The sequence below is a fragment of the Cherax quadricarinatus genome, chromosome 63, assembly GCF_038502225.1.
Source record: "Cherax quadricarinatus isolate ZL_2023a chromosome 63, ASM3850222v1, whole genome shotgun sequence".
Taxonomy (NCBI): Eukaryota; Metazoa; Arthropoda; class Malacostraca; order Decapoda; family Parastacidae; genus Cherax; species Cherax quadricarinatus.
Genome location: NC_091354.1, coordinates 2,983,141 through 3,117,874, shown reverse-complemented (window position 1 = coordinate 3,117,874; position 134,734 = coordinate 2,983,141). Strand labels below are relative to the sequence as shown.

Sequence of the window (134,734 nt, the reverse complement as noted above, 5' to 3'; positions counted from 1 at the left end):
CTCCCTCCAAACTTTATTTGGATGACCCCTACCCTTCCTCCTCCCAAAATTTATAAGAACATAAGAAAGAAGAAAGGTAAAGAGAGTGGTGAAAGAGTGCAAAAGGAGAGCAGATGATAGAGTGGGAGATGCACTGTCAAGAAATTTTAATGAAAATAAGAAAAAAATTTGGAGTGAGTTAAACAAGTTAAGAAAGCCTAGGGAAAGTATGGATTTGTCAGTTAAAAACAGAGTAGGGGAATTAGTAGATGGGGAGATGGAGGTATTAGGTAGATGGCGAGAATATTTTGAGGAACTTTTAAATGTTAATTTAAGGAAGAAAGAGAGGCAGTAATTTCATGCACTGGTCAGGGAGGTATACCATCTTTTAGGAGTGAAGAAGAGCAGAATGTAAGTGTGGGGGAGGTACGTGAGGCATTACGTAAAATGAAAGGGGGTAAAGCAGCTGGAACTGATGGGATCATGACAGAAATGTTAAAAGCAGGGGGGTATATAGTGTTGGAGTGGTTGGTACTTTTGTTTAATAAATGTATGAAAGAGGGGAAGGTACCTAGAGATTGGCAGAGAGCATGTATAGTCCCTTTATATAAAGGGAAAGGGGACAAAAGAGACTGTAAAAATTATAGAGGAATAAGTTTACCGAGTATACCAGGAAAAGTGTACGGTAGGGTTATAACTGAAAGAATTAGAGGTAAGACAGAATGTAGGATTGCGGATGAGCAAGGAGGTTTCAGAGTGGGTAGGGGATGTGTAGATCAAGTGTTTACATTGAAGCATATATGTGAACAGTATTTAGATAAAGGTAGGGAAGTTTTTATTGCATTTATGGATTTAGAAAAGGCATATGATAGAGTGGATAGGGGAGCAATGTGGCAGATGTTGCAAGTATATGGAATAGGTGGTAAGTTATTAAATACTGTAAAGAGTTTTTATGAGGATAGTGAGGCTCAGGTTAGGGTGTGTAGAAGAGAGGGAGAATACTTCCCGGTAAAAGTAGGTCTTAGACAGGGATGTGTAATGTCACCATGGTTGTTTAATATATTTATAGATGGGGTTGTAAAGGAAGTAAATGCTAGGGTGTTCAGGAGAGGGGTGGGATTAAATTTTGGGGAATCAAATTCAAAATGGGAATTGATACGGTTACTTTTTGCTGATGATACTGTGTTTATGGGAGATTCTAAAGAAAAATTGCAAAGGTTAGTGGATGAGTTTGGGAATGTGTGTAAAGGTAGAAAGTTGAAAGTGAACATAGAAAAGAGTAAGGTGATGAGGGTATCAAATGATTTAGATAAAGAAAAATTGGATATCAAATTGGGGAGGAGTAGTATGGAAGAAGTGAATGTTTTCAGATACTTGGGAGTTGACGTGTCGGCGGATGGATTTATGAAGGATGAGGTTAATCATAGAATTGATGAGGGAAAAAAGGTGAGTGGTGCATTGAGGTATATGTGGAGTCAAAAAACGTTATCTATGGAGGCAAAGAAGGGAATGTATGAAAGTATAGTAGTACCAACACTCTTATATGGGTGTGAAGCTTGGGTGGTAAATGCAGCAGCGAGGAGACGGTTGGAGGCAGTGGAGATGTCCTGTTTAAGGGCAATGTGTGGTGTAAATATTATGCAGAAAATTCAGAGTGTGGAAATTAGGAAAAGGTGTGGAGTTAATAAAAGTATTAGTCAGAGGGCAGAAGAGGGGTTGAGGTGGTTTGGTCATTTAGAGAGAATGGATCAAAGTAGAATGACATGGAAAGCACATAAATCTATAGGGGAAGGAAGGCGGGGTAGGGGTCGTCCTCGAAAGGGTTGGAGAGAGGGGGTAAAGGAGGTTTTGTGGGCAAGGGGCTTGGACTTCCAGCAAGCGTGCGTGAGCGTGTTAGATAGGTGTGAATGGAGACGAATGGTACTTGGGACCTGACGATCTGTTGGAGTGTGAGCAGGGTAATATTTAGTGAAGGGATTCAGGGAAACCGGTTATTTTCATATAGTCGGACTTGAGTCCTGGAAATGGGAAGTACAATGCCTGCACTTTAAAGGAGGGGTTTGGGATATTGGCAGTTTGGAGGGATATGTTGTGTGTCTTTATATGTGTATGCTTCTAAACTGTTGTATTCTGAGCACCTCTGCAAAAACAGTGATAATGTGTGAGTGTGGTGAAAGTGTTGAATGATGATGAAATTATTTTCTTTTTGGGGATTTTTTTTTCTTTTTGGGTCACCCTGCCTCGGTGGGAGACGGCCGACTTGTTGAAAAAAAAAAAAGAAGGAATACTGCAACAGGCCTACTGGCCTATGTGAGGCAGATCCAATTCTCCTACTGGCTTAAGCCAATGCCTTGACCTAGTCAGGTCAGTCACGTCACTTAAGGGAGGAGCATGGGATCCGATCTAGTAGCACACGCTAGTCAGCTCCAATTCATGCCCACCCACACCCACTCGTGTATTTCTCCAACCTAGTTTTAAAACTACACAACGTCTTAGCTTCTATGACGGTACCCAGAAGTTTGTGCCACTCATCCACAACTATTGCCAAACCAGTGCTTTCCTATATCCTTCCTGAATCTGAATTTTTTCAATTTAAAACCATTGCTGCAAGTCCTGTCTATGTTAGATATTTTTAGCATGTTATTTACATCCCCTTTATTAATTCCTGTTTTCCATTTATACACCTCAATCATATCCCTCCTAATTCTATGCCTTTCTAGAGAGTGCAGATTCAGGGCCCTCAGTCTAACCTCACGGGGAAGATTTCTGATTCATGGGATCAACTTTGTCATCCTCCTTTGCACGTTTTCCAGTGCATTTATATCCATTCTATTTTCTTCTATTCACTCAATGTCCAAATCACCTCAATAACCCATCCTCAACTCCCAATCTCCAAACTACTAATTTGCATCATATTCATACCACACATTGCCCTCAGACATGACATCTCCATTATCTCCAGCCTCCTCCTTGCTACAACATCTAAAACTCATGCTTCATGCCCATATAAGTGTGTTGATACCCCTATACTTTGGTACATTCCCCTTTTTGCCTCCATTAATAAAGTTCTTTGTCTCCACAGATGCCTCACTGCACCACCCTCCCTTTTTTTTCTTATCAATTTTACAGTTCACCTCATATTTACTTAATATAGAGATACAAATATCTGCAAGCCAGAAATTTTATTTGTTCAATTTACTTAAGTCTCTAATGTCAATTTGTTGCAAAAACATGCTTCAAATATCAGTTGAGAAATGAACTACTGTTGATGGAATAATATCTGTTGTGCTCAGACATTCCACTTTTGTCAGTGTAGGCATGCATCTATGTGTCATCACATATGCATGATAACCTTGCATGCCTGCAGCACATGAAATCCATCCACACACACACACACACAGATGTCTTTCTTTCAATGCACCAGCCGTATCCCACTGAGGTGGGGTGGCCCAAGAGGAAAAACGAAAGTTTCTCCTTTTAAATTTAGCAATATATACAGGAGAAGGGGTTACTAGCCCCTTGCTCCCGGCATTTTAGTCGCCTCTTACAACATGCATGGCTTACAGAGGAAGAATTTTATCCACTTCCCCATGGAGATAAGAGGAAATAACCAAGAACAAGAACTAGAAAGAAAATAGAAAAAAAACCCAGAGAGGTGTGTGTATATATATATATGCTTGTACATGTATGTGTAGTGTGACCTAAGTGTAAGTAGAAGTAGCAAGATGTACCTGAAATCTTGCATGTTTAAGAGACAGAAAAAAGACACCAGCACTCCTACCATCATGTAAAACAATTACAGGATTCCATTTTACACTCACTTGGCAGCATTTTTCTCATCACACTTTGGAAACAGACATACCTGGAATAATTAAACTTGAATATCCATGGTATGTGGAGATGCCAAGAATATCTTCATATGGGCAGAACTGCATATCTCTTATTGTGCTGCCTGATTTGTGCCGCATGTATGGTTCACTAGCTCCTCCATTCGTCACATTACGGTACACCTGAAATACATCCTACTATTAACCCAAAGCCTTTCCTTAACTTTTAATGTATTCATTTTCTGAGAATATTACATAGAGGTGACTTGTGAAGAGGCACAAAAATATTGATATGGTAAGCAAAAGACACCTAAGCTTCTTAATAAAGCTGAAGCATTAATAAATAGAAGTCTGTAGTTTTTTAACACTCCAGCCATCTCCCACCAAGGCAGGGTGACCTGTAAAAGAAGAAACCCTTTCATCATCACTCACCCACAACCCCCCTTCTAATCTCCAAACTGTGATTTCTGTGCATAATATTCACACTGCACATTACCCTCAGACACATCTACACTGCCTCCAGCCTCTTCCTTGCTGTAACTTTTAATACCCATGCTTCACACCCATTCAAGAGCATTGGTACCGCTATATTCTGATGGATAACATCTTTGTCTCCACAGATGCCTCAATGCACTACCCACCTTTTTCACTCATCATTTCTATGGTTCACCTCATCTTTCATAGACCCATCTGTTGACAAATCCACTTCCAAAAATCTGAACACATTTACTTTCATAATATCTCCTTCCAATATGATATCCAGTCTTTCATTGCCTTTTTTTTTCTCTCATCACATTGCTCTTTCACATATTCACTTTTAATTTCCATCTTTTATGTACCCTTACAAATTCATCCACCAACCTCTGCAAATTCTCTTCAGAATCTCAAGAGTACTATATCATCAACAAAATGCAACTCCCAATTTATATCAGACTTTTTATTATCTTTTAACCCTTCAACTGTCCAAACGAAGATCTATGTTGACGTGCGAAATGCTCCGACCTTTATTTTCTCCATTTGAAAACTTGTAAAATTGGACGTAGATCTACGTTTGGAGCACTATGCACATCAACGTAGATCTACGTTTGGACAGTTTAACCCTTTCAGGGTTGGCAGGCCCTCTCCTAAACTTGTTCTCAGGGTCAGAAATTTATAAAAAAAAAAAAAAAAAATTCTTATGGAATGACAGAGGATCTTTTCCCGATCATAATGACACCAAAAGTATGAAATTTGATGGAAAATTTACAGAATTATGCTCTCGCGAAGTTAGAGGTCTTGATGATGCTTACGCATCGGCGATTTCGCCCACTTTGAGCAGTATTTACGTCCAATTCCAATGTACCAATCGACAAAAATCATAACTATTTTGCTAGAACTCCATTTTTTCTATCGAATGAGTACAAGAAACCACCCATTTACCGATTTCAACTATCAAATAAAGTGGTCAGAAATTGGCAATTTTGCCAATTTCACAAGATGCCAATTTCCACTTTGAATTTTTATTATCACAAAAAATATAAGATTTACTGTTATGCAGACTACTGCATTAGTGTAGAAATGGTATAAATAATATCAGTGCACTTGTAAAAGAATATTAAACTCACCAGTTGACATGTATTGGACTCACGGCATGTTTTATTTACTTTTGAACTTTGGGAAAAATCGAACATTTCTGTTACTTTGAGCTCAATTTCAAGGTACACCTACCATCCAACTTACGACCGAGTTCGGTTCCGAGAAACCGGTCGTAAGTCGAAATGGTCGTAAATCAAACTTTACTACTGAATATCAACAAAACATTTTTGTAATGACTATTTTATTGCTTTATTTTGGTATTTCATGTTTTACTTTACTTTTTATGTTGTTAGTACTGTATTTTATACTGTAAGGTTTAGGATAAACACTGTGTACAACACAAATAGTTGTTTATTTCCTAGAAATTTGGCATAAAAAACACGGTCGTAAGTCGAGTGGTCGTAAGTCGAGCAGGTCGTAAGTCGGATGGTAGGTGTACTTTTTATTGTGAAACCAATCAAAATCATCTCAATTTCCATAATATGTCTTCCATTCTATAAAATGAGACCAGGAAAGTTAGAATACAACCATAAATAGCATACAAAAATACACTGCAAAGTTGCCGTTTTAAACCAAAAACACAGTCGGAGTTTTTTTTCTCATTATGCACTGTGCTGCAGGATTTTTTTTATACTGTACACACTGACCACAGACCCATTCTTTCATATGTAGGCCTACCAGCTTTCTCTCGCTAGATTTGAAGGCGCTAGAATTTATGCGTACTAGTACGGCACCAACCCTGGTGTGCAAGCCGTACTAGTACGGCACCAACCCTGGTGTGCAAGCCGTACTAGTACGGCACCAACCCTGAAAGGGATAAGGGTTAACCCTTTCTGGGTCAGTGACGTAGTTCTACGGCTTTGAAACCAGCATCAGTGCCATAGTTCTACACCATGATCTCAGCTTACTCAAACTGTGAGCAGTAAATTTGGGTCAAGATATGAGAGAATGGGTCAATGCAATAAGTGTGCACCATATAAAAAATCCTACAGAACGCAGTGCATAATGAGAAAAAACACTGCGACTGTTTTTGGTTTAAAACAGTGACTTTGCAGTGTATTTTCGTATGTTTTTTATGGTTGTATTCACAGTTTTGTGGTCTCATTTGATAGAATGGAAGATATATTACAGAAATAGAGATGAAAATAGCTTGAAATTGACCTCAAAGTAGCAGAAATGTTAGATTTTTGTCGATGTTCAAGAGTAAACAAATCATATCATGCATTTAATAAACATCAGCTGGTGGGTCTAATGTGCATTCACAATGCATTGATATTTTTATACAATTATTACAATATTGCATAACAGTAAATCTTCTATTTTTAGTGAATAAATATTCAAAACAAAATTCATGTGTAAAGCCCGAAAATGTAACTAATGAACAAAGGAAATGTTATTTTAGTGCCAGGAATGCCTGCACTGTTTATTCTGGACCCTATTTTGAAACTGGTATATTTTGAAATTTGTGTGTAATTGGCCAAATTACCAATTTATGATCACTTTATTGGGTAGTTGAAATAGTTGACTAGAAAGTTTCTTGTGCACAGTCAATGAAATGGAAGGCATACTAGCAAAATAGCTAATAATCTGGTCAACTAAAACAAGGTAATTGGCCTAAAATAGGACTGAAAGTGGGCAAAATCGCCACTGTGTAAATACGGCTGGCACAGCAAAATTTGCGATAGCATAATTTTGTCAATTTTCCATCAAATTTCGTACTTTTTGTTTAATTACCTTCAGAAAAAGATTCTCTACCATTACAGGTTATAACACCTGCAGTGCACGTGTGCTGCCGCACCGATCACCATATAATTTCGCATATGAGGCATGGTGATCACTTCCTAATGATACTGCCTGCTACTGACAAGAAGAAATAGTTTCAGAAGAGATGATGTGTATGTGTACCCTTTTATAATACTGTATACTATAATTATAAAAGATTACACCAAACAAAACTATAATATTTTTATTATTTTTTTATTATCACACTGGCCGATTCCCACCAAGGCAGGGTGGCCCGAAAAAGAAAAACTTTCACCATCATTCACTCCATCACTGTCTTGCCAGAAGGGTGCTTTACACTACAGTTTTTAAACTGCAACATTAACACCCCTCCTTCAGAGTGCAGGCACTGTACTTCCCATCTCCAGGACTCAAGTCCGGCCTGCCGGTTTCCCTGAATCCCTTCATAAATGTTACTTTGCTCACACTCCAACATTTTTCTTCTTCTCTTTTTTAGTAAATGTATACAGGAGAAGGGGTTACTAGCCCATTGCTCCCGGCATTTTAGTCGCCTCATACGACACGCATGGCTTACGGAGGAAAGATTCTTTTCCACTTCCCCATGGACAATAGAAGAAATAAAAAGAACAAGAGCTATTTAGAAAAAGGAGAAAAACCTAGATGTATGTATATATATATATGCATGTGCGTGTCTGTGAAGTGTGACCAAAGTGTAAGTAGGAGTAGCAAGATATCCCTGTTATCTAGCGTGTTTATGAGACAGAAAAAGAAACCAGCAATCCTACCATCATGCAAAACATTTACAGGTTTTTGTTTCACAGTCATCTGGCAGGACGGTAGTACTTCCCTGGGTGGTTGCTGTCTACCAACCTACTACATACAAATAATAATATACATAAAAGATCTTCCTACTTACCTCTACAACATTACCCATAGCCAGAGCTAATAAACCTTTTTGCGAGAACTTTACAGATGATGCCCCAGAACCAACACTGTAAGATTGTAGACATTCACCCAAGTTTCGTGCATCCCAAATCTTCAGTACTCTGTCAAGTCCTGCTGTAGCCATGTACCTGTATATATGTATAATATATTTTGTCAACATACACTCCACAAAATACTGTGTATTTCAGGGCTCAAAATTAGGTTGTTGTACTGCCTGTATTTGACTTCCGTATGCTGTATACAACTTTATTGTTAAGCCTGCTGTTGCTAAAACACACAAGTGCACAAATCAATACTGTACTAAGATGAAAGATCTTACTAATTTTCATATTTTGTCAAATAATCAAGTGTTTTATACACTGACATGAAGTTTCTACTTAACCCTTAAACTGTGTCTGCTGCAAATTTACACCAAGGACCTATCTGTGTCTGGCATATATTGACCTGCAATTTTCACACCTTCAAATTTGATGCCAGCTAACATTTTATGCCTCAGTTCAGGTGTTTGGGGAGACCTGCCACCTTGTCAGGCCTAGGGTAAAAAAAAAAAAAAAAAAAAAAAAAAAAAAAAAAAAAAAAAAAAAAAAAAAAAAAAAAAAAAAAAAAAATAGGGCAAGGCAAATCCACACAGTACATCATGGGTAAGAACGACTCAGGTTATGTCAATGTGTCTAATGCGCCACTCTGCATCTATGTAAAAATTTTTGTTTTTATTTAGGCATGTGTATATAGCATACATATTTTTTTTACAATGGTCATGAGGCCACACATGTTATGGGCACATAAAAAGTATGTTGCAATGTATATACAATTTTTTTTTTTTTTTTTACTCTGGATCCAAGAAGTAAGACAATGTGACATACTTCTATGTTTCCTGGGATATCACATCCAGAGTCAGTAGCAATATCATAAGATCTCCTTGTATACAGTGTTAGAAGACAAAAGCACTAAAAGTAAGCAACAATTATTTATCTGGTGCTAATTTACAGTGTATATTCCATGTGGGCCTATATCAGACTATGCATCTCCATGTTTTGAATACTTAAATACCTTGAAACGCATCCAATATAATAAACTATTGTATATAGTGTTAGACATTAAAGATAAATAAAAAAATGCAAAATGCTCAAAACATGGTATAAATAAATGGAAAAATAAATACTACTATGCACATTTTGTCAATGAGTGATCATTTTTCACCAATTTCAAAACTTTCTTTAACATAATGGTCATCTCCCACCAAGACAGGGTAAGAAAACTTAGATTTTCTTCTTTTTACATTTAGTAATTTATACAGGAGAAGGGGTTACTAGCCCCTTGCCCCCAGCACTTTAGTAGCCTCTTACAATGCACATGGCTTACACAATAGGGATTCTTTTGTACATCCCCATGGAAACATCTTAATTATGGTGGCCTCAAATGTGCTGTGATCAGTAAATTTTGGTCTAGGCAGGAGAGAATGAGTCTGTGCAGTGGGAATTCAAAGTACATAAAAAATATCCTGCCCCATGCAGTGCATTATAGAAACCGTGAATATCTGACCTGTGTCTGAATTAACCCTTTGAGGGTCGACAGGCCCTCTCCGAAACTCGTTCTCAGGGTCGGCCAAATTTAAAAAAAAAAAAAATTATTTTCTCTTATGAAAAGATAGAGAATCTTTTCCCGATCATAAAGACACCAAAAGTTTGAAATTTGATAGAAAACTTACGGAATTATGCTCTCGCAAAGTTAGCGGTCTCAGCGATGTTTACGCATCGGCGATTTTGCCCACTTTGAGCCCCATTTTCGGCCAATTTCACTGTACTAGTCGACAAAAAACATGAATATTTCGCTAGAACTCCATTTTTTCTATCGAATGGGTGCAAGAAACCACCCATTTATGAAATTCAACTATCCAGTACAGTGGTCAGAATTTAGCAATTTTGCCAATTTCACACAAATTTCAAAAGATGCCAATTTCCGAATAGGGTCCAGAATAAACAAGAAAGACATTCCTGGCACTAAAATGATATTTCCTCTAGTCATTAGTCACGTCTCAAGGCCCCTCTTATATTCTTTTGCTTTCCACTTTGAATTTTTATTCTCACAAAAAATATAAGATTTACTATTATGCAGACTACTGCATTAGTGTAAAAAATGGTATAAATATTATTGGTGCACTTGTAAAAGAATATTAGACTCACCAGTTGACGTGTATTGCATGCTTGGCACGATTTGTTTACTTTTGAAGTTTGGTAAAAATCGAACATTTCTGCTACTTTGAGCTCAATTTCAAGGCACCTTTCATTGTAAAACCAGTCAAAATCATCTCATTTTCTGTAATATGTCTTCCATTCTATAAAATGAGACCAAGAAAACTAGAATACAACAATAAATACCATACGAAAATACACTGCAAAGTCGCTGATTTATTAAAAAAAAATGGTCAAAGTTTTTTTTTTCTCATTATGCACTGTGTGCTGCAGGATTTTTTTTAGACTGTGCACACTGACCACATAGACCCATTCTTTCATATGAAGGCCTACCAGCTTTCTCCCACTAGATTTGAGGCCGCTAGAATTTATGAGTACTAGTACGTCAAAAACCCCTACGCGTAAAACGTACTAGTACGACCAAAACCCTCAAAGGGTTAAAACAGTAACTTTGGTTTTTCCTAGGGTGGTCATTTGACTGACAAGAAGACTTACTAGTGAAATAGAGATGATTTTGGTCAGTTTCAGACTAGAAGTGGTCTGAAATTGGCAAGTTTTCTATGAAGAAAGGCAGGGCCTAACAAACTCCTCCCCAGTTTGATGGGTTTTACTAGGTCTACATCAATTATATAGATGGCCTAAACCATGTCAACATTCTTAGTTATATTTTATTAGTTGAGAAATAATGTAAAACTTTAATATTTGTAATAGGTGGATTCAAAATGGAGGGCAAGTGTTATATATAACAGGTCTGGAGATGTGACTAGTGTACAGTGGAAAGGTTGCTTTCATGGCTGGAGTACCTAGTGTTTATTTTGAACTCTCTTTAAATTGGAATTTATTGAACATAGCATAAAATTTGCCAAATTATGGATCTGAATGCTTTACAGTATAGTTCTGTTAACTGAATGGGCAGAAGAACAGAAGGCATACTCAAGAAACAGCCAGGAATTGGGTCAGTTTGAGCAATTGAATTGGGCAAAAATTGCCAACCTTGCACCTGTGTAATTCTATCAGTTTTCCATCAAATTTCACATTTTTGGTGTCATTACCTTCAAAATAAGATTCTACCATTTTAAAAGATAAACTTACTACAGTGGACCCTCAGTTTTTGTGTTTAATCCGTTCCAGAGCAATCGGCAAAAACAGAAACCATTTTCCCCATAAGAAATAATGTAAATCCAATTAATCGGTTCCAGACACCCAGAAGTACGTATTAACAAAAAAATTTTTTTTACCTTAAAGATAGATTTACATGCACAAAAGAATGAACATTCAACATGACATTTACCTTTATTGAAGGCCGTTGTTGATGGATGGAAGACAGGGAGGAGGGGAGAGGGAAGGGGAATCCCCCTCCATAAGGACTCTAGGTACCAAGTCCTTATCAAGGATCACTTCCCTAGCTTAAATATAGATTTACATGCAGAAAAGAATGACAAATAAATATAAAGCACTAATAAAATGTATAAATAAACATTTAACATCACGCTTACTTTTATTGAAGACTCTTGTTGGTGTACGGCAGACGGGGGAGAGGGAGGCAAGTTTATTGTTGGAGAATATGACACTAATATCAACTCTACGACTTATTTATCTATCACAATTCAACTATTATGACACAATAAACAATATTAACAACATAGAAACATGACTTATACTCTAGAATGAATAAAATAAGTCATTATGTATGTCACAAGAGGTGTTCTGTTGCTGTTGTTGGTGGGTGTATAAGGGCCACTGAGAGCATAATCCATACATACGTAGTGGTGGTGAAGCACCAGCTGAGGCGGTGGTGTTTTCTGAAGCCCTATATAACTCCAACAACATTGGAGGAGTTAGAAGAATCACTGAAGAAGGCACCCTCTACCACCACACCACTACCACCACACCACTACCACCCTCTACCACCACACCACTACCACCCTCTACCACCATCACAACCACTACCACCCTCTACCACCACCACTTTCATATTTTTCTACAAACTTTTTCTTGAATTCTACCATGTTTCTCACATTCTTTACCAAAGAGCTGGCACTAAAAGCTTTCTTTGGGCCCATGATGGCTTATTTAGCAGTCATACACAATAAACAAGTGCCAAAATCAATGGATTATTACAAAATGTTTCGTACGATCTGGCAGGATATGTTCACTCACCGAGAAACTAACGTGACACTGCCTGAGAATGCGAGTGGGAGGTGGCTTTGTCTGCGCACTGGGCACTGGACAGGTTCCACACCATCAACAAAAACGGAACCAAAATATTGACAAAAAAGGTAGACGAAAATGGAAATCGGCGATAATGGAGATTGACAAAAAGGGAGGGTCCACTGAATTTTCTTTCAAATTTTAGAGGTCATAACAGTGAAAAAGTTAAAAATGGCAGGAAAAAATATTTTATATATTTAATTTTTTTTTCCCATAAACAGCACGTCTTATTACCCTTTTGGATCTCTCACAGTTTAAGGGCTGATAAAGGATCTGCAATTATTTAAAAAAAAGCATGAAAAAGTTAATATGTAAGGTGATTTTAAGCTATGCTTTTGTTGGCATCCTGTAACCAATAATTGATCATATAAAAACAAGTTAAAAGTAATCAGTAATTATAAAAAAGCTATTTAGTAAAAGTTCTGAGTGCCAACTAATTAGCCTTGGCCAATTATTGTATTTATGAATATTTACTTAAACTGAATTGAAATAAGCAAAATTTTAGTGGCTGGACTTACAGTAAAGAAAAATTAAAACAAATACCTTCCAGTGGGATCAATATCAATAGCTTTTATGGGATGAGGATGACACAATATGGAGGCTACAGGCTCACGGCTGTTAGGGGTCCACATCGATACTGTCCCATTTGAATGACCACAGCACAGCACTGCATTGTAGGGGTTCTGACATACAATTTCCAGACGACCCTTCAGTGTGGGAAATCGAATCACTTCTTTTCCCAGTGTAATATCAAGCCAGGTCAAATATCCAGTTTCATTCTGTGAAAAACAATAACTGAACACTAGCAGAGAAGGTAGGAAAGAAAGAAAGACAGGGTTAGTGTTAGTATCCTTACCAAGTTGTGTTTGAGGGGGGGTACAGACTGCCCCCTGACCCTGCTAATTAGACTACTTTGATCATTATTACTGATATCTGGCCTGTGTGAGTGAATAAGGAAGTATAGCTACAGAAATACAATAAAAAAGTTACAATACCATAACTGGAACAATGCACAAATAACCAGCACACAGGAGCCCAAAACTTGTGGTGACATTTTGGTCCAACTTGGACCATTAACTAGTTAACCGTACAAAGACAGGATAGCTCATGCTATCCTGTCTATAATAATTAGTTCATCACATAATTTTTTAATTTTCTAATTGTTGCAGCCCTCCTTCTCTTAACCCCTAAACCGTGGCATAACCACAAATAAAAATTCCTATGTGGGGGAAAATTTTTAAAAAATTAAAAAACTTATAGAAAAAAAAGGGTGCATAAGACTGAGTGGAATCTGGTAAAAACTTACAATTTTATGGTGTGTGTTAAATTGGAGAAAAAAAATCACTCGTTGGCAATAGCAGCATAAATGAGCAGCAATATTTACATTTTACAACGTACTAATGCCAAGATAAGATTATTTTTTTTTTTAGTTGCTTTTAATACTTTTTTTTTTTTTTAACAAGTTGGCCGTCTCCCACCGAGGCAGGGTGACCCAAAAAGAAAACATTTTCATCATTCAACACTTTCACCTCACTCACACATAATCACCATTTTTGCAGAGGTGCTCAGAACACAACAGTTTAGAAGCATATACGTATAAAGATACACAACATATCCCTCCAAACTGCTATGTACACTAATTTCTTATGATATTAGATGGATTTAACCCTTTGACTGTTTCGGCCATATATATACGTCTTACAAGGTACCGTGTTTGACGTATATATACTCAAATTCTAGCGGCTTCAAATCAAGCAGGAGAAAGCTTGTAGGCCAACATGTGAGAGAATGGGTCTGTGTGGTCAGTGTGCACCATATAAAAAAAATCCTGGAGCACGCAGTGCATAATGAGAAAAAAAAAATTCTGACCATTTTTTTATTAAAATGCCGAATTTGTGGTCTATTTTCGTACAGTATTTATGGTTGTATTCTCGTTTTCTTGGTCTCATTTGATAGTATGGAAAACATTATAGAAATAGAGGTGATTTTGATTGGTTTTACTATAAAAAGAACCTTGAAATGGAGCTCAAAGCAGGGGAAATGTTTGATATTTGCCAATGTTCAAAAGTAAACAAATGATGTCATTGTCCAATAAATGTCCAACTAGCCATTCTAATATGCAGTCATGAATGGGTTGACATTATCTGTACAATTATTACAATATTGCAGTAGTCTGCATAACAGTAAATCTTCTATTTTTTGTTTGAATAAAAATTAAAAATAGAAAGCAAGAGTAATATCAGAGAGGCCTGGAGACATGACTGATGAACAAAGAAAATGTTATTTTAGAGCCAGGAATGTCTGCATTGTTCATTCTGGACCTTATTTTGAAATTGTCATATTTTTTTATTTTTTTTGTGAAATTGGCCAAATTGCAAATTTCCGACCACGTTATTGGGTAGTTGAAATCAGTAAATGGGCAGTTTCTTGTACTCAATCAATAGAAAAAATGGAGTTCTAAAGAAATAGCTATGAGTCTGATCGACTGGAACAATGAAATTAGCCGAAAACAGGGATCAAAGTGGGCAAAATCGCCGATTTGTAAATATCGCTGAGGTCGCTAACTTCGCGAGAGCGTAATTCCATCAATTTTCCATCAAATTTCGTTTTTTTTTTTGGTGTCATTAAAATCAGGAAAAGATTCTCTATCATTTCATAAGAAAAAATAATTTTTTTTTTTTTTAAATTTTGTGACACCAGGAGACACCTCAGGATTGGGGGTTGCGATAGTCAAAGAGTTAAAGATGTTTTAGCACTTCAAACATGGGGAAATGCTTAGCCCAACATTGCCCCACTTGGAATGTATGGTATTATTATTTTTTATTCTGTTTATTTTTTTTACTATTCTGGTCTCCTAACACTGTGTACAAGGAATACTTATATTACAATTGTTTCAGAGAGAAATACTTCTCAAAACATGGAAATAAGTCACACTGTTTGACTTTACTGGGTTAACCTTGGTTAAATATACTTAGTGTGCTCTGTGGCTGAATTCCACTGTTAATATCATGAAATTGTAATAAATTTGGAAAGAAGAAGTCATCTTTATGCCCCTTGCACACCCTGTTTGTTGGAAGGGAGGCTGGTAATGGAACACCAGCTTCTGATTTCAGTGTTTACTTATGCTAGTTAGTTGTACTAGTACATCAGACACGGTCATCACCTGAGAAGTTAACCATAATACAGTGTGTAGACCCTCCTGGCCACAGGGTTCCTGTGCAGGCATCTTTCAAATGATATACTGATAGGTAGAATGATATAAAAAAAAAATGATTAGCATTTGTTTTCTGGTGGAACTACTTCCAGATTTTAATAAACTTTCAAATTAATAAATTAAAAATATCTTCTTGTGAATGGCTTCTGCTCTTGAATACAAGTTTATTTCTGGATGATAAGTACAGCATTGGAGAGAGACGAACTAAGACATCATACAACAGTAAAGTCACTTTTCATCATAGAATATCAGATATAGAAATTAGGAAGTACTATACAATGAACCTTCATACAACTGAGGTCCATCTGATGAATTACATATGAAATCATTTCTCTTCATTATTGTGGAAAAGGCAACATTCAATGTGCTCATGAACTTACTGCAGCACAGAGGAGAAAATGATAAGGAAGAAATTCCAGTTTTAGAACTCTGTCCATCCTTTTCAGACAATGGAGTTCAATTCCTTGGTTGTCGTAAATGTACACCCACTGCTTCTGTGCAGCAGCCATCATAGTTTCTGTGTGGAGCCAGCAAACATCATGGAGAGATTCCATGACGTTGATTTCACAATGGAGTTTTTTTGTTACCCAATCCATGGCTGCTAAATGGCCTTTTCTTCCACCCAAAACGAGGTGCCGTCCATTTCGAGTGAATCGCATTCTAACAAGAGAAACAATTATTTTTATTAATGGGTGAATGAGATAACCCACAGCAACAGGGATATTGCTGTAACTTGCCTGCATTTACATATTTCAAATCCAGTAACGAATGTTTCTATAAGAAACTAGGTGGTTATTATATTATATTTTCAAAGCACTAGAGCTGTTTGATCATTCAGCACTTTAAACATTACATTTCTAACATCATGAACTTTCTACTGTAGTGATCAATTCACCATTATATAAATCTTAATCACAAAGCAAGTAAAAATTATTAAACTATAATTCACAATCCATGTCCATAATCTGTTCCATATGCTCGCATGTTGAGAGGCCCCGCCTCTCAACATGCCACTTGTCAGATTCACTCTTCCCTAGCCTTGTGGGCCTTATCGTATTTAGTCTTAAAATAAATAACAAAAAGGCACAATACCGTGACTGGAACGATACACAAATAACCCGCACATAAAAGAGAGAAGCTTATGACGACGTTTCGGTCCGACTTGGACCATTGACAAAGTCACACTAACAGAGGTGGAGCAGGACGACTATATATAGGCAGGAAGAGGAAGAGGCGGCGGCGGCGGCGGCGGCGGCGGCGGCAGCGGCAGCAGCAGCAGCAGCAGCAGCAGTACAAGAATTGTATATAATACCGACAGGATGAAATTAAGACACATGCACAACACCTGGGCATCCCCATCGTAGACGTTTCGCCATCCAGCCAGCCACTGGATGGCGAAACGTCCACAACAAAGACAACCAGACGCCGCACATGTGTCTCAATTTCATCAGTAGTTGTAGTAGAAGAAGAAGAAGAGGTAGTAGTAGTGGTAGTGGTAGAAGTGGGAAATAAGGATGACAAGCCAGTCAAACACAAAGGAAGGGGAGCACTGCATGAGAGCTAGATGCCCACAGAGGGAGAGCAAGCACACAGAGGTGCGTGAAAGGGGAAGTGGTGAAATAAAATAAATGAAGAAGGAACAGAAACACGAGACAGGAGAGAGAAAGACAACCCAGAGGAGAAAAGGAGAGAGGAAAGGGGAAGAGGAAGAAGAAAAAGAAAAAGAAAAAATGAGGATTCAGGTTAAGTCACGGGTGTTCTGAAGTTTGGAGCATTTTACAATGTAGTGGAGAGGAAGGCATCTACAGAGACGAAGCCAGGGCTAAGGTTCATACAAGGAAAGTAGTCTTAAAACTATGTATGGAGTCTGCCTCCACTACTTAATCAAGGTCATTCCAGTTCCTGACCACCTCAAGACTGAAGAAATACTACTTGACATATCTGTGACTCATTCATGTCTGTAGCTTCCAGCTGTGTCCCTGAGCACCTGTTTCCAGTCTCAAGCAACTTATTTCTGTCTGCCCTATCAATTCCTCTAAGTACAGCCTCTCCTCACTTAGTGACGTGCTCGTTTACCGATGCCTCAGACTTACGACAGGCTCTTTGACCAGCATTTATACCTAAATACAGGTACCATCCGACTTATGACTGAGCTTGGTTCCGACCAACTGGTCGTAAGTCAAAATGGAAGCGAGTCGAACTTTAGAAAATTGCCGATAGGGATACTTCAAAAATTAAATCTTAATCTTGTGAAGCAATCACTCTTATGTTTGTTGTGGAAATCACTTCAATACATTCATTATTATCGAGTGGTTTTCACAAAATAGATGAATAACTTACTTCCGAGATAATGGCCAAAAGCACGCGCAAACCTGAGTACTTGGGAAATATTTCTAACACAATTAAACAAAACAAAGGCAGCTTCATCATCTCTGAAGTCTTAGCGAGAATCCTGCCATCACATAATTGCTACTACATAAAGGAGGGGTGTTAATGTTGCAGTTTAAAAACTGTAGTGTAAAGCACCCTTCTGGCAAGACAGTGATGGAGTGAATGATGGTGAAAGTTTTTCTTTTTCGGGCCACCCTGCCTTGGTGGGAATCGGCCAGTGTGATAATAAAAAAAAAAAAAAAATAAAGGACATACCCAGTTTGGGCGAACAGGCCTGCTGCAGTGTTCCTCCTTTCTTGTGTTTTTATGTAATACAGAAGGGACACTGAAACATGCCTTCTCAAATCCATCCATCCGTATACATTTGCCTAACCTATTTTTTATGCAACCCAAGCCATAGTTTTTGTAACCTTTTTTTCTCATGTACCAGCTAACTTTTCCACCACATGTACAACTGCTACTACCACTACCTCTACTTGTGTGGGTGAAACATTGTCAATAATGGATCACATTATACTGCTGCGTCTAACCGTGCGTCTGGCAGCCCTGCTGCCAGACGCACGATCGTAAGTTAAGTGGTCGTACGTCATGCAGGTCGTAAGTTGGATGGTGAGTGTAATGTACATCAGAGCTGATTTCCTCTATTCTGTTTATTTCAATATACAGTACACTACTGTAAAAACATTTAAAAATATACCAGAAATGTTATAAATGGTACAAAGGTGACATTAAAACAATATCAAAGATGGTCAACACAAACCCACTACCATCATAGTACGCTCCTCACTTAGCGACGAATTCTTTTAATGACATGGTCTTAGGAAAGGAACTCCATTGTTAAGTGAGGAGAGGGTGTACAGTGGAACCTCGGTACTTGAACTTAATTCATTCCAGAAGGCAGTTCAAGTACCGATCTGTTCAAGTACCGAACAAATTTTTCCCAACCAATTTTCTTTTTGGCTGGCTGTTATCAATAATCTTCGTAGGCCTCATGGTGACCTATTTATACAAATATAAAAATCCACCAAAAAATGCGAAGAAATGTGAAATAGTTTACAGCAAAGTTCTGGCAGGTCGTGTTTGTTTGGTTGAATGCCGAGCAAACGGTCGACTACAGAGCAATTTTTTTTTTTACTGGACAAAGCACGTGTTAAGGGGTGTTAATGTTGCAGTTTAAAAACTGTAGTGTAAAGCACCCTTCTGGCAAGACAGTGATGGAGTGAATGATGGTGAAAATGTTTCTTTTTCGGGCCACCCTGCCTTGGTGGGAATCGGCCAGTGTGTCAATAATAATAATAATAAACAAAGCATTCGAATACCAAATTGTTCAAGTAGGCAGCTGTTTGAGCACTGAGGTTCCACTGTATTTTTTATGTTATCATATTTTTCCTGGTCCTTCTGTCTTTCAGGGTAGTTAGATTCAACAGCTTTAGCCTTTCCTCAGCTAATATCTCCTATCTCTGAAACTAGTCTTGTTGCATTCTTCACTTTCTCTAGTATCTTAACATACTTCCTCAGGTGTGGGTTCCATACTGGTTCTGCAAACCCAAAGATGGGCCTGATACATAACACAAAGCACTTAGAATGACTCTGCTGAAATTCCTAAAAGCCAGTTTGATCGTGGGTTCAAACCCCACCTGTGGTATGGTTTATTTGCAGTTGTGTCATTACAATTTTGTGAGTCAGTCTGAGATTTGCCAGGCAGGTACTGGCTGCAGAGGTTATTTGGTTGATGTGATCCTCTGGCAATATGGTAGGGACTATGCTTACTCCCAAGCCCTTCTCTTTGAACAAGGTCAGCAACCTCTGTCCCCAGTCTTTACTCGGTGTCCAGTCTTCTAGCCCCCTTCCCCGAACTTTATAACTTTGCATTTGCTGGGGTTGAATTCAAGCAGCTAGACATTTTTTTTTACAAGCAGCTACTTATCTGACCAACCCTGCAGTTTATCCAGATCCTTTTGGCAGCCTTTCTCCATCCTCATCTGTCTGTATTCTCATCATCAGTGAACAGTTACAGTACACATGATCATTTCATCTAGCATGTCATTCACATAAACCTGAAACAACACTGGTTCAATTACTGATCTTAATCACTAATCCAAGTACAGTGGTACCTCAATTTTTGGCCATAATTCGTTCCAGAAGGCTGTTCGAGTGCCGTTACCGAATGAATTTGTTCCTTTAAGGAATAATGTAAATTAGATTAGTCCATTTCATTTCAGACCCCCAATAATACACTTACAAAAGCACTTACAAAAATACACTTACATAATTGTTTGAGTTGGGAGCTGTTCAAAATTCGAGGTACCACTGTACTAATCAACCACTGACAGCTACAAACTTCCAGTTGTATGTAAGCCACTGTTACATAATCAAATTAAAAAATTAAAAGACATAAGCCACTGAAAAATGACAACACTTTCAAGTTATATGCAAGAAGCAGTGACTCACTTGTATGGACCAAACTGGTTAAGATTGAGATCAAAACTTTTAGCAGCTGAAGTAATGTCCACAGCATCCCTGATGTCTCTTTGTGTAATGTGTGAAGTATATGAATCATCTTCAGCCAATAACTGACCACTTGTTTCTGTGCAAGAAATGTTGAACAAAATTATAATACATTAATCTCATATACATACATATACTCCCATGCATACTATATTTGTCTACTTTAGAGAAGGATGTTCCATGACAAACATGCTTCATGAAACAAAAATATATATTGCAGCTTATTATATATGTATAGTCACTTATTCTAACAATCTAAATCTCAGCTTTCTTTTAATTGCTTTACCACATGAACAGGAACACTTAGCTATATAATCAAAAACAGCTCATCGTCACACTACAGAAAGAAGACAACATACTAGTCACAGTAATATTTGTTGGGATATTCCAATAACAATATTTGCAAAGCTGCAGTTTCTTCTAAGAATTAAAATGTTATTTGCAGGAAAGTAGCATCACCATTACTATGTGAAAATTGAAGGAAGGAAGAAAATTCAACATGTACAGTATAATACTTAGCTCTTTTTTTTTTTTTTACATAGAATGTTAACAAACAGTTAACAATTGTGTTGGACACAGCAGTTTAAAAAAAACATAACCTAAGGCCTCAATTTTGAATAAGCACAAAAAATTAAGCAATGTTATATGACTACACCAAAGGCTGGAAGAATACAAATGGTCTGCAATGCAAGTGAGGTTGAATATGGCAGCTAAGATACTGAGAGGCCTACAAATCTGATTCCCTCAAAGAAGGTTCCTTGATGCTGGTGAGAAGCTCTTGATCCAAAAAAAATTGAACCTACCCTCTCTTTCCTTAGATCAATCCCAAATGCCCCCCCCTCCCATTTATACATCAATAATAAAAAATGTAAATCACTGAGGAATGTGATAGTGTTTTTTTTAAGAGAATTTCTGCTAATGCTAACAAACTAATTTTAAAACATTAATCTCACAATATCATTTCATTAACCCTTAAATGGTCCAAACATATATATACGTTTTTTCAACATCTGAAAGTATGTAAAAAAATGTAGAACTTCTTTTTTTGTTTTACATTTGAAAACGTGTAAAAAAAAACTTTTATCTACATTTTTTGTTACATTTGAAAATATGTTAAAAAAAAGTAGATCTACTTTTGTAGCACTACGAATTTGAACGTCGATTTGTTTGGACCGTTTAAGGGTTAAGTAAGCATTATCTTTTCCAATATTTTACACAAGCCTATGTCTACTTACTGCTAGTGAAGTAAATTGATGAAGAATTAATATGATGCATGTGCCAATATGGACTGAACTCTAAAACAGAATACAGGGAACCATAACAAAAATGATGAACCTAATGCGTAACAATTTATAAGAAAGTGCTTATTGCCCCCCAAAAGTTTTTTGTTGAGGGGGTCAATAAAAACCTTTTCTGTAATGAGTCTTTTGGAAGACAATATACAGTGAACTGGATACATTTTCTTAACTGCTATGCATTAGATTTATCATTTTTATTGTGGTTCCCTGTATCCACTTTAAGGGTCCAAATCTAAACTGGCACAAATTATGCCCAGAAATACTTCTGTTTAGTTATAAAGGGAACAAGGAATTAAGAGAGAATTATTAATCTGGAAAAAAAAAAAATTTACCTCATGGGAAACAAGCCCAAAAAATTTAGTTTTCTGAAGGAGCTCATGTACCTGTCAAGACAAAGGAACACTGCTTATACGTGAACCTTGAATTTTATTTATAGTCATCTTGAGGATGAAGGGAAGCTCACCTGTCAGCAGGATTTCTGCTCTTGCCGCTGCTGCTTCAGCTTCCTGAAATGCTTTCTCCTTTTCTTTTAGTTTATGCGCTAAGTACTTGTTTTTATAACCGATGCTTTTTACCTGCAAATTAAAATATAATTTAAACTATGAAAAATTAAAAAAAGTATACTTTGTATGCCATCCATAATTAAAGGTAAACTGTTAAAGGGATGAGAGAATTTCTGTATGAGATAAAAATGCAGTTAACTGGAAAAAAATGTCCTTTTGGGGAGATTCTTTCCTCAATAATACTTTTAATTTATATTAATAACTTACAAGAAGGAATAGAAAACTATTTGCATATGTTTGTGAATGATGCAAGAATCTTAGTGAAAATAATTTAAAAAAAAATGACAATCTTCAATGGCTGATATAGATAAAAAAAAGCATACGTAATGACTGATGGAATTTAATGCCATATGCAGCACACATGCAGCAGGCATGTGCGAGCATGTTAGGTAGGAGCGAATGGAGACAAATGGTTTTTAGGAACAGACAAGCTGTTGAAATGTGAGTAGGGTAATATTTTGTGGAGAGATTCAGGGAAACTGGTTAGTTGGACTTTTAGTCCTGCAGGTGGGAAGTAAAATGCCTGCACTTTGAAGGAAGGGTTTGGGATATACTATGTTGTTTAGAGTGACAACTAAATTATTGTATCTGCATGCCTTTGCAGATAGTGATAGTGTGAATGATGGTGAAAGTGTTTTTTTTTTTTTGGGAGGGGGGGTCACCCTGCCTCGGTGGGAGACGGCCAGTGTGTAAAAAAAAAAAAAAAAAAAAAAAAATACAAGCTATGTGATGAAATTGGGAGAGAGCACAGTGACATCAACGAAATGAATTCACTGGCCCATAGATGGCTCCAAGTTCATCTTGCCCTCTATTTGTATGTATCATAACAATAAAAAGGCTAATAATGGGAAAAAGAGAATACATTAATCACATATTGGTTCACAAAAGACTTAAAAATGAGATAAAGAAGATTTCTTAGTGTCAGCAACAGAGATAAGAGGACACAGTTATAAACCAGACAGAGGAGCTGTGTTCCTTAACCTGTAAACGGTCCAAGCAGATCTACGTTCACATGTGTAGTGCTACAAAAGTAGATCTAAGTTTTTTTTTACATATTTTCAAATATAACAAAAAAAAAGTAGATCAAAGTTTTTTTACACATTTTCAAATGTAGAAAAACAAAAAGAAGATCTACTTTTTTTACATACTTTCAAATGTTGAAAAAACGTATATATACGTTTGGACCGTTTACGGGTTAACTTCAAAAAGGTTCCTAGATGCCAGTGAACTCATATTTATTCAAGGAACTGGAGCTACCCTCATCTTCCTTGAATCAAACATCCTTACCTCTCATTCCCCAAGTGCTGTATGACCCCAAATAGATTCAACACTTCCCTCAAATAAAATATGTCAGCTTGTCTTTGACTGTGAAATAAATTAATAAATTTTTCCTTACCTCAACTCCCTCCCCTTTACTGTACTTTTGCAACAACTTCGGATCAATAACTTTTCTCCCAGGATATATGTGAGTGGAGGGCTTTTTTATTTCCCTCAAACTGATACTGTTGTACTCAGTGATGCGGACACCATCCTTCACCTCTGACTGGAGAATATTCCTTTTCTGCCACGGCTTTTTCCCTCTCATTCGCTTCTTTTTCTTTTCAGTTACGGCTGAAGCCATCTGAAAATAATATATACATTAATATGTATCTAATTTTAAGACAACAGACACATCCATCAGGGTAAGTTTATTTTAATAGGTAATAAAGTACAATTATCATATCCTAGGTAATTTACACTATGTAACTCAAAAAAAGTCAAAGTGTAAATAAGTTTATTTAGGCATAGGTACATATAAGAACAATTATCATATATAAATTATCTAGGATAACCTTAAGTGACTTACTTCTGCTGGGGTCCTGCCTTCAAAACTATGAAAAGGCAGTTTTAGACAAATAGTGGCTAAAGAATATGCATATATGAGTATCATTTAGCTAACAGAACAAATAAAATTAATTATAGTAATTTCAAAAATCCCAAGCAAAAAAAAAAAATCACCACTAATGTTCACGACTGAGTTAAGTATTTAGGCACAGGTACACATAACTACAATTATCATACATAGTGTAAATTACCTAGGACAAAAAAATCAAAATCAAAAGTGACTTGCCTCCATTGGGGTTTCTTATACTATTACCATAAGTCAAGTAGCTCAACTGTATGAAGGTGAACACTGCAGCAGCAGTGTTTGTCTTCCCTGGGCTGGTTATTATCTTTAGGACGCCTCTGGTTTACTTACAGGTTCCTTCTTGCCTCAGTAACTACGTAATTAGTGATGTACATAATGTTTAATAACCAACAGTTGCCACCCACATGTTAGTGTTGAGCAGGGAAACCAACCTATAAGATTATTTATATATATACTCATATATTTTATTTAAAACGTTGCATACATATAAAATAATGGTTATTTTAAACATACGAAACACGTGAAAAGATTATGGTTATATTAACATATGCTGTTAAGAAAGATTTTATATTCAGGTTCATTATACAAATTTAGATTTGACAACTATCTTATATAGTAAAACGTGTGTATGAGCATTTATTTATTAAGGTGCTGTATGTATAACATACAAAAAAATAGAATAGTGTTGAAAACAGACATTATGTGCACATAACATGAAGACCGAGAGGATAACCTAATATACCTATTAATGTGATCTCATCCTCTCTTTAATGTTAATGGAAATAACTCAGTTTACTTTATTTCTAGTGTATCTCTTTGTATTGTAACTGTTTTTCACATAGTTGAGTTAACAGTTTTTTACCTGTTAAGATTTAAATAATAAGATAATACAAGAACCCCAGTGGAAAGAATTCACTTTGTCAGTCATTTTTGGGTTATCTTAGATAATTTCCACTATGTATGATGATAGTATTTATGTGTACCTCTGCCTATATAAACTTATTTATGTACCTAATTGTTGAAAAACTTATAAAAGCAAGTGAAACTTTGTCGTTTATCTTTCAGTATTATAACCTAATTAATCTTGTGCTCATTTTGTTTTTTAATAATAAAGGCAATTATTATTCAACACATCTGTATTTCTAACCGTAATAAATCACCATTAGTGTTTCCTTAATGCTTATATATTATAAAAGAATAAATTGTGAATGTCACCGCTACTGTTTATTCTTAAAAAAGTGAAATATCGTTAAAAATAATTTTTTCAACATTATTTGAAATAGCGAAGTTTCATAGCTTTTTTGTCATTAAAAATGTTGACCAGGAAATTAATTTAATTATAGACTTGAGTTTTAAAATTCTTGTAGAAATTTCATCACAATCCATAATGTAAACAAATAAATTAGTAATATGCAAGACTGATGCTCATTTACTTTTATAATGAAGTGTTTTTTGGGAAGAATAAATCAGTTTAAAGTTGTGCTAATTATTTATCACAGCTCTCGGCAGTAATATATTTATGATTTTTTTTAAGTTAGGGAAGAATGGCGGCGGTGGCGAAGGTCAGCTGGTCTGTAATTAATGGTGTTAGGCGCGGCCTTTGGCGCTATAATACTATTTTATGGAGTCTAAATAGCAGAGTAAGTAATGTCTGGTCATTGACTGGATGGGTGATCACGGGGTCTCCGGTTAACTACCTCTTAAGGGAGGTTTCTGAATGCCGGGATGCTGCGTTTTATGACCCTTGTAGGTTTAACGCTTTTTGATTATGATAATAATGCCGGGATGAGCTCTTCATCCAAGGAATTGAACACGTCCTTCCTTGGATCAAACCCGAGTGCTTCTCATGGCTCATAGGCGCTGTATGATCCCTACGGGTCTATCGCTTCCCCATGAATGTAATAACATTTGGTTAAGTAAGCTGCGCTGTATGACCCTTGTAGGTTTAGCACTTCTTTTTGATTATAATGATAATCTGGTTAAGTTATCTTATGTCTGATCAGCGGATGAATGACCATAAGTCACTGACTTTTTGGGTTACTAAGTTTAGTCATGTACAGGTACACATTAATACATTTACATAAATTATCATATATAGCAGCATATGTGAAAATTACCTAAGATAACACAACAAAGTCAGACAAAGTGACTTATTTCCATTGTGGTCTATGATAATTTACACGGTATTTTAATTGTACCTATGTGTACCTGTGCTTAAACTTAATTGGTTTTGAGGTACTTATTGCTGGTCCAGTACCCTCACCCTTCACATTATCCTTTTATTTTCTAAGACTTCATGATATATCACTAGTACACGACTTATTATAATGTCCTAAATGTAACCATTGTAGAAATTAAAAATACAGTAGTGATGAGTATAAACCTGTATATTACCTAAGCACAGCTTTATCCCAGGATAAATTTCAATACTGTAGTTTTCAAAGCTTTTTACAATACTTATGGTTGTAATAAAGTTGGTAGAATTACCGACACTATGTAAAGTAAAAGGACACAAGTGCAACTAATGTCACATTAGTTGCACTTGTGCCCTTTTACTTTACAATACTTATGGTGTAACCCAACCTCCCAAGAAAATGTGTTTTTCTATGTTTTATAAAACAAAATTTCAATGATAGAGATGTAGTATTTTACACAATACATTATTATTATATTTATGGGGAAGCACTAAACCAGTAGGGGTCATACAGTGCCTGGGAGGCATTTAGGTTTGGTCCAAGGAAGGGGAGGGCAAGTCCAATTCCTTGGATTAAGAGCCCCTCACTGGCATCAAAGAACCTCCCTTGAGGGGGTTACACAATACAAATTTACAGTGTTGTATCTTTCAGAAAAGACATACAGTACATTGATGCTTTATTTACAATGGATAACCCAACACAACAGACATATAGACAAGTCTCCTTACACCTGCTGCCCATGTTCACATAACAGTAGATACCTAGGAGCCAGTCAACTGTTGTGTTATCATTATTAAATTTATGCGAACTGCTAAATCTGTAGGGGGTCATAGCACCCAGGGTAATGGGAAGAAAGCAGGTTCATTCCAAAGAAAGAGGATAAATTCAGTGCCTTGGGTCAAGAATCTCTTACTGGCCTCTGGGCTCTTCCTTGAGTGTCAAAGTGTTGTGGGTTTCTTTCAAGGAAAGAGGACTGAAGTACCCCCAACAGAAATAAGCTAAACTGCTTGACTTTCTTGAGTTAACTTGAATTATTAACCCTGTGTGGTTAATAATCTAATGAAAATTTTCTTCATGTGTTTCAGTGTGTTGTATGCTTTCAGACTCTGTGCTCCAGCCTCGAAGAACAACCTAATTTTCCTGGATCCCGCTCCAAATGGACTGAGAAGCTTGACTTTGTACAGCCAGATCTTTACGATGGCATTCCTGTGTATCGTGTTATGGACCGAAAGGGAAACATCATTGATCCAGCATATGATCCCAAGGTTAATAATTGAGACCTCAAAAATTTGTCTTCTGTTGTTTTAGCTATTTGTGAAATATCACTTAAAATAAAATACCATATTACTATATTTGCACAAATAATTACATATACAGTAGTTCTGTAATAAATTTTCTCTGGATCGCCCTACTTTGGCAAGAGACGGCCATTGAGTTAAAAAAAAAAAGTCTTCCTGCATAGTACTTGAACTTTTAATGAATTACAGTATAAAATTACATTGAATGCCATATTTTGTTCCTCTGTATGTTTCATGATAGTTACTCGCTTTACTTCAGTTGGGTGAAGAGATGGTGGTGCGCATGTACCACAGAATGACCCTACTTAACACCATGGATCGCATCATGTATGAATCCCAGCGCCAGGGGCGAATATCATTTTACATGACCAACTATGGTGAGGAAGGAACTCACATTGGCTCAGCTGCTGCACTTGATGAAAAAGACTTAGTATATGGTCAATACAGAGAAGCAGGTAAGGGGGCTGATAAGGCAAAAAAATGGGTGTATGTTATTGCAAAATCACACCAGTTTTTTTTTGTGTAAGCAATACAGTTTTTTTTAAAACATGAGTCTGAGTCTGACACTACAAATTTTTACTTCATAATATCTACTCAGATTGGTAATATACAATACAAATTGTCCTACATATCAGGTGTGCTAATGTGGCGAGGGTTCCCTCTGGACCAGTTCATGAACCAGTGTTACGGCAATGAAGGAGATGGAGGAAAAGGGAGACAGATGCCGGTGCACTATGGATCCCTTGCACATAACTTTGTCACTATATCTTCACCATTAGCCACACAGATGCCTCAAGGTATGTGTGATATTATGTTTGGACATGTTAAACCTATACCTGCAGACATTGGAATCTTATTGCAGTGACTTATTATTTAACTGGCATTAATCTATGAAGAAACACAGGCATGAATTGTTTATATTTTTCCATATTTATAGACAGTTTACAGTTGCTATATCTTTAGTTACTAATTCTGTAAATACTATTTGCCTTGCATAGGCTATCTACAAAATAAAGCATTAACTTCTTACACAAGACAAGAAAATATAAAATAATTGATAATGTTTACAAACTAGGAAGCATAAAAAAATAACTTGCCGATGATATTGAGGTAAAAAAGAATTAAAAATCAGAGGTGGCACTCATTTCTAAGTGGTACAAGAAACTCAAGTAATAAAAACTTTATTTTGACTTCTACAGCAGTGCCTCCAGTAAGAATGTACCACGTAGTCTATTGACCATGAGCAAAATCATAAATGCTAGTTTGTATGTTTAAATAATTTGTCATATTTTTCATCTCCATTTTAATAGTGTGTGTATACATATTGTATAACCCTTATAGTTAAGTGCATAGCGACAAGCAGGTTTGAGGAAGTGTAGGGAAATGTTTAGACCAAATGTTTACAATGAAGCACATAGGTGAACAATGCCTTTTCTAAATCAATGAAAGCAACAGAAACCTCCTTACTTTAATCTAAATATTGCTCACTTAAATGCTTCAACATAAACACTTGGTCTACACATCCCCTAGCCTTTTTAAAGCTTCCTTGTTCGTCTGTGATCCTGCTTTCCATCTTACCCTTAATTCTTTCAATAATAACTCTCATACACTTTACCTGGTATACTTAACAGGCTTTTTTCCCTATAATTTGTATACTCTTTTTGCATGCTCTCTGCCAATCCCTAGATACCTTCCCCTCTTTCATACATTTGTTAAACAAAGGTACCAACCACTCCAAAACTACATATCCACTTGCTTTTAATATTTCTGTCAAGTAAAGGGACACAATGCAGCTGGGATTGATGGGATCATGACAGAAATGTATTAATATTGGTAGAATTACCAACAATATGTTAAGTAAAAGGACATAAATGCAACTAATTTTTTTTTTTCAACAAGTTGGCCATCTCTCACTGAGGCAGGGTGACCCAAAAAGAAAGAAAATCCCCAAAAAGAAAATACTTTCATCATCATTCAACACTTTCATCTCATTCATACATAATCACTGTTTTTGCAGAGGTGCCCAGAACACAACAATTTAGAAGCATATACGTATAAAGATATACAACTTATCCCTCCAAACTGCCAATATCCCAAACCCCTCCTTTAAAGTGCAGTCATTGTATTTCCCATTTCCAGTACTCAAGTCCGGCTATATAAAAATAACCGGAAATGCAACTAATGTGACATTTTATTGTGGCAACGTTTCTCTCTCCAGGTTTATCAAGCCGTTACAGTGGCTTGATAAAGCTGGCACCCCCAAACTTACCTACTACACCCTCTGCAACAGTTGCTCACATCTTAGCATTTAAGTCCCTATTTACTGCAAATAATTTTTTTCTGTTATCAATATAGTTAGTTTTTAGAAATTGCAGGTCCCAGTTTCATGCAAAGTGTTTTTTTTTTTTTACCAGCCATTTCCCACCAAGGTAAGATGACTCAAGGAAGGAATCACATTCACCATCTTTCATTCAATAGCTTTAATATAATCATTATATTCAAAATAGTGCTAAACTCATAGCGCTGCTACTTTTTATCTTTTGATGAACTCTCGACAGAAATATTTGCGTTAATAAAGATTATGGTATACTGTATTTGAGAAATGGGACTGTAATACATAGATCACTCAACTGCCCTTTGAATGTTCCTTGCTAACATTAAGCAATTATATTTCCCACTTAAGCTGTTGGAAGTGCATATGCCTACAAGCGTGCTCAGAATGGACAGTGTGTAATCTGTTACTTCGGAGAAGGAACCTCTAGTGAAGGAGATGCTCATGCTGCTTTTAACTTCTCTGCAACACTTGAATGTCCTGTAATTTTCTTCTGGTTGGTGTGATTGCTATTGTTTGCTGCTTTTGCTTTTAATAATAGTAATGATTGATTATAGTAACTGTAGTAGTAGTAGTAATAGTAGTAGTTGTACTTGCAGTAATAACAATCTCAATTACAATGTCATCTTCAATAAAACAGCTATAACATTAGTAGTAACACAATTAATAGTAGCATTGGTAGTAGTAGTAGAGTAATCTAGTAAGAGTAGCAACAGTAGTAGCACTACTAATGAAGTAGTTCAGTAACAGTAAAAGTATTATGGTAAGATTATCCTTATAGTATTTTTAACATGTTGGTCGTCTTCCACCTAGGCAGGGTGACCCAAAAACAAAGACCCCCCCCCCCCAAAAAAAAAAAAAAAAAAAATATCATTCAACACTCTTACCTCACTCATACATAATCACTGTTTTTGCAGAGGTGCTCAGATACAACAGTTCAGAAGTCCCTCCAAACTGCCAATATCCTAAACCCCTCCTTGAAAGTACAGGTATTGTACTTTCTGTTTCCAGGACTCAAGTCCAGCTAACCTTCACAAAATATTACCCTGCCCACACTCCAACAGCTTGTCAGGTCCCAAAAACCATTTGTCTCCATTCATTCCTATCTTACACGCTCATACATGCTTGCTGGAACCCCAAGCCCCTCGCCCACAAAACCTCCTTTCCCCCCTCCCTCCAGCCTTTTCAAGGACAACCCCTACCCTGCCTTCCTTCCCCTACAGATTTATACACTCTCCTTTGAGAGTCATAAAATTCCATAAGGCAGGGGGGAAAAATAATGGAAAGGTTGTGGTCATGTGCTAAAAGAAATAAAGTCCCAGTTGACACAGTTAGTTTCAGTTACAAAATCATATCTGCCTTGTAGATGGGATATGGTAATAGTAGCAGTGTACTAGTAATGTAGTGCAGTACTGTGGTCTAGTCAGAGTAGCAACAGTAGTAGTAGTAGCGGTGCAGTAATATAGTCTAAGTTGACTCAGCATTCATAGAGTTTAGTAACGTATGACTTAATATAACATTCTCCCATTATGGGAAGTTAAAAATGAAGGAGTAGGCACTAATTCAATCTATGTAGATGCAGCAATCAGAATTTTCTAGGTCTATTAGTATCAAGGAACTTGTAGCATGTGTTATGAAGTAAAGTACTATAGCTCATTCTTGCAATCACCTCTGCCTTTTGTAAAGCTAAATCAGTGTAAAGCATAAAAAGGCACAATACCATGACTGGAGCAACACACAAATAACTGCACATAGGAGACTGAAACTTATGACTGTGTTTCATCTGACTTGAACCATTAACAAGTCACACAGAGAAGCATGAATGGAAGGAAGGGACAGGGGAATGGTGGCAGTGGCAGCTAGTAGTAATAGTAGTGGTAGTTGTAGTAGATAATAGTAGTGGTAATAGTGAATGATTCATGTCAGACTGAAACGTTGTCAAAAGTTTGTCTCCTATGTGAATGTTGTGTAAACCAGTGTAAATATTTTATGAACTATTTTATTTAAAGTAAATAATATAAAATTGTGACCCCAGAAAAAATACTAATTCTCCATAGTGACTAATGCAAGATGACATATTCTAGATCAACTGACTTACCAGTAGGTGCAAGGTTTTCAAGAATAAAAATGCCAGTTTCTGTTGATAAGAAGGGTTTTCCTAGTTCTTTTATGTGCAGCATTAACTGTACAATACATTATTTATAATGCACTTAGACAGCTTATTGCACTCACTCCAGATACATGTAGTTATATTACACAAAGAAATTTTTTCAGTGTGCCAAGAGGGTGTGACGTGACTGGGTTTCGTGCTTTTACGGTTAAGGGATTAATATCCCAAGCTTTCAGTGGTACACAAGAATGTTCTAGTAATTTGTCATCCAAACTCAGTAATTTTATTTGTTTGTCATAAGGTGAATTCTTTTGCAGCCGTAACAATGGATATGCCATCTCAACCCCAACTAGTGAGCAGTATCGTGGAGATGGTGTGGCTGCCCGAGGTCCAGCGTATGGCATGGCCACCATTCGTGTTGATGGCAATGATGTCTTTGCTGTATACAATGTTACCAAAGCTGCAAGACATATTACTATTACTGAAAATCGCCCTGTTCTCATAGAAGCAATGACTTACAGGTAATTGAATTAATCCTTTGTGTATGAAGCACTGTATTTGAGGAAGTACTCTGTTCTTGCTTTCCTAGGAACATTTTCTCTCTCTTGAATATTATTATTACCCTATCTTTAAGGAGGGAGGCTACTTGATTCTGGTGAGGAACTCTTAGCTCAAGGAATTACACCCCTTTTCCCTTTCCTTGGATAAAATATGATTGCCATCCATTTCCCAGGCACTGTATGACTTCCACAGGTTCAGTTTTCCATCCCCTGGGATGTCAGTTTTGATCTGATCTGATAAGGGGAGAGTAACTTTACCTCCTGAGATTGAAGTGTCTAATTACATAGTAAATAACCAAAATAACATAAATAGTTTGCCATACTCTTTCACACCTTTTCAAGTTCTTCAAAAACTATCCATAATTGTTTTATTTGCTCTATTTATTCTTAGTTTCTGTGATTTTAAACTGCTTGTATTTATACTTACCTTTATCATAAATTATTTAAAATATTTTATATGGATTTAAACTTTTACCAAGTCTGTGAATGATTCTTATAATTTACTTCTATGTACAAGTGTCCCTCATTTTATGTTGTAGATGCACTCCAGATCCATGGCAGCTGTACTAATCTTAATCAGGCCATAAGCAATTCTGCATAAGAAGAATTTTCAGTACCCTTTGCAAGCTGCGCTAGTCGCATACCGCAAATTTATATTTATGGATTTACAGACAGAAGAGGGACATTGCATAATAGTGAATTATCATAAAGAGAATCCTCATAAAATGAGGGAAATCTATTTCTGTTATTATTCTCAAAGAAAATATCTAAACTCCATATATATTATGAAGAAAAGAAACATGCTGTCGAACAAGCCTTTATTGGTTTGTTTCACTCTGTGCATAACTTTATCACAGAGCAAAATGCATCCCAAACAAAGGCTTGCTCTGCAATTTTTCTTCAGTGCACCATTTGGATCCTTCTTGTATTTTTTAACCCTATTGCACCTCACTTGTCCTACATTCATATTGTAAAGAATCAAAACTTTTGACCATATACAAAGGTTATATTTCTGCTTTTTTGTTTGACACCTTACCTATTTGTTGCATTTTTTTCCTTTACACAATGGAGCTACGCAGACTACTAATTTTTAGGTATCTTCCCTTCCAATGTTTAAACAAATAGAACAACCAGTCCAACACGTTTTTTTTACTCATCTGCTTGGAGCAATTTAGTCTTCATCCCATTTATCCCCACTTTCACCTGATTTACTATTTTATTCTATGTCTTGCTTTTCCCTCTTATTCAATCGCCAAAATCTTATATGTGACTCCAAGTTGCATGTATAAGATTTGTTCCTCCATTTTATCAACAACATATAACGATTTTCCAAAATGTTCTCTCATCTCTCTAGCTACCGTAATGGTAATGACACATTCATGTTGTACCTTAATTAGAATTGGGCATCATAGCACGTCAGATGACAGTTCAGCATACCGCTCAGTAGATGAGGTGCGACATTGGGACTCGACACAACACCCTATCGCCCGTCTCCGTGCTTACATGGTTTCTCAAGGATGGTGGGATGATACAAAGGAAAAACAGTGGAAAGATGATTGTAAACGCCAGGTATGTATGAATTTTGTTTTTAAAATATGTAATATTATACATTCCATGTGTTTTGTAAAATATGATGCATAGTTTAGAATATATTTTTTGCATGTTTCTTTTATAAGAAATTAACCTGCATAGGCAGGAACAGTTTAGTTTATTAGACACTTAACAGTAAAGTCTGGTCTTAGGCCAGGTTTCAAGAGTAGAGCTCTTCAAACTGACCACAGATATGAATTAAACATCTTTCATTGATGTCTGTACCAAGGCTGAACTAGCAGTGTTAGGTATCCCTGTCAGGGATTATTTTGTTCTTGTTTTACTGGTTTCAAAAGAATAACTTGAATTTTTTTTTTGTTTTTGATTCACTTCAAATTTGAAGTGCATATTGATCATGATTGAAATTTACCTTGTTGTTCCTAGACAGTGTATACCCCTAGTTGCTGCTTCTGGAACTATTTTTTTCTAACATCTTGGTACCCTTATCTTCAGACATTTCATTAACGAATTTGTCAGTTGGCATTCAGACTGATAACGATGATTGGTTTCCAGAGTTCTACTCTTGGCAATTTGTCTTATGGTAAGACTTTGCTGGTGACTGCTTGATCAACCTGGCTGCTGTTGCTCACAGGCATAGATGGTCTGAATTTTTTAGGTCCATTCCACAATTACCAAAGTTAACTAAAATAATAATGTAGCAAATGAAAAAATGATTGAGCTTTAAGAAATATAATTCAAAGCAGGTAGGAATGGCTTTAAATCTTCATTAGGTAAATATGGAGGCTTTGTATGTAGGAGATATGGAGGCTTCACTGTACCAACTGCTAATACAGTGGAAGGCTGCTGTGTGGCTGATAATAGTACCTCCTTTCCCCCACTAAGCATGGCATTATTGACCCCTCAAACATAGATAATAAAATTTTTACAAATTTTTGACCCACTCATCATGAGTGACAGCATGTCACCCATCTATGACAGGCATAAAAATAGAGTATCAAAATATCATGTCCTTCACTGTCTTATGTATCTATCCATTTCACAAATTACAACTGCTCCTTATCCCACTTACAATTTTCTTACTGCATTTTTTTTTAACATACCGGCTGTCTCCCACCAAGGCAGGGTGACCCAAAAACAAAAGAAACATTTTCACCATCATTCACACATAATCACTGTCTTTGCAGACATGCACAGATATGACAGTTCAGATGTCACTCCAAACTGCAAATATCCCAAACCCTTCTTTTAAAGTGTACTTTCCACCTCCAGGACTCAAGTCCAGCTAACTGCATATACAGTAATATTTGTTGCCTTCATTCAAAACTGAAAATTTAATATATTGTGTTATCTTCCATTCATATTTTTTTTTCAACATGTCGGCTGTCTCCCACCGAGAGATAATTAGTCTGTCCAATGTGCTTTTCATTACAGTGGACTTTCTTTAGAATATGCAGTACAATGTTTTCCTGACCCTGAAACCAACCATATAAATTGGAAAACCAGCCAATGTGACCTCAATATATTTTAATGAAATATACATCTTTAGCTTTATCTTTTAATTGTTAATAGTTATGCATTTATAAGCAGATCATTAGTGTTTCCTTACTATTCAAGGGGGTGCCTTGATGCCAGTGAAATACTTTTGATCCAAGGAATTGGAGCTACCCTCCCTTTCCTCGGATCAAACCTGATTACTTCTCAACCATGAGGCCTGGTCTCAGACCAAGCCGCAGGGCCGTTGACCCCCGAAACCCTCTCCAGGTATCTCCAGGTATTCTCCTTATCAGTGCAGTGCTTTTCTATAATTATAATAAATAGAGTAATTGTGATTACTTAATGAAGTTGATTACTGTGTATGTTACTCACAGGTGATGCAAGCCTTTGCCAGAGCAGAGCGTCGTCAGAAGCCTTGTTGGAAAGAAATGTTTACAGATGTATATGATAAGATGCCTGACCACATCAAGTGAGTAGTGCTTTAAACCTTTTATTACTATAGTTCTTTTAATATACAATATTCATAGTACACTGCAATGCTCCATTATTTGTATGTTTAGTTTTCCAAGCTTTTAAACCTTATGATGTAAAACATAACATTTTATGCACATTATGCTTTGGATTTCCCCAGAAATACACTTGAGGAAAACTTGAATATATCAAAACAGCGCAATTCAATCACTGTTTAAAGTTTTATCAGAAAATTAGGGATGAGTTCCATACATCTCTCTGAGTTCTGTTTGTCAGTATTATCTGAAAATGAAATAATAGATAGTCCATGAGTATTCCCACTACTTCTAAAAACAAGGTACAATACTAATTTACAGTAAAACCTTTTAGTGAATTTTTGTGAATATAATTTATATTAAATCCTTGCTCTTTTTGAGGTTATGTACCACTAAAACCCTGTGAATGGCAAGACATTAATGAAACTGAATGTTGAGAGGTTTTGAACCAAGTGAAAGAATAATTGTTGTGAGTGACATAAATGCTAAAAGTAAGTGAGGAGACACTGTTGAAGGTACAGTAGGTAAATGAGTGTCAAAGGTAATTAATACAAGGGGCCTCTAATTGAATTATTTTTAGAAAGGGGTTTGGTACTATGTAATACTTAGTTGAAGAAAAAGAGAATAGTAATTAGGTTTACAACAGAGGTTTGGATGAAAGGTTGATGAGTAGACTTCCTGCAAGGCCCTTGGTAATTCATAATGAAATGGAACTTTTCATGTAAAATGACCATTTTCCAGGCTTTGGAAATATACTGCATTATTATTACATTCACACACCAAAAAAATTAAACTATAATGGTCATTCAGCATTGAATGGTAAATATGAAACCCAGTGAAAGATTACTGGATACCTTTCCTAAGATTTTGATGACAGTAGTCTGCTATTATCAGTGTAAGTGAAACCTGACAAGAACAAAGTGTGATCTAAATTTAATAACATTTATGTATTAGTATTCATTTTGTCTATTTTCTATCCACAGAGAACAGTACGAGTACATGCAGGCCCATGTTCAAGAATACGAGGACCATTATCCTGTTAAAAATTTTGCAAAGGAGAGCCACTAAGGAGTTCTTCCACTCATTCATATAATAAAATATAATTTTCAGCTGCTGAAAATGGCAAATGATAGGTGTGTCTTTAGTTATCCTGGCTTCTTAAACTGCATTATTCAGTACAGTATTTAATTTTTTTTTTTTTTATAAAATGACCAATCCAGTGTTAAAGATTTCTTTTGTATGGTATAATGGTTAGATAAAACCAAGTTTTCAAAGTCACATATTTATAATCTGAAAAGCATTGTGGGAAGATAAAGTTATGATGTATTTTTTCATATTAAAATATTTTACCAATGAAATTAACAAATACTACTGTAATGTATTTTTTTTTTTTTTTTTTTTGCAAACTATGTGAGGTGTGTTGGAGCATATGATACTGGGAGGGAGTTGAACTGAATAAAGAAAAAATAGAGGGTTTTCTTAGACAGTATGCACTTTTGTAAACTTATCACATTTTTATTAATACTGTACACTAGTGTGTTTAGGTAGTCCAACAAGTTCTTTTATGTCACCACTTTTGGTGTTTAAAGTAATAATCTACCTCTTATACTCATCATTACTGCAGTCATTACCACTTCAATGGTCTTTTGAAACTACCATATGTTGGTTGAAGTAAAACAAAGAACACCAAAGATGGAACGAAAAGATAAATACACATCTGCACTGGCTTACCAAATAATAATAATAATGATGGTTGTTGTAGCAACTTAGTTTATGTGGCTGTAAATTGTAACATAAACCAGGGTCTCACTAAACGAACTTTTTTCTTTACAAAATGCATGTTTGTTAGGTGGGCCAAAACTGTTCTTGGGATTAAAAGGAAATTACAAGAAAAACAGTTAGAAAATGCTGAACATAACTTAAATAAGAAGGTTAGTAGCATTTGATAACCACTCTTCATATAGTTAAGTAATTTGACTAAAAATTTCATAAAACCATATTTAGTGTTAGTGAAAGACTGTGTATATGATGAGTCCCACAATGGTAGCTACTGTAGTTCTTTGTAAACAGCCTACTTATAAAAAACTATTCTTTAATATCATAGACCACCACCTTTCACACCTTCACCTCTTCCCTCCGGGGGTTATGTGCATAGCTCTGCTACTGTAAATATAAATAGGTAAATATTCTTACCATATACATTAAGGGATTTTTCAGCAAAATCTTTATGTTCAGTGAGCCTGGTGTTCCAATTAGCAAGTAATCATGTTCGTATCTTCATACAGTGAATAAAATTTAAAAAATACAGTATGTGAAAATAAAAATTATAAATACATGTACAGCCTCTCCTCACTTAGCGACACACTCGTTTACCGATGCCTCGGACTTATGACGGGCTCTGACCAGTATGCATACCTAAATAATGTATATTAGAGCTGATTTCCTCTATTCTGTTTATTACAATATACAATACAATACTGTATAAACATTTTAAAAATATACCAGAAATGTTATAAATGGTGCAAAGGTAACATTAAAACAATATCAAAGATGGTTGACACAAACCCACTACCATTATAGTATGTTCCTCACTTAGCGATGAATTTGTTTACCAACGTGGTCTTAGGAACGGAACTCCGTCGTTAAGTGAGGAGAGGCTGTACTATCTCTTTGGGCATAAGAGGTTAAGCACTTCTTGTTGATTATAATAACAAAAATAATAATTTGGGCATAAGAATAGAATACAGCTTATACATATAAAAGACAAGTTCGTGCAAGAAGTAAATATAATTTAGTAATGGTAGTGAGGGGTTGTTGATTCAAGGAAGTGGACTTATCCTTCCCTTTCTTGAATTGAACTTCAATGCCTCCCCATTCCCCAGGCACTATATGATCTCTTCAAGGTTCATGCTTCCCCTTGATTAAAATATAAAAGTAATAGTTTAGCAAAACAAATATTATTGATACTCTGCCTTGGAGTATAAAGATGTAATGATTGTATTTATTGTACAGTGTTCTTTTAAATGTAAATATTGAGTCTGTGATTAGCAATTTGTGCTACAAGGTGTAGTCAGTGGTACCATACATTTTTTTAATAGACTTAGGCTCGTCTTTAAAATTTATAGTGAAAGAAAACACCATTTTTTCCTGGGATGTCAGAACCAGGAGCTGTCTGTCAACTCCAAAAATGATCTAATAGTGATTATAGTGTGTAAGTGAAAAACATACTGTTATTACTGTGTAAAAATAACAAAACTGTACATGGTGATTTATATACTTTTCAAAATTCCTAAATGAAGCATCATCCATGCACACAAGTTGTTTTGGAAACTGCATAGTTATACAGTGAAAGATATGCAAGGTACTGTTCACATTTCTGTGATTCAGCGCAGTGTTACTCTTGAAAGACGAAAAAAGTATATCATGCACTATTTATTATATTATGCCACGGACAAAGCTACTCTTCAGTATTATAAACTTACACATTAGAACAAACAATAAGTCTGTTTTGAACAAATATGTTGATGTGGCATCATCTGTTGCCTCCCTCTATTTGTAAACTATCTAATCGGGGGCGTAATTGATTTTCAGTTTTTTCATAACCACACTTTAACATGTTGAGGTCTTAATAAATTATGTCAAGCTTATGAGGCCCCAAGGTCAGCACTGGCTGATTGCTACACTGTGGATAGCTTGTAGATTGGAAAAAAAAGTGCTATTGCCCATAATCGTCCTTCTAATTTTTCCTTAACTATCCACCCAGCTGGACCTTATTATTAAAAGGTCTCACTAGTAAATTGGTTCTACTGTTGTCTTGGAAGACAAGATTATCCATGGAAATGGTAAACCACTGTGTTATATTGTAATTCTAAATTTAACACAACAACCAAGGTTGCTCTTTCATCTATGTAGATAGGGAATCTCAAGAGCAGTATTTTATCTAATAAATATAAAATTAAGAAATTGAATTTATTTTCCTTTTTATTTGGTGTGTGTCTGGTGTGTTCAATGCACAGTTACAAGACTACATTTTCCCCACAACCAGAAATGTAATAACATATTGATTATAAGCAGTTTAACTGTTATCTAACTTGGACCAATGACCAACAATTTTAAAGGCACTGGGACAATACTGGGAACTAAGTGATAAAGGGCAACTCTATGGGAGATTGGAAGGTCCTGAATCGTGAATCCCACAGACTTACCACCCATTACCATACATTCACAAATCTTGTACCCACTAATGACCCAAAGTCCCTCCACTTCATCCTATTAACTCCCTATTCTAGTTGTTTTCCAACAACTCCCTTTCCCCAGTTTTTCTCTCTTCCCTAACTTCTCTTCCCACCCCCCCTTTCCAAATTCAGGTACTTTCTCTCATATCTCTCCCCTCATGGAAGGTTCCTTGATGTTGGTGAGGGGCTCTTGATTTAGGGAATTGGATCTGTGCTCCAGTTCCCCGAATTAAGCCTGAATGCCTTCCACATCCCCCCCTCCCCTGGGCGCTGTATAATCCTACGGGTTTAGCGCTTCCCCCTTGATTATAATAATAATAATCTCTCGTATCTCAAGCCTCTCCCTTTCCTTCCATCTTCTACCTGCTGCAAGGTACTATCCTGGCCCTAAGATGCATTTTCAGTTTCTTAACATTTTCTCAGGTGTAGGTTCCATGCCGGTGCTGCATACTCGAAGATCGGCCTGACGTGTATAAATGGCCCAGCATGACTGTTGAGAATTCTGAAGGCCACTCGTAGATATGCCAAATAAGCCCTGGCTGCAGAGGTTATTCAGTTGATGTGAGCCTCCAGTGATATGCCAGTTAATAAACTTGGAACTGACAGATTGTGTGCAATAACTGGCAAATGAATATTTTTGATCGAGTTATACCTTTTTTCAAAGACAGCTTCACACTGAGTTGTGCAAGTTTTAATGTCAGTTTTATTAAACATTTTTTTCCAATTCTTTATCTAGAGAATGCTTCTTCTGATTGACTTCAAACCACAAATGCTATTATAACTTACAAAGGGAAAAGTTTGGATTCATTTTGGGCTGTGTACATGCCAATTTTCAAATTTTACTAAAGTTGGAAAATTTAAATATTGGTTTTCATCCAATAAATTATGAATGCTTCATCCAATCAGCTTCAAACCTTCAGTACTGAAAACTTGACAATGCAACTCTTGAGGGACTTCAAACTTGAAGCACTAATGTATACTGGGATACTGATTTCAATGTAATAACTAGAGAATTCCCCTTCTGTTTGGCTTTAAACTTTCAAAGGTGATGTATCTTGGTCCCCTCCAGGGAGGTTCCTTAATGCTGGTGAAGGGCTCTTGATCTAAGGAACTGGATCTATGCTCCAGTTCCCTGAATTAAGCCTGAATACCTTCCACATCTCCCCCACAGGCACTGTACAATCCTACAGGTTTAGCACTTCTTGATTATAATAATAATAACGATGTATCTTGGTGGAAAGTTTGAAATGACCTTTCGCTATATAGAGATCAATTTTTTATTTTTACTAAAGAAATTATATGTTTCCATGTGATAACTTGTGCATAACTTATAAATGTTTCAAATCCTTTATGCATTAGAAACTTATACTGCACTCTGTGCTACTCCTTTTGCATACACTGGCATAGAGGAGACTGGGCTTGTGAGATACTGGGAGACCTTAGATACTGCAGCGACCAAAACACATGTAGTTATATTCATGGGGAGAAAATCAGTCATACAGCAGTGATGTATGACCCTGGTGGGTTTAGCGTTTAGTTTTGATGATAATAATAATAATAATGTCATACAATGCCTAGGAAATGAAAAAAGGACAACCATGTTTAATCGAGGAAGAGAAGGGCATCTCTGTTCCTTCAACCAAGAATCCCTACCAGCATCAAGGCACTGGTTAGTGGGGTTTAAAACCTGTCAACCACACGAGGGGTCACTAAAGCTGCACATAACCTGCTCACCACCAGTCGAGAATACTGTAATCCCAAAAGCTGTATGACTCTTGTGGGTTTAGCACCTAGTTAAAATTATATAATAATGTAATCCGTAAAATAAGAGTTAAACTAAACTTTCAGTGTACACCGAGATATGTACACCTCTCGGTGCATTAAGTCACTGACTTTTTTGGGGGTTATCCTAGGTAGCTTACGCATATGTACTAGGTATGATGATTGTACTAATGTGTACCTATACCTAAATAAACTTATGTGAGTAACCGGACAGGCTGTACTAGACTGACTCACTCAAGACTCATGCCTCTTCACTTGCAGTATCAGAGTTGTATATTTTATCAGCAATAAATTTTCTGACTCACACAGGATTGCTGTTAATGGTATTTTACTGCATCAAAGCCACGTGATGTGTTTATCACTAAGGACGCCCAGCTTGCATCTTAAATCTCTGGAGAAGACTGTGGACACGTTCCCGAGCATGCTTTACCTGGGTGACCCTATGGATAGGGAAGATGCTTCGCTTACGATATATAGCCATTACCATGGTGCATGTGATTTCCTGAGGAATTCACTTAAGGAAAGCAGCTTCCTAACTTACCATCGGTTAGCGAATTAGCCCGAATGTCCGTACTAATTTCAACACAGTCGTCACCTCTAGAAGAAAGCCTATTTTTTTACCACTTGCTACAAAGCTCTTTCCGGAAGACACAGGCATTATAATCTAGTGTTGAGCCACTAAGCAGACTGGGTAGGATTGTACCTCTAGAGCTTTGCTAAATGATGTCGCTGATATTAATTAAATTTCCATATTCACAACTCACAGGTACAACACTTCGCATGTACAACACTCTTCTTGTGTACGAATGGTATATAATACCGACAAGATGAGATTAAGACACATGTGCAACATCTGGGTATCTTTATTGTAGACGTTTCGCCATCCAGTGGCTTTATCAATACAAATTCTAGGACATAACTTGAAGACAGTAGAACTATGTACAGAAGATGAGGTAATCAGTCCCTCAACCTAGGAGTAGGTGCGAAGAGCACCATAGTCGTGGAGAATCTCCACGACTATGGTGCTCTTCGCACCTACTCCTAGGTTGAGGGACTGATTACCTCATCTTCTGTACATAGTTCTACTGTCTTCAAGTTATGTCCTAGAATTTGTATTGATAAAGCCACTGGATGGCGAAACGTCTACAATAAAGATACCCAGATGTTGCACATGTGTCTTAATCTCAACACTCTTCTTGTAGTATCAACGTTTCGTTGACACTACAAGCTTTAGAGGCAGTTTAATGTATCAGTCCACCATCCTAGGTGCAAGACAATCATATTAAACTATTTCCCTACTTCGTTGTCCTCTTGCAGCGCAGGCGAAACATTTAGTTAGTAAAGATTCGATTCGATTCTATTCGATTCTTATGACCAGAGTCTTTGGTAAGATGGGTAAGGAAGAAGGATGGGTAAGGATAGAAATAATGGAAAAGGTTGGGACGGGGGAGTGAGGTAGGATATAAAAGGTAAGTGGCCCAACCACTTTGGTGCAATTTAAAAAGTGTATGTGAAATAACAGAAAATTCTTGAAGGGGTATAATACTAACCCATCAGAGTCACATAGATATAACAGATATATAGGTACATGACTCTGAATTGGTAGTAGATATACAAGTTGCAATTGCTTATTTTTTTTTTGCGATTGCATAACGAATATTTAAACAAGACAAGGCGGTAATCTGGACAGTTCGTAAAGAATTACTTGACACGTTAGCTTCTTTCAAGGTGGTGTCCCGCCATAGTAAATGTAGCATATTTATAACAGTAGATGTAGAAGTAGAAATGTTATACAAGACGTCTCCCTAATTAAGGGCCATAATTTTCTTAGTAGACATAGAAGGTTTATGGTGTTACCCAATCATCTTCATCTGCAGGGAGGTTGCTCAAGATCATTGGTCGATGGTAATCGTCGTTATGGATGAAGTGACACAGCCTCTGTGGGAGAGTCATTCTTTGGGTCCTGGGAGGAGGAGTATTAATGATATAGTCAGTGGTATTTTCAACTTGGAGAGGATGTTCTCTATGTGGTATGTAGAGTTCTTGCATTGCATAGAGTTGTCTCTTCTTCAGCGTATCAAGGCGTACATTTAATGCAGTGATATCCTGTTGTATGTGTAAATCTGTCATTTTGACTCTGTCTCTCCTCCTAGTACCCGTAATAAAGTAAAGATTCCTAGTGTCGCACATGTCTTACTATCAACTTGTTGGTAATGTATAGCACTACAATTCGATGGGCCAGTAGGGCTACTGCAGTGCTACATTCTGTCGCTGTGTGGAAAACCGATCTCGAGGCTTCCTGGCAAGAGCCGTATGGAGATAAATGACGCAAACCCGCCAAGTTGTGAAAAAGACAATTGCAAAGACACTCTTTCTAGGAAGTACAGGTTGAGGAACTTCAAACGTTCATAGTAATTGCGATAAAGCACCTCAATTACTGAGAACGTTTAAGTTCCTTAACCCGTACTCCATAGAACGTAGGTGAGAGATACATGATTATATACACTTGGAAAATCCTAGAGGGATTAGTACCAAACTTACACACGAAAATCACTCCCAATGAAAGCAAAAGACACAGCAGACGATGCAACATCCCTCAAATGAAAAGCAGGGGTACCACTAGAACGATAAGAACAATACAATAAGTGTCAGGGTCCCAAGACTGTTCAGCTGCCTCCCAGCATACATAAGGGGGATTACCAATAGACCCCCTGGCTGTCTTCAAGAAGGCATTGGACAGGCACCTAAAGTCAGTACTTGACCAGCCGGGCTGTGATTCGTAAGTCGGGTTGCATGCGGCCAACAGTAACAGCCTGGTTGATCAGGCCCTGATCCACCATGAGGCCTGGTCATAGACCGGGCTGCGGGGGCGTTGACCCCAGGTATGGAACAGACTTAGTCAATACACGGGGATGCTCAGTGTTGGATAGGGTGTCTGGATGATAGGTTGTTGATAATGTGAGGTCTGCTTGCGTCTTTCCATTTGCTGTGAGTTCAAAAGTTATTTAATTTGATGTTTAATTTACATTTCTATAGTTCGTTAGCTTTCGCCACTGTGGAGCTGCTGTGTTTCGGCCCTGGTATCTTCAAGGCAGCCCGGGAGCTGTAGCCCCTTGGTGTGTGCGATGTGGAAGACTTTTGTGTCGGCGATTAACGTGGCAGCGCTTTCTTCTAGATAACAGAATAGAGAGGGTGGCAACTGATGTTTCGGAGGTGTCAACTGTTGCTCAACACATACGTACAAAGATCATCGGGAGGACTGGTACACTCTGCAGGCCCTCCAGCAGTGCTCTTATCTCGCAGTTCACAGACACTGACCTCAGTGTGTGTGTGAACTCACCTCACTACGCACCTATAAATTTGCTAGTTGTGCACACACCTGTGTATTGACTAAAGAAACTTGTTCCACAGGCGAAACGTCTCAGTAAAGTTGTCTACAGTTTGTTAGGTAAAAGGACACACGTGCAACTAATGTGACATTAGCTGCATTTGTGTCCTTTACCTAATATATTGTTGGTAATTCTACAAGTATTATAATTTGTCTACAACTGTATCTTTTTCAACACCAGGATATACATGTATTAAAAATAAATTATTAACCTAATACTCTGCTTAAAAGCAAGATTAGAACGTTCTTAGTATTATTATATTATTTTCATGGTTATTTGGTAACCCAGCACGGGTCATAAAACACCTGGGAAATGAAAAAGATGAAGGAGGATCAGATTTAATCCAAGGTAAGGATACCTCCCTTGAAGTGAGCTCTCACAGGATGCGTATGGGGTGCATAATAAAGATACTGAACTAAAACCCGGTAGGAAAATACAGATTAAGGAGCTCTGACCCCTACACCTACAGAAGCTCTCACTGTCAAGAAAGGCAGACAAAAATTACAAGACAGCGAGACTTTGAGCATATACTTTTTAAATAGATTAAGATAAAAAAAATGTGTATATCAGAGCACTAATTGAGTATAATATCTCAGGTTGTTCACGCACTATACATATGCTGGTTTAGCGCTTCTTTTTTTTATTATAATAATATACATATGCTCCCTTCAAGCCAGTGTAGGGCTCTTGATCCAAAGAAATGGAACTACCTTTCTTTGGATCGAATCTGACTGCCTCTTATTCCCCTGCCTCAGTATAACCCCTACGGACTTAGCGCTCTCCCAATGGATGCAACAGCAGTAGCAACAATAACAACACGAGCTGTTGTGATTTATATAAAAAGTATATTATCTCAAGCAAAACCTGGCACAACAATTCTTCTTCTTATGACCAGAGCTTTGGTAAGATGGGTAAGGAAGAAGGATGGGTAAGGATAGAAATATTGGAAAAGGGTGGGAGGGGGGGAGAGAGGTAGGATATAAAAGGTAAGTGGCCCAACCACTTTGTTGTAATTAAAAGGTGTATGTGAAATAATAAAATATTCTTAAAGGGGTATAATACTAACCCATCAGTCACATAGATATAACAGATATATAAGTACATGACTCGGAATTGGTAGTAAATATACAAGTTGCAATTGCTTTTTTTTTTTGCGATTGCACAACGGATATTTAAGCGACAATGAAGGCAATAATTTCCTGGCTAGTTTATAAAGAATTACTTGACAATGGCTTCTTACAGGTGGTGTCCCGCCATAGTAAATTTAGCATAATTTTTACAGTAGAATTTTATATAAGATGTCTCCCTAATTGGGGGCGATGATTTTCTCAGTAAACATTGAAGGGTTCTGGTGTTACCCAATCATCTTCATCAGGGAGGTTGCTCAATATCATTGGTCGATGGTAATCATCTTTATGGATAAAACGACGGACCCTCTGTGGGAGAGTCATTCTTTGAGTCCTGTGAGGAGGAGTATTGATGATATAATCTGTGGTATTTACAACTTGTAGAGGATGTTCTCTATCTGGCATGTAGAGTTCTTGCATTGCATAGAGTTGTTTCTTTTTCAGGGTGTCAAGGCGTACATTTAAGGCAGTAATATCTTGTTGTACGTGTAAATCTGCCATTTTAATTCTGTCTCTCCTCCTGTGTGTAGTCTGTGGTCAGTCAAACAAACGGGCTTCCACATGCATAAATTGTCATTTTTGTGGAAATTGGTGTCACGCCCCTTGTGCAGATATCCAAGAACTAGCTACAAGCAGTATTAAAACAGGGAAGTGTTTTTGGGTATGTCCAAATGAGATAAATCTGTGGACTAAAATCACAAGGGTATTAAAAGAGGTCAACATCAAAGCTGCTTTCATAGAAAACCTGGAAGCTTTCTACAACAGATGGGAACATAAAAAGTCTGGGCTGAATGGTACTGCCCTTGATACTGGCCATGTAGTCAGAAACTGTAAGGCTGGAGATGATGTCCTGGTAGTCAGTAAATGTGGGGCTGATAGTGCTGTCCTGGGAGACAGTAATGGTGAAGCTGGAGGTGCTGTCCTGGGAGACAGTAATGGTGAAGCTGGAGGTGCTGTCCTGGGAGACAGTAATGGTGAAGCTGGAGATGCTGTCCTGGGAGACAGTAATGGTGAAGCTGGAGATGCTGTCCTGGGAGACAGTAATGGTGAAGCTGGAGATTTTGTCCAGGTAGTCGGGAATTATACGCAGGAAGGAATACATATAAATGACCTCATAGGGGACAGGAGCCATAGTAGGGAAACAAGTGTAGTCAAAGATAAGATAAAACCAATATTGCAAACTAGAAATACCGCAGGAAATAGCAAACAAGAGGACTCCACTAGCAATAGTGAGGATATATTACCAAAAACAACTGGTGGGAGCTCCATTGTTGGTGCTAGGGAGGAGAGAAGTAAGACAGGGAAACATGCACCAACAGGGAATACAGTCACAGAAACCCAAGGCAAACGGAAACCAAGCCTGTGCACATACTATGCACTCGGTATCTGCTGGCATGGGAAATCTGGAAAAACAGATGGGACGTGCAACTATGACCACCCTAGAAAATGCCATGCCCATATGACAACAGAAAAATGCAAACTCCCTTCCTGTAAGCTTTTTCACCCTGAACTGTGTACCTCTTCAGTACAGGAAAGACTGTGCTATAACTTAAATTGCCAGGCATACCATCTAAAGGGGACAAAAAGATACAAAACATCCAGGCCATGGGAAAACCTGGGTAGCCACAGCCACTCAAGAGGGAGAGGTTTTTTAGTGCCAGGAAGGAAAAAAAACTGGCAGGAAATGGCAGAAATCGTACACCAAATCCAGTCATTCCTGGAGTGGAACCACAGTCGATGACCTCCACTCCAAACCAACAGATACAGATACTAATGCCGGAAAAAAAATCCCCCCCCCCAGTACCAACAATACCACCAGTCCGATAACATTCTTCTTGGCAAATATACAGGGTCTAAAGCCAGCAACAAACAACAAAATACCTTTCATCCGTGGACTGCTTGCAGAGGCAAAGGCAATGTTCGCGGCTTTCACTGAGACCCACATAAAGGATCACTTGGACAACGAAATATGGATCCCAGGTTACAACCTATACAGATGTGACAGAGTGAACAGGCAAAAGGGGGGGGGGGGGGGGTGGCCTGTACATTGCAGAGTCACTTGTTTGCACAGAACTGCTAAATGCCTCAAATGATGTAGTGGAAGTTTTAGCAGTAAAGGTCGAGAACCAAAACCTAGTCATTGTGGTAGTCTACAAGCCTCCGGATGCAACATCCCAGCAATTCCAGGAACAGCTGTTAAAAATTGACCACTGTCTGGAAAATCTTCCAGCTCCTGCACCCAACATCTTGCTCCTGGGGGATTTCAACTTAAGGCACCTAAAATGGAGGAATATAGCAAATAATATTGTTGCAGTAATAACACCAGGAGGCAGCTCTGATGAAAACTCACACTCACGCGAGCTTTTAAATCTCTGCACAAAATTCAATTTAAACCAGCAAATAATAGAGCCTACTAGACTGGAGAATACACTAGACCTCATCTTCACTAACAATGATGATCTGATAAGAAATGTCACCATATCAAAAACAATATACTCAGATCACAACATAATTGAGGTTCAGTCATGTATGCGCGGAGCCCCAGACCGACATAATGAGATTAGTCACGAGGGAGCATTCACCAAATTCAACTTCAATAACAAAAACATAAAGTGGGACCAAGTAAACCAAGTCCTAACCGATATAAGCTGGGAAGATATACTAAGCAACACAGACCCCAACTTATGCCTAGAACAGATTAACTCGGTGGCACTCGATGTATGCACAAGGCTTATTCCTCTAAGAAAAAGGAGGAGTAGATGTAAAATAGAAAGAGACAGGCGCTCCCTTTACAGGCGACGGAAAAGAATAACAGAGCGGCTAAAAGAGGTCAATATATCTGAAATGCGTAGGGAGACACTGGTCAGAGAAATAGCAAGCATCGAACTTAAGCTAAAAGAATCCTTTAGGAGTCAGGAATCGCGGGAAGAACTAAAAGCCATAAATGAAATCGAAAGAAACCCAAAGTATTTCTTCTCCTATGCCAAATCAAAATCGAGAACAACGTCCAGTATTGGGCCCCTACTTAAACAAGATGGGTCCTACACAGATGACAGCAAGGAAATGAGTGAGCTACTCAAGTCCCAATATGACTCAGTTTTTAGCAAGCCGCTAACCAGACTGAAGGTCGAAGATCAAAATGAATTTTTTATGAAAGAGCCACAAAATTTGATTAACACAAGCCTATCCGATGTTATTCTGACGCCAAATGACTTCGAACAGGCGATAAATGACATGCCCATGCACTCTGCCCCAGGGCCAGACTCATGGAACTCTGTGTTCATCAAGAACTGCAAGAAGCCCCTATCACGAGCCTTTTCCATCCTATGGAGAGGGAGCATGGACACGGGGGTCGTCCCACAGTTACTAAAAACAAGACATAGCCCCACTCCACAAAGGGGGCAGTAAAGCAACAGCAAAGAACTACAGACCAATAGCACTAACATCCCATATCATAAAAATCTTTGAAAGGGTCCTAAGAAGCAAGATCACCACCCATCTAGAAACCCATCAGTTACACAACCCAGGGCAACATGAGTTTAGAACAGGTCGCTCCTGTCTGTCTCAACTATTGGATCACTACGACAAGGTCCTAAATGCACTAGAAGACAAAAAGAATGCAGATGTAATATATACAGACTTTGCAAAACTAGTACCGAACTTGCACACGAAAATCACTCACTACGAAAGCAAAAGACTTGGCAGACGATGCACCATCCCCCCAATGAAAAGCAGGGGTGTCACTAGCACGTTAAGAGACCATACAATAAGTGTCAGGGGCCCGAGACTGTTCAACTGCCTCCCAGCACACATAAGGGGGATTACCAACAGACCCCTGGCAGTCTTCAAGCTGGCACTGGACAAGCACCTAAAGTCAGTTCCGGATCAGCCGGGCTGTGGCTCGTACGTTGGTTTGCGTGCAGCCAGCAGCAACAGCCTGGTTGATCAGGCTCTGATCCACCAGGAGGCCTGGTCACAGACCGGGCCGCGGGGGCGTTGACCCCCGGAACTCTCTCCAGGTAAACTCCAGGTAAACAAGTGTGACCATGGCGTAATAGCGCACAAAATGCGTGCTAAAGGAATAACAGGAAAAGTCGGTCGATGGATCTATAATTTCCTCACTAACAGAACACAGAGAGTAGTCGTCAACAGAGTAAAGTCCGAGGCAGCTATGGTGAAAAGCTCTGTTCCACAAGGCACAGTACTCGCTCCCATCTTGTTCCTCATCCTCATATCCGACATAGACAAGGATGTCACCCACAGCACCGTGTCTTCCTTTGCAGATGACACCCGAATCTGCATGACAGTGTCTTCCATTGCAGACACTGCAAAGCTCCAGGCGGACATCAACCAAATCTTTCAGTGGGCTGCAGAAAACAATATGAAGCTCAACGATGAGAAATTTCAATTACTCAGATATGGTAAACATGAGAAAATTAAATCTTCATCAGAGTACAAAACAAATTCTGGCCACAAACTAGAGCGAAACACCAACGTCAAAGACCTGGGAGTGATCATGTCGGAGGATCTCACCTTCAAGGACCATAACATTGTATCAATCGCATCTGCTAGAAAAATGACAGGATGGATAATGAGAACCTTCAAAACTAGGGAGGCCAAGCCCATGATGACACTCTTCAGGTCACTTGTTCTATCTAGGCTGGAATATTGCTGCACACTAACAGCACCTTTCAAGGCAGGTGAAATTGCCGACCTAGAAAATGTACAGAGAACTTTCACGGCGCGCATAACGGAGATAAAACACCTCAATTATTGGGAGCGCTTGAGGTTCCTAAACCTGTATTCCCTGGAACGCAGGAGGGAGAGATACATGATTATATACACCTGGAAAATCCTAGAGGGACTAGTACCGAACTTGCACACGAAAATCACTCACTACGAAAACAAAAGACTTGGCAGACGATGCACCATCCCCCCAATGAAAAGCAGGGGTGTCACTAGCACGTTAAGAGACCATACAATAAGTGTCAGGGGCCCGAGACTGTTCAACTGCCTCCCAGCACACATAAGGGGGATTACCAACAGACCCCTGGCAGTCTTCAAGCTGGCACTGGACAAGCACCTAAAGTCAGTTCCTGATCAGCCGGGCTGTGGCTCGTACGTTGGTTTGCGTGCAGCCAGCAGCAACAGCCTGGTTGATCAGGCTCTGATCCACCAGGAGGCCTGGTCACAGACCGGGCCGCGGGGGCGTTGACCCCCGGAACTCTCTCCAGGTAAACTCCAGGTACCCGTAATGAAGCGAAGCGCTCTATTCTGGACCCGTTGCAACCGTAGCGTGTTGGTCTTTGTTGTTAATGACATTAGGACACATGGGTATACGAGTATAGGTCTTATTATCGTTTTATACAGATACTTTTTGACATGTGGAGGGGCTTGATTGAATCGAAAGAGACTGCCAAGACCGGCTTTAGCTATGTTGATCTTTTTAGTTACATGAGATGCCGAGTGGAGCAGCCTGTCTATTTCATATCCCAAGATCTTGTTAGGGTTTCTAATGGCTACAGGTGTACCTCTGATGGAGATACCCCCTTTATCTTCAATGGTTGATGCAAAACATCCTATCGTGCTAACAAGGACTTTGTCAGGATTAGTTGTAATTCTCCATTTCTTTTCCCAATTAGATGTTCGACTTAGTTCAATATTCATTTTTTCTATGACTCTCTCATACTTGTATTTTCCTGTTACCGGAGTTGATGAGACGACATGGATAACATCATCTGCAAACTGCGTTATAATGGTATCATTAAACTCTGGTTGAGGAAGGTCATTCACATAAATGTTGAAAAGGATTGGACTAAGACAAGAACCTTGTGGGACACCAGCTGTTGGTATAAAAGGCTCTGTCGACCTGCCATGAAAGGTGGGAATGATTTTTCTTTGTGTTAAGAAATTATATATTAATCTGAGAAAAGTCCAGTTATGGTCTGGTAGGTCAATGAGTTTGTATATAAAACCATCATGCCATAAGCTATCAAAAGCTTTTTGAACATCTCTGGTGGCAATTAGAGCAAGATTGCCCTGATTTTTTAGACTTGCTACAGTATCGAAAATAATATTTATTGCATGACTGGTACCTCTGTGTGTTCTAAAGCCAAATATTTTTCAGTAAAAAGGTGATTAAACTCCATATAGTAGTTCAGTCTGTTGGAAATGATCTTCTCAAGAACTTTTCCAGTGACTTCAAGTAAAGATATAGGTCTATAGTTCCCTGGTTGGTGGATGTCTTTATTGGGCTTACCAAGAAAGATCATCCTAGCAGTCTTAAAAACCACTGGAAAATGTCCTGAGGCCAAGATGGCATTAAAGATATTAACCAAAGACTGTTTACAATTTCTGGGTAGGAACTTCATTTGTTTCATTGTTATTCCAGAGAGACCAGGGGCTCTATTTTGCATTCTTCCAATAACCTGACTCATCTCGATTAATGTAGTAGGTCTAGTAAGCGGGTGGGTATCTTCAAGAGTTGATGTATCGATAGACGGTAGTGGCTGTAGATCATCTAAGTTCTCATCTCTCCATTCATTTACCAACTGACAGTGATTATTGTTAAATCGACGACTGTTATTGTGGGAGAGAATTTTCTCCCATACATCACCCATCAAATTAGCCTGGTCCTGTGGATCATCAAGTTTAATCTCAACATCTTCATCATCCTCATCAGTGAAGGTATGAATTAGGTAGTTAGGAGCCTTGTGCTTTGCCCCTAACAGTTGTCGGATCTTACTCCAAAATTTTGCTGGCTCACGTTTATACTGATTAGCTTGGAGAACTAGCAATTTCCATAAGTCACGTTTGTGATGACTAATCATGTTAATTAATTCTTGCCTCAATCTGTGCAATGTAGCTACTGGTGGTTGTCGCGTTTGAAGATGCCTTCGACATTCTGCTTGATAATTTCTTAAAGCGTCTCTAATTTCCCTAGTAGGTTTATATTGTTGATTGATCTTTGTGGAAGCTAATTGGCAAGTTGCATTAGTAGCTTCAATTATTCGATTATGAAGGGACCTGATTGCGTCACCAATTGCAGTGGAAGGTAGATTTTCCAATGACAATTTCATCTTCACCCAGAAATGCCCTGAAGGGGTCAAATCCTAGGGTGTTAAGATTGGGCTTAGGAGGTACAGGTATTCTAAATCAACAATTCTGTTTGTTATAAAATCATGTTGCTATGGTAGTGATTTGATCGTTTTGTGTGTGTGTGTACTTACCTAACTCACCTAATTGTGGTTGCAGGGGTCGAAACTCAGCTCCTGGCCCCGCCTCTTCACTGGCCGCTACTGGGTCCTCCCTCTCCCTGCTCCATGAGCTTTATCATACATCGTCTTAAAACTGTGTATGATTCCTGCCTTAACTACATCACTTGCCAGACTATTCCACTTCCTAACAACTCTATGGCTAAAGAAATACTTCCTAACATCCCTTTGACTCGTATGAGTTTTCAACTTCCAATTGTGGCCCCTTGTTTCTGTGTCCCATCTCTGGAACATGCTGTCTCTTCCACTTTATCTATTACACGCAGTATTTTGTATGTCGTTATCCTGTCCTCCAGTGTCGTCAGACCGATTTCCCTTAAAACTTTCTTCGTAGGACATTCCCTTTAGCTCTGGAACCAGCCTTGTTGCAAACCTTTGCACTTTCTAATTTCTTGACGTGCTTGACCAGGTGTGGGTTACAAACTGGTGCTGCGTACTCCAGTATGGGCCTGACGTACACAGTGTATAAAGTCTTAAACGATGGAAATAAGTCACTCTGTCTGACTTTTTTGGGTTATCCTAGGTTCTCTACACATATGCTGCTATGTATGATAATTCTATGTAACTGTATTTGTGTATACCTGAATAAACTTACTTACTTACTTACTTATTCCTTACTGAGGTATCGGAACGCTATTCTCTGGTTTGCTAGGCGCCCATATGCCGCAGCAGTTATCTGGTTAATGTGTGTTTCCGGCGACGTGCTCGGTATTATACTCATCCCTAGATGTTTCTCCTCGAGTGAGGTTTGTACTCACCTAGTTGAGGTTGCAGGGGTCGAGTCCAAGCTCCTGGCCCCGCCTCTTCACTGATCGCTACTAGGTCACTCTCCCTGAGCCGTGAGCTTTATCATACCTCTGCTTAAAGCTATGTATGGATCCTGTGTGTGTGTGCGTGTGTGTGTGTGTGTGTGTGTGTGTGTGTACTCACCTATTTGTGGTTGCAGGGGTCGAGTCTTAGCTCCTGGCCCCGAGAGTGTGTGTGTGTGTGTGTGTGTGTGTGTGTGTATGCATGTATGTTATTACACACATGACTTTATAGGAGGAACGAGCTTAACTCCTGTAATGAGTTCATTTATGTGCACTATGAGGAGTATGGGGCCCAGCACTCATACTTGTGGGACTTCTCTAGTTACAACTCATTCTGATGCTTCATTCTTTGTAGTGACCTTACTATATATTAATGTATACCCCTATCAATGTTACTACGTTTCCCTTTTACCTAGCTAAAATGTGAGCATTCCACTGACAGGTGTGAGGCGAACGCTCTCCTACCAAGTAATAAATAATTCAATGTACTCAGCACAGTTCACACTTGATACTACAGAGAAAATGGCATCTTTTAATAATTACTTAAAAACGCTCACTTAATGAGTTTCTTTTCTTCGCTGTAGAGGTGGGTATGATGACAATATGCTGAAGCTTGTATTAGGATGATATTTTGCTCTCTGAAGAGCTTTCAGTCTTACGAAACTACTCCGTGCGCAATGTAGTACCAAGGAAGCTTGTTCTGTATATTGTGCCTTTATACTCGTATATGTGGGAACTATGCCTCAATATCTACAACAAAGCATCGCCTTCCCTATAAACCTACCCTCTTTTCACATGACTAGATTAATTATAAAAAAAATGTCTATAATATGAGGAGTTAATAAATGCCACCATTATCTCTACAAGTGCATTTTATTCGGCACTTGAATACTTCCATCAGGTACTGGAGTTTCTTGTATGCAGAGTAGCAGTGTTTTCTTACATAGGATATGACATTCCATCAGGGCTGGAGGTTTCTAACACATTTGCCATTGGATGTGACCCACAACAGTCGGCTAACACCCAGGTAACTATCTTTTGCTGCCAGGTGGGCAGGGGCAGCAGGGATACTGTATGGAATCTTGCCTTTATGATTCTCCGTGACAGGGAATCGAACTCGGGACCTTCCCAATGTTAGTCGAATGTTCCCACCGGTGAACTCCCTCCCATTCCCACGCAATATATGGTCACTGGTTTTATCGCTTCTTCACGAATAGTAATAATAATAATAATAACAATATGCATAAGGAATGGTGCAACATCTGTTAGCGACTTCTATCCTGTACACACATGAACCTTGATCCCGCTATCTTTGACAATATCGCAACCATAATTAACTGATTAGTGTACAAAAATGCAAATGCCTATCCGTTATATGACTCATTTATCAGTGGGGATACTTAAGTAAGTTACACTCTAAGGTTGAGATAAGGCGAGGTCTACCTTCACATTATGTGGATACGTATCCACTGACACCCACTTGAGTGTCTTAGCGAATAAGTAAGTTTATTCAGATATACACAAATACAGTTACATAAATTATCATACATAGCAGCATCTGTGTAGAGAACCAAGAATTACCCAAAAAAGTCAAAGTGACTGGCTGTTATGAAGTAGCCTGTTCTCTTAACCACAGACATAAAGAGACTATTGTAAAAACAGTCAAATGGGTGACTGTTGACGGCGCCTCGAACAGTTGAAACATAATTATTTTATTACAGCCGCGATTAGTGATCACAGTTTTCGGTTCGCGGGGCAGATTTTTGTTTCACTTTTTATCTTACATTTTTAGTTTTTGTAATCTAATCTAACCTAGAAATGTGCTGTAAACTGTATGTGAAGATGTGGAGTATGTAGGAGGATAGATTGTATGAAGAATGGGCTGAAAACAAGGACCCAGAAGTGCGCACTAGCAAAATCGAAGTCGTCTAAATAATCACAGTTTAAGGCTAGTTAATCAGTCACCCACTCTACAGTTTTTAGTAACAGTAAAGTACTGTTTAATATTTAAGAGAATGAGCAGCATATCTAGTGGAATTTAACAACCAGTCTGTTGATAAACAGTATGAGCACAGTTTTGATAGCTTAATTTCGCGCCCCATACATTAACTGTGAGCGGCAGTCAAAACAAACGCATCCTGTGGGAGGTAATTAAAAAAAATTAGAGGCACATAATGGGTCCGGAACTGGGCCCAATAATTTGTTAGCTAACCACGTTAGTGGTAACGAACTATTTACAAAAAATTTTTGTTTTTTTTTTAAACAATAACGAGTCTGGTTGACATTCATGTGGTATAGCCGGAGCGATCAAATAAGCGACCATAAAAAAATATATTTTATTGAATTGCTTTTCGTGATGACTGATAAATACATTCGCATGAATTAACATGGTATGCAAGTTTTTTTTAATTTGTACTATAACACAGCAATCTAACTTAAAAACCGGTAAATAATGGGTTATAAACACTACGTATTACTGTCTCGTTTCATACTTTTTACGTCAATGGTACAATGATGTAACCTAATTAAACTAGAAAAGAATATTCAAATTTCCTGCGCGGAGGAGCCCTGTACTATGATATCAGTCCATGCTTCCTAGCAAATATCATCGATAAAGTTATAGTTCTACAAGATACAACCCACCAGAATATCCTGCATGTGATAATTATATTTTTACGTGGTGGACCTGTGAGCCAGCCAACACCCTGGATCTCATGACCTAACACTCCGCTCACAATTATTCCTTTCATCTTTTTCTCCCTGCGGAACCACACTTCATACCATTCCCCAAACACTCCTCCCACAATTTCCCCTCTCCAAAACTATACCCACTCTTTCTACGTCCATCAGTTTTCAAACTGAGGGGAAACCCCAGAGGAATATGTTACACTCTCTGACTTACAGGGTTATCCTACATTAAGTCTACGTGAATTACTGTGCGCCCTCAACACTATTTTTTTGTTTGTTATGCAACGCCCAAATAAAAACGTATCTACCCTAACCCATATCTGCCCCGACCACCCCTACAACACGTACACATTCCCCCCCCCCTCACTACACACACACACACATCAGAACTGTCCCTGTTTGTAGATGATGTGAAGTTAATGAGGAGAATTAAATCAGACGCGGACCAGACAGGTCTACACAGAGACCTGGACAGGCTGGATGCATGGTCCAGAAACTGGCTCCTAGAATTTAACCCCGCCAAATGCAAAGTCATGAAGTCGGAGGAGGGCAAAGAAGACCGCAGACAGAGTATAGGCTAGGAGGCCAAAGGCTGCAAACCTCACTCAAGGAGAAAGACCTAGGAGTGAGTATAATACCGAGTACATCGCCAGAAGCACACATTAACCAGATAACTGCTGCGGCATATGGGCGCTTGGCAAACCTGAGAATAGCGTTCCGGTACCTCTGTAAGGAATCGTTCAAGACTTTATACACTGTGTACGTCAGGCCCATACTGGAGTACGCAGCACCAGTTTGGAACCCACACCTGGTCAAACACGTCAAGAAATTAGAGAAAGTACAAAGGTTTGCAACAAGGTTAGTTCCAGAGCTAAGGGGAATGTCCTATGAAGAAATGTTAAGGGAAATCGGTCTGATAACACTGGAGGACAGGAGGGTCAGGGGAGACATGATAACGAGATACGAAATACTGCGTGGAATAGACAAGGTGGACAGAGACAGGATGTTCCAGAGATGGGACACAGAAACAAGGAGTCACAATTGGAAGCTGAAGACTCAGATGAGTCAAAGGGATGTTAGGAAGTATTTCTTCAGTCATAGAGTAGTTAGGAAGTGGAATAGCCTGGCAAGCGATGTAGTGGAGGCAGTAACTATACATAGTTTTAAGACGAGGTATGATAAAGCTCATGGAGCAGCGAGAGGGAGGACCTAGTAGCGGTCAGTGAAGAGGCGGGGCCAGGAGCTGAGTCTCGACCCCTGCAACCACAATTAGGTGAGTGAGTTAGGCGAGTACACACACTCGTCGTGCTGGATAAGCCTAATTGGTGGGTTTGGCTTAAAAAGAAACAGCCATTTTTGCCGAATATGCAGTGAAAAATTGTTTATGCAGTAACTGCGAAAATCAGTATGAGCATAACGAAAGATATATCATTAATTTTATTTAATATTAAATAAATTTAAACTTACGTATGAATTTAGAAAAAATAGGCAAAAAAAATTACATTTATTACAGCACAGTTAGGGGACAGAGTCTGACGTATTAATTAAAATCATATTTCAAATAAATTCAAGTGAATAAAAAGGTAGATTAGAAATAAAGTCTGGCATCACAGGACTCGAGGAAATGAAGCTAACAGAATATTAATAAATACAGTTTTCCCGGAAGTATACCATTGGAATTACCTGGAGTATGCCCTGAGGGGGTTTCGGGGGTCAACGCCCCCGCGGCCCGGTCCACGACCAGGCCTCCCGGTGGATCAGGGCCTGATCAACGAGGCTGTTACTGCTGGCCGCACGCAGTACAACGTACGAGCCACAGCCCGGCTGATCCGGCACCGACTTTAGGTATCTGTCCAGCTCCCTCTTGAAGACAACCAGGGGCCTACTGGTAATGCCCCTTATGGCTGGTGGGAGGCTGTTGAATAGTCTTGGGTCCCGGACACTTATTGCGTTTTCTCTTAGTGTACCAGTGACGCCTCTACTTTTCACTGGGGGTATGTTGCATCGCCTGCCAAGTCTTTTGCTCGCATAGGGAGTGATTTCTGTGTGCATATTAGGAACCAGTCCCTCCAGAATCTTCCCGGTGTAGATTATGATACATCTTTCTCGCCTGCGTTCCTGTGAGTATAAGTCAACTGCTTCCTTACTTACTGACGTAAGCAAGTTAAGATGTCTGATGGAACTTATACGTGCAGTAAACCATAACCTGTTACCTAACAACAGATCAACTCAGGAGCACAAAAACGGGATATAAAGGCAAATGATTCCGACGAAGCAGTAGAAAAAAAAGACAAAATGCAATTATTTTTAGGCCTCCGTGTATATACTATATATATATATATATATATATATATATATATATATATATATATATATATACACACTCAGAAATACTGACCTCTCGGTGTATATACCGTAAATGTATATATTATGTATGTGTGTGTGTGTGTGCCATCTTCGCACAGAGGGTAAATATTTATACACAGGCAAGTACAAATAAGAGACATGTCTGTCTCGCTCTCATCAGACGGAGGATAGAACCCGCACCCCGTCTTATGCTGAATGACCCCCCTGGGTTTGGCACTTAACATGAATTAGTATTATACACAGGTATATATCAGTGTATATACACCAAGAGGTGAACCGTATATTTCGATACCTGGAGTTTACCTGGAGAGAGTTTCGGGGGTCAACGCCCCCGCGGCCCGGTCTGTGACCAGGCCTCCTGGTGGATCAGCGCCTGATCAACCAGGCTGTTGCTGCTGACTGCACGCAAACCAACGTACGAGCCACAGCCCGGCTGATCAGGAACTGACTTTAGGTGCTTGTCCAGTGCCAGCTTGAAGACTGCCAGGGGTCTGTTGGTAATCCCCCTTATGTGTGCTTCTATCAGTATATATTTTTGTGTATATACACTCGAGTTTATTATTTTAGGGGCTAAAACATTATTGATGTTAGTGGAGAAGTGAACGTGCAGTCGATAGGCCTTAAACCAAACTAATTAAACGAGGGTCACTCAATGAGTGGGTCGGCGCAGTGGCTACTCTTGCGGGAGCAAAGGTGACTCTTACATCAGTATGAGTGTCCCTTTCCTCTGCCCTATCACTGCCTCTTGAGTACAAAGGTGACACTGGCATCAACTTCAGTCTGCCCTGCCGTCGCCTCGTCAGTCTATCACTGGTCTTGCTACTGGTAACTCCGCTCTTCCATCATCAAATTTTTCCACTACTTAAGGTGTTTCTTTTGTAAGGAGGTAATATATTTGACTTATTTTTTCCTGTAATATGTTTGCTTGGGCTGAAAGGTGCTCGAGCCTGCATAGTGCTACAATGTTCATATATTTTGATCAGTGGAACGCACAAAAGCCGTAAGGGTCATACAGCACCTAATGAATGGAGGTAATTAGGATCGACTCAGAGAAGGGAAGAATGCAGTTCCTTGAATCAAGAGCCCCACGCCGGCATCAAGGCATTTATATCTTCCTTAAGAAGGGTACATAGTGTACAAAATATGTACGAGTGAACTTTGACTTGTGATAGTGCGTACTCTCGACTTTTCCGTACGTAATACCAATGACTAAGGATGCAAAAAGTAAAAGAATGAGTTTACTAAAAGCAAATGTAAATATTTATTGGATAAGGTATTTTATCTAATGCTGATATTAGATTTTTGATTGATTTATTAACAATATCAGTAAAGTTGTCAAAATTGTGTAAATAACGTCAAATAATATTGGTAAAAGTTATTATTTTAGCAAAATTTAATAATAATGCAATTTGATAAGATTTCGTTACAACTTCCTATTTAAAGTCTTTGGAACAAGTGAAAGACTACATGTACTGCTACATTAGGTTTTTATATGCCATTTTTTTTGGTAATTTTCTCAAATAATTTATAAGCATTGCAGAACTCTGAGTCTGGTGTGAATGAATAGGTGCATTTCAATATTTTAGCCATGATTAAAATGGATCAGAGACTGAGATAAATGCGAATCGTGATGTGAAGGAAAATGTTCTTGTGGAAAAAATATTACCAGCGGGGTGCCACAAGGATCTGTATTTGCTCCTATAACGTTTTTAATTATATAATTGAAGTAACAAGGTATAACAAACTGCACGAATTTGTTTGGAGATTATGTAAAATCTTGTGCAAAATAAATAATAAAAATTACTGCAAATCTTCACAAAATGACATGGACAAACTGAACAGATTGACTGATGGATGATGAAATTTAAAGTTAATGTTATGTAATAGAAATGAGAGGATGCTAAATCAAACCATATAAATAATATAGTTTGTTAAAAAAAACGGGATTATACAAAAAAGGGCTATAGGAGTTAATACAAAATTGTCACCAGATCATATAAATGAAACTGTGAAAAATCCATGCTACACTGGCTAACTGGATAATAGCTTTCACACTTATGGATAGGGAGAGGCTGAGAAAAACTAATTTACAACATGAATTAGGCCAATATATATATATATATATATATATATATATATATATATATATATATATATATATATATATATATATATATATATATTGTGGCAGCTTTGTGGTGTCCACACCTAAAAAAAAAGGTGGATTAGATGGACAAAGTTCAAGAGTTACACAATGGACTCCAGGGCTAAAAAAAAAACTGATAGGAGGAAAATATGATTACAATATATATGGTTATAAAAGGACTTGAAAGTAGATAAAGCATATTTTAATACTCCGAGGATAGGTCTGTTCTTGTAGCTACAAAGAGGTAATTACACTTACTACTCTTCCATACAGCCAAAGGCAACATTAAGCTCATTACCGATATACTGAAGCAAATATATTTTATAATAGTAAACCTTATGTTCATAGTAAACCTTAATAAATTATAACCTAATGATGATACGTATGAAAATTACATATACATTATATTAGCAGAACCTGTCCTTAGTTGAATAGTACTTATCTAAATAAATTGTGGAAGGTGTAAATTTTATAATGAAATACTTGTATAACTCTTCATAATCATCCAGATCAGATCATTTTCAAACCAATGATGCGTAACTCAAAAATATGTAAATATTGCCTCCTCATAAAATCCGTTCATGGGCTATGTTTATGTTATCAGTTAGGCTGAACTGGTAATGAACCATATACTAGCATTATTAACAAACTGTATCTCTTAGAACGGGGAAAAACAAACCTATAGCGAGAAGACGATCAGTCAGTTACGAGTCATATAAGGTATGTAGGTAGGTATAATGTCTGTCAGGAAACAGGGCAGGTGTTGCCTGACGCGGGTTCTAGTTATATGATGACCAGCAGCTGGAGCTTTTGGTCATCTGACCGAGGTCTTTCGCTGGCTTAACGGTACACCCCTTTCAAAATTATGATTTTGATTATAACCATTGAGTTCTTGATTTACCAGTTATATAAGAAATGCACCAAGTTTTTATTTAGGCCTCTTAATTTGAAACTTAAGGACTGGTTTTATATAGTAAATTATGTAGAACTGAACCTAGAGTATCCAAAAAAGTCAGTTACTTATTTTCTCTTGGGTCCTTTTGTTGTATAGTCACACAGTTTAATTTTACACCTACCGACTTCTCCTATGCCCTTAGTTATTTTTAAAGTGTTTTCTGTTAGTTATTTATCCTAACGTACATATTCTCTTGGACCTACGTCCAGGATGAATCTAACTTTTTTCGTGTAATTTTTAGTCTGACGTTTTATAAAAGCTAGACATAAGATCTTGCTGCAGGTAGCCATCGTGCTTGTCTGTAAAAGGAACTTTATCCTTTCATTTATTTTTTTTATTACACATCACCATCAGTTCACCTGACATGCATAGATCGAAGTTATTATTAAGATGTGCTCCTTGTTACACAGAACTGTGTAACAAGGGGGAAGGGGAGTTGTGAATTCCCCCTTTCCACAGTAAACGCATACGCTACCCTACATCAGTATGTCTCATGCGCCCCATTTCCCGCAAGGATGATGTGGAAAATACTGTATATATTTTCCAGAAATACAGTAGTTATATGTAAATAGATGGCCATACTGTATTTAATAAAAATTATATTATCGAAAATGGGAAGCTGCGCCTGCGCAGAACATTCACCATCATTGTTTGAATTGAACAGAACGTTAGTGATTAATGTGAAGAATTTTCGTGCTCTAGAGGTTAAAACTGGGCTGACACGTCTCAGATAGGAGGCGAAATTGTTGGATGTGCATTCCTGCATAATTTGAGTATCAGGCGACAGGACAGGAAAACTCCAGGAACCTCAGATAAGCTGTCTAATTTATGTTTAAATTCTGGCCAGTAAATTTTTCATAAATGTAAGCAAAAGGGGGGGGGGGTCCTGTACATGACATTCATCTCCAGTCAAATTGGTGAGCGATATGAAGATATATTCCTTCTGTTATATAAATGTGTTTATATATAATCATTTTTTAATTTAATATGCAGTCCACAAATTTTTATTTACCAGAATTCCTGGTGATGTATCTTTTATTTATAATTAATAGGTCCAGAGCAACTTGTGGATATGACAGTGGTAGGTATCGAAGGGGGACATTTTTTTTGCGACCTAGGTGTCCCAAATTCCTACTTGTCTAACTGATAAATAATAATTATCTTTGTTCATTTACTGTTATGTACATAATGATACATTCAGATAAATGTAATTTTCCACATGACAACCCAAACAGGGTGTTTGCTGAAAAGAAACTCTTATTTAGCCTATTGATACAGATAGTAAAATGGGTGATTCTAGTAACTAGAAAATTTTCCCCAGTCCTGTAGCTAACAATTATTTGCACTTTAAAGTTTACCGTTTTGGGCCAGATAGTATTGCTTCCGTTTTTCCATTTACTGAAAAGCTCAAGTACCAGTAATAGTCCTTTAGCTATTCCCATGAGTATTTTCATGACAATGGCATATGCCTGTAATGTAATAAGCGTACCAATTACATAACCGAGGAAGAGAACTGGGCGCAAGATACCTCGTGAACTCCACATGTTATCGCCAAGGGTTCTGAGTCTGTAAGGTTGACCATGACATTGTTGTCTGATGCTTTTGATTTGATTCAATTTAGTTCCTTTTGTACAAATCCATACCTGACGGCTTTGTTAGTATAGCAGGCTTTAGTGTTGTAATTAATATACCTTGAATTTTACTAATGATGCCCGTATAGTGTAACTAGGCTAATGTATTGTAGCCAAATATAGTAATGTTAAATATAGTGTTGTGAGCACAAGGCACTACTTTACATATAAACTACGTAGTTTTTATGTATAAAAAGGTAAAAAATAAATGCAGCTTTTAGACAATTTAAGGCAGGTTTAAAGTAATCGTACTACTGTACAGGTGAAGTGCGGCCATAATGACCCTATGTGCAGTTGATATGCTCTTAACCTATCACACCGCATTCCTCTTATACTTGAACTAATTTATTTGACAATAAATTATTAGACTGCCCTTTCTGTAAAGGACAGATAGTAGTAGCTATGTGATTAATCTTTGGACAATTGTTGATTAAGAACTTGAGGGCGCTGATAAGCATCTGATATAAATGCTTCGGGTGTCTGGTTGTCAAGGGCTTATTCCTGGTGTTCGCAGGATACCAGCAAGAATTTCTTAGTGTACAGCTATTTAAGAATTGTCCCAACAGTTTACTGTCTTTACGCTTTGTTGGGGCCGGACATATATCAAGCAGCCTCAACGACTTCATACAGGTGTGTATACACCCAGACGCGTGTGTAGTTAAGTGTTTATATGCTAGGTCTTTTTTTGTATTACAGTACACTTGACTGGTGATATCAACTGTTACCCTTCCCATCGATCGAGGCTATTTACCATCATATCCCAGGAGCTGTATGATGCTTACGTGCTTGGCGCTTCCCCATGAAGATAATAATAGTAAACAAAAATTCGACGACGCAGTGAAATATATTTTAGAAATACGCTACCTTTTGTCAGTTCTTTTATGCATCTTAAACAACAATGGTATGCAATACATATGCTGGACAGTGTTCGAGCCATCTTGATCCCTTGACTGTCTTGTTTTTGCAGTGTGCAAGAAAATGGCAGATGCACAGGCAAGACCACAAGGCCAACAGCACCAACAAGGCCAGAAGTTGGCCCTGGCAGAACTAAGAACTGTGAAATGGGTGGCTTCGCAACCTCTTGTGAAGGAGGCTTTCACTGTCGTCAAGCCACGGTACATCTCACTAAAGCAAGTCGCCATACTAGGCTGGTTCATCGTCTTCTATGAGGTAAACACAAAGCATCATGCATGTCTTCACCTTTTTCCCAAAGTTCCATTTTTTTTCCACCTAGAAGCTGTTACCCTACTTCTGTACATTTAAATGCCTGACATAGGCAATATCTTAATGATTGCTTTGTATTCCAGATCATTATATTATAAAGAATTAATGTTTGCTAAATGTTATATAATACATACCATCTATCTAGCTTCGGAAGTCAGTCACAATTAAGTAATTATTCTTATATTTATTTTTTACTGAGCTACCCTACACGAAATTGTTTATTTTAGATACACGTAATGATTCATAAGTATTATTTTAAGACATTTGGACCGAAAACAAAGATAAATGAACTTTGTGTATAATAATTGGTTTAAATGCAGAGAGGAGTAGGAAGGAAAAATATGCTAAAGGAATACTTCATACTTATAAATATAAGTAACACTGAACACGACTGAACAGAAGCAAAATTAGAATTACTAATTCGTTTAAGTGACAGTTCATGTGAGATATTTACCTCGCAGTCCACGAAATTGCAGAGATGATCAGCTGTAATGAATGTAGGTGTAGACATTTGAAGGAAAGACTGGGAACCGTGCTCTTACCTTCACCACTATACACATCCACAGCCACCTGCTTGCTGGTGTTTCTTTTATCTTGTGACTTGTAGCTAACAGCTGACACTTTTAACATTCAAATTTGTCCATTCGGTCAATCATTGCTTTTACAATTACCGAATTCCTTTAGGGACCTCTGATAAATGTTAACCCTTTTGATAATAATTAAATAGATTTAATTTATGCAAGTTATTTTTAACTTCGGGTAATAATATATTTTTAGATATATTAGTGTGAACTGTATACACCAGTACTTCGTAAATTTTAAGACACCCCTCTTCTGCTACCATACGTGGTAAATATAGAGATTGATGTCACATACTTATGCAATTAATATTTTTCTCTCTCCAAAACTAAGCGTTAAGAATTGTGTATATATTTAAAATGGTGATTTATTTACATAGATGGTGTTCGTGTGGTGGTGGACCTTCGCACACAACCTGCCATGGCCAGGACTGATGCTCTCCATGCTGGATCAGACTGACTCCTTGCTTGTACGTCTACTGGACTTCGCACAACAGAGGCTGGAGTGGGTTAGTGGACAGATAAACACTCGGGTCCTGCCCTCTCTTACGCCATACATGAGCAGGCTTGGGGAAAACAGGCTGCTCAGTAGCGGCAAGAAGAAGTAATGGGAGTTAAGGGCAGGACCAGCCCGTAGCTTCAGTGCTGTCTTGTATATGTGTGTGGCACGTCAATCATACTCCTGTATTGGCATGTAGTTCTGTGTAGTGCTAACCCCTGTGTTGTATACTTACACGACCTCAGTGGGATTTTTGTTCGCAAGTGGAATGTGGTTCGGTCTTTTTAACTGCCCCATTAGGTTAAGACTTCAGGGCAGCGAACAACTTTATTATAACACTTTCCTAATTATGGCACCATCTGAGCTTATATTTTTTTCATAGCAGTTTATTCCCCAGTTAGTGTTTTAAAATTTACAAAAGAAAAAATATTGACGAAGCTTTATTGAGCGACTAAAATAATTTTAAACTTGTGCAATACGCTGCCTAAGTTGTCGAGAAATTTGGGCAGTTTGTCGTGTTATTTTCTTAACCACAGAATAATATACTGCTTTTGAAGTTTCTTATGATTCATAGGTCATTACATGTTATTAGCAAATGTTAATTATCTAAATAAAACATACTCTTTTTCAGTTATGTCTTTTCATAACCGCAAAGAAAATTCAATGAAACCATTAGGTAATGATGGAGGTACAATATACTGAAATATTTACACCCTCACTCTATTCTTTTCCTTCCTTTATACAGTAATTTCATTAACTCAAAATGCGGTTGGCTTGAATTTAAAAATGTTCCATTCATGTCTGTAGCCTACGTTAAATATATTTGCTAAATTATGAGATGATAAATTTTACAGCTGTTAAAAAAATATTTTTAAAGCATTTTATAAAATTCGAGTTTCGACATTTTTCAAAGCAAGGCTGAGACTGCCACGTGTATTATGCTAAATACAGGCACGCTTCAATATAAATTGCCAGTTGATTTGTGTAACACGTGTGCTGTTTATATTGTGCATGTTGTGTAGCAATGTAGTGGTCACTCACACTGCCTTGACTTGTATTATCAGAACAAAGGTTCTATATCGACACTGATGAAAAAGGCACTTGTGCAACACCTGGATATCTTAATTTGAAAGACGTTTCGTCCACCTGGGGTTTTATCAGCAAGTCTAATAAGTTGGAAGTAGGTAAGTGATGCAGCGGTAGTATATTATACTGTAGTAGGCACACAACCCAGGAGAGGTCTACTAGAAGTTTGTTAGGTTTGAAGTGAGTCCTAGAAAAATAAAAATATCCAGATGTTGCACATGCGTCTTATTCATGAACCTACTTTGTCTTAATGACTCTTCTTGCATGGCCTTGTTGCTTGACCTGCCACACTTGTCTTGTACGAGGTGTTACTTGGGTATGTAGTCTCAGTATCACGTGAATTCACTTGAAACCCGAAATACTTGTGGGGGTGAGTTAAAGTAACATTAACTTTTGTGATGCATTTGGTAACGTAATTATTTACAATGGACTATGGAATTTGTGGTGGTGTCACCTAGGACAGGTCTTAAAAATAAAATCTCTAAGTTCTCACTGATATTTTCATCTTCAGCACCTGAATTTTTTCGATAAATTTAAATCAGAAACCACCTGACATGTTTTGTGGGGTAATTTTTATGTGGCCTGGCATTAGTTCTAAACTTTATGGTCTAGCTTCAAAAAATATTTTTTGTTTTAAATTTGGATTAAACCACGATTCGTCATTCACCGTTCTTGGAATTTATCAGTTATGTAAATTGCTGTACATTAATTTTGAAGTTTCAATGCCTGGTAGTGTGGGGCCATTGTATCAAGCATATCTCATCTGGAATCATAGCTATGTTAGCAGATGGACTGTATCATCTCAGTAGTGAACATAATTTTAATTATGTATACAGATTTGGCATTCTCCACTAAGTCGGGAATATTTAAAAGTACTAAGGTACGTGTAGGAACATGACAATTTTTTGTTATTAAATTTTAACTATCCATTGTCTGCATCGCTCTTGGGCTGTGTAGACCCCCTTGCCTGACGCTCCTCAGTAACCTGACAGCAGTGGTACGAGGAGGTGGTGTTGTGTCTCTGTTGACACCGCTGGGAAATTACTGGTGTTGAGATGGCGGTTTGTTATCGCAGACGCGTTAACACTATTGGTATTGAACTGCTTCGAGGTGCGATTACACCTAGTTCAGCTCAGATACTCTTACCCAAGATAATCAGGGAGACATACGGCATACAAGATAGTGAATTGTATGGGGTAGCGCTGAACGGAGCGCATAGAGTATTTGTGAAACTGCTTGCTGCGACAGTTTATGAATCGGTGGTTACGCGCTTTCAAGATGTGTGTTTTGACGTTACTCCTGCTGTGCGTGTGAGACTGGTGGATGTGTCTCGATATTATACCTGGATAAAGTTGAGGAATGTCCCCTTCGAGGCAAACGAAGCTGACATCAGAAACGTATTTGAGAAATATGGAACTGTGCATTCTGCCCAGCAGGGTAAGTGGATAATGGGTGCCTATACAGGTATGCCGGAAGGTACATTCAGCCTTAAGATGACGTTGCGCCAACCCATACCGTCATATGTGTATCTTCAAGATTTTAGAACACAGGTAATGGTTTTATATCCTGGACAGCGGCGTACGTGTCGCATTTGTGGAGAGTATGACCACATAGCGGCGGCATGTGAAAAGAACAGACGCGTGACCAAACCTGTGCAAGAAGACGTAGCCCCAGTCACACGTGATGAAGGTGAGCATCGTTCGTCAGAGGAAGGGCGTGGTCGTTTGTGGAGTGAGATGGTGGAACAGGCTTTTCGAAATGAGAGTGAGTCCTTCCCTCAGCTGCCTGCACCTGAGTCGTTGCCGATATCATCTACTGGATTGGTACCCCGGCATGATGTGTTGAGTATTGGTCGAGAGACGAATGTCGGTGAGGATTTAGACGAAGTCTTAAGGACCTTGTCACCGCAAGTGGTGGAAGCACCGTCTCCGGAAGACGTAGCTGGAGACTTTCTGAGTCCGGATTGTCAACAATACGAGACTCCGCAGAAGGACGACGAGACTGGGACATCGGGAGACTTCATACCTCATTGTGAGGTGGATGTTGAGGTACACCGTGAGGCTTCCTCGGATCTTGACATGGAGGATAAGAACGTTACTAGGAAACGGGCAGCTACGTCAGATTCGGATGACGTACTGACGCCGGCACAGAGGACTGGGAAAAAAAAACTGAGAGGATGGGTGAGGGGAGGGGTGGGGAGGGGGGGGGTCATGAGGGACGCCATCGCAAGAAGGGAGGCGAATGGGAAGGTACTGTAAAGAAGACACATAGACGTAACAAATCAAGTGGTGAACCACGGGAGGAGAAGAGGAAAGGGTGGAAAATATAACAGGCCTTAGGTGTATGACTGCTAATGTTAACGGTTTGTGTACTAGATTAAAGAGAGATTGGTTGAGTAGTTTTCTTAGCAAACATAGAATTGATGTTCTCTTCCTTCAAGAACACAATTTCAAAGAAGGAGACGTGTTGCAGGTTGCAGGTTATACAGTACTGACCCTGCCAACTATTCGTTTGAAAGGTGGTGTGGGTCTTTTAATAAAAGAGACGAGCCCGTTTGTGTTGCAGAGATGTGAGGGGGGTGGGGGGAGGGTGTTGCGAGTGGATGGGACTTGGATGGGAAAGCGTGTATCCTTGGTAAGTGTCTATGCCCCTGCGGAGAATGACACGAAGGTTCGAACGGATTTTGTGTGTGAGGACCTTGTTTATTTTTTGCGTGGTCTTCCGGAAGTAGCGATAGTGGGGGGTGATTGGAACTGTGTCATAAGGGCGGCTGACGTCGAACCCAAAGGGGCTGGGCATGTGTCTGCACCTCTCAGAGATTTGTTGAGGGATGTTAAGTTAAGAGATGTGTTTGGGGGAGGGGTGTGGGAAACAGAACATACTTTTATCAGAAGGGGATATGCTGCAAGGTTAGACAGAGTGTATATTTCGCAGGGAGTAGTTGTAAAGTCTTTTAATACGGTGGAGACGGTCTTGTCAGATCATAGGGCAGTTGTAGTGGAGGTAGGGTGGGAGGGAATGGCCGAAATTTATAGGAATTATTGGAAATTAAATATTAGTGTGTTAAGTGATGAGGAAGGGTTGGAGGGTTTTTCTATGCTGTGGAATGAGCTTTCAAGGGAAGCTCAGGAGGTGGAAGACATTGTAACGTGGTGGGACTCGGTGGCAAAGGAAAGGATAAAGTCCTTTTATGTGAGGGAGGGTAGGCGTATAAATACTTTAAAATATGGGCTAGCGAATTATTTAGAGGATCGATTACGAAGTTGTTATGGGCAGGGATCGGTTAGTGGTGTTTACCCCATGGACGAGATTGTAGACATAAAAGAGAGCTTGCGAACGTTGCATAATGAGCGGTTTCAAGCGGTGAGGGTGCAAGCAGGATTAGAAGAAGTTTTGTGGGGAGATAGGCCATCCGCGTGTGTGTTGAGACAACAAAAGCAAAAGCAGGCGCTGACGGCAATCCCGAGCTTGGAGGTAAACGAGACGATGGGAATCCATAGAGCAGGTCAAGTGATACGAAACACTAAAGCTATGAGTGCATATGCGGATACATGGTATAAAAAACACTGGACTAGTAGTGGCGTGGATGAAGTGGAATTAAGTAAGGTGTGCACGTATGCTAAGTGCATTTTGGGTCACAGTGATAGGAAGGCATTGGGTGGGGTTATTACTGAGGAGGAAATTGAAATTGCTTTACACGGAATGAGGAAGGGCAAGTCCCCGGGTATTGATGGTTTACCAGTGGAATTTTATTTGCAGCATTGGGAGTTGATTGGGAAGTTCATGGTAAGATTATTAAATTGTATGAAGGAGAAGGGTACGTTAGGGGATAAGCAGAATACGGCAGTTGTGGTGTTGGTCCCGAAAGGCAAAGGGCAGCCAAACCTTGGGAAGTATAGGGCGATATCGTTGCTCTGTGCAGACTATAAGGTTTTCGCAAAAATTTTGGGTAATAGGGTAAAATGCGTGGTGGGGAGGGTCGTTTCGCCATCGCAGTATGGGTTGCCGGGCAGGTCGATGTTAGAAGGTCACGGGCTTATAAGAAGTTTTGTGGAGTCAAAGGGGGGAGGGGAGGGGGCGGCTTTACTGGCCTTGGACTGGCGAGCCGCCTATGATAGAGTGGAAAGAGGTGCACTGCAGAGTATTCTTCGGAGACAGGGTTATGGAGAAGAAATAGTTGGGTGGGTAAACACACTGTATAAGGGGGCAAAGATGAGGGTACAAATAAATGGGTGTATGGGGACGGACTTTGAGATGGGTAGAGGTTTAAGACAAGGGTGCCCTATGTCACAGATCTTATTTGCGTGTTTTCAGGATCCCTTTTACAGGATGGTTGAGAGCACAGTTAGTTCCCGGGGTGGGGGTGGGGTAGGGGAAGGGGTTTGTTGGCCGGCATTAATAGGTTATGTGGATGATACGACTGTTTTGGTGTGTGAACGAATGTCTATGAAAGGGTTGGAAGATGTTGTGCGTGTGTTTGAACGTGCCACGGGTATGAAGGTAAATAGTGAAAAGTCGATGATCATGGGGTTGGGTACCTGGAAAGGGGGTGGAATGGTGAGCTGTAACGTGGTTAACACAACTGCGATGTCATTAAAGATTTGCGGTATTATTTATAGAGACGATTTGGATGTGGCGCGGGAGGAAAATTCAGTAAGGACGTTGGAAAAGGTCATTGGTCGTCTGGGTGTTTTGAGGCCCCAACATCTCACTCTGGCCCAACGTGTGATTGTTGTTAACGTTTTATTGTATAGTAAGGTGTGGCACGTTGCGGCTGTATTCCCAATTCCAGGAACAGCGATCAATGGAATATTGAGAAGAGTATTTACCTTTCTGTGGGGATCGAGGTGTGATTGGTTAAAACGTGAGGTTGTTATGTTACCTGTACGTCGAGGAGGTTTAGGATTGTTGGACTTAAAGCGTAGGGTGAAATGTGTTTTTCTAAAGTGGGAGGTTTGGCGTGTGGGTGTGATGGCGGGAAATATAGACCAAGTATATACGAGGGTGAAAAAGTGGTATAGGGGAATGGAGTTAAGGGAATGTGAGATTGTACTACGAGCTTTGTTGATGGTAAAGGAACGGAGGAACATTCGCATAAGGGTTTTAAGTAGGTTACTAGGGGGTACGTGCGCAGCTCCAGTAGAAGGTTTGTTCCCCATGTACTCGTGGGAAAATATATGGCTCCGATTTAGCAAGTTGAAATTACGGCCTAGGGTGCGTGAAGTCATGTTTCGTTTTTTACATGGTATATTGCCGTCAGGGGCAATACTACGATCCAGAAGAGTCGTGGTGGGAGGCGGGTGTGGGTTTTGTGGTGGGGAAGACACGGCTTTTCACGTTGTCTATTTTTGCGAAGGTTTAGAAGATGTCAGGAGTTGGTTGGGTAGGGTGGTACAGAGGGTGGGAGGCAGAGGAGTGCAGGTCCTGCGTGCGTTAAGTCTCGACATCGGTGGATTAGACCAGGACGTTGAACGGGCTTTAGATTATATTATCGTGGATTACATTTATATTTCGTGGGTAATGCGGGGAAAATGGGTCAGTGAGGTGAGAAGGCGTGTCCTTGCAATAACGTTTTATCGTACAATGTGTAGGAATAGGGAATTGTATGGGAGGAGGTGGGATAAGGGTTTTTCGGACGGTTATAAAAGGCTCACTCTTGAAACCCTTGTGAATCTGTGATAAATATACGGGCATGCCGAATAAGTTGTCGTGTAGGTCAGTGGGCAATAGCTGGCTCGTCTCTTGGGGGGAAGGATGTGAGTTGCGTGAATATGAGTTTGGGCATGAATGTTTTTTAGTTGTTATGGATGTGTGGTTGTAGATTCAGGGGTTAGGGTTACTAACTCACTGACCCTTTTGTGTACAAAATGACTGGGGTGCCTTTACATATTTGTTATGTTTTTTGATGCTTCCTTTGTGTAAAGACTCGTATTCTTGAGTCACTAGTTTTCTTAGTTTTGTTTTTGATTGTGTTATGGAGGTCCAGATATTTGGGCATATGAACGTGCATATGTATGTGTATATGTATGTATGTGTATATGTATGTATGTGTATATGTGTGTATGTGTGTATATGTATATGTATGTATGTATATATATATGTATGTATATGTATGTATATGTGTATATATATATATGTATGTATATGTATGTATGTATATGTATATATATATATGTATGTGTGTATGTATGTGTATATATGCATGTTTTATCCCTTCCCTGTTACTGTTCAATTAGTCTGTGAGTCACCAAAGTATTAAAGGAATATAACACGTGTACATTACCCTGAGTTATCCAATTGTATCCTATAAATATGTAGCAACATTGTGATTTTTGTTTGTGATTCAAACGTAGTTCATAGGTATCAAGATTGAACACTTATGGAATGGATGGAAATTGCTGACGATTAATATGATCGTCAATTTATATAATATTTATTATGTTAATGAATTTGTATTAGAGTAAATCATTGAATTTGTGTCTAAGTTGGAATTTCTATAATCAATTGTATATGTTGTATGCAAATTACATAAACTATTGTTTAAACATCGATGTAACATGTTTGTATGATGTGCATGTAGGTTATAATGGGTTAAGTGGTGTTTCCACCAGTGTTATATTTGTTACGTATGGTGATGCTATTTAATTTTTTTTTAAGCAGCCTTGTTTTTATGATGTTTTAAATAAAATATAAAAAAAAAAAAAAAAAAAAAAAAAAAAAATTTTAACTATGCGGTTAATTTAATCTGGTGGGATTTTTTGCTTGTTTGATTAATTTTATTTCTTTTTTTGTTGTTAGGTTTAGCACTTGTGTTAGTGTATGTGTATATATTTTTATTGACAGTGCTGAACAAAGGTTACAATGCTCACACGCAGATAAGTAAAATCTAGGCAAGCACTTGTTTGTCTCCAAATAGGTAGAAGAGGCTGTGAGCTAACAAGTGGATACAGTCTCCAAATAGGTAGAAGAGGCTGTGAGCTAACAAGTGGATACAGTCTCCAAATAGGTAGAAGAGGCTGTGAGCTAACAAGTGGATACAGAAAAACAAAACAGCGTAAGCATCTATTACAACGACGTTTTACTCAACGAGACAAAACTCCCTTTCAACGAAACGTTATAATAAAGTATGTCGTTGTTTTGTATGTCTTTTTCATCCACTTGTTTCCCCTCAAATTTAAAAAGCTTACCCGTGCATGCTGGATGCTCAAGCACCAACCTCTTAAAGCCTCCTTCACACGTTCCTTCAGACTTCATGCGACATCTCCTACAGCCTGTTATTCCTTTCATATCACATATTCTAATTCCTTCTCTTATTTTCTGCATAATATTTACGGCATATTGATCTGTAAGACATCTCATCTATTGTATGATATTACCGTTCCAGATTAATTTGATAGATTTATGATGAACCCCATACCAATCCTGTGGGCAGTAGTTACAAGATTACAAAAGCACATAATGGGTTAAGAACTAGACCGCAACACTTTTTGGTTAAGCAAGTCACATTTTCCTTTTTTTTTTTTACATTTACTGAGAAACTTACTTTCCGGAAGCAACAATGATTACTTTGTTCACCCATCTCTGATTCACCTCGTAGTGGGAGATTTTTAACAATTACAATAAAATTTCAAATTTGCCCCTAAACAGTCTAAACTTGTAGGTCATAAGATATATCAGTCATGAAATACTGAGGCCACTCAGAATATATTTAACATGATTTACCGGGAATGTGACTAAAAGTCGCGATTAATTAATCAATGTAACTGAACAAAGAGTAGACTTAATCATACACAAATAACCTGCACATAGGAAAGAGAAGCTTACGACGACATATCGGTCCGACTTCGACCATTTACAGTCACACTGACACAAAATCTAAGATTAAGTTAGGTAGGTTTGTCAGGAAACAGGACAAGTGTGCCTGACGAGGGTTATCTTATGATGATCCACAGCTGGAGCTTTTGGTCACCTGACCGAGGCCTTCAGTTAGCTTACCTGCCCACCCCTTTAAAAAATGTTGTTATATGGCTTACCTAACACAAAAGAGAGAGGAAGCCAGTATATATAGGCGAGCAGGACGGGACGGGACCAGGAGAGGAAGGAAAGAGTGGTGGTAGTGGTAAGGCTAGTGTGACAGTCATAAAAATAAAATAAAAGCATTTAAAATGATAGATTAATAATCCGGGTGGAAGATTAGTTTTAAATTAATATCTTAATTTACCTGACACTGGGTCTCCTTACCGTGGTGGCAAGGTTTGAGCTGCCGAAGTGCCTAAGAATTTAGGTAAGCCAGTTTTCTGCCTAAATAGTAGGAACTTTCCACCTTTTGTAAGTCTTTATTGGCTTGCACCCAATGACTTATGGATACAGTGTAAAACTGCGGTTAGTTATCTTCGATTTTTTATTATACTGCGATTATGATATCCGTAATAACAGGACATTAGTCATGACAGGAGCAAAGTAGTTTAGATAGGGCATTCAGATACCAGCAAATAAGTGTAGATAGCAGCAAATTAGACTAATTGTAGAGAATTATGATAGCAGCAAATTGTTAAGACAGCTGAAAATCACACAGGCCAACTACTGTTGCGTTTAATAAATTCGGTACAAGTAGGAGATAACCTATTTGGTAGCCAGGAGGAAGATCTCTCTATTTTTTTAATTTTAATCTAATTCCGTGCAGCAGACTAAATACGAGGCTGGTGTAAGCCATGCCTGCTACCTCACTGACCATCTCATTGTGATATCTTGAGACTCTCTAAGAGCTCTTTGTGTCCACAAGCGTCAATCTCCTATCCCGTGTCTGGTACCCATTTAAACATAAGTGAATATCTAATTTATTGATCCATTTTGATTTACTTATTTGTATTCGCTTTCATTACTGTATTTTTTATTATCCCTGCCCTATATATCCCAACAGGAGACATGACAACTTGTTCCTTCTAAGTATCTAGGCCCAGGTAATATTAGTCAGGAAGATATACCCAACTAATTTGTATACTTATTTAAAGTTGTATACAAAATTATTTCATACATATGGGAACAACTCGTCACTGATGATGGTTGAATAGTGGTTTATGGTATTATATGAGAACAGTCTTTTTGAGAGGTGACTAGCAGTGAAAATAAATAAAAGGAATAGTTTCTCGCTAAATTGTTAGACGGTATGTATTTTGGGTTTGAAGTGGAGGCTTCAGTCAGCGATATATCATATATTAACATCTATCTCATATTATCAGTACTATTATATCTAGTTTCATTATTAATGAGTTTCACTGCGACTGTTTATAACAACGTTCTCATATTTCCTTTCCATTGGCACCACGAGTAGTTTGAAGACAATAATAGGAAAAGAATTTTAAATGAACTTAAATGACTTGAGACTCAGGGAGATCAACACTGGTCAGTCAATCTATTATCATTCTATCATGCAGGAGGAGCCACATATCTATGGTGCATCCAACAATATCAGCATACACTTGGATGTCACTGCCGCCCGACACCAGCTGGGCTACAAATATCTCTGGAAGGCCAAATCACCAGCTTCTATAGACATAACTAAATGTGAACTCTGTCAGAAGCCCTATTGTCACACCCTTCATCATTATGTGCTGGAATGTGAAAAAGTTAACGAATTTAGAGACAAGTCACTCAGAAATGTTCAAAAAATGTCAGAATATTTTATCCACGGTGGTATATTACCTACCATTCTGGAAAAATACCCTGACTTTGCAAACTGTAAATAACTCATAACAGCTTAAACTTGTCTAAATTCAACCATATCCTGCTAAAATAGTATAAATAATTAAAAAAATATATAAACTACATTGTAATGATTTGGTCATGAATTCATGTCTGTATAAAGAACTCTGCGGTTGTAACTAGACATAAACATGTTCATTACCACTGTAACTTGCTTACCTACCATAACACTGGTGCCCAACCCCTTGGCCTATTATGTGCCTCTGTAATCTTTTGACTACCGCCCACAAGTCCGCTATGAGATGCTTAATAAAAATTATGTACATCAATTACATGAAGTAATTATAAAATAGGAAATGACTAATGTCTTTCTAATGATGTAACAATGCTCAGTGGGGTCTGACAAACACCCATTGTGACTTCTATAATCTTTTTTTTTTTTTGCACTATCGCTCACAAGACGAACATGAGGTGCACAATAAGCTAGCCACTCAGGCGGCACAACTAAAAACTAACTGCATAATAAAGGTAGTAAACTGAGCACCACCAGGAAAGAGCCAGTAAGACTCACGGCAGCGCGGTAAGGTCTCTTGAGCCAAGGAATTTGAACTGCCCTCACCTTCCTCGGATCAAACCTGATTCCCACTCCCATTCCTCAGGCACTTATGACACCTACGCCTTTAGCGCTTCTCCATGATTATAATATAATAATACCACCTCTCACCGTGGCACGGTGGAATATGAGTTGCTTAGTGGAAAGAGGCTCTTTGAGAAGGGCGTAATTGTAACTGATTCTCTATCATCCATAAACGCTCTTATTCAAATTCAAATTCAAATTCAGAATTTATTCTCTTTAAGGATTACAATGCTGAGTTTACAGAATTTGGTTATTGTGTGGTTTACATGTAGTAAAATAATAATTACAGAGTGTACCACTAGAACACCTAGCATGGCTAGGCATTTCGGGCAGACTTAAATTAAATCTTAAGTTTAAAATATTACAAAATTATGAGGTTAGTTGGTATTATGGCTAAGTGACTAAATACTAGTTTGTGAGTTTAGCAATGTGAATGCTTTTGTTTTGGCACTATACATGTTTCAGTATTGGAGTATCACAGGCCAACTTATGACTAGTTAAGATTCATTATTTTGAGATTGAGATTGATATTTCTGTTTATGGTCAAATGGGTGAGTGAGTGTAAGTGTTAACCACCAGGTGGTATTCGTGTAATTAGTTGACAGGGTGTATCAGGGAGATAAGATGTTTTCTGATGGTAGTTTTGAAGGTGATGAATGTGTCTGCAGTTTTAAAATTTTCAGGTAGGGTGTTCCAGATTTTAGGGCTTTGGACATACATTGAATTTTTTAAAGGTTTAGTCGGATACGGGGAATGTCATAGAGATGTTTGTGTCTGGTGTTGTGCCTGTGGGTTCTGTCGCAACTATCAAGAAAGCATTTTAGGTCAAGGTTAATATTGGAATTTAAGGTCCTGTAGATGTAGATTGCACAGTAGTAAGTGTGGATGTACTGAACAGGGAGTAAGTTTAGATCTATGAAGATTGGGGGGGGGGTGTTGCCAGGGATGGGATTTAGTGATTATTCTTACTGCAGCTTTTTGTTGGGTTATTATTGGCTTTAGGTGTGTTGCTGCAGTTGAACCCCAAGCACAGATAGCATAGGTGAGGTATGGATATACAAGTGAATGGTATAGTGTGAGAAGGGCAGTTTGCGGCACGTAGTATCGTATCTTGGAGAGGATCCCAACCGTTTTGGATACTTTTTTGGTTATGTGTTGGATATGGGTGCTGAAGTTCAGGTTGTTGTCGAGGTATAGGCCTAGGAATTTGCCCTCATTATGCCTGGCAATTAGAGTGTTGTCGATCTTAATGTTAATTTGCGCATCTCCTGCTCTGGTACCAAACATAATGCAGTAGGTTTTGTCAGTGTTAAGCGTAAGTTTAATGGCTGTCATCCAAGTCGATATTTTGATCAGCTCCTCATTAACAATGGTGTTGAGGGTGGCAAGATTAGGGTGAGAGATGACATAAGTCGTGCTGTCAGCAAAGAGAATGGGGTTCAGGCGTTGAGATACGTTTGGGAGATCATTGATGTATATGAGGAAGAGCAGGGGACCAAGGACACTTCCCTGCAGACCTCCAGTGTTGTTGATGCTGTGTCTTTAATGGTGACATACTGATACCTATTAGTAAGGTAAGATTTGAAATATGCAAGCGCATGGCCTCTTATACCATAATGGTCAAGTTTGTGGAGTAGGATGCCGTGGTCTACTGTGTCAAAAGCTTTTCTTAGGTCAATAAAAATTCCTAGTGGATATTCCTTATTTTCCAATGTTGTGTAAAGCAGATCTAGCATTTTTATGATTGCATTGTTAGTGCTTTTATTTTTCCTGAATCCAAATTGGCAGGGGTTGAGTATGTTTTGTGCTGTTATAATGAATATAGTCTCCTGTGCACGAGTTTCTCAAAGATTTTGGATAAGCAATGGTAAGTTTGATATTGGCCTATAGTTGTTTAAATCTGTAGGGTCACCACCTTTATGTATTGGTGTAACCCTAGCCGTCTTGAGTAGTTTCGGGAAGGTGCTAGTTTCTAGTGACTTGTTAAAAAGTAATGAGATAGCATGCGAGAGGACATGGGCCACTCTCTTGTACCATAATGGTGGGACATAAGACAGATTCCCTGAGTTATTTTTAAGTGACTTTATAATCTCGGTGACTTCCGTGGGCTCAGTTGGAGCAAGGTAGAAGGAATTTGGGAAATTCCCATCTAGTTAGTCCCCGGCATGGGCATTGGTACGTGGGATTTTATTGGCGAGATTAGAACCTATGGTTGAGAAGAAGTCGTTTATCTTGTTAGCTGTGTCAGTGGGATGCAGTGGTGTTTCATTAAGTTTAGTTGGGACAATATTCTTGTTTTTTTCAGTTTGTGGGTCCCTAGAATCTGAGAGAGTGTTTTCCAGGTCTTTTTTGTATCTCCTCTTGTGTCAGTGAATTTACTGGAGTAGTATAGTTGTTTGGCTTTCTTTATTACTTTGGTGAGGACTGATGAATAGTGTTTAAGAATATCTTTGTGTATTATGCCCTGTCTATATTGCTTTTCATATTGGTGTTTCTTATCAATGGATTTCAGAATGGTGCTGGTTAGCCATGGGCAACGAAGCTGTTTGTTTGTGATCTGTTTCGGTTTGATAGGACAATGTTTGTTGTATGGTCTAAGTAATTTGTTAAGAAAAATGTCTGTCCAGTCATCAATACCATTGGCCTTGGAGAATTCTGTAGGCCAGTCAACAGTCTCTTGGTCAGCTGTGAACTTCCTTATTGAGGCCTCATCATGGAGTCTAAATGAAACTTTGTTGTATTCAAGTGGTGGTTTACTAATGTTTGTCAAGAGGAAGGTAGGGTAGTGGTCTGTAGTGCTATCTGTGATTATCCCTGATTTAAGGGGGGCTAGTATATTGGTCCATATGTGGTCTATTATGGTTGCACTTGTTTCAGTGAGCCTGGTTGGTTTAGTTATTGTTGGTATGAGAAGTGTGTTGTTCATATTGTTGATGAAATCAGTTACAGGCTGATCATCTAGTAGGCCAAGGTTGATGTTGAAGTCTCCAGCTAAGAGAAGGTGGTGCTTATTCATTTGTCTGTTTGTTATTAGTGCCTTTAGTTTCTCACTGAAATTTGGGATGTTTGTGTGGGGTATCCGGTAAATGGCACCGATTGTAATAGGCGTCTTAAGGTTTTTTACAGTAAAATTAGCAAAAATGTATTCTCCATATTCATCACTAAAGCAAGTGGTGCTAATACAAGATAATTGGTTAGAGTATTTTTTTTTTTTTTTATTATCACACCGGCCGATTCCCACCAAGGCAGGGTGGCCCGAAAAAGAAAAACTTTCACCATCATTCACTCCATCACTGTCTTGCCAGAAGGGTGCTTTACACTACAGTTTTTAAACTGCAACATTAACACCCCTCCTTCAGAGTGCAGGCACTGTACTTCCCATCTCCAGGACTCAAGTCCGGCCTGCCGGTTTCCCTGAATCCCTTCATAAATGTTACTTTGCTCACACTCCAACAGCACGTCAAGTATTAAAAACCATTTGTCTCCATTCACTCCTATCAAACACGCTCACGCATGCCTGCTGGAAGTCCAAGCCCCTCGCACACAAAACCTCCTTTACCCCCTCCCTCCAACCCTTCCTAGGCCGACCCCTACCCCGCCTTCCTTCCACTACAGACTGATACACTCTTGAAGTCATTCTGTTTCGCTCCATTCTCTCTACATGTCCGAACCACCTCAACAACCCTTCCTCAGCCCTCTGGACAACAGTTTTGGTAATCCCGCACCTCCTCCTAACTTCCAAACTACGAATTCTCTGCATTATATTCACACCACACATTGCCCTCAGACATGACATCTCCACTGCCTCCAGCCTTCTCCTCGCTGCAACATTCATCACCCACGCTTCACACCCATATAAGAGCGTTGGTAAAACTATACTCTCATACATTCCCCTCTTTGCCTCCAAGGACAAAGTTCTTTGTTTCCACAGACTCCTAAGTGCACCACTCACTCTTTTTCCCTCATCAATTCTATGATTCACCTCATCTTTCATAGACCCATCCGCTGACACGTCCACTCCCAAATATCTGAATACGTTCACCTCCTCCATACTCTCTCCCTCCAATCTGATATTCAATCTTTCATCACCTAATCTTTTTGTTATCCTCATAACCTTACTCTTTCCTGTATTCACCTTTAATTTTCTTCTTTTGCACACCCTACCAAATTCATCCACCAATCTCTGCAACTTCTCTTCAGAATCTCCCAAGAGCACAGTGTCATGGTTAGAGTAATAGACTGCAATACCACCCCCAACTTGGTATGGTCTGCAGTTGTGGATTGCTGTGTATCCTGGTAGAGGGTAGATATCTATTGTGTCCTGCTTAAGCCAGGTCTCAGTAAGAATAATGCAGGAGAAGGGTGTCTTTAGTGATTCAAGGAGTGCCGGGAGGTCATCATAGTGTTTGCTTAAGGACCTAATGTTGTAGAAAGTACTGATAGACTTTTAGCATTGTTTAGGATAGTGCTGGCTTGTGATGCTGTGTAGTAAAGGCAGTTACTTTCAAATAGGTTTTGATTGTGTGTCAGATTATGGAGGTTTAGATCAGGGTCAACGTGATCAATCATCTTCTAGGTTTAAATTATGGTTATTTATATCCTGAGTTGTGGGTTGAGTTTTAGTACTGATATCTGTAGTGGTGGGAAGTTTGGACAAGTGTATAGCTAGAGTATTTTGGTCATGTAGAGTATAGTCACTAATACACATAATGGAGTTGGTGTTGTCTATGTGTTGTGCTGGAATGAGCTGAAGTACAACTAGGTATAAACTAATAATATAATAATACAATTTAAAAATAGCACAAGACTCTCACTTGTAATTGCACTAAGGTCTAATGTAATGACTTTGGTATAGTCTATGTATTGATAGTCTATGTATTGAGCTAGAATGAGCTATAGTACAACTAGGTTTAATCTAATAATATAAAAATACAAATTAAAAATAGCACCAGACTCTCACTAGTAATTACACTATGGTCTAATATAATGAATTTGGTATTGACTATGTATTGAGCTAGAATGAGCTATAGTACAACTGAGTTTAATCTAATGATATAAAAAAGGGACAAGACTCTCAATTGTAATTGCAGTTTTTTTTTTTTTTTTTTTTTTATATTTTATTTAAACCATGACATTACAAAATATAATATGTAAAACTCATTTAAGTCGATAATTAACACAATCCTCCCTACAGCTAATATTACACACCACACTTACAACTCCGTGTGGGTACACCCCCCCCTCCCTGCTCCCTCATCCTATCACTTAACCCAAACCTGTTGGAGCTACCCAACAGAATTACATGATATGAACAACACTTTTATATACACATCCCTCGAAATGGTACTTAATAATCGACTACAGACCATACAATGCATTGCACTGAACATATTATACAGACATATTACCCCCCCCCCCTCCGTGGTTATCCAACCACCCCACTATTTACAACCTAACATACTATAAACAATGAATGTTGCCTAATCTAAAGTCACACAGCAATGATCCAACATTAATTTATGTAATTGTCCTAATGGTTCAGTTACATAACAATATGTATTACATAACAATGGTGATATAGAAAAGTCACAAAGACATACAAAATTACTACAAAACCATAAGAATAAACTTAGTCTCAAAATCCAACACATGTAAGCCTTTACACATTTAAACATGCAATTCCAGTGTTAAAACAATAACACAGCTTCAACTATGACATTCAAGCTCTATACAGCTTATATGGACATTACATAGTACTATTGACAACAGTACAATACAACATAAAATATAACCATGACATAAGTAACACATAAAGACTGTGCCTAGCACGCACCTAACCACAAAAACCTATAACACCACTGTTGCCCAACTTTATTACACTATCTGACGTGCATTAACCTCTTTACTCTCAAAACAAAACTGAATTGCAGAACACCAGTGACGAACAATAATGCACAGACATTAATACAAACATATCACATCATATCTCTGGACACCGTGCATGATCACAGCATCAACACTATGCAGTGCAAGGCACCTAGAAAAACAAGTTGGAGCAAATACATGCAATTATTATAGCAAATCTCCAAATTACAATGTCATTACCGTAAATCAATATTACCACACACAATATGTATAATAAGTATAAAGTCCAGTCACACAAAAACTGGCCAGCTCCACAGGTGCTAGCACCCGTGGTCCACATATTATTCACTCATGCATCACTCATCCAACACTCTCGCAAAACTTTTGTTATCCATTACCAGGGAGGCAACCCTGTTTTCACCCCTGACTTCCCTACCCCAGCAACACTTTCCAATCATACCCTCCCCTCCCTCGTATATTACAAGTCTAATAAAACCTGTAACGTAAGTTGCCTATATCCCTCTGAAAAATCCTTCACCCACCTCCTCCCATAAATTTCCTTATTTCTACATACCGTTTTATAGAACGTTAACGCTAACACCCTCCTCTTCACCTCAGTAACCTGTTTGCCCCGCAATCCCCACACTATATAGATATAATCTGCCATAATGTACCCCACAGCTCTGATTACACTTTCCTCCCAACCCCCCACGTCGAGACTTAATGCTCTCAATACAGAAATTCCTTTACCTCCTATCCTATTTATCACCCTATTTAACCACCCCTTGACACTCCTCAGTCCATCACAAAAATATACTACATGAAAAGCCGACTCCTCCCCACCACATATCCCCCACTCCCCCCCCCCCCCCCGTCAACGACTCGTCTATCCCGTAGAACCACACCCGACGGTAAAATGCCATGCAGAAAACGATACATTACATCCCGAACACGAGGTTGCAACCTCATCCTACTCAACCTATTCCATATACTTCCCCATGCATACATGGGGAAAATTCCCTCTACAGGCGCTACAACCCTCCCGGCTAACAATCTACACAACCTACCTATTTTAACCTTTGCTGGCTCTCGATCCCACGCCAGAGCCCTCAACACAGTTTCACACTCATGCAACTCAACTCCTGTATACATCCGTTGCAATCTGTTATGGATCCTGGCCAAACCCCCCCCACCCACACTTTCCCTCATCACCTCCCTTTTAATGAAGACACATTTGACCCTCCGCTTTAAGTCCAGCAATCCCAGCCCCCCCTTACTTACAGGTAACATTACCACATCCCTCTTAATCCAATCACAGCTCGAACCCCACAAGAATTTAAAAACCTTCCTAAGTATGTTCGTTATTGCTGGCCCAGTTAATGGGAACACGGCTGCCACGTGCCATACTTTGCTATACAGTAAGATATTAACAACAATGGCACGCTGCACAAGGGTCAAATGATAAGGTCGCAATGCACCCAAGCGTCCCTGAATCCTTTCTACCATCCTAAGCGAGTTTTCCATGCGTGCCACAGGTAGATCGTCTGCATAAATAAGACCGCAGATTTTTAACGAATGCACCTGCCTCCTCACAACTGCACTACCCCAATCAACCCTACCCGCCCAAGCTCCTAACCCCATGACCATCGATTTATCTGAATTTACCCTCATACCAGTTGCCCCTGCGAACATTTGTACTACCCCGTCTAATGTGTCCATTGACATCCCCTCCCTGATCAGAACAGTTGTATCATCCACATACCCAATTAAAACTGGCCAAACCCTCGCAACCTCACACCCTGGTCCCTCTACGTGACACATACGCTGCTCCATCAATCTATAAAAGGGGTCCTGTACGCACGCAAACAATAATTGTGACATAGGACACCCCTGCCTAAGTCCCCTACCCATTACAATCTTCCCACCCAATCGACCATTAATCTGTACCCTCGCCATTGCACCTCCATACAACGCCTCAACCCAGCCCACTATTTCTTCCCCAAACCCCTGACCCCTGAGGATGGCTTTCAATGCTTTCCGATCCACTCTATCGTATGCCCCTTGCCAATCGAGCGCCACCAAACCTCCCTCCCTCCCCCCCCCTTTTGCCTCCACGAAATCCCTAAGTAACCCATGCCCCTCCACCATAGACCTCCCTGGCAAACCAAACTGAGTTTTTGATACTACCCGCCCTACCACACACTTGACCCGATTTCCCAAAATCTTCGCAAACAATTTATAATCTGCGCATAACAACGAGATCGCCCGATAATCCCGAAGCGTATGCTGCCCCTTACCCTTCGGTACCAATACAACGACAGCCGTTGCCTGCTTCTCACCCAGCTCACCTCTCTCCTTCATGCAATTTAATAACCTAACCAGAAAATGCCTCAATAATTCCCAATGCTGCTGATAAAACTCTGCCGGGAGTCCATCAATTCCCGGTGCTTTGCCCTTTCGCATTCCACTTAAAGCCCTCCATATTTCCCCCTCAGTTATTTCCCCACCCAGTGCTTCCCTATCACTGTTACGCAACTGACATACCACACTCCCACACACCTGTTCTAAAACCCCATCCTCTACCCCTTCTCGTTGCCAGTACTTCTCATACCACTTGTCAGCAAACGCCCCCATTCCTTCCGTAGCTTGTATGACCTGCCCCTCCCTGTACCCTCCTATCGATTCATGAACCTCCAACCATGGAATAGTCATTGCCTGCTGTCTTTGTTTCTGCCTACGCAATACGCACGATGAAGGTCTATCGCCCCATAACACCTCTTCCACCCCCGCCTGTACCCTCACCGCTTGGAACCTCTCATCCTGTACCTCACGCAGCCTCCCTTTAATTGCCATAATTTCATCCATTGGATAAGTGCCCGCCACCGCCCCCCTCGCATAACAACCCCGTAATCTATCCTCCAAATAGTTAGCAAGCCCATATTTTAAAGAATTGATACGTTTCCCTTCCTTTACGTAATATTGCTTAATCCGTTCTTTAGCCACACCATCCCACCACATCACCACATCCTCTACCCCTTTTATCTCTGCACGTAACCCCTCCCACAGCGTCGCAAATCCCTCTATCCCCTCCTCATCACCTAACACACTTGTATTTAATTTCCAATATCCCCTAGATATACCTGCTAGTGACTCCCACGCCACCTCTGCTACTACCGCCCGATGATCCGAATAAGCTACTTCTATTGTACGGAAAAATGTCAACCCAACCCCTTGAGATATATACAGCCTATCCAACCTAGCAGCGTAACCCCGTCTTACAAAAGTGTGCTCTACCTCCCACGCCCCTCCTCCAACCGCATCCCGCAACTGAATATCCCTCAAAAGATCTCGCAAGGCCGCCGACACGTGCCCCGCCCCTTTTGGTTCCACGTCAGCCCTCCTAATAACGCAGTTCCAGTCGCCACCAACGATGGCCACTGCAGGTAAACCACGTAAGAAGAAAACTAGTTCTTCACATACAAAATCCCTTTTTACCCTCACATCATTTTCCGCTGGTGCATACACACATACAAAGGATACCCGCTGTCCCATCCACCACCCATCCACGCGCAATACTCTTCCCCCTCCCCCCCCCTCACTTCTTAGCAACACAAACGGGCTTGCCTCCCTGATCAATATACCCACACCACCTTTCAGACGTGCAGATGGCAGAGTCATGACCTGAAACCCCTCCACCTCGAGCACTCTTCCCTCCTTGAAATTGTGTTCTTGCAGGAACACTACATCCACCCTATATTTATACAGAAACATTCGAAACCATTCCTTCTTCACACTATTACACAGTCCATTTACGTTCACAGTCATACACCTAAGGCCTCTTTATAGTTTCCAACCCTTCCTCCTCTCTTCATTCATCCCAGGGCCTCCTGCCCCAGAGCCAGCACAAGGCTTCACACCATCAACCCCTCCCCCTTTTTTGCGATGCCTCTTATCGTGACTGCTTCGACATTGCTCTTCCTTCCTCCCAGACCTCTGCGCCGGCGTCAGGACATCATCTGAGTCTGACGCCGCCGCTCTCTTCCTCGTGATGCCCTCCACTTCCATGTTATCTTCAGAGGTTCCCTCACGATGAACCTCTACCTCCACCACGCCCCGTACCACAGCACACGGCGACAACTCTCTCTTACTAGTTGGCCCGTCAACCCTGCTATGTTTTTTATCCTTACATTCCTCTACAGGCACCGCCGTGTCTCTCACCAGCTCAGGAACAACGTCCACTGCAGGCGGTGTCAATGTCCTTAACACTTCCTGAAGCTCTTCCTCTAGAGCCTGCACCTCCTCCTGCACTTGCACTTCTGTACTTTTCCTGTGAGTAGTAACAGATCCTTTTACATCACAGCTTACCTCACACATGCCATTCTCCTCTTTGGAATCCTCCACCTCTTCACTCCACAAGCGCCCAGGCCCTTGCTTGCGCACTGGGCTCTCAACAGCTATCACGCTGGTAACTGGTGCTTCACCAGTTTGCGCTGGCGCCCTCCTCAGCTTCACGCACTCTGCCGCCATATGGTCGTACGCCCCACATATTCTGCACGTACGTCTCTGTCCGGCATACGATACCATAACTTGCGTCCTGAAGTCCTCCAACACGACGTAAGACGGTATGGGATGTCTCAGAGTCATCTTCAGGGAAAAGGTACCCTCCGGACGTCCCATGTAAGCACCTGCCGTCCACTTGCCCTTTTGTGCCAGATGTACGGTTCCATATGTCTCAAAAACACTCCTTATGTCAGCCTCATCTGCCTCAAATGGGACATTACGTATCTTAACCCACGTAAAGTGGCGAGATACGTCGATCAAACGCACCTTCACAGCTGGAGTAGCGTCAAGACTCACGTCTTGGAACCTCGTCACCAAAGACTCATACACGGACGTGGAATTCAGTTTGACGAAGATTCTATAAGCCCCATTCAGGGCTACACCATACACCTCATCGTCCTGGATTCCATAGGTCTCCCTAATGATTGTTGGGAGTAAGACTTGCACTGAAGAGGGTGAAATCGCCCCACGAAGCAGCTCAATACCTATGGTATTTACGCGCCTCCTCACACTCAGCGCCATGTTGATACAAGGTAGCTCGCCTGAACAGCAGAGGGGTGCAGCGCACAACCTCACTCGACCATGGTCAGGCAGCGAATGAATTAGAGTATAACTAGATTTAAGTTGACAAGATAAAATATGCAAGTTAAGGTTGCAAAATAATAAAAAAAAGTAGAAAAAAATATATGAGGTAGTTGGTACTAGTTAGCAAAAGATAGTTAAGGGCCTTGAACAATAATATAATTGAAATATACACTAATTGCACACACAATATAGTCACTAAGATATGAAAACAATCTTAGAATAGTACTTATAATATAAACTTATAATATAAAAATACAAATTGAAATGGTACTTGCAATTGCACTAGGGTCTGGTATAGGTTGTTGACAAGATCAAGAGTATAACTAGATTTAAATTGACAAAATAAAATTCACAAATTAAAGTACCAAAAGAATAATAAGTAAAAAATAACAATGGCAATGTCTTGGTTATAATATGATAGTAAGATGGTAGACAGGTACACAGGTACAGAGGCACACAAGTGCACAGGTACACAGGTACAAAGGATAATATAAAGGTTGGAGTTGAATATACAAACTTGGAAATTTGGCAACAAAATGTTATGGGAAGTATAAAATAATGATTAATGTACAAAAGTAAAATTGACTGGTAGTAAATATGGTGTTTAATAAAAGTTTAGTAAGTAATAATGATTACAAAATAAGTGAAAAAGTAATGTTTATTTCTTTCAAAATTGCACTTGTAGTTATACTTGACGTTATTTGGCAGTACAAGGTAATTAAGAGTACTCTAAGATAGTAAATGTGGTATTAAAACTGGTTAAGGTAATTAGACAAGTAATGGTTATTAAATGATGTCAAAAATGTTAAAGAGTAAATTGTATTGATAGTAAAAATGGTAATTATTAATTTTAGTAAGTAATATCAAGTGATAGTATTTAAAAAAATAGGTAGTAATATGGACAGAGAAAGTATCGATTCAGCTAATATTTAAGCAAACAATAGTAAATAAGAAAATTAGAGAAGGTGACTTATGCTTACTAGTAAAATCACAAAATGAGGTAGTTGATTATTTAATTACTAAGAGATTGTACTACGAGATTTGAACAATAATGGAGCAAAACATACACTACATTCGTAGGCTTTTAGGTTGGACATTTAGTTATTCTCTGTAAGATCAGTATCCCTGAGAAATCGTGAAAGATCATTCTCGTTCGTGATTGTGTACAGTTGACCTACATTGTTTTCCTAACTAGAATTTTCCCATCCCGTGTGAAGCATTGGTGTATTGTGTCATTATTCTCCCGCTTAAGTTTTCTGACTCTATACAGGAGGTTTTGACTTTTTTGGTAAGACACTCGTTTATGTATACCTCTTTCTTTACTTTAATAGATGCAATAATTAAGTCTTTTTTCCTGTCATGTGAGTGGAATCTAAGCATAACACTTTTTCTACCATGGGATCCTAGTAACCTGGCTTCTTTTATTTCAGACTCTGGTACAATAACACTTGTTTGGTCCTTTATGATCTGCAGAGTAATTTCTTTACTGTTTGTTTGGTTCATATCACTGGGAAAAAGTGGACTGTTAACTATTACTGCGTCCGATAGTTTATCTTGTTCAGTTTTATCTTCTTGGAGAGCAAAGTAGTCGCTGAACTGGTTATCTAAGTTGTTCTTCCATTCTTTTACTGCGTCTTCAACCTTTGTATTAAGAGATATTATTTGTTGGGTATGGCTATCTATGACTGTCTGGATGGTCTTGCCACAGTTTGTCATTCCTGGTGTTGATAACTTTTGTTCAAGACTGAGGATTTTGTTCTCGAGTTGTGTCATCCTGGTGTCTTGTTTTGTTAGCGTCTCTCGAAGATTCATATTTTCAATAACTAAGTTGGAGATGCATGACTTTAGGGTGTCTGGATCGTTGGTCATACCTGAGAGACTACTTGGTAGGTTGAATCCGGGGAAGAGAGGGGAGGATGGGCTGGTGGCAGCCATGTTTGTTGTTATTGTTGTGGTGTCGCCTTGAGTGGTGGTGAGTGGGGTGGTTGCTGGGCCGGCGTCCTCCTGACTACACTTGTTGAATAGTTGATTTTTCGGCGTTTTCTTGCTGGCCTTGGTGCTGTTTCCTCTTAGATTGCGCCTCATAATACTACAGGAATTGTTGTAGTTAAGAAGAAGTTGTAGTTATACAAAGTTTAGGGTTACGTTGTTCGGCTGGCAGCGGGGTGTTGCTTTCGGTTTGTGGGCAGTCTTCCTTTGATCTCTATTATGTTCGATTTGTAGGTTTCACTGTTGGTAATCTTTGGTCATTCTGGGTGCTACGTTGGGTAGTGCAGTTTTGCAAGTAACTAGGTCATCATAGGAGCATTGGTAGCTCTGATAGCATATTATAACCAAGTCATTGCCATTTTTATTTTTATCATTTTTTTATTATTCTTTTGCTACCTTAATTTGTGCATTTTATCCTGTCAATTTAAATCTAATTATACTCTAATTCTTGTAAACAACTTATATAAGACCTTAGTGCAATTACAATTGAGAGTCTTGTGCCTTTATTATATTATTAGATTAATCACAGTTATACTCTAGCTCATTCTAGCTCAATATATAGTCAATACCAAATTCACTATATTAGACCATAGTGCAATTACTAGTGAGAGACTGGTGCTATTTGTAATTTGTATTTTTATATTATTAGACTAAACCTAATTGTACTATAGCTCTTTCTAGCTCAATACATAGTCAATACCAAATTCACTATATTAGACCATAGTGCAATTACTAGTGAGAGACGGGTGCTATTTTTAATTTGTATTTTTAATATTATTAGATTAAACTCAGTTGTACCATAGCTCATTCTAACTCAATACATAGTCATTACCAAATTCACTATATTAGACCATAGTGCAATTACTAGTGAGAGACTAGTGCTATTTTTAATTTGTATTTTTATATTATTAGATTAAACCTATTGTACTATAGCTCATTCTAGCTCAAAACATAGACTCCACAAAAGTCATTATATTAGACCTTAGTGCAATTACAAGTGAGAGTCTTGTTCTTCTCAAGGCCTGAGCTTGCTACCACCTGCAGCTCACAAGACTGCCATCCCCACGAGCCCCTTTGGGGTGGGGCAGATGGCAGACCAGAGGCCTAGCTTCTCTCTACGAGCCCCGTGAGGGCGGGGAATGTGGCTAGGCCTGGGGACAGTTGGTCCCAAAGATGAGGGGGTACTTGTACCTCCTCCCATGGGAGACTTAAGTCTCGAGACACTCCCCAGATAGGGAGCCAAGGCCGGGTCACCACTACTAGCTTATACCTAGTTGTACTTTAGCTCATTCCAGCACAACACATAGACAACATCAACTTCATTATGTGTAGTAGTGACTATACTCTACATGACCAAAATACTCTAGCTATATACTTGTCCAAACTTCCTACCACCACAGATATCAGTACTAGAACACAACACACAACTCAGGATATAAATAACCATAATTTAAACCTAGAAGATGATTGATCATGTTGACCCTGATCTAAACCTCCATAATCTGACACCCAATCAAAACCTATTGGAAAGTAACTGCCTTTATTACACAGCATCACAAGCCAGCACTAACCTAAGCAATGCTAAAAGTCTATCAGTACTTAACTACAACATCAGGTCCTTAAGCAAACACTATGATGACCTCCTAGCACATCCTTGAATCACTAAAGACACCCTTCTCCTGCATTATTCTTACTGAGACCTGGCTTAAGCAGGACACAATAGATATCTACCCTCTACCAGGATACACAGCAATTCACAACTGCAGACCAAACCAAGTTGGGGGTGGTATTGCAATCTATTACTCTAACCAATTATCTTTTATTAGCACCACTTGCTTTAGTGATGAATATGGGGAATACATTTTTTCTAATTTTACTGTAAAAAACCTTAAGACGCCTATAACAATCGGTGCCATTTACCGGATACCTCACACAAACATCCCAAATTTCAGTGAGAAATTAAAGTCACTAATAACAAACAGACAAATGAATAAGCACCACCTTCTCTTAGCTGGAGACTTCAACATCAACCTTGGCTTACTAGATGATCAGCCTGTAACTGATTTCATCAACAATATGAACAACACACTTCTCATACCAACAATAACTAAACCAACCAGGCTCACTGAGACAAGTGCAACCATAATAGACCACATATAGACCAATATACTAGCCCCCCTTAAATCAGGGATAATCACAGACAGCACTACAGACCACTACCCTACCTTCCTCCTGACGAACATTAGTAAACCACCACTTGAATACAACAAAGTCTCATTTAGACTCCATGATGAGGCCTCAGTAAGGAAGTTCACAGCTGACCTAGAGACTGTTGACTGGCCTACAGAATTCTCCAAGGCCAATGGTATTGATGACTGGACAGACATTTTTCTTAACAAATTACTTAGACTATACAACAAACATTGTCCTATAAAAACAAAACAGATCACAAACAAACGGCTTAGCTGCCCATGGCTAACCAGCACCATTCTGAAATACATTGACAAGAAACACCAATATGAAAAGCAATATAGACAGGGCTTAATACACAAAGATATTCTTAAACACTATTCATCAGCTCTCACCAAAGTAATAAAGAAAGCCAAACAACTATACTACTCCAGTAGATTCACAGACACTAGAGGAGATATAAAAAAGACCTAGAAAACACTCTCTCAGATTCTAGGGACCCACAAACTGAGAAAAACCAAGAATATTGTCCTAACTAAACCTAATGAAACACCACTACATCCCACTGACACAGCTAACAAGATAAACGACTTCTTCTCAACCATAGGATCTAATCTCGCCAGTAAAATCCCACATACCAATGCCCATGCCGGGGACTACCTAGACGGGAATTTCCCAAATTCCTTCTATCTTGCACCAACTGAGCCCACGGAAGTCACCGAGAACATAAAGTCACTTAAAAATAACTCGGGGAATCTGTCTCATGTCCCACCATTACTGTACAAGCAAGCGGCCCATGTCCTTTCGCATGCTATTTCATTACTTTTTAACAAGTCACTAGAGACTAGCACCTTCCCGAAACTACTCAAGATGGCAAGGGTTACACCAATACATAAAGGTGGTGACCCTACAGACTTAAACAACTATAGGCCAATATCTAACTTACCATTGCTATCCAAAATCTTTGAGAAACTCGTGCACAGGAGACTGTATTCATTTATAATGGCTCAAAACATACTCAACCCCTGCCAATTTGGATTCAGGAAAAATAAAAGCACTAATGATGCAATCATAAAAATGCTAGATCTGCTTTCACAGCATTGAAAAATAAGGAATATCCACTAGGAATTTTTATTGACCTAAGAAAAGCTTTTGACACAGTAGACCACGACATCCTACTCCACAAACTTGATCATTATGGTATAAGAGGCCATGCGCTTGCTTATTTCAAATCTTACATTACTAATAGGTATCAGTACGTCACCATTAAAGACACAGCATCAGCAACACGGCCACTTGATACTGGAGTTCCACAGGGAAGTGTCCTTGGTCCCCTGCTCTTCCTCATATACATCAATGACCTTCCAAACGTATCCCAACACCTGAAACCCATTCTCTTTGCTGACGACACGACTTATGTCATCTCTCACCCTAATCTTGCCACCCTCAACACCATTGTGAATGAGGAGCTGATCAAAATATCGACTTGGATGACAGCCAATAAACTTACGCTTAACATTGACAGAACCTACTATATTATGTTTGGTAGGAGAGTAGGAGATGCACAAATTAATATTAAGATTGACAACACTCTAATTACCAGAAATAATGGGGGCAAATTCCTAGGCTTATACCTTGACAACAACCTGAATTTCAGCACCCATATAACCAAAAAAATATCCAAAACGGTTGGGATCCTCTCGAAGATACGATACTACGTGCCGCAAAATGCCCTTCTCACACTATACCACTCACTTATTTATCCATACCTCACCTATGCTATTTGTGCTTGGGGATCAACTGCAGCAACACACCTAAAGCCAATAATAACCCAACAAAAAGCTGCAGTAAGAATAATCACTAAATCCCATCCCTGGCAACACCCCCCCCCACTCTTCTTAGACCTAAACTTACTCCCTGTTCAGTACATCCACACTTACTACTGTGCAATCTACATCTACAGGGCCTTAAACTCTAATATCAACCTTGACCTAAAACGCTTTCTTGATAGTTGTGACAGAACCCACAGGCATAACACCAGACACAAACATCTCTACGACATTCCCCTTGTCCGACTAAACCTTTACAAAAATTCAATGTATGTCAAAGGCCCTAAAATCTGGAATACCCTACCTGAGAACTCTAGAACTGCAGACACATTCATCACCTTCAAAACTACCATTAGAAAACATCTTATCTCCCTGATACACCCTGTCAACTAACTACACGAATACCACCTGGTGGTTCACACTTACACTCACTAACTCATTTGACCATAAACAGAAATATTAATCTCAATCTTAAAATAATGAATCCTGTGATACTCCAATACTGAAACTATGTACTGTGCCAAAACAAAAGCATTTGCATTGCTAAACTCACAAACTAGTATTTAGTCACTTAGTCATAATACCAACTTACCTCATAATTTGTAATATTTTACGATTAAGAATAAAACTAAGTCTGCCCGAAATGCCTAGCCATGCTAAGCGTTCTAGTGGTACACTGTAATCACTATTTTACTACATGTAAACCACACAATAACCAAATTTCTGTAAACTCAGCATTGTAATCCTTATAGAGAATAAACTTTGAGCTTGGAGGTTGCTGCTGCCGCTGCCACTGCCGCTGCCGCAGTGTCAGTTAATGCACGCTTGTCTCAGAAGCTAGACAGGCATGGAAGGATTGTAGTCAAGAACTACAACCGGTCAAGACAGGAGAGCAATGTTAGCGGCTACATCCATTCAAGACAGGATGGCAGTTTATTGACAGCTATGACTGTCCAAGACAGGATAGCAATTTGTTAGCAACTACATCCATTCAAGACAGGATGGCAGTGATTTAACATCAGAAATATCAGCTCTGTACTATTAACCTTACTTAAGCCCCATATCTCTTCGGCTTCGTAAGAAACATGTAAATGCTTATTAATCTCAGCTGTAGTATGCTTGGACACGTCCATCTCATCTGGGTGTGCGCTTCCCAGAACGTGTCTCACGCTATCCCAAGTAATCATGTTCAGCTGTGGTGAAGTCACATTCTGAACAGTCTAAAGATGACTACCAACACTCAGTGTTAAAGGTATACGTAATATGGATACTGGATAAAGACACCTCACCAACACATTCTCATCTACGTAACTCCTCGTGGCTCATAAATAATGTATTAGAGTGAATAGAAAATGAAGTTGTACTAAAGAAAAGACTGAAATAAATCACAATACCATAGGTAGAACAATTCAAAGTTCACCCGCAATTTACAGAACAAACTTCAGACGATGTTTCGGTCCGTATTGGACCATTATCTAATAGCCACTTCATAAACAGACGTAAATGTCATCAAAACTTTTCTTTCCAAATTATGAGTGAACTCTGAATACAAAAGAAAGTTTGGTTCATAGTAGATAATCGAATTTAATAATTTTGAGTTATCCTGGGTTATTTACCCCCCGGAGTTAATAAGCTTGGGTTATCTTGCGTTACCAATCCCCTGGGATGAATAATCTTGGGTTATCCTGTGTTATTAACCGCCTGGAGTTAATCTTAGGTTATCATTGGTTATTAACCCTCTGGTACAGTTACACATAACTACAATTAAACAAGTTTGAGATGATAACAATTGATTTACATGATAACATACGTGTAAATTACTTAAGAAAACACAAAAGAATCAAAGTCCTTATTATTAGCTTACTATCAGCAGCCTAGCTATTATAAATATACCGTAGACATCGGTCAGTGATTATTTTTATTATTTTATTATCACACTGGCCGATTCCCACCAAGGCAGGGTGGCCCGAAAAAGAAAAACTTTCACCATCATTCACTCCATCACTGTCTTGCCAGAAGGGTGCTTTACACTACAGTTTTTAAACTGCAACATTAACACCCCTCCTTCAGAGTGCAGGCACTGTACTTCCCATCTCCAGGACTCAAGTCCGGCCTGCCGGTTTCCCTGAATCCCTTCATAAATGTTACTTTGCTCACACTCCAACAGCACGTCAAGTATTAAAAACCATTTGTCTCCATTCACTCCTATCAAACACGCTCACGCATGCCTGCTGGAAGTCCAAGCCCCTCGCACACAAAACCTCCTTTACCCCCTCCCTCCAACCCTTCCTAGGCCGACCCCTACCCCGCCTTCCTTCCACTACAGACTGATACACTCTTGAAGTTATTCTGTTTCGCTCCATTCTCTCTACATGTCCGAACCACCTCAACAACCCTTCCTCAGCCCTCTGGACAACAGTTTTGGTAATCCCGCACCTCCTCCTAACTTCCAAACTACGAATTCTCTGCATTATATTCACACCACACATTGCCCTCAGACATGACATCTCCACTGCCTCCAGCCTTCTCCTCGCTGCAACATTCATCACCCATGCTTCACACCCATATAAGAGCGTTGGTAAAACTATACTCTCATACATTCCCCTCTTTGCCTCCAAGGACAAAGTTCTCTGTCTCCACAGACTCCTAAGTGCACCACTCACTCTTTTTCCCTCATCAATTCTATGATTCACCTCATCTTTCATAGACCCATCCGCTGACACGTCCACTCCCAAATATCTGAATACGTTCACCTCCTCCATACTCTCTCCCTCCAATCTGATATTCAATCTTTCATCACCTAATCTTTTTGTTATCCTCATAACCTTACTCTTTCCTGTATTCACCTTTAATTTTCTTCTTTTGCACACCCTACCAAATTCATCCACCAATCTCTGCAGCTTCTCTTCAGAATCTCCCAAGAGCACAGTGTCATCAGCAAAGAGCAGCTGTGACAACTCCCACCCTGTGTGTGATTCTTTATCTTTTAACTCCACGCCTCTTGCCAAGACCCTCGCATTTACTTCTCTTACAACCCCATCTATAAATATATTAAACAACCACGGTGACATCACACATCCTTGTCTAAGGCCTACTTTTACTGGGAAAAAATTTCCCTCTTTTCTACATACTCTAACTTGAGCCTCACTATCCTCGTAAAAACTCTTCACTGCTTTCAGTAACCTACCTCCTACACCATACACTTGCAACATCTGCCACATTGCCCCCCTATCCACCCTGTCATACGCCTTTTCCAAATCCATAAATGCCACAAAGACCTCTTTAGCCTTATCTAAATACTGTTCACTTATATGTTTCACTGTAAACACCTGGTCCACACACCCCCTACCTTTCCTAAAGCCTCCTTGTTCATCTGCTATCCTATTCTCCGTCTTACTCTTAATTCTTTCAATTATAACTCTACCATACACTTTACCAGGTACACTCAACAGACTTATCCCCCTATAATTTTTGCACTCTCTTTTATCCCCTTTGCCTTTATACAAAGGAACTATGCATGCTCTCTGCCAATCCCTAGGTACCTTACCCTCTTCCATACATTTATTAAATAATTGCACCAACCACTCCAAAACTATATCCCCACCTGCTTTTAACATTTCTATCTTTATCCCATCAATCCCAGCTGCCTTACCCCCTTTCATTTTACCTACTGCCTCACGAACTTCCCCCACACTCACAACTGGCTCTTCCTCACTCCTACAAGATGTTATTCCTCCTTGCCCTATACACGAAATCACAGCTTCCCTATCTTCATCAACATTTAACAATTCCTCAAAATATTCCCTCCATCTTCCCAATACCTCTAACTCTCCATTTAATAACTCTCCTCTCCTATTTTTAACTGACAAATCCATTTGTTCTCTAGGCTTCCTTAACTTGTTAATCTCACTCCAAAACTTTTTCTTATTTTCAACAAAATTTGTTGATAACAGCTCACCCACTCTCTCATTTGCTCTCTTTTTACATTGCTTCACCACTCTCTTAACCTCTCTCTTTTTCTCCATGTACTCTTCCCTCCTTGCATCACTTCTACTTTGTAAAAACTTCTCATATGCTAACTTTTTCTCCCTTACTACTCTCTTTACATCATCATTCCACCAATCGCTCCTCTTCCCTCCTGCACCCACTTTCCTGTAACCACAAACTTCTGCTGAACACTCTAACACTACATTTTTAAACCTACCCCATTCCTCTTCGACCCCATTGCCTATGCTCTCATTAGCCCATCTATCCTCCAATAGCTGTTTATATCTTACCCTAACTGCCTCCTCTTTTAGTTTATAAACCTTCACCTCTCTCTTCCCTGATGCTTCTATTCTCCTTGTATCCCATCTACCTTTTACTCTCAGTGTAGCTACAACTAGAAAGTGATCTGATATATCTGTGGCCCCTCGATAAACATGTACATCCTGAAGTCTACTCAACAGTCTTTTATCTACCAATACATAATCCAACAAACTACTGTCATTTCGCCCTACATCATATCGTGTATACTTATTTATCCTCTTTTTCTTAAAATATGTATTACCTATAACTAAACCCCTTTCTATACAAAGTTCAATCAAAGGGCTCCCATTATCATTTACACCTGGCACCCCAAACTTACCTACCACACCCTCTCTAAAAGTTTCTCCTACTTTAGCATTCAGGTCCCCTACCACAATTACTCTCTCACTTGGTTCAAAGGCTCCTATACATTCACTTAACATCTCCCAAAATCTCTCTCTCTCCTCTGCATTCCTCTCTTCTCCAGGTGCATACACGCTTATTATGACCCACTTCTCGCATCCAACCTTTACTTTAATCCACATAATTCTCGAATTTACACATTCATTTTCTCTTTTCTCCTTCCATAACTGATCATTTAACATTACTGCTACCCCTTCCTTTGCTCTAACTCTCTCAGATACTCCAGATTTAATCCCATTTATTTCCCCCCACTGAAACTCTCCTACCCCCTTCAGCTTTGTTTCGCTTAGAGCCAGGACATCCAACTTCTTTTCATTCATAACATCAGCAATCATCTGTTTCTTGTCATCCGCACTACATCCACGCACATTTAAACAACCCAGTTTTATAAAGTTTTTCTTCTTCTCTTTTTTAGTAAATGTATACAGGAGAAGGGGTTACTAGCCCATCGCTCCCGGCATTTTAGTCGCCTCATACGACACGCATGGCTTACGGAGGAAAGATTCTTTTCCACTTCCCCATGGACAATAGAAGAAATAAAAAAGAACAAGAGCTATTTAGAATAAGGAGAAAAACCTAGATGTATGTATATATATATATGCATGTGCGTGTCTGTGAAGTGTGACCAAAGTGTAAGTAGGAGTAGCAAGATATCCCTGTTATCTAGCGTGTTTATGAGACAGAAAAAGAAAACCAGCAATCCTACCATCATGCAAAACAGTTACAGGTTTTTGTTTCACAGTCATCTGGCAGGACGGTAGTACTTCCCTGGGTGGTTGCTGTCTACCAACCTACTACAAATAAATAAGCTAAATAAATCAACTGAATGAAATACAAATCAACTAAAACTACTGCATGAAATCAGATATAATAAAGATATGGTTTAGAAAGACACGTAAGCAAACACTATAACATATTTACTAGAAAACGTTTCGGTCCTGGGACCTTGATCACTTCTACAAGTGTTAGAAGTGATCAAGGTCCCAGGACCGAAACGTTTTTCTAATAAATATGTTATAGTGTTTTCTTACGTGTCTTTCTAACCCAACTTGTCGGTATTTATTACCAAGGTTTATACCATAATAAAGATATACCATATGGATAAAGGAAGCGAGTACTTTACCTCAACTTTAAATAGAGAGGGCAAAATTATGCTAGTTAAGGGTTCCTTCCTAATATGAAATCTGATTAACTCCTTTTGTCCAGGTTCTGTATGTCCGCAACGGGTTCAGTACCTCCCCGTAATAATAATAATAATAATAATAATAATAATAATAATAATAATAATAATAATAATAATAATAATAATAATGCTGTTTTTTAACTAGTGTGTGTATTTACAGTGGTGGGACGCGTGGGGAGTGCGTCTCATGTGGCTGAGAGAGACCTTCCTGGCCAAATTGGACCAGTACATCACGCTCATAGATACGTTTCTTCTGCGTGTGCAAGACATTTTGGCCACCATCATCGCCTTCCTCATTAAGCCCATCAGAATCACGTTTGAATATTTTAACGCCAGCTCTAAAGTAAGACATGTCTTGTTAAACTGTAATTATTAATTATATTAAAAGTGGGTGACCTATTCTTTCATGAGTGGGTGACTAGTATACATGAGTTCTTATGCATTAAGGAAGCCATGACAGTGACCAGCAGTGAAAAACAAATATGAATGCAAGTCACTGAATATGTATACAGTATATAATATATATATATATTTTATATATTATATATATACATATATATATATTATATATATATATATTATATATATATATTATATATATATTATATATATATATTATATATATATATATTTTTTTTTTTTTTCAACAAGTCGGCCGTCTCCCACCGAGGCAGGGTGACCCAAAAAAGAAAGAAAATCCCCAAAAAGAAAATACTTTCATCATCATTCAACACTTTCACCACACTCGCACATTATCACTGTTTTTGCAGAGGTGCTCAGAATACAACAGTCTAGAAGCATACACATATAAAGATACACAACATATCCCTCCAAACTGCCAATATCCCAAACCCCTCCTTTAAAGTGCAGGCATTGTACTTCCCATTTCCAGGACTCAAGTCCGACTATATGAAAATAACCGGTTTCCCTGAATCCCTTCACTAAATATTACCCTGCTCACACTCCAACAGATCGTCAGGTCCCAAGTACCATTCTTCTCCATTCACTCCTATCTAACATGCTCACGCATATATATATATATTATATATATATATATATATATATATATATATATATATATATATATATATATATATATATATATATATATATATATATATATATATGCAAAACTAATGTGAGTAGTCACGAAAGCGCTTGGAAATTCTTTCAGAGTGGTTGTTTTGCATATTTTGAAATCACCTGTTTACTGTGATCTTATATATATATATATATATATATATATATATATATATATATATATATATATATATATATGTGTGCCGAATAGGCTAATGTGACATTTATTGTGTGGCAACGTTTCGCTCTCCAGGAGCTTTATCAAGCCATTACAAACAATACATGGACACAGAGGGTATATAAAGGCTCAGAGTGAGGTGTAATACTAGTGAGGTACCATTTCGATGTTCACTAGTGGTAGTAGTAGTAGTAGTAGTAGTAGTAGTAGTGGTAGTGACAAAAGTAATACAATATGGTAGAGCAATTAATTCGTACATGAGTAAAAGGATATAAAAGCTATTACTTGGGTAACAAAAATAGGTTGGACAAATATAGACTGGAAAGAGGCAGCTTGTTTCAGTGTTCACTCTCTGTGCTTTGTGTAGTATAACAGGAGAGACTATGTGATGGCAAGGTTTACTGTTTTCAGGAGGATTCTTGCTAAGACTTCGGAGATGGTGAAGCTGCCGTTGTTTTGTTTAATTGTATTCGAAACAGCGATCAGTGCTGATTCGAGGCACTTGCGACTGCGGAAATTAGTTTCTTTGATCATTAATTGGGCGTCTCTGAATATCATGAGATGATTGGTGGAATTTCGGTGTTGTACACAGGCGTTGTTCAAGTTATCGTTCCTACATGCGTAAATGTGTTCATTGAGGCGGGTGTCGAGGTTTCTGGCTGTTTCACCTACGTAAATCTTGTCACAGCCTCCACAGGGTATAGTGTAAACTCCTGCATTGACTGGTTCGTGGTGCTTGGATTTTGTCCTGGTTATATCCTTTATTGAAGTGCTAGAAGCGATGGCGACTCTGGTGTTAGCTTGTGAAAGTACTTTTGAGACGTTCAGTGCAACCTGGCTGTTGGGAAGAATTATAACCTTGCTGGGAGTGGTGTTGATGCGTGGAGAATTTATGATCTGAAGAGCTCTTTTCTTGCAGTCTTTGATGAAAAAAGAAGGAAAATGTAACTCAGTGAATGTTTGGTGAATGTATGTACACTCCTCGTCAAGAAACTCAGGACTACAAATTCGGTATGCTCTTAGGAAAAACCCGATGATGATGCCTCTTTTGGTCTTGGTATCTTGACTGGAATAGAAGTGTGTGAGATCATTTTTATTGGTGGGTTTCCGATAAACTTGAAATCTTAGGTTGTTGTCTACTTTGTGAATGAGGACGTCTAGGAAAGGTAGCTTGTCATTGGACTCTTCTTCTAGTGTAAACTGGATCGCCGGTTCAACTGCGTTGAGCACACACTTCTATTCCAGTCAAGATACCAAGACCAAAAGAGGCATCATCATCGGGTTTTTCCTAAGAGCATACCGAATTTGTAGTCCTGAGTTTCTTGACGAGGAGTGTACATACATTCACCAAACATTCACTGAGTTACATTTTCCTTCTTTTTTCATCAAAGACTGCAAGAAAAGAGCTCTTCAGATCATAAATTCTCCACGCATCAACACCACTCCCAGCAAGGTTATAATTCTTCCCAACAGCCAGGTTGCACTGAACGTCTCAAAAGTACTTTCACAAGCTAACACCAGAGTCGCCATCGCTTCTAGCACTTCAATAAAGGATATAACCAGGACAAAATCCAAGCACCACGAACCAGTCAATGCAGGAGTTTACACTATACCCTGTGGAGGCTGTGACAAGATTTACGTAGGTGAAACAGCCAGAAACCTCGACACCCGCCTCAATGAACACATTTACGCATGTAGGAACGATAACTTGAACAACGCCTGTGTACAACACCGAAATTCCACCAATCATCTCATGATATTCAGAGACGCCCAATTAATGATCAAAGAAACTAATTTCCGCAGTCGCAAGTGCCTCGAATCAGCACTGATCGCTGTTTCGAATACAATTAAACAAAACAACGGCAGCTTCACCATCTCCGAAGTCTTAGCAAGAATCCTCCTGAAAACAGTAAACCTTGCCATCACATAGTCTCTCCTGTTATACTACACAAAGCACAGAGAGTGAACACTGAAACAAGCTGCCTCTTTCCAGTCTATATTTGTCCAACCTATTTTTGTTACCCAAGTAATAGCTTTTATATCCTTTTACTCATGTACGAATTAATTGCTCTACCATATTGTATTACTTTTGTCACTACCACTACTACTACTACTACTACTACTACTACCACTAGTGAACATCGAAATGGTACCTCACTAGTATTACACCTCACTCTGAGCCTTTATATACCCTCTGTGTCCATGTATTGTTTGTAATGGCTTGATAAAGCTCCTGGAGAGCGAAACGTTGCCACAATAAATGTCACATTAGTTGCACTTGTGTCCTTTTACTTTACATATTGTCGGTAATTCTACCAACTTTATTACAACGTTCATCTTGCCATATAGGACAAGTGAAAATTTGTTTATGCAATAATTTCGCCAAAATCATTCTGAACCTAACGAAAAAAAAATATATTTCACTTTGTTTGTTTAGTATTAAATTTCTGTAAACAAATCTAAAATATATTTAATTGGGTTAGGCTAAAATAAATTGCTCTTGTTATAATAAGGTTAGGTAAGTTTTCTAAGATTCTTTTGGTGCAAAATTCAAAATTTTTACATTAACATTAATGAAAAAAAAAATATCTTTAAACGTATAAGAGAAAATTTTAGAAAGGACTTAATTTTAAATGAGTTCTTGCTAATTGACCAGTTTTACATATTCGGCACGACATATATATATATATACATACATATTTTTTTTTTCAACAAGTCGGTCGTCTCCCACCGAGGCAGGGTGACCCAAAAAAAGAAAGAAAATCCCCAAAAAGAAAATACTTTCATCATCATTTTTTTTTTTTATATTTTTATTTAAAAGGACACAGTACAAGATATAAATAAATAAAAGAACACAATTATTAACCGTTTGAAAATACAATGACCTACCATCAACCCCATAGCATACCACAAGTGTTACATTCATATTGTATTAAAGAATATACCATCACCGAACAATGAAACGAACAGGATAACACCTGCTCAGAAAAAACATCAACAAATTCTAAACCTACAAATCATGCCTATTATACAGTACAGTAAAACCTCCTTGCACAAAGTACACAGATGATATGATGCAGCATACGAAGGATAAAATCATACATTACAATAATTAAACAAAGGCTAACCCAACCCTACAATAAAATACAAAGACATACCACATAATACTTCCCGCAAATAGCAGGAAACTCTTAACATAATAAAGAGCGAGAGAGCTCCAGCACCGAACAAAAAAAATTAGCAAAAACCAAAAACTCAAAATTTTATGTCTGTGTCCACATAAATCCCCCACAACTCTGTACAATTAGACCCGTTGCACAAAGTGCACAATAAATATTATTTAACATACAAAAATTAAAATTATAAGAACATTAATTTAAACATTAGGCAAACCAAAGCCGACAATAAACATTACATTGGTACATATCACAATGAAACTCCCCAATAAACACTGGGCAGGAAACACCCTGAAGTAAGACATAACATCATATACGCAAGTATCAACCCATACAACTAACAAAATCCTAACATAAGGTATCAAAACTGTCTAGTTACAGGACATAAAAACCTTATCTCCCTATTTGAAACACTAGTACATCATTGCTGTTTTTTTTTTTTTATATAAACAGTCTAAAAGATAATATATAAACAAATAATTTTTTTTTTTTTTTTTTTTCCAAGGTTTAGTCATCATGGTTTTAATTAAGGTTATCCTGTATGCAGTGAACATAACCATAGATTCCAAATCCTCATTCATCTCCCTTCCACTCTATTTATAACCCTCCCACCATTCATCATCATTCAACACTTTCACCACACTCACACATTATCACTGCTTTTGCAGAGGTGCTCAGAATACAACAGTTTAGAAGCATATACGTATAAAGATACACAACATATCCCTCCAAACTGCCAATATCCCAAACCCCTACTTTAAAGTGCAGGCATTGTACTTCCCATTTCCAGGACTCAAGTCCGACTATATGAAAATAACCGGTTTCCCTGAATCCCTTCACTAAATATTACCCTGCTCACACTCCAACAGATCGTCAGGTCCCAAGTATCATTCGTCTCCATTCACTCCTATCTAACACGCTCATGCACGCTTGCTGGAAGTCCAAGCCCCTCACCCACAAAACCTCCTTTACCCCCTCTTTCCAACCCTTTCGAGGACGACCCCTACCCCTCCTTCCTTCCCCTATAGATTTATATGCTTTCCATGTCATTCTACTTTGATCCATTCTCTCTAAATGACCAAACCACCTCAACAACCCCTCTTCTGCCCTCTGACTAATGCTTTTATTAACTCCACACCTTCTCCTAATTTCCACACTCCGAATTTTCTGCATAATATTTACACCACACATTGCCCTTAGACAGGACATCTCCACTGCCTCCAACCGTCTCCTCGCTGCTGCATTTACCACCCAAGCTTCACATCCATATAAGAATGTTGGTACTACTATATTTTCATACATTCCCTTCTTTGCCTCCATAGATAACGTTTTTTGACTCCACATATACCTCAATGCACCACTCACCTTTTTTCCCTCATCAATTCTATGATTAACCTCATCCTTCATAAATCCATCCGCCGACACGTCAACTCCCAAGTATCTGAAAACATTCACTTCTTCCATACTCCTCCTCCCCAATTTGATATCCAATTTTTCTTTATCTAAATCATTTGATACCCTCATCACCTTACTCTTTTCTTTGTTCACTTTCAACTTTCTACCTTTACACACATTCTCAAACTCATCCACTAACCTTTGCAATTTTTCTTTAGAATCTCCCATAAGCACAGTATCATCAGCAAAAAGTAACTGTGTCAATTCCCATTTTGAATTTGATTCCCCATAATTTAATCCCACCCCTCTCCCGAACACCCTAGCATTTACTTCTTTTACAACCCCATCTATAAATATATTAAACAACCATGGTGACATTACACATCCCTGTCTACGACCTACTTTTACAGGGAAGTAATCTCCCTCTCTTCTACACACCCTAACCCGAGCCTCACTATCCTCATAAAAACTCTTTACAGCATTTAGTAACTTACCACCTATTCCATATACTTGCAACATCTGCCACATTGCTCCTCTATCCACTCTATCATATGCCTTTTCTAAATCCATAAATGCAATAAAAACTTCCCTACCTTTATCTAAATACTGTTCACATATATGCTTCAATGTAAACACTTGATCTACACATCCCCTACCCACTCTGAAGCCTCCTTGCTCATCCGCAATTCTACATTCTGTCTTACCTCTAATTCTTTCAATTATAACCCTACCCTATACTTTTCCTGGTATACTCAGTAAACTTATTCCTCTATAATTTTTACAATCTCTTTTGTCCCCTTTCCCTTTATATAAAGGGACTATACATGCTCTCCGCCAATCCCTAGGTACCTTCCCCTCTTTCATACATTTATTAAACAAAAGTACCAACCACTCCAACACTATATCCCCCCCTGCTTTTAACATTTCTGTCATGATACCATCAGTTCCAGCTGCTTTACCCCCTTTCATTCTACGTAATGCCTCACGTACCTCCACCACACTTACATTCTGCTCTTCTTCACTCCTAAAAGATGGTATACCTCCCTGACCAGTGCATGAAATTACTGCCTCTCTTTCTTCCTTAAATTAACATTTAAAAGTTCCTCAAAATATTCTCGCCATCTACCTAATACCTCCCTCTCCCCATCTACTAACTCCCCTACTCTGTTTTTAACTGACAAATCCATACTTTCCCTAGGCTTTCTTAACTTGTTTAACTCACTCCAAAATATTTTCTTATTTTCATTAAAATTTCTTGACAGTGCCTCTCCCACTCTTTCATCTGCTCTCCTTTTGCACTCTCTCACCACTCTCTTCACCTTTCTTTTACTCTCCATATACTCTGCTCTTCTTATAACACTTCTGCTTTGTAAAAACCTCTCGTAAGCTACCTTTTTCTCTTTTATCACACCCTTTACTTCATCATTCCACCAATCACTCCTCTTTCCTCCTGCCCCCCACCCTCCTATAACCACAAACTTCTGCCCCACATTCTAATACTGCATTTTTAAAACTATTCCAACCCTCTTCAACCCCCCCCCCCCCACTACTCATCTTTGCACTAGCCCACCTTTCTGCCAATAGTCGCTTATATCTCGCCCGAACTTCCTCCTCCCTTAGTTTATACACTTTCACCTCCCTCTTACTTGTTGTTGCCACCTTCCTCTTTTCCCATCTACCTCTTACTCTAACTGTAGCTACAACTAAATAATGATCCGATATATCAGTTGCCCCTCTATAAACATGTACATCCTGGAGCCTACCCATCAACCTTTTATCCACCAATACATAATCTAACAAACTACTTTCATTACGTGCTACATCATACCTTGTATATTTATTTATCCTCTTTTTCATAAAATATGTATTACTTATTACCAAATTTCTTTCTACACATAGCTCAATTAAAGACTCCCCATTTACATTTACCCCTGGCACCCCAAATTTACCTACTACTCCCTCCATAACATTTTTACCCACTTTAGCATTGAAATCCCCAACCACCATTACTCTCACACTTGATTCAAAACTCCCCACGCATTCACTCAACATTTCCCAGAATCTCTCTCTCTCTACACTTCTCTCTTCTCCAGGTGCATACACGCTTACTATAACCCACTTTTCACATCCAATCTTTATTTTACTCCACATAATCCTTGAATTTATACATTTGTAGTCCCTCTTTTCCTGCCATAGCTTATCCTTCAACATTATTGCTACTCCTTCTTTAGCTCTAACTCTATTTGAAACCCCTGACCTAATCCCATTTATTCCTCTCCATTGAAACTCTCCCACCCCCTTCAGCTTTGTTTCACTTAAAGCCAGGACATCCAGTTTCTTCTCATTCATAATATCCACAATCATCTCTTTCTTATCATTTGCACAACATCCACGCACATTCAGACTTCCCACTTTGACAATTTTCTTCTTCTTATTCTTTTTAGTAATCTTTACAGGAAAAGGGGTTACTAGCCCATTGTTCCCGGCATTTTAGTTGACTTTTACAACACGCATGGCTTACGGAGGAAAGATTCTTATTCCATTTCCCCATGGATATAAAAGGAAAAGTAATAGGATCAAGAACTATTAAGATAAAATCAAAGAAAACTCAGATGAGTGTGTATAAATAAACGTGTACATGTATGTGTAGTGTGACCTAAGTGTAAGTAGAAGTAGCAAGACGTACCTGTAATCTTGCATATTTATGAGACAGACAAAAGACACCAGCAATCCTACCATCATGTAAAACAATTACAGGCTTTCGTTTTACACTCACTTGGCAGGACGGTAGTACCTCCCTGGGTGGTTGCTGTCTACCAACCTACTACCATTATATATATTATATATATATATATATATATATATATATATATATATATATATATATATATATATATATATATATATATATATATATATATGGTAGTAGGTTGGTAGACAGCAACCACCCAGGGAGGTACTACCGTCCTGCCAAGTGAGGTGTGAATATAATGCAGAGAATTCGTAGTTTGGAAGTTAGGAGGAGGGGCGGGATTACCAAAACTGTTGTCCAGAGGGCTGAGGAAGGGTTGTTGAGGTGGTTCGGACATGTAGAGAGAATGGAGCGAAACAGAATGACTTCAAGAGTGTATCAGTCTGTAGTGGAAGGAAGGCGGGGTAGGGGTCGGCCTAGGAAAGGTTGGAGGGAGGGGGTAAAGGAGGTTTTGTGTGCGAGGGGCTTGGACTTCCAGCAGGCGTGCTTGAGCGTGTTTGATAGGAGTGAATGGAGACGAATGGTTTTTGATACTTGACGTGCTGTTGGAGTGTGAGCAAAGTAACATTTATGAGGGGGTTCAGGGAAACCGGCAGGCCGGACTTGAGTCCTGGAGATGGGAAGTACAGTGCCTGCACTCTGAAGGAGGGGTGTTAATGTTGCAGTTTAAAAACTGTAGTGTAAAGCACCCTTGTGGCAAGACAGTGATGGAGTGAATGATGGTGAAAGTTTTTCTTTTTCGGGCCACCCTGCCTTGGTGGGAATCGGCCAGTGTGATAATAAATAATAATATATATATATATATATATATATATATATATATGTATATATATATATATATATATATATCGTGCCGAATATGTAAAACTGGTCAATTAGCAAGAACTCATTTAAAATTAAGTCCTTTCTAAAATTTTCTCTTATACGTTTAAAGATATATTTTTTTCATTAATGTTAATGTAAAAAATTTTAATTTTGCTCCAAAAGAATCTTAGAAAACTTACCTAACCTTATTGTAATATGAACAATTTATTTTAGCCTAACCCAACTAAATATATTTTAGATTTGTTTACAATAATTTAATACTAAACAAACGCAGTGAAATATTTTTTTTTCGTTAGGTTCAGAATGATTTTGGCGAAATTATTGCATACACAAATTTTCGCTTGTCCTATATGGCAAGATGACCGTTGCTATTTAAGCCAAGATCGCAAGTTCTGCCTATTCGGCACGACATATATATATATATATATATATATATATATATATATATATATATATATATATATATATATATATATATATATATATATATATATATATATATATAATCAGCGAGAGTTTTTTTTTTATTTTTTATTAATACATCGGCCGTTTCTTATCAAGGTAGGGTCCCCCCTGCCCCCCCCCCCCCCCCAAAAAAAAAAAAATGTGTGTAGTGTAGAAATAGGTTACAGTGTGATTCACTGTTTTCAAGTGAGGTGAATCCCTGAGACGGGTATACCAGTGGCTACTAAGTAGCCACTGAGTCATAATTAAAACTCAAGTCATGAGATATCTCTGAAAGTTAATACACCAGCACCACCAGTATGATATAGTTAAGTGTGCTCGCACGCGCGCGCGCACACACACACACACACAGATACATAGAGATTCACGAAATGCACGAAGCGTGTAGAAGCATATTTTGCAAGATACAGTAATAACTTTGGAAGAAAATCCAAACTATCAAGAAGTGAGTTGACCAGGATAACAAGCGAGAAACTCATTAACACACTTAAGTTGTTGTGAGAGTGAGCTGCCATTTAGTTCCATTACAGCCCGTACCATTCGCAATGATGGATGAAACACTGGAGAAATGTCGAAAAGACACTTGTTACCAATAATATAATATCACGCTATCAACAACCACGACAATAGTAGATTAGGCACACTACCAACCACCGGAAGTACCAGCTAGAGACCTGGTTAGAACGGATGTGCTTCCGGTTGCTGCAACACTTTTTACCTGTTTAAGAGGCTCTTGTTGCGTGCAAGTACGTGCATAGGCACCTTACCTACAGTAAGTGGCTCTTCGTACATAACTCCCTTGCCTACAGTAGTACATGTACCTACGTAACCTTTGAACAAGTGTATGTACATACCTAACTACACTTGTCATACGTTTATGTATATGCATAACGACCATTCAATACATACGAACATAAATACATTTCAGAAAGTGTATGTACGCACATAACTACCTGCAGTACTTGTATGTATGTGCATAACTACCTTTCATCCTTTCATTGGTGCATTTACGTACATAACTACGTTTCCTTATTAGCTTTCACATACTACCTTATGATCGTTGCAGAAGCGAACTTCAGCTCGTGGTCGTGAAGACGGCTTAGCCGAGAGCCCAGGTCGTGGTGTGGCCAGCAATGACGACGACGATGACGACACTGAAGAATGGGACGACTATCCCTCAGATGCCTCCTCGGGTTCACAACGCTTGCTCAAGAATGACCCCCAGGGTGAGTATCTGGTTAAAAATAAAAGACCAATAGGGCAAATAACTGGCTTACCCTCGACCCCTAAGTGGGTGTCTGTCTGGTTTGAGGATTTCCCGGGTGAGTATCCGGCTCAAGGACATTCTGGAAAGAATTTTTTTCTGAGTAAGTGCTTGGTTCTTGTAATAGAATTTTATAAGTATAGTGTTCACTGCTTAATTTTCATACAGTATTAAGTATTTAATCGCCAATATGAAATTTATATTAATGAACAGGAAACGCGTATAGCAGGGTGGGACCTGATAACGTTTATACTTGAAAACAATCCGCTCTGAAACAGGTTGCTATATCTGAGTGTGTTACTTGGGCACTGTCACACACTATTAATGCCTCGCTGCTTATATATTACTATAGTCTCTACGACTCCAACTCAATACATGTTTTCCTGTCTTCGTCTCTCCCTCTCAATTTCGCCCTCATATAGCGCCTGCACTCCAGAATTTTCAAAGCTGGAATGTTCTACATACGCAGTTTGCTTTATTATGAACCCCAGCTCATACACACAATTGTACCTTCTTGGCTCATGTAATCAACCTATGCTTGCAGGATCAACCGCCACATTGCTTGTTACTAAGTGACCTGATTTTTTTAATTTCGTTGTCTCACTGAAAGAAAAGTTTCTATAAAAGCTTCATCTGTTTCATTTGGTAACGAATTAGTCACTATTAGGTATTAATTTGTAGAAATTAAGTTGCATGTTCTGGATGTTTACGAACAGAACTTGATTATCTCTCACCATCATCAGTAAGTTGGATCCAAGTATCGTACTGCCGACAACAATAAAGAAAAGTAGAAGAGCAAGCTTTCATTGAGACAATGTTTACCTCTGTGTAGCGCTTTAACTTGATGAAGCTCTGCACAGAGCGAAGAATTTTTCTTATTAAAGCTTATTCTGTGGCGTGTGTCTTTTCTTGACATCTTCGGAGCTTTGCATGAAGAGAGTGCAATAATTCTTATATGTCGCCCAGTTAACATTAACTCCCAACTTTGCCTGTTTATTAATATCAGCTGTCCACCGTATACTGCCCTTGGAGGCAGTGATTCCTCCCACACCACCCATCCTGTTTCTGCTTCTTAATATCACCACCAACTTGCATGTTTCATCAGGACAGTCTTACAACATACGCCTCCACACCAAGACAGCAGAGGAGAGGCTGCGGGCAGCCATGTACCACCGTGTCAAGAAAGAACTCCGTCTCATGAGGAAAAACTCCATCAGGTTCTCCTATGGCATAGTAAGTTTTTCTGCCATATAACGAATTCTTCTGCGGCATAGAATTTATCTACAGCATGGTAAATTCTGGGAAGTAGGGAAGATGATTATTGTTCCTTAGCTAGGGTAGCATATTTTGTGTTAGTAGATCTCACTGCGTAGGCTAGAGGTTTTAACCATATATGAGTATATAGTATATAGTATATATATATATATATATATATATATATATATATATATATATATATATATATATATATATATATATATATATATATATATATATATATATATATATATATATTAACAAGTCGGCCGTCTCCCACCGAGGCAGGGTGACCCAAAAAAGAAAGAAAATCCCCAAAAAGAAAATACTTTCATCATCATTCAACACTTTCACCTCACTCACACATAATCACTGGTTTTGCAGAGGTGTTCAGAACACAACAGTTTAGAAACATATACCTATAAAGATACACACCATATCCCTCCAAACTGCTAATATCCCGAACCCCTCCTTTAGAGTGCAGGCATTGTACTTCCCATTTCCAGGACTCAAGTCCGGCTATATAAAAATAACCGGTTTCCCTGAATCCCTTCACTAAATATTACCCTACTCACACTCCAACAGATCGTCAGGTTCCAAATACCATTCGTCTCCATTCACTCCTATCTAACACGCTCACTCACGCTCGCTGGAAGTCCAAGCCCCTCGCCCACAAAACCTCCTTTACCCCCTCCCTCCAACCTTTTTGAGGACGACCCCTACCCCGCCTTCCTTCCCCTACAGATTTATACGCTCTCCATGTCATTCTACTTTAATCCATTCTCTCTAAATGATCAAACCACCTCAACAAACCCTCTTCAGCCCTCTGACTAATACTTTTATTAACTCCACACCTTCTCCTAATTTCCACACTCCGAATTTTCTGCATAATATTTACACAACACACTGCCCTTAGACAGGACATCTTCACTGCCTCCAAACGCCTCCTCGCTGCAACATTCACAACCCAAGCTTCACACCCATATAAGAGTGTTGGTACTGCTATACTTTCATACATCCCCTTCTTTGCCTCCATAGATAACGTTTTTTGTCTCCATATATACCTCAATGCACCACTCACCTTTTTTCCCTCATCAATTCTATGATTAACCTCATCCTTCATAAATCCATCCGCCGACACGTCAACTCCCAAGTATCTGAAAATATTCACTTCTTCCATACTCCTCCCCAATTTGATATCCAATTTCTCTTTATCTAAATCATTTGATACCCTCATCATCACCTTACTCTTTTCTATGTTCACTTTCAACTTTCTACCTTTACACACACTCCCAAACTCATCCACTAACCTTTGCAATTTTTCTTTAGAATCTCTCATAAGCACAGTATCATCAGCAAAAAGCAACTGTGTCAGTTCCCATTTTGTATTTGATTCCCCATAATTTAATCCCACCCCTCTCCTGAACACACTATCATTTACTTTTACAACCCCATCTATAAATATATTAAACAACCATGGTGACATTACACTTCCCTGTCTAAGACCTACTTTTACCAGGAAGTAATCTCCCTCTCTTCTACACACCCTAACCTGAGCCTCACTATCCTCATAAAAACTCTACAGCATTTAGTAACTTACCACTTATTCCATATACTTGCAACATCTGCCACATTGCTTCCCTATCCACTCTATTATATGTCTTTTCTAAATCCATAAATGCAATAAAAACTTCCCTACCTTTATCTAAATACTGTTCACATATATGCTTCAACGTAAACACTTGATCTACACATCCCCTACCCACTCTGAAACCTCCTTGCTCATCCGCAACCCTACCGTACACTTTTCCTGGTATACTCAGTAAACTTATATATATATATATATATATATATATATATATATATATATATATATATATATATATATATATATAATATGTATATATATATATGTATATATATGTATATATATATATATATATATATATATATATATATATATATATATATATATATATATATATATATATATATATATATATATATATATATATATATGCAAAACAACCACTGTGAAAGAATAGAGAAGTTCCAAGCGCTTTCGTGACTACTAACATTATATGAGTAGTCACGAATGCGCTTGGAACTTCTCTATTCTTTCACAGTGGTTGTTCTGCACATTCTGAAATCACCTGTTTACTGTGATCTTATTGCGCATATATATATAAATATATATATATATATATAAATATATATATATATATATATATATATATATATATATATATATATATATATATATATATATATATATTTTTTTTTTTTTTTTTTCAACAAGTCGGTCGTCTCCCACCGAGGCAGGGTGACCCAAAAAAGAAAGAAAATCCCCAAAAAGAAAATACTTTCATCATCATTCAACACTTTCACCACACTCACACATTATCACTGCTTTTGCAGAGGTGCCCAGAATACAACAGTTTAGAAGTATATACGTATAAAGATACACAACATATCCCTCCAAACTGCCAATATCCCAAACCCCTCCTTTAAAGTGCAGGCATTGTACTTCCCATTTCCAGGACTCAAGTCCGACTATATGAAAATAATATATATATATATATATATATATATATATATATATATATATATATATATATATACATATATATATATATATATATATATATATATATATATATATAACCACTCTATATATCCCCTTCGTTTGATACTCAACCCCTGCCAATTTGGATTCAGGAAAAATAAAAGCACTAATGATGCAATCATAAAAATGCTAGATCTGCTTTACACAGCATTGGAAAATAAGGAATATCCACTAGGAATTTTTATTGACCTAAGAAAAGCTTTTGACACAGTAGACCACGGCATCCTACTCCACAAACTTGACCATTATGGTATAAGAGGCCATGCGCTTGCATATTTCAAATCTTACATTACTAATAGGTATCAGTATGTCACCATTAAAGACACAGCATCAACAACACGGCCACTTGATACTGGAGTTCCGCAGGGAAGTGTCCTTGGTCCCCTGCTCTTTCTCATATACATCAATGATCTTCCAAACGTATCCCAACACCTGAAACCCATTCTCTTTGCTGACGACACGACTTATGTCATCTCTCACCCTAATCTTGCCACCCTCAACACCATTGTTAACGAGGAGGTGATCAAAATATCGACTTGGATGACAGCCAATAAACTTACGCTTAACACTGACAAAACCTACTATATTATGTTTGGTAGCAGAGTAGGAGTTGCGCAAATTAACATTAAGATCGACAACACTCTAATTGCCAGACATAATGAGGGTAAATTCCTAGGCCTATACCTCGACAACAACCTGAATTTCAGCACCCATATCCAACACATAACCAAAAAAGTATCCAAAACGGTTGGGATCCTCTCCAAGATACGATACTACGTGCCGCAAAATGCCCTTCTCACACTATACCACACACTTATTTATCCATACCTCACCTATGCTATTTGTGCTTGGGGATCAACTGCAGCAACACACCTAAAGCCAATAATAACCCAACAAAAAGCCGCAGTAAGAATAATCACTAAATCCCATCCCTGGCAACCCCCCCCCACTCTTCATAGATCTAAACTTACTCCCTGTTCAGTACATCCACACTTACTACTGTGCAGTCTACATCTACAGGACCTACCTTAAATTCCAATATTAACCTTGACCTAAAACGCTTTCTTGATAGTTGTGACAGAACCCACAGGCATAACACCAGACACAAACATCTCTATGGCATTCCCCGTGTCTGACTAAACCTTTACAAAAATTCAATGTATGTCAAAGGCCCTAAAATCTGGAACACCCTACCTGAAAACTCTAGAACTGCAGACACATTCATCACCTTCAAAACTACCATTAGAAAACATCTTATCTCCCTGATACACCCCGTCAACTAATTACACGAATACCACCTGGTGGTTCACACTTACACTCCCCCATTTGACCATAAACAGAAATATCAATCTCAATCTTAAAATAATGAATCCTAACTAGTTATAAGTTGGCCTGTGATACTCCAATACTGAAACATGTATTGTGCCAAAACAAAAGCATTCACATTGCTAAACTCACAAACTAGTATTTAGTCACTTAGCCATAATACCAACTTACTTCATAATTTGTAATGTTTTAAATTTAAGAATTAATCTAAGTCTGCCCGAAATGCCTAGCCATGCTAGGTGTTCTAGTGGTACACTCTGTAATTATTATTTTACTACATGTAAACCACACAATAACCAAATTCTGTAAACTCAGCATTGTAATCCTTATAGAGAATAAACTTTGAATTTGAATTTGAATCATAGGCGGATGAAGGCTACGGACAACTGCACACCTGTTCCTGCTTGTTTAGCAATATGTACCTGGGTGTTAGTCCACTGTTGTCAGTGGTATCTCAGGATTAGGGATAATATACTTTATATATGTAATAATTCTTACATAGTATACCTTACATATGATTGGGCTTTAAAATGAATTGAGGTAGTATAACAGTTGCTGCGCTGTAAATGAAGAGGAAGAATACCAGCTGTTAGGCTGTAAATTATATATAAGCTAACATCGATACCATGCCTAACCCTTCTAGTGTAGGGTAGGTGCCTGAGCCCGAGCCTTTAGCTCATAAGACTGTCATTCCCATTTGCCCCCTTGGGGCGAGGATGGCGGACCAGAGAGGCCTAGCTTGTGGCTAGGCCTGGGGACAGTTGGTCCCAAAGATGAGGAGGTACTTGTGCCTCCTCCCATGGGAAACTTAGGTCTCAGACACTCCCTAAAGAGGGAGCCAAGGCCGGGCCACCACTTGGAAAAGGCCCGGGCCGGGAGAATACCGGCTAATCTTTAATAATAATAATAATAATATAAGCTAATTATGTTACAGCACCTAAAACCTAATATCTCATACTTTTGCATGGAAACCTTGGCAGCATAAAGTGTCATAAGTTTGAAACGGTGTAAGGTGCCTTGATGCTAAGGGGCTCTCGATCCAATGAATTATAGCTACCCTTCCAAGAATAAGCCCTAATTACCTCCCAGTCCACAGGCGCTGGATGACCACTACGGATTTATCACTTCCCCGTGATAATAATAATAATAATAATAAGGTTAATGAGTTTAATGAACATTCTCAGTCACTGTAGATTAAGGCGCCTCTCTGAAAATTTGGTCTTTTTAGGTTAATAAACTTTTGAAAATATTCATCTATTTTGGGGCAGCCTCTTACTAGTTACTGTTTTCTTCGTTATGTGTTGCTCTTATGTATGAGAAACTCCTTTTATATTGTGTGGTTGGGAATGAACAAGGGGTCACCTCAGGTCACCAACAGGACCTTCACTCAGGGCCCTCACCCAAGGACCTCACCATAAGACCCTCACCCAAGGTCACACAGGGCCCTCACCCTAAATCATCCTAGGGCCCCCCACCCCTGGTCACCTACAGGACCCTCACCTCCAGGTCTCCCACAGGTAAACTACGCCAGACAAATGGTGCAGCCGCGAGTGCGTCCCTACGCAGAGTCCTTCCAAGCCTACTGTCAAAAGTGGGCAAAGGTATGCCCTTTTTTTTATTTAACAAAATTGGATAAATCAGCAGTATAGTGCTAACTTTTATATAGTAGTTACATAGTAGGAACAGAGGCTAGCTATGTTTCCTTGCTACAGTTCATCACAAACCATAAATCAAATACGGGGTAAGTCTTGCACTTCCTGATATTCAAACAACGAAAAATGGCTATAAAAAATCTGAGAAACCCAAATAAAGACGACAAGGAACTAATATTATGATGCCATATCACATTTTGAGGCAAGCAAAAATAATGTACATTATGATAGGCCCTGGTTATTAGTGGACATGTAATGTAGCATAATGAAAAGTCGTATATTTGTGATTTTCAATGTACAGATATCATTTGAAAGAAAATGTATTAAAATTTTATGGTTTGCAGAGTACACTTTTAGAATTTTATACTTTAAATAATAATATTTAAATATACGCAGGCATGGAGAATCAAGACGCCGAATTAGTAATATAAATTTACTTTCTTGGATTAAAGGCGTACGAGATACCGGAGTTGATGGCTCCTCTGCAGGAGGAGTGGAGCAGCGACAAGCACCTGCTGGCGAAGGTGGTGGCTCTCGCCAGGGCTCTCTGCGTCGTCTACCTCGGTGTTAGTACTCTGATGCTCACTATTAAGGCTAATTTTCTGTCACTACTATAATATTCACTCAATACTATTATCATATATGCTTTATGTAAGGTTATGCTGATGAAGGACTTTTAATCCAACGAATTGCAGTTACTCATCCTCTCACTGGAACAAACCTGTTTATCTCCAATTCATTATTTAAATGAGGATTCGTAATTAATTCACTGGTCGTGAATTGCTCCAGTATTACCACAAATACCACGGCACACTGGATTCGGAGTAAATAGTAATATTTTTTTTACTGGTACGTATTACATAACATATATTAAATTTAAAAACAATACTGGAGGCACACAGGTGTTATTGGATAACCCGATGAAGTCAGTGTGATTTACCTCCACTAGGGTTCTTTTCATGTCCATCACTGTATGTGAACACAGAGTGGCCAGGTACTGAGTGAACTGTGATCTGCATCAGTAGTGGAGCCTCATACTACCGATGATTAAATAAAAATCCTCCTTTCAATAATACGTACTTAGCGTGGTGGACTGTGGTTTGGACCCATATAACATTTTCATACACACTTTGATTATCATTGTACACGTCAGTAGTGCTAAACGTGCCCATTTTTTAGATATTTTCTAAAAATTAGCCAGTCTTCCTTTCTCCCTTAACGACGCTAATATCACGCTACAATAAAGAACCACAAACAGTATGAGCTGACCAAATTAGGAGTGTTCCGTCCATACTATGACACTGAAAACGAAGGGTTATAAATGCCGGAGGATTATTAACCTAGGATAACCCAATAAAGTTGAGTAGTGTAGTTTATTTTCAGTTGGGTTCTTTCTCGTGGATACGAGTCACAACCATCGACTAACTCTGAGGTATTGATATGCTGCTAGGTGAACATGGGCAGCAGATGTCAGCAGACTTGCTCATTACTTCTGGCCACCGGAAATCGAACCCGGGAATTTTTAATTATGAGCACTACACCTTACAGCTGTGCTGTATAAAATAGTGATCGGATCGTTTAAATAAGTGTTGGAACTCCTTTACAAGAGTTATCCGAGAGACTTAGCACACACACACCTAATATCCAAAACCCCCCCAAGATGCATTTAATGTCTTCCCACAAGAATAGCTTAAATATTGTTTTCATCTAACAGCTTTATGACCTAACCGAGTTTAGCTCATCTTGTTATGCATTTATTTATCATTGATTTTATTTTAAAGTTGTCAGTCTGTAATGCTAAACTCATGTCTTTAACAGTTTTTGCTTCGTCTGGTGAAAGGAAAGAAGAGTCGACGAACTCGGTCGATGCGTTCAGAGAGTCTGCGGCGGCGAACACAAAACCTGTCGTGCAGCGGCAGCTCGCTGCCACTAAGCCCCTCAGCCCTGCAGCAGTCATCAGAGCCAACGCCATCTCCCCATCTGGAAGTCCAGGTGAGTCTCCCGGAGCCAGCCCTGAAACAAGACGAAGAGGATTCGGGAGATTCTCGTCCAAAAAACTCCACAAGTGAGCAAAATCCCCCCGTCGGCATTGACAGTGACCGCATGATCTCTCCCATCAATGAGGAAGATGAGTCAGATGAAGACTTGGGCAAGAAAGAGAATGACAATGACATAAGCGAAGGCTCGGTAGTCTCTGTTGATGATGGAGGTAAGGACAGTGGTTTCTCAGACAAGAAGAGTGAGGACGAGGATGGTGTGCCTGTCAAACATGTAAAGAAAGAAGTAACTATGTCGCCACAAACTCAGGCCAAACAAAAGAGTCAAAAATTACGAATAAAGAAAACTTTCTTTTAATTTTTACTTTGTACATTGTATTATACACAGTGGCACAAACTAACACAAAAACGATAAAAGAGATGAATACTGTATAACAGTACTAATGTGTTTTGTTGTCTCCATGTGGATTTGTGGCCATTCTATATTTGTAAACACACATATATTCGGTTTTGTATACCAGTATTATAATCGGTACAGAATATGGTAATTAATAATAGTTATATCTATAAGTACAACTTAAGCTAGTGCAGCATAGAGGAAAAATTCTAAAACGGTTAAAAACTGAAGCTTATAAATATAAGTTATAAATTTTACGTATACATAAATAAATCAAAACAATCAATTGGGGAACTAAAAAAAAAGTTTATTGATGTAGATAACAAGAAGCTGTACAAATTGTATGATTTTGACTGAAATCAGGCGTAGACTGGAATATATGCATGCCTATGTTTAAAACTCCTGAGTTATCAAAATTTTGTAAGTTTATCATGCATGCACAATAATAGATTTTGTAGAATACATTCATATCTCCGTTGAATGAAATTAGGCATAGACTGTGGCATATATATGCATACCTGTATTTAAAACTTGGGTTATCAAAATTTTTTAACTTCATAAATTTTGTAGAATATATGTGTATCCCTTTTAGCTGCACTGTTTTTCAGTGATGTGTTTAGGAGGAAGTGAATGTAAGGAGCATTAGGGGCACAATCTACTGTTTCCAGAGGTCAAATATAATTTAATATATGGTGTATTGATGGTCTGGAAAGAGAACTCACCTTAGTCTAGTGATATCCTCTTAAATAGTTCAGCATCCCCTGGCCTACCCCAGCTAGATTGTCACCTATTTAATGCAAGGGATCGTTACATAGTGGACTCCAAAGACTGAACCTAATGGTAAGGTAAGCTTCTAGTGTAGATTCGCTGGAAAAATACCAACACGCATGTAAAAATGACTTCATTTTTTTTCCACCGTTAAATTTACAAACTAAGAGGCGTTTTCCTATTTCAGCTCAACAGACTAAAAGCTGTCATGACATCTTCGCTTATTTACAGACTAAGAACTGTTATCCTATCTCAGCTCATATACAGATTATGAGTTGTTATCTTACTTCAGCTTATTCTAAATCGCAGTCTCAGCTAAGATATACGAACCCTTCCCCAAGATGCCACCTTCAACAGTCGGCTAACACCTATTTGCTGCTAGGTGTAAGGAGACCTGCCCATAGGTCTTGCACTGCCAGGGAAACTAATTCTGGTCCCTTTGGTTGTTGCTGCGCCCTTGCTGTTGAATTATTATTATTATTGTTTTTTATTATTATCGTTGATTTTTATTATTGTTGTTTTATTAGTTATTATTATTACTGTATTAAAAGCAAGCGGTATATTCATATGAGTGAAGGAAGTCTTTACCCCTTCCTTGGATCTAAAAATGAATGACTCTTACGAGTTCACAAGCGTTACTGAGTATAATCCCTGAGCTCACAAGCGTAGCTACTAAGCCCTGCTCAAATTATCATTATTGTATTCATGATGAAGCGCTAAACCCGTGATGGATTAGCGACTTAGTGCTAACCTTCTTATAGTTGTTCTATAGGACTAGGATATCTAGCACTCACTTGGTTCTCTGTTTTATCTTTGGTAATGTTGTGTGTAGCTTCTTACTCCTGCAGATGCTCTACCTCTGTAATATATATTAATGTTTAAATTTGGGCAATTTCAAAGACAGCAGAATCAAACTTTATTATTCGAGGTTTTATCATTTATTACCCACAGTGGGACTTTATCATCCACAGTGGAGCTATCACCCATAGTGGGGCTTTATCATCCACAGTGGAACTATTACCCATAGTGGGGCTTTATCATCCACAGTGGAACTATTACCCATAGTGGGGCTTTATCATTCACAGTGGAACTATTACCCATAGTGGGGCTTTATCATTCACAGTGGAACTATTACCCGCAGTGGGGCTTTATCATCCAGTGGAACTATCACCCATAGTGGGGCTTTATCATCCACAGTGGGGCTTTATCACCTATAGTGGTGTTAATTTGGTATAATAAAAAATTACTAAACGTGTCAAAAAATTACCACCTATGGGCTTCCTTCATTATATACCAATGTTTGAATTTTGTCGTTATCCGTATAATGTCCGAGATTGTCTCACCCAGTGCTGAGATGTGACATAGAAATAAATAATGCTTCTGGCATGATATCCATTACCAGCACGTTAGGTATACTCCAACTAAATAGTTAATCTGAGTTCATGCAGTCATTTTAATATGAATACAAAATGGCTGATCAATAAGTGTATTCGTTATTATTTAACGATGATATTGACTTAAGAATAATAGAGTACAATACATACTAGAATTTAAAACGGCTCTTCATTAAGTTTCTGAAAATTTCATAATTACCGTCTCATCAAGTCATTCATTTCCTTGGTAAACTTATCTATGGAAGGCTGTTCGATTTCCAGTATTTAATAAAAAATAGACCTTGTTTTAAACCACATTTCACTTTCCTTACAAAGGTAGAACCTGTGGAATTGTAGCTCAGTTTGGTCACGTCTTTTTTACCCAAACGAGGCAGAGCATATCTGCCTTTGGCTCACATTTGCTCTGTTGAATGTGGCAGTGTTATTCGATCTCTGTTATTCGATATACTGAAGTCTTAGATTCTTACAAGCAGCCAGTGGTACTAGTGACCGTATTGACAGTGGGAATGGGCAGAGGTTGCTACCAACCAGCATCACAATTCAGGTTATATAATTAATTTGTATACTGTATATCAGTGACTGTAACAATAACTAAAAGTTCCATAAAGGCTTCGTTTCTGGACCATGAACACGTAGGGGGTCATTGAGCGCCTGGGAACCGGGAGGTAATCGGGCTTGATCCAGAGAAGGGTAGTTCCAATTCCATGGATCAGAGCCCTTCATTAACATCAAGGGATACCTTGAAGGGAATACTGATTGCAAGAAAACAATGATATAAGGAAACAACGAGAATAAATATGGTACCTTTTATTTCTTAGTGCATTGGCACTCACGGGCGAGTGTCAGAGAAAGAGCATTCATAAGAGGGAAAAATGTTTTCCATCATCAACAGAAAGATCCATCTCTCTGAATTATCCACGATATTCAAGAGTTTGATACCTTAGTTTATCGCTGCCTGTAAATATTACAAGATCGACTTGCACAATCATATGAATTCGTATTTCAGCAATAATTCTGGATATACAAGAGGGAGATACAATTGAATTTCATCAGTTTTGCCTTACACATCCCTAGATGCCATCACGAGGATGTGTTGGTGGTGCAGATAGTGTAGGCGGTGATGGTGGGCAGTGATGTAAAGGTGGTGGAAGGAAAGACAGGCTCCGTTGGTCACTGAGGACGGAATATGGAGCTGAAGCAGCAGTCAGGAAGAGGCTCACAGGTTCCATTGTATGTCAGACAAGCTGGGCAGGATGGCAAGACGTTGTCTCTCGATGGGTTGCTCCTCCACACTTCCCTCTCGACCCTCCATCAAGCAGCTGCTGTCAAACTCACACCTCACTGTGGAGTACACACACACACACATTATTCCAGTTTTATGACTCACGAAATCGTAATGACACGATTGCAAACAAACCATACTACGGGTGGGGATAGAACCCGCGATCTGAGTCTCAAACTCCAGACCGTCGCGTTAGCCACTGGACCAGCTAGCCACAATAAGATTCGCTCAACTAGGTATATTTCTACACCATAGGAAGGTTAGCATAGGCACTACTGTGACCACAAATGCAAGTTTTTACAGGCGAATCTCCAGCTATCGTGGCTAACGCGACGGTCTGGAGTTTTGAGACTCTCAGATCGCGGTTTCTATCCCCGCCCGTGGTATGGTTTATTCCAGTTTTATTAAGAGTGGGTATGATCAGACCCTGTTGGTCAGGAATCGATACCTAGAGTTATGTGTAAATCACTCCCTGCAAATAACTAAACCCACGTGGGTCATTTAGCGAGAGACGGGGTGGAGGCTTGATCCTCCGTCTACTGAGCGTGAGACAGACGCCCTTCCTATTTATTCTCTACTCTTGAGTTGTAGCAAAAATACTTGCACCATGACGGTAGATTTATATTTTGTGTACCAGGACATTAATTCCTAATATAATGCAAATCTTGTTTCAAAATTACTGTAAAAAACGTAAAGTAATCTCAGGGTCCACAGGATGTATAGCATTTCGGATGAATGTAGTGTTGAAGTTCAGTATACTAGGACTGCAAATTCTTATTTCCTGTGGATGTTAGACGGACTAGTACTTCAGATTCCTACTTTCTGTGGATGTATGGCAAATTAGTATGTCAGATTCCTACTTTCTGTGGATGTAAGGCAAATTAGTACGTCAGATTTCTACTTTCTGTGGATGTAAGGCAAATTAGTACGTCAGATTTCTACTTTCTGTGGGTGTAAGGTGTACTATAAAATGAGATTCTCTCTTTCTGTAGATGTAATGTGTACTAGGGCCTCAGATTCCTATTTCCCGTGGAGGTGTGATATACAATGACGTCAGATTCCTACTTTCTGTGCAGCAGATTCCTGAGGCAGCACATCGTCCTTCCCTCATCCTTCCACAGGTGTTAAGGTCAGTGTTGGTGCAGGTGAGAGGTACCAGGTTCTCGGAGCGACACATCCTAGCCTCACGGGTGCCGAGGAAACAACCTAGCCCAGGACCACAGCAGATCTCCGGCCCCATGCAGCGCCCCCGCAGCCCGGGACCACACGATGTACACTGGCAATGTCATCAAATGTTAGTGCAATAATAATAACAATAAAGCTCCTCTCCATAATTTATAATCGCCAGAAATATAAAATTACTTATGACAAGCTATACTAGCTGAATGGCAACCAAGGAGGAGGTGCATACTCACTGTGCGAAAGTGTGCAAGTTGTGTTGTATGTCCAGACCTCTTGCCACCTGGAGGACAGTTGGTGATGAAACAAGCTGTAGCAGCACCCACCAGCACGCCCACCACCATCACCACGCCCACACCCCCCTGCATACCTGCTGACGCAGACGTATGTACTTGTTACCACCACTGAGGAACACAACTATGTGCTATCACAACTACAAGGTAAATTAAATATATTTACCTGGAGAGAGTTCCGGGGGTCAACGCTCCCGCGGCCCGGTCTGTGACCAGGCCTCCTGGTGGATCAGAACCTGATCAACCAGGCTGTTACTGCTGGCTGCACGCAATCCAACGTACGAGCCACAGCCCGGTTGGTCAGGTACCGACTTTAGGTGCTTGTCCAGTGCCTGCTTGGAGACAGCCAGGGGTCTATTGGTAATCCCCCTTATGCCGGGAGGCAGTTGAACAATCTCGGGCCCCTGACACTTATTGTATTGTCTCTTAACGTGCTAGTGACACCCCTGCTTTTCATTGGGGGGGGGGGGATGTTGCATCGTCTGCCGAGTCTTTTGCTTTCGTTGTGAGTGATTTTCGTGTGCAAGTTTGGTACTAGTCCCTCTAGGATTTTCCAGGTGTATATAATCATGTATCTCTCCCGCCTGCGTTCCAGGGAGTACAGGCTCAGGAACCTCAAGCGCTCCCAGTGAGTGTTTTATCTCCGTTATGAGCGCCGTGAAGGTTCTCTGTACATTTTCTAGGTCAGCAATTTCACCTGCCTTGAAAGGCGCTGTTAGTGTGCAGCAACATTCCAGCCTAGATAGAACAAGTGACATGAAGAGTGTCATCATGGGCTTGGCATCCCTAGTTTTGAAGGTTCTCATTATCCATTCTGTCATTTTTTTTAGCAGATGCGATTGATACAATGTTATGGTCCTTAAAGGTGAGATCCTCCGACATGATCACTCCCAGGTCTTTGACGTTGGTTTTTCGCTCTATTTTGTGGCCAGAATTTGTTTTGTACTCTGATGAAGTTTTAATTTCCTCATGTTTACCATATCGGAGTAATTGAAATTTCTCATCGTTGAACTTCATATTGTTTTCTGCAGCCCACTGAAAGATTTGGTTGATGTCCGCCTGGAGTCTTGTAGTGTCTGCAATGGAAGACACTGTCATGCAGATTCGGGTGTCATCTGCAAAAAAAGACACGGTGCTGTGGCTGACATCCTTGTCTATGTCAGATATAAGGATGAGAAACAAGATGGCAGCGAGTACTGTGCCTTGTGGAACAGAGCTCATAAATGTTCAAAAAATGTCAATATTTTATCCACAGTGGATTATTACCAGCCATTTAAAAAAAATCCCTGATTTTGTCTATTGTAAATAACTCATAATTAATTAAACTTGTTTAAATTCAGTTATGCCTTGCTAAATATTAGACAATGTAAATAATACAAAACTGCATATTTAAGAACATAAGAAAGAAGGAACACTGCAACAGGCCTATTGACCCATGCGGAGCAGGTCCATGCCCCCCCCGATAAGACCATTGACCCCCCCCCCGAATTAGCCCAATGACCCACTCAGTCTGGTCACCTAAACTCAAGGATGGACCCAGCAGCACAAGCTAGTCAGGTCCAACTCACACCCACCCACACCCACTCATTAAGCTACACTAATATTTTTGTGAGTGTATTTATGTCTGCATAAACATGTAAATAGTTCATTACCACGAACTTGCTTAGCTATCAAAACTTTGCGTCTAGTTTCTGGACCCATTACGTGCCTCTGTAACTTTTTTGACTACCACCCACAGACAACATATGAGGTGCATAATAAAGTAATGTAACTAACAGAATTCATTACTAAAGAAAATTATGCACTCTATATATAAAACAATGCCGTACATGCATCTCATTATTAATATTTTTTGACACAAAATACGGTCTTGAGAATGAAAGCAATCTACCTGGTGTACAAACACCTCAAGCGACCCCTTCGGGATCAGTGTTTACCTATAAATATAATTATAATCATTTTCAAGGCTCTGTCTTCAAGTATAAAGGTAATTACTTGAGAAATCCTTGTAGGCAAGAAAGAACTTGATAGATTCCTGCAATATATAGCCGTCAGTTTGCAGCAAGCACTTACAGTCTGACTGACCAAGACTCCAAGCTAAATGATACCCGGAACCATCACTAGCAACACTGTCACTGTATAGAGCTCACCAGTTACAATATTACTGTGAAGCTCACCAGTTACAGTGACGGCTGCTGCTACACTATCACTGTATTGAGGTCACCAGATACACTATCACAGTATGAAGCTCATCAGCTACACTATCACAGTATGAAGCTCATCAGCTACACTATCACAGTATGAAGCTCATCAGCTACACTATCACAGTATGAAGCTCATCAGCTACACTATCACAGTATGAAGCTCATCAGCTACACTATCACAGTATGAAGCTCATCAGCTACACTATCACAGTATGAAGCTCATCAGCTACACTATCACAGTATGAAGCTCACCAGCTACACTATCACAGTATGAAGCTCACCAGCTATCACAGTATGAAGCTCATCAGCTACACTATCACAGTATGAAGCTCACCAGCTACACTATCACAGTATGAAGCTCATCAGCTACACTATCACAGTATGAAGCTCACCAGCTACACTATCACAGTATGAAGCTCAGCTCACCAGATACACTATCACAGTATGAAGCTCATCAGCTACACTATCACAGTATGAAGCTCACAGCTACACTATCACAGTATGAAGCTCACCAGCTACACTATCACAGTATGAAGCTCAGCTACACTATCACAGTATGAAGCTCACCAGCTACACTATCACAGTATGAAGCTCACCAGCTACACTATCACAGTATGAAGCTCATCAGCTACACTATCACAGTATGAAGCTCATCAGCTACACTATCACAGTATGAAGCTCATCAGCTACACTATCACAGTATGAAGCTCATCAGCTACACTATCACAGTATGAAGCTCACCAGCTACACTATCACAGTATGAAGCTCACCAGCTACACTATCACAGTATGAAGCTCATCAGCTACACTATCACAGTATGAAGCTCATCAGCTACACTATCACAGTATGAAGCTCATCAGCTACACTATCACAGTATGAAGCTCACCAGCTACACTATCACAGTATGAAGCTCACCAGCTACACTATCACAGTATGAAGCTCACCAGATACACTATCACAGTATGAAGCTCACCAGATACACTATCACAGTATGAAGCTCACCAGCTACACTATCACAGTATGAAGCTCATCAGCTACACTATCACAGTATGAAGCTCACCAGCTACACTATCACAGTATGAAGCTCATCAGCTACACTATCACAGTATGAAGCTCATCAGCTACACTATCACAGTATGAAGCTCATCAGCTACACTATCACAGTATGAAGCTCATCAGCTACACTATCACAGTATGAAGCTCATCAGCTACACTCACAGTATGAAGCTCACCAGCTACACTATCACAGTTTGAAGCTCATCAGCTACACTATCACAGTATGAAGCTCATCAGCTACACTATCACAGTATGAAGCTCACCAGCTACACTATCACAGTTTGAAGCTCATCAGCTACACTATCACAGTATGAAGCTCATCAGCTACACTATCACAGTATGAAGCTCACCAGCTACACTATCACAGTATGAAGCTCACCAGCTACACTATCACAGTTTGAAGCTCATCAGCTACACTATCACAGTATGAAGCTCATCAGCTACACTATCACAGTATGAAGCTCACCAGCTACACTATCACAGTATGAAGCTCATCAGCTACACTATCACAGTATGAAGCTCATCAGCTACACTATCACAGTATGAAGCTCATCAGCTACACTATCACAGTATGAAGCTCACCAGATACACTATCACAGTATGAAGCTCACCAGCTACACTATCACAGTATGAAGCTCACCAGATACACTATCACAGTATGAAGCTCACCAGCTACACTATCACAGTATGAAGCTCACCAGCTACACTATCACAGTATGAAGCTCATCAGCTACACTATCACAGTATGAAGCTCATCAGCTACACTATCACAGTATGAAGCTCATCAGCTACACTATCACAGTATGCAGCTCACCAGCTTCATTATCACTTTGTCATCCTCCTCATTATGTTTACCAGGAATTACTATGTATCAAGTTGAAGTATGTATAGGGACTAATATTACATTTATTTCTAAGTATGAAACCAAAAAGTTTATTAAGTTTGTATCGATCATTTACGTACTCTTGTCTTGGGTTTACATTTTTGACAACCAGAACTCCTAAGGCTTTTTTTTCTAATTTAGTTCAAGTTCTCTGTTATACAATACATATCATGATAAAAATTTATTTTAAGAGTGGGCGGGGTAGGGTACAATTACCGGTTCAAGGATGATAGATATAATGTTTGTCAGGAAACAGGACAAGTGTTTCCTGACGCGGGTCTTTGTCATATGATGACCCACAGCTGGAACTTTTAGTCATCTGACCGAGGACTTCCGCTGGCTTACCGGTCCACCTGTTTAAAAATCATGGTTTATGATTATAATCATTAGGAATATCTCTATCACCTGTTCAAGGACCTACTGGGTATTTAGATAACATTATAATAATCCCTTTAAAGGTGTCCCGTAGCTCCATAGCTAGTGCACTCAGCTCACACACTGAGGTCCGGGGGTCGATCCCCGATACGTGTTTCCTTAAAACTCCTGCTGTCCATGTTCACCTAGCAATAAAATAGGTACCTGGGTGTTAGATGACTGGTGTGGGTCTCATCCTGGGACAAAATTGATCTAATTTGCCCGAAATGCTCAGCATAACAAGCGGCTTTCTATATAGTAGTATGTCACTGATGTCAGCTATGATCTGTATACCTTGTACATGTACTTGTAGAAATAAAGTTTATTATTGTTATTACTAAAGGCGGAAGAATCAAGCTTGATTACCTCCCATTTTTTCTTTTTAGGTCACCCTGCCTCGGTGGGATATGGCCATATTGTTAAAAAAATGTTAATATAAGAATGTCGGCTTAGATCGGGCAGAAAGTGACGTGCTCAGTATGTTAGAATCAGACAATACACTTTTTGTTTGTATTCCCCTACGTAGTTGTGCATGTGTTAAGGAGTTGCCTATTCTGGTGTTTTATTAGTTAAGAAACAGGACAAGCATTTCCTGATATGGGTCATATTCATTTATAATGCTCCGCAGCTTCTATAGTTATTATTATTATTAAAGGACTTCTGTTAGATCACCAGTTCGCATTAAAAAAAATATACAGATCACATCCTGTTATGTTTTTTTACTTACCTGTTGGGTGACGAGTGAGTGTGAGAGGAGGGAGAGTGAGGTGTGTGGCTGAGGCAGGAGAGCCTAGTGGTCGAGTATCCTCTGACGCAGACTTATATACCCGAGGTTTTAGTAGTCGCGTGAGAGTTGTGTTGCCTAGGACACCACTATGCTGGGAACCCCCTTCCCCCTCCATCTCCCCTCCCCTCCCCCCGACACACACACAAGCTGAGTCTTGACCTCCACAAATGCACACACACTAAGACTGGAAGGAACAAAAAGACCGGAAACCAGATATAGACTAGGGAGACAAGCTATAGACTGCACTCAAAGAGAAAGACCTAGAAAGGAACATAGTGCCCAGTATATTGCCAGAGACACAAGTCTAATAACCTAGGCATCCAAAGCACGACTGGTAAATCTAAGACTCTCAGGAATCTTCTGAACTCTTTATCTTGCACCAAAAAGAAAAAAAATAAGAAAGTGCAGAGTATTCAAAAAGTCTTGTTTCTAAATTAAAGAAAGACTAACCGAATTTAATGTAAAAATATTGAAGGACGGAAGATCCAGAGAAGACATGATAACAAAATACTCAGCAGAATTGATAAGGTAGACAGGGATAAGGTCTTTGAGAGGGAAGAAACGGGAATCCAAGGACACCTTTGGAAGTTGACAGTTAAGCCACAGGGATAAACCGCGGTACGGGTGGGGATTAAACTCGGGAAAAATGAATCGTAAAACTCCAGTCGTAGAACTCATTTGCCGTAAATTCATTATTATAGTCATGGGGGAGCGCTAAACCCTTAGGATTATACAACGCATGTGGGGGGAATGGAAGGTATTCAGGCTCAATTCAGGGAACCGGAGCACAGATCCAATTCCCTAGATCAAGAGCCCCTCACCAGCGTAAAGGAACCTCCCTCGAGGGGCCGCGAGTTCAATCCCCACTCGTACTGTAGTTTGTTTGCAATCGTATCATTACGATTTCGTGAGTCATAAGCCACAGGGATGTTAGGAAGTATTTCTTCATTTTCAGAGTGGTTGGAAAGTGGAATGATCTTAGTGGGGAAATGATGGAGGTACGATAGGGCCCTAGAGGCTTTTAGGGAGCTAATCTGAAGAGCAGCAAGTTAAGAGGCAGGGCCAGGATCTAAAAATCGACCACTGTAACAACAAATAGGCGAGTATAAAAGTGAGTACACACACACACACACACGCACACAGATGAGTCAAAGGGATGTTAGGAAGTATTTCTTTAGTCACAGAGTTGTCAGGAAGTGGAATAGTCTGGCTAGTGACGTAGTGAAGGCAGGAACCATACATAGTCTTAAGACGAGGTTTGATAAAGTTCATGGAACAAGGAGAGAGAAAACCTAGTAGCGATCAGTGAAGAGGCGGAGCCAGGAGCTATGAATCGACCCCTGCAACCACAAACAGATGAGTACACACACACAGACGGAGTACATGCTGGGAACCAAAGGCTGCAAACCTCACTTGGAGAAAATGATCTTGAGATCAGTATCATACCCAGCACAGCTGAGGCGCACATCAACTAGACAACTGCTGCAGCACATGGGTGCCTGGCAAACCTGAAAATAGTGTTTCGACACCTGAGTAAAGAGTCATTCAAGGCACTGTACACTGTGTACGTCAGGCCTCTATTGGAGTATGCAGCACCAGTGTGGAACCAATACCTGGTCAAGCACGTTAAGTAATTAGAGAAAGTGCAAAGGTCTGCAACAAGACTAATCCCGGAAATCAACCTGATGACAGTGAAGGACAGGGACAGGGGGGAGACAAGATAACAATATATATATAAAATACTGAAAGGAATTGAAAAGGTGGATGGGGCAGAATGTTTCAGAGACGGGACACAACAACAAGTGGTCACAACTGGAAGTTAAAAAACTCAGATGATTCACAGGAATGTTAGAAAGCATTTCTTCAGTTATAGAGTTGTCAGGAAGTGAAACAATCTGGAGAGTGATGTAGTGGAGGCAGGATCCATACATAACTTTACGAAGAGGTACAATAAAGCTCCTGGAGCATGGAGAGAGAGGATCTGGTAACGACCAGCGAAAAGGCGGGGCCAGGAACTACAACTGCAACCATAAATAGGTGAGCGCACACACATACACAATACACAAACCTCGTCAAACATAATATGGAGAGCGCTGATTGGCTTCGTGCCTGGCTTGGTGTGTGTACATCACTTGAGTGTTAAGCATATATGTGCCAGGTGTGACAGTGATGTATGACACAGCCAGGTGGAGGCGTGAGAAAGCCTATTCTCTTCCTCTATAATGGCGACACCTTGTGTTAATAAGGTCAGACTAGCGCCCTTACGTGTGATCGCAGCTGGGCTCAGCTGGTATAGACCCACTCATAATTTGATACCTCAACACTGGTCCCTGTCTACCATCTACTGTGTGTTGTCCTAACACTGGCCTGTCTACCATCTACCATATAGTATTATTTGATACCACAACAATAGTCCATATCTACCATCAACGTGCTCACATATGATGTCCCAAACTTCTGCATACTGTTTTTATCCAATGCTGGTGAGTGTCTACTGTCTGCTGTGTTCTTTGTTACCCCAATTTATATACACTCCTTAGTACATGTGACGGATGAGAGATTTGCTTATTGAGGTTGGTTGGTAGTGGAAGGCATGTAATTTTCAGCCTTCGTTTCACACACACACACACACACACTGCAATG

General features: G+C 39.0%; 4 protein-coding genes across 9 annotated transcripts in view; 2 read left to right on the top strand and 2 right to left on the bottom strand.

Moving 5' to 3' along the window:
• LOC128698289 (WD repeat-containing protein 46) overlaps positions 1-24,781 on the bottom strand; it is a 34,463-nt gene extending 9,682 nt beyond the window's left edge. Inside the window, exons 1-8 of one of the 4 annotated variants that reach the window (XM_070098578.1) lie at positions 24,760-24,781; positions 23,843-24,067; positions 22,347-22,458; positions 20,529-20,664; positions 16,067-16,346; positions 13,016-13,251; positions 8,041-8,197; positions 3,842-3,989 (exon numbers count right to left, since the gene is read on the bottom strand). In XM_070098578.1, coding sequence (XP_069954679.1) covers positions 3,842-3,989; positions 8,041-8,197; positions 13,016-13,251; positions 16,067-16,346; positions 20,529-20,664; positions 22,347-22,458; positions 23,843-24,067 — 1,294 coding nt within the window. In that variant the 5' untranslated portion in view covers positions 24,760-24,781. Of the gene's footprint in view, positions 1-3,841; positions 3,990-8,040; positions 8,198-13,015; positions 13,252-16,066; positions 16,347-20,528; positions 20,665-22,346; positions 22,459-23,842; positions 24,068-24,556 lie in introns of all 4 variants that reach the window. The other 3 variants (XM_070098575.1, XM_070098576.1, XM_070098577.1) reach the window with 3 other exon arrangements.
• A 1,056-nt stretch (positions 24,782-25,837) lies between these two features.
• On the top strand, positions 25,838-37,616 carry BckdhA (Branched chain keto acid dehydrogenase E1 subunit alpha). The gene is made up of 9 exons (XM_053790420.2): positions 25,838-25,995; positions 27,654-27,815; positions 28,108-28,303; positions 28,484-28,645; positions 30,532-30,676; positions 32,608-32,811; positions 34,248-34,419; positions 36,270-36,364; positions 37,385-37,616. The coding sequence occupies exons 1-9, from the start codon at positions 25,900-25,902 to the stop codon at positions 37,467-37,469; spliced, it is 1,317 nt and encodes a 438-aa protein (XP_053646395.1). The 5' UTR covers positions 25,838-25,899; the 3' UTR covers positions 37,470-37,616.
• A 23,183-nt stretch (positions 37,617-60,799) lies between these two features.
• LOC128698245 (uncharacterized) lies at positions 60,800-124,284 on the top strand. Of its 3 annotated transcripts, XM_070098568.1 has the most exons (10): positions 60,841-60,958; positions 65,501-65,618; positions 65,772-65,974; positions 66,987-67,115; positions 101,602-101,784; positions 112,379-112,538; positions 113,682-113,809; positions 119,303-119,386; positions 119,890-120,003; positions 121,256-124,284. In XM_070098568.1, the coding sequence occupies exons 2-10, from the start codon at positions 65,576-65,578 to the stop codon at positions 121,790-121,792; spliced, it is 1,581 nt and encodes a 526-aa protein (XP_069954669.1). In that variant the 5' UTR covers positions 60,841-60,958; positions 65,501-65,575; the 3' UTR covers positions 121,793-124,284. The 3 variants fall into 3 exon arrangements, with proteins under 3 accessions (XP_069954670.1, XP_069954669.1, XP_069954671.1); XM_070098569.1 differs by lacking the exon at positions 65,501-65,618 and having other exon boundaries at positions 60,800-60,958; XM_070098570.1 differs by lacking the exons at positions 60,841-60,958; positions 65,501-65,618 and adding an exon at positions 65,283-65,434.
• Positions 124,285-124,785: 501 nt separating this feature from the next.
• On the bottom strand, positions 124,786-132,115 carry LOC128698246 (oxytocin-neurophysin 1). Its single transcript, XM_053790419.2, has 4 exons — positions 132,032-132,115; positions 126,691-126,824; positions 126,341-126,551; positions 124,786-125,334 (listed from the first exon to the last, which is right to left on the bottom strand). Exons 2-4 carry the CDS (start codon positions 126,820-126,822, stop codon positions 125,210-125,212), a joined length of 468 nt encoding a protein of 155 aa, XP_053646394.2. The 5' UTR covers positions 126,823-126,824; positions 132,032-132,115; the 3' UTR covers positions 124,786-125,209.
• Between the last annotated feature and the right edge of the window lie 2,619 nt (positions 132,116-134,734).

Coding starts and splice junctions, on each gene's coding strand:
- BckdhA (XM_053790420.2), top strand. CDS start 25,900: ATGGCGGCGGTGGCGAAGGTCAGCTGGTCTGTAATTAATGGTGTTAGG. Junction 28,646..30,531: donor AGCCACACAGATGCCTCAAG/GTATGTGTGATA, acceptor TTCCCACTTAAG/CTGTTGGAAGTGCATATGCC. Junction 30,677..32,607: donor TGTCCTGTAATTTTCTTCTG/GTTGGTGTGATT, acceptor ATTCTTTTGCAG/CCGTAACAATGGATATGCCA.
- LOC128698246 (XM_053790419.2), bottom strand. CDS start 126,822: ATGCAGGGGGGTGTGGGCGTGGTGATGGTGGTGGGCGTGCTGGTGGGT. Junction 126,552..126,690: donor AACTTGCACACTTTCGCACA/GTGAGTATGCAC, acceptor TGACATTGCCAG/TGTACATCGTGTGGTCCCGG. Junction 125,335..126,340: donor AGGAATCTGCTGCACAGAAA/GTAGGAATCTGA, acceptor TGTACTCCACAG/TGAGGTGTGAGTTTGACAGC.
- LOC128698245 (XM_070098568.1), top strand. CDS start 65,576: ATGATGCTTACGTGCTTGGCGCTTCCCCATGAAGATAATAATA. Junction 65,619..65,771: donor TCCCCATGAAGATAATAATA/GTAAACAAAAAT, acceptor TTGTTTTTGCAG/TGTGCAAGAAAATGGCAGAT. Junction 67,116..101,601: donor CACAACAGAGGCTGGAGTGG/GTTAGTGGACAG, acceptor GTGTATTTACAG/TGGTGGGACGCGTGGGGAGT.